The following is a 107,999-nucleotide window of genomic DNA, read 5'->3' as shown; positions in this document are numbered from 1 at the left end:
ACAGACAATAGAATTGGGTACCCACAGTGATGACATACAAGATACCATTGATTTAACAGACAGTCCAACAGACAGTCATACTAAATCAGATGAAGAATTAGAAATACACACAGAAGAAGAAGACATAGAAGACATCATCGATTTTACGGACAGTCCTACAGACAGTCATACAAAATTTGATGAAGAATTAGGAAAACATACAGAAGAGGAAGAAGGAGCAACTGCCAATAGATCAGTTATTCAAAATGACGACACACCTGAAACAACAACACAAACAAACAATGACACAACCCAAAAAGAAGAGGAACTCGACCCGACTATAGACAATAAGAAGAAGAAAAAACCAATTGTTTTACCCAGAAGATCTGGAAGAGACAGAAAAACCCCTTCATGGTACAGTGACTATCACATAAATCAAATGTCACATAGATCTGTGGATAGATTACAAGCTTTAGACAATCTTGTATCTTCAGGAATTTTAGAAAAAGTGAATGCGGATATTTCATCTAAACTCATAGATGCCATCATGAAATAGTGATTTGAAATTTTATCAATTTGTTCAGAATTCCAAACTATTGTTTATCATTGACTGAGAATTGTGTATTACCGGTATTCTTTAGAAATGTGCCAGTAAGAATAAAGTGAATAAACATTTATAAACAGCATGTGATGATAATTTATACTGGAAGGTGTTTCAACAGCATGTGATGATAATTTATACTGGAAGGTGTTTCAACAACTTGTGATGATAATTCATACTGGAAGGTTTATGAATGTCATATTTGAATGACTGCATATCTGTTTTATTATAAGTCTTCTTTTAACCAAGTATAAATCAAATAAAGAACAAAGTTATGGCTGATTCCATCAAATTTCACCAATTTGACCATAAGTGGCAAGGTCAAACTGAAGGTCAAGTTCAATTAAATCATCTTCAGTGTCTTATATTGTCTTATAGATTGCACAGCACAATTATAAAGATAATACATTCATCAATTACGAAGTTAAAGCTAATTATAGCAATAAAACTTTCAAATTGCAACAATATGACATTCGGTGTGTCAATGTCATTTAAAGGTCAGTCAAGATTAAGTTTGATACTTCTTAAGAAATTGTCCGTAAGGTTGTTGTGCCTATGTATGAAAATGGTTTATTCATTAATAACAAAAAAATGCTAATTTCATTTGGCAAGACTTCCTGCGGCGCGGCAATTATGACCCCAGAATTAAAGACTGAACTTTTTTTAAATGATACTGCACACAAAAAGTATAAGCCCTAGGCCTTTCACTTTCAGAGAATTTTTTTTTTAATGTGTCCAGCCCTTTCTGATCCAAATATTCAATTGAGCAGAACCATTTATGTATACATGTATATATGATATGTAAGGAAAATAATCGATAATATAATATTCACGCTCGCTATATTACATGTATGTATTTGTATGACGATGGACCGCGTTGTGTTCAAGTCAATTTGTTCAATAAACTTGTTCTGCCATTTGAAAAAAAATAGTTTAGCATCATGCTAGGCACATACCAGAAACAATTAATCAAATTTGGCCCGATGATGTCAGAGGAAAAATCTTTAGAAGTTAGATGCAATAACAGATGACCACGAGCGCTTATGCTCGGGGAGCTAACAAAACAAACCGAAATAAATGTCACTCCATTTCTATCTATCATTGAGTTACTAGAGAATGATTTAATATTTTAAGTTTTTATCTACTGTATTCTCTTTTTCATCCACTATGTTATATTCATTAAAGTTAGAAAGATTGACTCTTAATACAAAATTCAGGCGTTTGCTACTTATAAAGATCTAAAATTACTGTACAGTACATTTAACTGTCATTTCCGTTGATTTGTATAAATACGTGAACCATCTAGAGCTGTCAAAGGAAACATGAATAATTTTCAAACTCACTAAGGACATAAAAAAGGTGTAACATTTAAATTAGATACTTTAAAGAAGCTGTCAATCTTAGGCAAGACATTGTGCTTATTTATCGGTTAATATTTCATTTGTAGCTTCGGATATCTCCGTATTTTTTCGTAAAATGATAACTGTACATTAATAAAAGGGGCGGTACAGTACAGTGATAAAGATCAACTGTAGGACGCGAGATATTAATAATGGGTAAGGAAATGTGTTTTATTCACCCAATATTTATTTTATCCATTCTAAAAATACTTCAAAATACAAGCACAGAAAATCGCTATTATAACATCGTAAATGTTTGTGTAAGAAAAATGACGAATCAAACAATGTAACTATGTTGAAACAAGTTAAAGGTAAGTAATAGAAAGGGCATCCTAGTATCTGATTTGTTCGAGGGGGCGTAGCCCCCGAGTATTTATTAGATTGCCGAGTGTTTTGATGTTCTTTCTCTTTTGTATCATAGTCACACGTTCCCTGTTGTCACAATATGAGACCCCAGAAAAAAAAGTAACCAATAAACGAGTATCTTTGTCGCTTTCCCTGTCTCTGTTGTCACAACAAGTAAACCCCAGCAAAAATGAACCAATCAATGGGCATGCTCCGGAGTGCGGGTAACTAATACCTGCACTCCAGTTAACGCACTGTGCATGTATATGTATACGATTTAACTCTGACAGATTTTCAACAGAAAGGTCTCCAAACTATGATACAACTTGTATTTGTATCATATTTGGGGACCTTTCTGTTGAAAAGGTGTCCGAGTTAAATCTTATACATATACATGCAACGTGCGTTAACTAGATTGCAGGTATTAGTTACCAGCACTGCAGAGCATGCCCATTGATTGGCTCATTTTTGCTGGGGTTTACTTATTGTGACGGCAGTGAAAGCGACAGAAATGTCATATTTAGATGCTCGTTCATTGGTTTCTTTTCTGCGGGGTTTCATATTGTGACAACAGGGAAGGTTTTTTTATGTTTGACTATGATACAAAAGAGAAAGAACACCAAAACACTCGGCAATCTGATTAATACTCGGGTGCTTGTCCCCTCGTATAAATCAGTTAGCCTCGTGTTTCGATGCTCTTTTCTATTACCTACATATATAGCTAGATATGATACTACACTTTTATGGGTTTCATTTTGATTTCTCAGCAGGCAATTAATTAATAATGTCACAACATCTGGAAAGAAGTGTTCCCTCGGAAGCATTAAAAACAGCAAAATTACATGAAAATTGCAGACTTGGTTTGAGTGAGTCTGTATATAAGGGATGATGAAATAGTGCAACATTCCTCCCATCCCTAAGCACCGGCTTGAGTGGTATTTATTTCTCAACACTAAAAGATGTGCTGGACATAATGATCCAGAAAAATATAACAACACTGAAGTGAATGAAGTACGGGACAATTGTTTACAATGCACACATTCATCGTGCAAATTTATTTTTCATATCTTTATAAATGTTCCAAAGACAATTTGAACCAGAGGTCCCTTGGGCCCTGAGTCGCTCGCCTGAGACATGGATGTATGCCTGTATTTAGAGTTTGTGAAGACAAACATTCTTAGTTTCAATTGAACTTGGTAAAAGGTGATCTCAGTTTTTCAAAGGTTTCCCAAAGATCTGATCGGGTGACTGCGTTTCTGAACCTGTATAACTTAGTTTCTTTGGCTTCAGGCTTTGTGATTTTTGACAATAAGATTTTTGAAAAAATATATATACATTTTTGTACATGTATACCTTCTATGTCAAACTGATAAGCCCCCCAAAAGGGGCCCCTTTTCACCATAGGAGCATAATTTAAACAATCTTTGTAGAGGACCACTTGATGATGCTACATTTTAAATATCAAAACGCTAAGCCTTGTGGTTTTTGAAATTAAAAAGGATTTTCCTTTATAACTCTATGTAAAACTGATGAGTCCCCTAATTTGACCCCCTTTTATCCTTAGGGCATAATTTGAACAATCTTTGTAGAAGACCACTAGATGATGTTACATATCAGATATCAAAGCCATAGGCCTTTGCTTTTGGCATTTCTATGTGACTATATGTAACACTGATGAGCCCCCTAATGGGACCCATTTTAACCATACGGACATTACTTGAACAATCATTTGGTTAAGTTACATTTCAAGTACCAAAGGTCTAGCCCTTGTCGTTTTGAAAAGAAGAGTTTTTAAGATTTTCCTATATAACTCTATTTAAAACTAATGAGGCCCCTAATGGGATCCCTTTTGACCCTAGGGGCATAATTTGAACAATCTTTGTAGAGGTCTTCATAATGTTACATACCAAATATAAAGGCTCTACTCCTTGTGGTATTGACAAATGATAAAAAAAAACCTTTTGGTTGCCATGCACTAAAATAAAGCTTTATGCAAGGAACATGCTTGCCAAGTTGAATTAAATTTAGCCAAGCGGTATTAGAGGAGAAATCATTTGGACGACGGACGTCAGACAACACGGTGTCACAAAAGCTCACGTTGTCACTCTGTCACAGGTGAGCTGTCACTCTGTGAAAGGTGAGCTAAAAACCAAACAGCTCCTTGGTGGACCCCTTTTGACCCTTGGGGCATAATTTGAACAATTTTGTAAAGGACCAGTAGATCGTGTACATACCAAATGTCAAGGCTCTATGCTTTGTGGATTTTGACAAGAAGAGTTTTTAAGATTCCCCTATAAAACTTCATATGAAACTGATAAACCCCCTGGCGGGCCCCTTTTGACCCTAGGGTCATACTTTTAAAGGATCACTAGATCATGTCACATACCAAATATCAAGGCTCTACATCTTCTGGTTTTTGACCAGATTTTTTTAAGAGTTTGTTAAAAAAAACTCTTTTCACAGCTTTGGTAGACCTTCATGCAAGAAACATGCCTGCCAAGTTTCATTAAATTTGACCCAGCGGTATTGAAGTAGAGGCAATTTGAATGAAAAAAGTTAAGGCACGGACGGACGGACGACAAACAATACGGTTTCACAAAAGCTCATCTTGTCACTTTGTGACAGGTGAGCTAAAAATGCTGTTTCAAATACAGTTGTGAGATTTAATTTATGGCAATTCATAAGTTCTTAATAAAAACTAAGCCAAACACAATGTATTAATGTCATATTTATAAACTTTATCAGGGGGACTCTCGACTTTGTACATGTTCAGGTGTAATCTACTGTGACGTACTAAGTTGATAGTACGCCGATAAGCTCGTTTGTTAATGTATCATAACTAACTGGGCGCAAGATAATTTGATGGTTATACAAGAAATCAAATAGCTGATAACCTTACTGATTGATATGTATGTCGCTACCCTTAAAATAATCGGCTCGGCAGAAATGTCACATGACAGTCCATCGTGTTACTAAAGTAAAAATCGAATCATGATACATAATTGATTACTATGAGTCAAAATATTACAAGTGCTAATTGTTGATCTGTCATCAATCCTGAAACTAAATCAAAGCACAGAAGGCGCTGAATTTGTTTGGGTCTCAGAATGTAAGAAAGGTACAGGCTGTGAGATTATATGTATAGTGCCACCAATGCTTTCCAGCGTTTTAATTGTAGTAAATTGGCTATAAGACTAATTGCAACGCTGATATTCAATCCAATATTTATTTTACAATTTGAAAAAAATGAATTGCCTTTACTGGGATTTGAACTCCAGACCACTCGCTTCCTAATTGAGCGCGAAAACCCTTCAGCCACGGTGAATTTATATGTGAACGGCCTGAAGAAAACCGTATTATTCTAAATTAGGGCTTGTAACGACTTTAACTGTTGTTAAACACAGATGTAAATAATCCTGGAGCTTACTATAAGCATGTATATTTATAAAGAATCAAAGGGCTGCAAGTTCTCTGGTATTTTCTGATCTTTGCAATCTAATTCGTACTGTATATCTGTGTGTATTTTCCTGTATAAGTTTTTTTATGTATTATAATTCATTTTGCAAGGCACCAGAGTTTGATACATACGGAATTCTGCATAACTAGAGTTGCATAAAAATATCATTTATGTTCATTTTTTACGACAGCTACACTTTATCCTTGCATACCATGGCTACTTCCTTAACAAAGACACTTAAAAAATAATTTTAAAAAAAAGTTTCCTCGTCCAGACCTCTCACTAACTAAGCGAGCGCGTTACCCCTGCACCACGGAGAAGTTATACAAACAATGTCTGAATAACATCAAGTCATTCTAAATTTAGAACTTCCATATTGCATTTCGGGTGTAATCCTTATTAATTTCGAGGTATTTTGGTCAGGATAAGCCTGTTGTTTAAAATCGAAGTAAATAATTTAGCGAAAATCTTCTCGCCCAAACAGTCCGACATGTAGAATCTATATATTCCACTACTCGGTTTGTGTAGTATTCGGTAATCTACATCGCTAAAAATAGTATTTTCATTGATAAAATCATATTCATCCGCGTAATTTGTGATTGTGCATTTATTGACAATTATATAAGCCAACGCTATTTTTAAACTTTGATTGCGTTGTAATTTGTTGGATACTTAATAACAAAATAAAAATATTTCTTTCTTTTAAATCGCTAGTTTTAAGCTGTTTTGAGAACTTCTTGTTGTAAGGTTTGTCGTAAACTTCTGTGTCAGAGATTGAATGCCCGCTTTGTATTTACTTATTTTCGATCAGAAAATACAATAAAACAATATTAGAAATCTTCGACCATTCGGGAATTATTTTGCTTGAAAATTAATGTGCCTGTCTTTGACAATCTTTACGCAGTGATCTCCCCTGAATTTTCCGGCATTAGTGTACATATAAAGGGAAGTAACCGCTTCAAAAAAGTGGACTACTTTCGGCATTTGCAATTAACAGCATAAGACTCTGAAATTTCGCTACCATTATTTGTTTGGTCTGACGACCCAAACAAATAAAAATGAAAAACTCTTGGGTTATTGTAAATACATTCTGCATTCTTACATTTTCTTTCAGTACTTACATACATTCTGGTATGATCAGTTAAACAAAGTTTGATTTGAAAATATTTATTGATCAGATCTCAAAGGTTGTGAAATAACGCACGATGGGGGGTCCGAGGTTTACCTCTTTGATTAGCCGTTTGGTATATCCACACCAATTATGATGAATGTTTGTAGGGGAGTTCAATGATAAGGTTATTACTTCTTGTAGCGACGAGATACCCAGTTATACATGTATATGTTTTAGAAGTATTTTGAAACTTACAAAATATTTGAAAAGATAAAGTGCAGCATTAAGAGTATTCCGTCAAAGTAGAAGGGACTTTTGGAATACAAAACAAAGTATTTGGGAAATCTTTCAACACACTGTTATTTTTTTACAGTTTGTGGATATATTGACTTGTGAGATTTCTAGGACTTTAATGGGTATCCTGAATTTCATTTTGGCAGAGAAAGGCTTCATCAAGGCGTAAGGCTATGGTTACACTTGAGATTTAACAACTAACGTATTGGCATATTGATAAGTATAGTTAAAGGTTATTGTTTTATTGCCGGTACTATAACCAATTTTTAGCTCGACTATTCGAAGAATATGAGAGCTATTGTAGTCGCCCCGGCGTCAGCGTCCGCGTCGGCATCTGCGTTGGTTAAAGTTTTTTGTAAAGTCAAATATCTCAATTATTGCTTGAGATATTCAATTGAAACTTACAATACTTATTTATAGTAACAAGGTACATCACATTGACAAGTTGGATAACTCTACCTACAATATTGACAGAATTATGCCCCTTTTTAACATAGAAATTTTGGTTAAAGTTTTTTGTTAAGACAAATATCTCAATTATTGTTTGAGATATTCAATTGAAACTTACAATACTTATTAATAGTAATAAGGTTCATCAGATTGACAAGTTGGATAACTCTACCTATAATATTGACAGAATTATGCCCCTTTTTAACATAGAAATTTTAATTAAAGTTTTTTGTTAAGACAAATATCTCAATTATTGTTTGAGATATTCAATTGAAACTTACAATACTTATTTATGGTAATAAGGTACATCAGATTGACAAGTTGGATAACTCTGCCTACAATATTGACAGAATTAGGCCCCTTTGAAACTTAGAAATTTTGGTTAAAGTTTTTTTGTAAAGTCAAATATCTCAATTATTGCTTGAGATATTCAATTGAAATTTACAATACTGTTTTTATAGTAACAATGTACATCATTTTGCAAAATTGCATAACTCTGTCTGCAATATTTGCAGAATTATTTGCCTCTTTGAAACTTAAAGATTTTGGTTAAAGGTTAAAGGTCTTCAGAGATATTTCCTTGAAACTTTACACATGTACTTAGGGTCATAATTTGAGGGTCATAATTGTATGTCACTGACCAAGTTCCATAACTCTATCTTGCATTAAGGCTGATTCATATCCCCTTTTCTACTTAGTCTCTTGGTTAATGTTTACATGCAAGTTTTACATATCTCAATAACTATGAAAGATATTTATTTAAAACTTCACATATGCATTTAGGGTCAGAATTGTAGGTTACTGACAAAGATCCATAATTCTATCTTGCATTTAGGCTGATTTTTCTTCCCTTTTTCAACTTAAAAAATTCATGGTAAAGTTTTGCTTGTAAGCTGTTATCGCCATAACTACTGAAGGGTTTGTGCCTTTTTTGGGACAATTGTATGCATTCATAATAATAAACAGTGATTTACTTGATAAAACATCTTAATAACAAGCCTTTGTACCTTTTCTGTCAATTTTATGTATTCATAGGTAATTAGTATTATTATACTCAATAAAACACCCTTGTGACATTACCTTCCAAATAGTCAAGCCAATACTGTATAATTAGACTCTCTTTAAGGCCTATAACATGAATTTATAAAAAAAAACTAGCCCTTTTGTGAACTTAGAAAATTTAACATTATCAAGACTCTTTAACTATCAAGCACTTAGAATAGTCGAGCGTGCTGTCCTTCCGACAGCTCTTGTTAGCTCACCTGTCACAAAGTGACAGGGTGAGCTTTTGTGATCGCTTTTCGTCCGGCATCCGTCCGTCGTCCGTCCCTCGTCCGTCCGTCCGTAAACTTTTGCTTTAAATGACATCTCCTCATAGACCACTAGGCCAATTTCATCCAAACTTCACAGGAATGTTCCTTTGGTGGTCACCTTTAAAAATTGTTCAAAGAATTTAATTCCATGCAGAACTCTGGTTGCCATGGCAACCGAAAGAAAAATCTTTAAATATCTTCTTTTAAAAAACCATAAGAGCTAGAGCTTAGATATTTGGCATTAAACATCTTCTAAAGAGTGTCTACCAAGTTTGTTCAAATAAAAGCCCTGGGGTCAAAATTGGCCCCGCCCAGGGGGGTCATTGATTTTCCCTATATGCATATAGTAAAAACTTAAAAATCTTCTTTTAAACAACTGTAAGAGCTAGAGCTTAGATATTTGGCATGAAACATCTTCTAGTGAATGTCTACCAAATTTGTTCAAATAAAAGCCCTGGGTTCAAAATTGGCCCCACCCCAGGGGGTCATTGATTTTCCCTATATGCATATAGTAAAAACTTGAAAAATCTACTTTTAAAGAACCCAAAGAGCTAGAGCTAAGATATTTGGCATGAAACATCTTCTAGTGAGTGTCTACCAAGTTTGTTCAAATAAAAGCCCTGGGGTCAAAATTGGCCCGGCCCTGGGGGGTCATTGATTTTCCCTATATGCATATAGTAAAAACTTAAAAATCTTCTTTTAAAGAACCGTAAGTGCTAGAGCTTAGATATTTGGCATGAAACATCTTCTTGTGAATGGCTACCAAGTTTGTTCAAATAAAAGCCCTGGGGTCAAAATTGGCCCCGCCCCAGGGGGTCATTGATTTTCCCTATATGCATATAGTAAAAACTTAAAAAAATCTTCTTTTAAAGACCAGTAAGAGCTAGAGCTTAGATATTTGGCATGAAACATCTTCTTGTGAATGGCTACCAAGTTTGTTCAAATAAAAGCCCTGGGGTCAAAATTGGCCCCGCCCCAGGGGGTCATTGATTTTCCCTATATGCATATAGTAAAAACTTAAAAAATCTTCTTTTAAAGAACCGTAAGAGCTAGAGCTTAGATATTTGGCATGAAACATCTTCTTGTGAATGGCTACCAAGTTTGTTCAAATAAAAGCCCTGGGGTCAAAATTGGCCCCGCCCAGGGGGTCATTGATTTTCCCTATATGCATATAGTAAAAACTTAAAAAATCTTCTTTTAAAGAACCCAAAGAGCTAGAGCTAAGATATTTAGCATGAAACATGTTCTAATGGGTGTCTACCAAGTATGTTCAAATAAAAGCCCTGGGTCAAAACTGGCCCCGCCCCGGGGGTCATTGATTTTCCTTATATGTATATAGCAAAAACTTAAAAATCTTCTTGAAAAAACCCAAATAGCTTTAGTTTAGATATTAAGCATGAAACATCTATAAGTAAATATCTACAAATTAAAGCCTGGGGGTCAAAACTGGCCCTGCCTCAGGGATGTCATTGTTTTTAACTATATGTGTATAGTAAAAACTTAAAAAATCTTCTTTTAAAAAACCCAATGAGCTAGAACTTAGATGTTTAGCATGAAACATCTTCTTATGGGTGTCTACCAAGTTTGTTCAAATAAACAAATAAAAGCCCTTGGGTAAACATTGGCATGGGGGGAGGGGGGGGGGGCTATATACAGGTGAGCGACCTCAGGGCCATCATGGCCCTCTTGTTAAAATTCCGATGGTAATATTTTGTCTGAATCTTATTATGAAAAAGCAGAGTCAAATCTGTTACACCTTTAAATATTTTGTTATTATAAAATTTTGACAAACAATGTTGCTAGAATTTGTCGAGGCTGATGCACGGTGCATATCCATAGCGGTACCCTCTTTGCGCAATATATTAAAGCGGTACTCTCTGTCATTCTCAGCTGAAAACATGTAGGCGACATACACCAATCTAGTAATTTATTATTCTGCTGATAAAAGGTGATATGTCGATTTAAAAAGTAAACTACGGAACACTAGAATGTTTGAACTATATCTTTTTAAGGAATCTGTACATTTTGCAATTACTGCAACTCCAGAGTACGCTACACAAAATCGCCATGTTTCGCCACACCCACCACCTCGGCATGTTTTAAGGGCCAAACAAAACCAATGATTTGATTATATACACATCGTACAGAGTAATCATTGTTATTGTATCTTTTGTCATATGTCAATAAATAGTCAAAATACTTTTTGAATTAATAAAAACACCTTACATTCGGTTACCTTTTTGCCATTGTGTTTTCCTAACACATGTACGTACCCTTCATCTCATTTGTTTTTATCATTTTTTTTCATTGTAGAAGAAACTGAGTATGCGACAGAGAACTCAATAAAATGTATAACACAATCCAGAATCGCTTTATTTTTCTGTGATATGTGATATAAGAAGTCCGTGGTCATTTCATAATCAAGAGAAAGGGTGCCTATGACAGGAAAAAGAGGTAACCCGTGTTGCTGAGAAACCGAAAGTTAGATGTCTTTATTAATCTAAAATGAAGGTTTGACTATTCATTTAAAATGTGTCCAAATATAATATAAAAATCACTACACGTAAAATGTATGATGTGTAAATAATCTGTCATTGGTTCCGTGGTATAATTCCTTTTCCACTCGACATACCACTTTTTATCAGAAGAGATGTCTGTATGTCGCCTAATTGTTTTCAGCAGAGAATGATTTGTGTATCTGCAAAAAGGCTACCGTTATAGGAGGGGAGCGCAAAGAAGGGAATGATATGGATATGCACCGGGTGATGGCTCGGAAAAGAACACTTGCCTTTTATGTTTCGGTTAATACAATTATAAGTAATTTTCTTTTTAACCATATATGCTTTATTCAATGTATTACTTTAGTTTCATAACATGAAAAGCTAACATTTCACAACAGGTGTCCATCTTCAAAACAGTTTTAAATGACGAATGGATCAAACACAAATGGAGACATTTGAATCGGTACATTCTATTTTTGTTTTAAAAAAGTATTTTGTTTAGACTTTCCGTAACATTTTTATAGGTTAACATTAAAAAAACAAGATACAGCACAAAATTATATCAAAAGTATATCGAAAGAACACAGTTGGAAATCATCATTTGATAAATTTTATGTCGGTATTAAAGCTACGTTTTCAGACAATTTTGATATATTGTATATAAATTCAACATATCTAATATATTTAATTTATTATAATTTTAAATGAGGTAATATTTAATTTTCAAAGACATTTCAGAGAATTTTCTCGCATTATGATTTTCAAGCATATTTCTTAGGCATCTTAAAAAGCATATTGCAATTATTTTGTTATAGAAGAGCATTGATATAACAAGAGGACATGAACTCTACCTCAGCCATGTTTTAATGTTAGAACAATCTTTGCCTGTTGCACTCAAGGCCATTTTAAAAAGGGAAATTGAAAAATGTGGAAAAGATATGGCAAATTTATTACATGAAAAAAGAGTGATATTAAAAGAGCAGTACGAAAGAGAGTATCTTCAACTTTTTCAAGATGACAAAGTCAATACAAACATTGACAGTTGGGATACTCGCCAGTTTTGTGCTGTGACATTGGTCTTGTTTAAATCAGATCTTACTGATCTGGAGGTTAAAGCTATACAATGTTTATATGATCAGAGAAAAGACATTGAGAATTACGCCGAATGTGCTTCCTTAACATACAATATCTACAACGAAAAACACAATTTATTGCACGAGCAATTACTCGAGCTAATTAAACTTATAGATGACAAAGCTAATTATGATTGTAAACGTATGATGTATTCAATTGAACCAAAGTCAATAAAATTAAATGAAAGGCTAATAGGAAAACTGAAACATACAAAAGATTTCAAAACTCATCTACAAATAGCAGTAGAAGCTAAATTGGTAACAAAGAACGACATTTCTGAGGAAGAAAACAATAAAAAACTTCAGACAATAAGTAAGTATATTAAGTTATTCTTCAAACTTTAATGTGTTTATGGAAAATTAAAGTGAGTCTATGCTTCTATTCAAGCTACCAATAATTGTTTTGTAACGTTATAGCGATACATTTGCAGAATGAACCCAGCACCGATTATTTAATAACTTCTTAGTAAACATAATTGCGCTCAGGTTTTAGATTAGTGATAAATATTTAGTCTTTGATGATATAATAGTTATCTTTTTCTTGTTTGAACATTTAATTGGCAATTTGCTCATTTTGTTTACATAACTTTGATTTAAATGAATCATTACGAAATACACATGAATTCTCTTTTGCGCATTTAAGCCAAAAATATCCGGTGATGTTTAATGATGTTAATAATTGCTTGTTCAACACAACAAATATTTGATTAAGCTGTTATATAACATTATCAAAAGAATACAATATATTTCAGGCCAAATGTTCACTGAAGAACTTCAGAACAAAAATGTCTACATCAATGATTCAGCTATTTTGACATGTAAACTCAACATTCCAACAGATGAAAATGTTGAGTGGAGGAAAGATTACAAGCCGGTTGAAACTTCAAACAATTTAATGGTCATGAGCAAGAATGGCAATCATTGGTTAGCGATTTCCCGTGCATCATTGGAAGATATGGGCAAATATTCTTGTGAATGTGGCAATATTTCAACATCTGCTGAACTAACTGTTACAGGTTATATTATTTATCAATAACCAAATACTCGCGTAATTGTTTAATCAGTATTCCAAAATTAAGTATTGATAAAGTCTTCATATAAAAATGTGTCCTTTTTGTCTCCATGATATCCCCCACAGTATCACCCAATGTCCAAATACCAGTGTAACGTAAATGTGATCATAACACTTGTCATTCTAAGTACAATGTACATACTATCTTTGGTTAATGTAATAATATTTTTTTATTGGTTGGTTTATAGAAGACTGTAGTGCTTTAAATAAAACGTTGGAATAGCAATTAATAAAATCGTTTTTACCAAATTATTCACCCATATCGGGACTCAGTAATGGTAAAGGAATTGCATCTACATGTTTTAAAACTAATTACTTTGAGTACAAGATGCAGAAATTAAATAAATATGTACGATCTAACTGTCAAACATTGTCATAATGAAATTAATTCATTTATTTTTATAGATAATTTGTACAGTCGATACCTTTAGTCTTTACAAAAAACTGTTTTAATGGACAAGATATCAGTAGATTTGTTTGCTTTTATTATTCACGTAATTGATTTACAACAATTTATTTAGATAATATGACAATAACAAATTTAATATAATTCCTCCAAATATATTTTCGTTCTCTTGTGACAGATGAAACATTGAATTTGGTCGTTGATTTGCCGGACAAGCCCGAAGTAATTGAGCATAGAAACATCGATATCGAGTGTAAAGTTAACCTACTAACGAGTAAAGCAGTTTGGCGACACAATGGGAATCTTTTAGAATCATCTGATAAATACGTTATACAAGCAAAGGGAACTACACACAAATTGACGGTCATGAATGTAACATTTCAAGATGAGGGTGAATACACAGTGAACTTTGGAAAAGTCTTATCTCAAACAACGTTGGTAGTACAAGGTCATTATATCTTAAGTCCACTGTTTAAATGAAAAACTATCTATTAGAAAAGAAGGTTAACTTCTTTTTTGGTATTTTCTTTTCTTTTATTCATTTTTGTATTGACTTTTCATTACACTTTTTTCGGTAAGTTGGTTGTCATAACAAATTTATTGATACTGGTTTATAATTGTTTTACTGATTTTATTAATGCTTTTGATTCATTACTAGTTCTAACATTAAAAAAACATTGCAGCTTAGTCTTCACACATTGTTTTGTCAAATACCTTTAAAGCTGAGGCATATTTATGTTTGTTGAAACGTATTTAAGGTGATAAAGACCTTTTACACAGAACTCAACTAATAGAGGAGCTATACAGAAATTGGGTAAGAGGGGCTCTGGCACTAAAATATCTGAAAACCGGTTTAGAGGGATTTTTCGACAGCGCTGTGAAGAGTCAACATGATGATATAATGTCAGCACTAGGAGGCGCTTGTAATTCTTGTACAAAGGAAAGTCTTATTCCTCATAAACAAAATGCATGTCCAAACCAAAAGAAGCATTTATGTCTATGTACCAAGAATCAAAGAAATAAATTGACAAAAATGTGTCCCAATGGAGGATTTTGTGGCAAATTCTATGATCGAATAGTTTGTGATCATCGTTTTCGTGACCCATTAATTGCAAACACGGATGTCCGGAAATGGAGCACTGAGCCTTGGAGTGTTGCTACATGTTTTGTAAATACTACTGGCTACGAAGACAAACAATCAGCTAAGTCTACTAAGTTTATTTATAAACAATATTTACATAGTAAAGAAGTTAGGAGAAATTAACATCGATGGAAAAAACGATGCGTTTGCTCAGGTAATTTTCACCAGGTTCAGAAGTCACATTTTGTCATGTTTCATTTCAAATAATCATTTCACACATTTAAGATAATGCCTGCATTTTGCAAGATATTGATTTCATTTAAAATAAGTAACAATTTTTTATGGCTAACTTGTGGTTAAGAACAGCCTTTTCGTATCGCCAAGAAACTCAATTCAGGTGTTGTAATTTAGAAAAAGATTAAAAAGACATATTACATATTAAAGTGTTTTTCATAGGCACGAGAAGTGCGAAATGATATTCTTCACAATCCAAACTATGAACTGTCTGAGAATCAACTTAACAAGTATATAAAGACATTTAAGGAAGTACTAGAAATCAAAGACAATCATGGCAATACACCTCTGAAAGACGAGCCAGGCGTAGAAGAAGCGTTACATTTACTAGATATGGTAATTTCCCTTGAAATAATGTAGCATTTAAAAAGACATAATGTGCCTAATGGGGACACATTTTATTAATCACTTTTCTTCAGATATTAAACTTTATCAAAATTTGTGGGAGATCAGTTACAGTTTTAATTTAATGTATCAATCCAGAACATAATAATCTATTTCGTTATATTTTATATATACTTTGCAATTCCAATATTTTTTTAATTATTTGTCCGTACTTGCACGTTAAGTTGTTTTGTATAAGTTGATTGAGCTCCTTGTATGGAATAAAGTGGTTAAAAGCGTTTTACAGTAGACACTTTCCTGCACTACGTGTTGTTTTTAATGATATGTAACCCCAAAAAAAAAGATATGAAACTAATTCATTTTGCACAATGGAATTTGTAAATATCGCGACCCCTAGGAAGCGTTTATCACCACAAAAGTTTAAATCCAACTAGATTGTTTAAATTACATGAACATCATTGGTAACATCAATTTTGAAAAAGATATTAAACATTTAACTTTAATAATTATGGGTCGGTTGTGTCATTTCAAAAAAGAAGCATTTCATACGGACTGTATTAGATAGATAAATTTATTACGGCATAGGAAGCATATACATAGTTGACAACATAACATAGGATAACATAATGAGCATTTTTAAATACTAGATCACATACGAGAAAACTATTACATGCTCACCAACACCAAGGATAACACAAAAAAGTGCAAAAAGCTCTTATTTCCATTGTGGTCCTTTGTATGGGCGTTATGACATAGACAGGCAGTCCTTAATATAATCATGTTTAAAAGTAAGAATAAATCATAAAAATGTTTATCAAAGTCAAATCTTGAGTTAATTCCTATCTTAAATTTCTTACAGGTGCAGAAAAATCAGATTGAGATAAAGCTTGAACATAAGGGGCGACAGCTAAGAGAGCACGGAATGTCTAGATTAGAAGAGAAATACCAATCAGCAAAACAACAGGCAAGTATCATAGTAAATGCTTTTGAGTATATCAGTTTTTACGACTGACATAGTAAGTCAATAACAAGTCTCATAAGATCTTTGAAAAATACCAAAAAAAATCTATAGGTGCTAGTCTATTTATTTTATGCGTATTATTACTGAGAAAAACATGTTCAACCTATCATTTATTACTGGTGCTCTTTTATCTGTCATTTTAACATGGCTTATTAAATTATAATGATCGCACCCATATATAGCATTGTTTAAAATTTGTTTAAGATGCGAACAATACATTCGTGACTAGTGGAAAAGAATACAATTTTAAAATGACGTAACAGTTTTGTTACGTTAATTTACACTATGGTGATAAACTATTCTCATATAATGACTTCATCTCAAGCTTTAGTAATACAGTTGCATTTAGACGGTGATATCTTATCTTTTCTAATGTTCAGTAAGTATTAGCACGACACTGAGTAAGTAATGTATCATTAATTGAATATGAGCAAATTAATTATTATTCAAATTCAGTCTCCTTTATTATTCGAATAAAATATATAACGCAACGTTTTAAACTTTTCTTTCTTCAGCATGAATTGAAACTTAAACTGATGGAGCGACAGATAAAAGGTTTGTCCTTGACATTAAATTAAAACAAATAAGAGCTTATCCTTATACGAAATAATCTAGAAAAGTGCAAAATTTGGTAACTATATGTAATGCTTGAAAAACTACTAGGTGATTAAACCATGATTTGAATTTAAAACTACGAGTGTGGATAAAATCGTGGAATCTAGTTGCATTTATTTTGTTTGTATTGATAATTATATCAAATATACATAATAGTTATATATCAGCATTTTTCTATATATCTTTTTAATTTGGGAACGATATGACCAGTGGGTCTCCCATGAAACCATTGTCGAACGGTAAGTGTAATGTACAGTTGAACGGAAACGACGTCAAGATGACATTTCGACGTTGACAGTTTACGTTACAAGTCAGCGTATTTTAATCGCCACTACACTCAACGCACTTGTTGTCCCGTTCCATCCACTACTTTTACCTTCTGAAACCAATCTGCATCGAACTGACGTATCAGACTGTATGTGTGTGTGTGTGTGTGTGTGTAAGCTCTCCTAGAAATCTTCCACGTTACATGTAAGCAATTACCTCTGAAAACCTGAAAATCGTGAAATTGAATTGCCTGATTTACTCATTTGTAAACAGTCTGGTGGTCCTGAAAAGAACAACAGAAGAAATTCAATTTTGATAAAAATAGAAAGATGAAAATTTATTAGAACAAGTCCAACACAGTGAGACCCCATAAAAAACTCTCACAACAACAATGAACAACACTCACGTTAAAATAATGTAAAAAGTACCGCGGTTTAAATGATGATATTAAACGACATGATTTGTTAAATCTGTATCAGGACAAAGAAGTTTATATACTTTGTAAGAAAACAAGTTTGTAAAAGATATAGCAACATGAAATATTCTGAATGGAAACTTTGGAGACATTACCCTAGATTGGAAGTTTATATATGGTTATATTTCCAAAGGAGCTAAAAGTTTGCATACGATGTATGATCAAAAAGTTCTCCACCCAATATTCTTCTAGCCACTACACTGATATTTACACACGATACGTCGATACCGATACCGTATCGAAGATTACTGACCGAGTTACACGCGGTTTTACGGAGATTAAACAACATAAAACACACTTTGATCAGTAGAGGGTGTGTCATTAAGACCAAATGGAGAAAATGGAAATCAGAGCCGTCATTAAGTACATCTGTAAGAAAGGGATGTCCCCCAAGGAAATCCATAAAGACTTCATGGATACACTTGGGAAGGAGTCCCCTTCCAATAGCACTGTGAAAAAATGGGCTGCTGAATTTAAGAGGGGCAGGGAGATGATGAGCGATCTGGACGGCCAAAATAGGTCCCAACGATGAAACTGCCAAAGCTGTGCACGATCTGGTCATGTGCGACAGAAGGCGAGACCTGCGAAGCATTGTTAGGGAAGTGGGTATTACCTTTGGATCATTTCAGCCAATTCTGACTGATGTCTAAGGCATGTCAAAGGTTTCCGCTAGATGGGTCCCCAGACAGTTGACTGACGACCAGAAACGGACCAGGCTTGACATATCAAGATATCTTTGTCTCGCTACGAGGATGAACCTGATTTTATCTACCGGATCGTACATAGGTCAATCACTCATCCCAAGTTGCGATGGCTGCTGCAGCTGACTGCTGCTTTGAAATTCTTCCACACCCCTACATTCTTCGGACTCGACCCCCTCTGACTACCTTTTCCTAAACTGAAAACCAAGCTTTATTGTTAATGTTTTAGAAGCAATGAAGGTGTCATGGAGGCGGCCAATGAGTTCTTTGAGGTTCTATTTTGAAGGGTTAAACAAGTTGGTGCACAGGTGGGCAAAGTGCATTGATGTAGAGGGCGAATATATTGAAAAGTAGGACCATAAGTTGGGTAATCTGACTAGCGGAAGTACATCTGGCCAAGAACTTTTTTTATCAATCCTTGTATACAATTGTTGTAGAGAAGAATTTTTTCACAAAATATTGGCAACAAACACTATTTTGTATAAAATGGAAATAGTTCAATCTAAAATAAGCGCCTTGATGTCAAAAAGAATAACTTCGTATTTATTTTGGAATGCAAAAATATTCAGGCAATATTTCTTTTAAAGATGACACGGATTGAATTTTAGAAATAAATGTTTAATGTTTTTAAACATATGTTATATTGCTAAACTCGTACAAAATGTATTAATAGCTACAAATATAATAACAATTTGAAATATAATATGATGTTTGAATATTTTTTTTTGTCTTTTTCCGTAATTGCACGAGTTTCGTTTTATTTACAGATAAAGAAAATACGCTTCAGCTTATGCTAAATCTTAGATCTGAAGGAACGCAAAAGAATGTTAAAGGTATTTGATGAAAAGAAATACTTAAAGAAATCGAGTTTTGATATATCATTTCAATGAATATTCGTTTTACCTTAAAGGCAAAAGAAAAAAAGGTAACATTTAAGTTACGCAATGTATTAATGATTCGACTTCAAATTATCAGTACTTAAACTTTTCTTTATAAAAACTGCAAAACTGCAAAAACGTTTTATCGTGCTTTAACATATGCAAACATCCTTTGACTGATTCATTTCAATAAATGCGTCCTCTGTCCTCGTCCTTCTGATAATGTACGTTAATTTGTGTCATAATTTCTTCTTTTTTTTTCAGAGCACTTCTTGCTCGATCTACAGATAAAAGTTATTGCTAAAAATGGTGAAAAAAGTGCTGAAGGGAATCAACGAGTTTATGAAGTAATGAGAGACTATATTAAAGATAAAGATGATATGACTGGTTCGCCTTAGGATGAAAGATCAACTGATACACCAATATATCACCTCGTAGAATACATCAAAGCTGTACAAAAATGCCATATCGTTGATGTTTCTTCCTCTGATCAATCGTCAACAGACATACAAATCAACTGTCTAGGTTCTGAAGCCATGGAAGATTTTCTCAAGACTGTCAACTGTAACGAATTTCAACAAGAATTGTTTAACCTTAGACGATGGTTATATGTGCAAAAGAAGGTTGAATCCCATGATATAATAGCTAATTGCTCATCAAATGGCATCGAGAAAGCAAAACAACGCCTGCGTAAGTTAGATCTATATATTAAGAACATTCTTTATATGTAATAGTGGTTTTTTCCAGCGGGTGCATTTGAAATCAATGTACAGTATATGTACCAATTAACTGATTGAAATCAATTGAAATATCTTTTTTATCAATATCGTTAAGATAACTTATGATTAATAAAACAACTTTCAACGTTGAAATTTTAAATCCATTTTATTCGACATGTACAGCGCGAATTCGCTATTCTTTTCATTATCTGTATATATCAATATTGACCAAAAGGGATGTCGATAATTCTTATATAAAGGATACTATTTATCGCCTAAAATCTTTAATCACCTAAACAATTACTCATACTGCGTAATAGCATAGTAGTTGAGTTTTGGCTTCGTCAGTGTTGAGGCCCTGGTTCGATTCCTGAAAAAGGCATTTTTTCTTTACTTATATTTTTTGTTTTTTTTGATATTTTTAGTTCCTCGTAAATTTCTTTCACACAATACTATTAGAGAACTTTTATTAAGTTAGAAACAACAGAGTTTTAAATATAATTAATTTGACAATACTATTCAATCTGTTCAATGACTGTTGAAATCAAATACATTCAATTTTTCTAAATCATTACTATTTAATTAACTTTAAATTGAACAAAATATTAAATAAATCACAGGTTTATTTAAGTGAATATGAAAGTAAAAACAATACAGACACAAAAAATATTGCACAATTGCAGATTTGATCTCGAATTTTTTTATTTTTTTTTTACATGAACTCTTCATAAACTGAACTCTCTAACCCCTACGCAACTCTAATGTACATGTCCATATCCACTTTTATTTACTATATTGCAATAAAAATGAAAAATATAATAACTGAATTATTTGCACAACCCATTTTGTCATAATGGTACGACCAATTAATGAAAACGTTATCGTGTTCGACTTATACAAAATTATGAAATCTTTCAGACTTTACAAACGTAGCGAGAAATATGAATTGTGCCAATCATCAGAATATACAATGCACTGAGTATTGTCCTGACCATGACACGTTTTTCTGTGCAGCATGCAGGGAATCAAAACATGGGTAATTTTACATTTCTTACATTCAGTAATTTATCAAAAGGTTGTAAATTTAGAACAAAAGGTATCACATTGAACAACAACAACAACAACATTCGTGTCATTTTTTTTTCAATAATAATTCTGGATATAAATAAATTAGTTTTGAAATTTCAATCCTGTAAAACACAATAAGGAAAAAGGAAACCATCTTTTTAATATTCAAAAATATTCCAATCATATAACATTATCTTTTTACTATCATTTTTCAGATAGATTAACAGGAGATATAATATAATGAAGGAATTTAAATTGTCCTTATCATTATAATATATAAATTACTAAATGTGTACATAAGTATTATTTAATACAATGGTGAATATTCACTTTCATAGTATTGTCTATGTACACATCTTTAGTACATGCTCTTAAAAGAGCATAGAGGTTTTAAAAGGCATTTATTAGAGGTTTTAAATAAATAATCGAAAACAATAATTTTAATTGAGGATAATGCCTTTGTTGAGTTATGTTAATGAAAGTGTATTATAAAAATTATATCGTTCAAACTGGTATAAAAGATACAAACAAAATAATGTTCTGTTCAATGCTAGATGATTGTATGTCTAGTATTCCATATATCACTCCTGAAATTCATAGCTGAACATAATGTCAAAAATCTTCTTATTTCTACAGCACTTGTCATGGAATAAAACAACTTATGTCGTATGTTGAACGGAAGCGTCGTCTAGCCATCAAGAGTTTGAAAGGAGGTTATAACGTAAGGATAGATAATACTTTAATAAATATAGACAACAATGATCAACTTGGGTGTATGATCACTAGTATGTGTATGCTTCCTAAAAGTGAAGTTCTCCTTGCTGATTTCTTCAATAAGAAACTAAAGAAATTGAACAGTTCGTACACGGTAACCAGTTATTGTGGTCTACCGGAAAAACCCTATTCTGTTTGTTATAAAGGCAAAGATACAGCTGTTGTTAGTTTAAGAAATACCATACAGTACGTAAATGTGTCAGGTAATTTAAACCTAAGACAATTGATGAAGCTAGATCATAAATGTTACGGTCTAGCTTGTCACGGTGACACACTGTATGTTAGCAGTGGAGACACAATTTACAAATATGACAAAGACTGTAAACAAAAGCAGGTTCTCTATCAGCTAAAGTTTTACACATACTCAATTGTTTTAAGTGACGATGGTGAGCGACTCTACTTCAGTACAAATACAGGTCTGACTACAATAGATTGTAAAGGAAATCATATCAGTTCACAATTTGACGGTTATACTTTACGTGATATATGTATTGCTGGTGAAGGTATGGTTCTTGTATTAGATGAAAAAAACAATGTTCATCAGCTGGATTATAATGGAAAAAAACATGGGACTGTAAATAACATACCATTAAGTAATAATAAATTGTGTTCTATGTGTTTCGACAAAGAAAGATGTAGACTTATAGTTGGCGTTGTTGAGGACAAATTACGTGTTTACAAATGTGAGCTTTGGTCACAAGTTAGTTGATAAAATTGTTTTGGTAAACCAATTATCAAATGGAAAATGCATTGTTAAGCTCTTTTTAAATCAAATCTGGCATATTTTTACTCATTGCTTGATATCTTGCAATTATAATTTGTTTCGTGAATGCATATGTGAGTGCATACAATTTCATAATAAAAGTTGAATAGTAATAAGTATGAAACTTTCTTTGTTTTAAATCCAAATCAAGATACCTAAACAACAAGATTTACTTATCCTGCATATTAGCCTCTTTACTTATACACTCTGTGTTACATTTTTAATTGGCCGCCTACTTTTTGTCATATTATATCTTAGAAAGGGTTTTACATGTCTATTCTGCTTCAGAAAAGCTTTTATTTATTTTCATTTCTCGAAAACTGTTTAGTTTTGGTATCTTGTTATGATTTCCAAAACCATACTCATTTGCTACATACATTAACTATCTTTTGCATCTTCAGTTCTATTGGCAATTGGTATAATGATAGTAAATTGGTATTTTGAAAGGAAGTCAAAATACTACTTTGTTTACATTTGGTACCAATACACATAACGGCATGTTCTGGCTTACTTTTTCCAGTTGTAAAACATCTAATATGCACTTCGTCCATTATCTAAACATTAATTACTAAACACATGTCTGCTATATCTAAAGAAAGATAAATATATGGATTCATGAGGCATAATATGCCTTAAAAGAAAAAAAGTAAATAATCAATCATTTATAGCTTATATGGAACCAAATAAATGCAATTTCGCGTACGTCTATGTATTCGTGAAAATATAAAACAAACTGTAATTTAGACCCGACATGTTCTTTTTCTTTCTTTTTTGCGCGTGTGTATACATGTGCGCGCAAGTGATAAAATTTGATTTTGATAAGACTGTACCAAAATTGTTGTAATATAGACATTAAAAATAAGGAAATTTTTCGTATTAAATTGTATATAAATCATTCTTTAACAAATTGTCATGTATTTATTTAGATATAATTATAGAAAAGATATTAACTCGCACTAAAACGCAATTATTTCTATAAAAAATCGCGAATTTTTGTTCGCGTCATATGTAGCCCGTTTACCAACTGTGATACTTTGCCGATAAATTATGTAACGTTTAAGGTCCCTCACGATTGGTTGCGGCAGCTAGATACTTTCGTGATTGATCTTGAAAAGAGGAATGTTTATAATGGAGATGTCATATTTCAGCACACGTATGAATTTTTTCATTTCTTTCTGTGTTACATTTGCACATACCTTGCGAAATTACTGCATGCCTGGATACCTCAGCTCAGGAGGAAAATTATTTAAGGACCAAGTACATAATAAACAAAGTCATGCAATTTGACAAACTGTACTACTCAACTTTTGCTAAGCACAATATGTTTGACTGTGAATGTTTTTGGGATAATTTTATTAACGCCGTGCGAAATGTTTTGAATGATCATTTACTGTTTTATCAATTCAGTTGAAGGACGAATTTAACCCTATTATTAAGTTTTACACTGAGTCTGTGCTAGAGAAAAGGATAACCCACTTCTTTAAAGATGTCAGAACATGCAGCGTGTTTTCCAAATTTGTTAAATTGTTGTGTTTTTATTTGTGTATACAGTTTTAGACTTATTACCATGTGTGTGATCCGTAACTGTCAATGACAGGGCACCTTCTCATAATCCCTATTAGGTTTCTGATCGTTCTAACGGTTATGGCTGCACATTCTTTGGCCAACATTACTCCAAGCTCCTAGATATCTCTTGGTTGCAGCTGACGAGCTGAAATTTGGACTAGACACTTCAAACCAGAGTTTTTGGTCATTTCGGACCAGATTTTGGGACATATCGGACTATGTGATGGTCATTTCGGACCATGATGGGGACACTTCGGACCAGAAAATTTATTCCTTTTTTATAATTTTATAATTATAATTATTTGTTATTTCAGGATGTATTTACAATATTTTCTAATAATAAATGCAACAAATATTTGACATTTTTATACATGTATTTTATGATATTCAAAATGCATGCAGTAAAGACCTGTCCCACGAGATTTTCACATTTTCCGACAGGCTTATATTACCATTGTTTTGACTATCCATGTAAAATATTTCTATCATAGTTCATTTATGTATTTCTATATGCTGACATTTTTTTAATATTGAAAAAAAATTAAAACAATAATAGAATACCTTTAGAACTATATTGGTAAGCGTAGGATATATTTATGCGAATGCCCTTCATACAAAATATAGATAATGATACGCTATGCTTAATTTATCTAAAAGAATTGAAATTGATTTACATACCTGTTTAATCAACTATTTGATAATATGTACAATAAGTACACACACACACACACACACACACACACACACACGCGCGCGCACACACACACACACACACACGCACACACACTGAATATACCTATAGGATAGGTGTAATATCGTTCCATGGTGTCTAATATATACTAAAGTTACTCTTTAGTTTATAGAATAATTGATGCATAATATATCAAAAAATAATTAAATAATATTTTAATCTGGTCCGAATTGTCTAACACATGATCCGAAATGTCTAACACATGGTCCGAAATGTCCCAATATCTGGTCCGAAATGCCCATGGTCCGAAATGTCCTATTACCATTTTATACTGTTAAAAAGTACTGTTACCTATGTGTAGCAGGAGAGGGCTACTTCCGAGGCGACAGGTTGCAAAACTATCACAACATGGCTTCGCAAGTTCCTCTCCCTTTTTCTTGCTACTGAATTATATAGAACTCACTTTGTCTTTTTAATTCTGAATCTTTACTGTAGGAAATAACAAAAACACCAAGTTTCAAGTTCTGATTTTTAATACAGATTTATATACATATATGATAATGTTCTTTATTTAAATATATACAACTTTAATTTATCAAAGTATGAACTGTCTGATAGACATTAAATTCTATAATAACTACCAAATTTTATTTCAAAGAACTTTCAATGCAGAATAATTGAAGAGAGAAATAATGTACTTTTACTTTAATAAAGAAATACTTAATAATTTACTTTTACTTTTAATAATAGAATACCTAATAAATTTAGATAGGGGAAGGGACGGTAGCGTGGCCTTATAACCTTTGTTACCATGTATGTATGTAGTTAATGCTTAATGAGGGTCCATACGCCCTTTCGGGCACAAAATGCAGCTTTCGCTGTCGAGTACGGACCCCGGACATGTCACCAGTCATACCCTTAAAGAGTTAATTTTGAAGCAGAAAGTGGTGATAATTTACCTCCATGCAATTTCCACGGAGTATTAGCCAAAGAAATGAATTTTGAGCCAAAAGTAGGTCACTGTACGGCGGTCAATGAGAACCTAAATGTACAGTAACCTGTGACAATCTGCAAGGTTAGCCCTGACAAGGGCTGTTGGTGCCAGCAAAAGGCCTGATTTACAAGCCGTCTATCTGTAGTAGGGGCTCACGCACCCTAGCACACCATCCTCGTTGTCTGTCTCAGCCTACTTTGTAGGGCCACTCCCCTCGGCATTTGTCAGGACACCGGCTGCTGGTCCGCAGTTGTTGACGAAGTAGTGATCCCGTTGTTACAGCCTAAGGGGGGCTTCTATTTAGTTCAGTTGTGTTTACTACCAGCCAAGCTGTAAATCATCTGCCGATGCCCTGAGCCTTCTCAGCGACGTGCACGCTCCGAGGGGAAGTGAGAAGCCTTTGCTACCATTTATGTAGTTAATGTTTAATGAGGGTCCATCCGCCCTCTCGTTCGCTGTCGAGTACGGACCCCGGACATGTCACCAGTCATGCCCTTAAAGCACAAAGTGGTGATAATTTACCTCCATGCAATTTCCACGGAGTAATAGCCAAAGATATGAATTTTGAGCCAAAAGCAGGTCACTGTACGGCGGTCAATGAGAACCTAAATGTACAGTAACCTATGACAATATGAAAGGTTAGCCCTGAAAAGGGCTGTTGGTGCCAGCAAAAGGCCTGCTTTACAAGCCGTCTATCTGAACTAGGGGCTCACACACCCTAGCACACCATCCTCGTCGTCTCAGCCTACTTTGTAGGGCCACTCCCCTCGGCATTTGTCAGGACACCGGCAGCTGGTCCGCAGTTTTTGACGAAGTAGTGATCCCGTTGTTACAGCCTAGGGGGGTTCGTTTTAGTTGAGTTGTGTTTGCTACCAGCCAAGCTGTAAATCTTCTGCCGATGCCCGACGTGCACGCTCCGAGGAGAAGTTAAATCAGACCTTTAATATACCAAAGTTATAATTATTTCAAAACAACCAATATATCAACATGTTGTTAATAAACATTTAGTTTCATAAATATAAATTAAGAATAATTACCAAAAGCAAAGTTGTTAAAGTCTTATTCCTGAAATCTTCTTTATCTTGACAAATTCAATGGCTAATAATGTACTCGACATGCTGTGTATTAACTGTTTTATAAAATGCAACAAATTATAATTTCATGTACTACAATAAAGAGAAACCTAAGTCAGAACGTGTCAAAAATCAGAACATTTATTTACAAAGAAAGGGAAATAACCTGCCCTACTACATGTGACAGTACAAAATTCTTAGTCACATGGTACACTTGCATTAACAGTAAGAATAACTTCCAGAGGCCTATGGGAAATTAACATTACATTCCAGAGGCCTATGGGAAATTAACATTACGAAAAAAGTGAGGTGTAATAATATAAAATATTAATATTGCATTACTTTGGAGAATATTCAATATCTCTTGATGTAATTCTAGAGACAGCATGTCTTAAAATTAAAGTTACACTTCTGCGAGATCAAAGAGTCTCAAGATTAAATTATTTCTCCGAAGTTTGCTAGGAAAGTAAAATAAAAAACTTACGTTTTTAAAATTATAACCCCTCAGCCTCAGGTCGATCCATTTCAAATTCAAAACAGGGCAAGTTACATTACAAAAAAGTGTGACCTTGACCTTTGAGATGCAGACCTGAGTCTTGTGATAATGTCCAATGTATTTATACCAAGTTATTTCAAAATCAATCGATGAAAGACTGAACTTAATTTTAAGTGGTTATCATAGCAACAATAAACTGTGTAATCTCACCAGACTCTTTACTGATAACAAATGAATCCCGATACTAGATATTGAAATTCCTTAAAAAATACCTTGTGATATGGTCAAATTTCAAAGAAGTCCTAAGAAATGCAAGTAATATTACATAAACACAACAAGGTAAGCATTTGAATTTCAACAAAAATGGCAATACACATAGATATTGATAAAACCCTCATCTGTATGGGAAAGGACATGTGTTTTTTCTGTAAAAAAAATCAGGTACATATTGAATAAAGACAAAACACACCTTTGTACATGAAATCTTTGTGAAATTTTGTTGTGACCTGCCTATCAGCTGAATATAACAGCACAATTAAAATAAAATCAAAACCAGTAAAACATGTACTACCGCATTGGGACAATGAATAAACAAGAGGGACAAGATGGCCCTTGTCGCTAACCTGACCCATCAAACTCATCTGAGACAAGCATCCTCACCACCTTGTGACCACTAGTATTAACAAGGTTTTTCTATATTTGAGCAGTGTGACCTAGTTTTTGACCCCAGATGACCCATATTCAAACTTGACCTAGAAATCATCAAAACAAACTTTCAGACCAATTTCCAGGATATTTGGATCAAAACTGTAGCCACTCGAGTGTTAACAAGATTTTTCTTTATTAAGGCATTGTGACCTAGTTTTTGTAACCAGGTGACCCATATTAAATCTTGACCTAGAAATCATCAAAATAAACTTTCAGATCAATTTCCAAGATATTTGGATCAAAACAGTAGCCACTAGAGTGTGAACAAGATTTTTCTATTTTTAGCTGAAATGAGCTAGTTTTTCATCTGAGATGATCGACCCATATTCAAACTCATCTGAGCAATTACTTAGACAAGCATCCTGACCAAGTTTGAAGACAACTGAGTAAAAAATGTGACCACTAGAGTGTTAACAAGGTTTTTCCATATTTGGCTGTGTGACCTAGTTTTTTACCCCAGATAATCTATATTCGAACTTGACCTAGAAATCTTCAAAACAAAACTTTCAGACTAATTTCCAGGATATTTAGATCAAAACAGTAGACTTATTTCCAGGATATTGGATCAAAACAGCAGCCACTAGAGTGTGAAAAAGATTTTTCTATTTTTAGCTCCTGTGACCTAGTTTTTAATCTAAGATGACCCATATTCGAACTCATCGACAAGCATTCAAGCAAAGTTTGATGATGATTGAGTCAAAAATGTGACCGCTAGAGTGTTAACGAACAAATGTGAGCGAACATTCAACGATTCTTAAAGCACGCCCTGAGCAACTTCATGTAAGCTAAAAAATCAAAATTGATAATTTCTTTCATTTTCGCAGTTAAATATACAACAATATATAAAAATGTAAAATAGTTTTACTTTTAAATTACCATAACATATCAATAAATTTCACAAAATATCACAACAAAGCACCATTGAACATGTTTTGTTTTTGTTTTATAAATAAGTGCAAAATTTATTCAACATATATAAACCACGTCACATTAGATACAAATATTTAATTTTGTATGACAATCAAGTCAAGTGTTAATGAATTAATAGTCATTAATGACAGAAGGTTTATGTCAAAATAAATGTCTCCCAAAACATGGTTCGGTACTCCTGTGATTTTTTGGTCAAAATCCTGCAAGCAGTTGACCTTTGAAACCGGCAAGATTTTTCTATTTATCTTATAGTTCTGTCGGCCATTTTGTGCAGCAAAAATGAACATCCCAGCAATATGCACAACTAGGGATGGTACTGATCACTCCTGTAAAGTTTGGTTGAAATCCCGCTAGTAGTTTGACCTTTGAAAACATAACTTTGCCTTGCCTAATTTTGGAGTTTTTGCCCTTTGTTCATTTTTTTCTATACTTTCCTCAGAAACCTTCTCGGGGAGCATGCTGCTCCTTGGACAGCTGTGACAGCTGTAATTTACTTTGCTTCAAGGCATTTCTTGTTTTACAATGTGCAACACAACAAACGAGTATAAATTTATTCCATGTATATTTCATGTAAATTTAGTTTGATTACATTCAAAGGAATAACATTTTCACGAAAGAAAAGTGTAAGAAGTATTTTGAAAATGCAGATACTGTGGCAAAGGCATGTAAATACAGTAGATTTTATTCAAATTTACGCGACATCTAAGGAGCATGATACATATACTGTTATCGAAAAACATGTTCTGAGTACAAAATGGTCAAAACCACCTCACCTGCTGAAGCTAAGAGATGCATATATTCCAGTTATTTAAACCCATTCAGTCACCTCTCACGTCAGGGATAAATAGTGGCTAAGATTCCGATGCCTCGACCCTTAAAGCAACCCCTCAGCCTCAAGGGGATCCATTATAAATAATAAGTTACATTACAAATAATTGTAACTCTGAGCTGCAGACCCGATTCTTGTGATCATGTCCAATGAATTTATACCAAGTTATTTTAAAATCCATGGATCAATGACTGAACTGAATTTAAAGTTGTTACCAAAACAACAATAAACTATGCAATCTCACCAGACTCTTTACTGATAGCAATTGAATTTTGGTCCTTGGTATTGAAATTTCTTAAAAATTACCTTTTGATATGGTTGAATTTCAAAGAAGTCCTAAGAAATGCAAGTAATATTACATAAACACAAGGTAAGCATTTAAATTTTAACAAAAATGACAATACACATAGATATTTATAAAACACTGATCTGTATGGGAAAGAACATGGGTTCTTTTGTAAAAAAAATCAGGCACATACTGGGATAAATATCTGTTTAATTCAATAAAGACAAAACAGACCTTTGTACATGAAATCTTTGTGAAATTTTGTTGTGACCTGCCTTTTAGCTGAATATAATAGTACAATAAAAATAAAATCAAAACATGTACTACCTCATTGGGACAATGAATAAACAAGAGGGCCAACATGGCCCTAGATCGCTCACCAGACCCATCAAACGCATCTGAGACAAACATCTTCACCACTTTGAGTCAAAAATGTGACCACTTGTGTTAACAAGGTTTTTCTATATTTGAGCAGTGTGACCTAGTTTTTGACCCCAGATGACCCATATTCAAGCTTGACCTAGAAATCATCAAAACAAACTTTCAGACCAATGTCCAGGATATTTGGATCAAAACTGTAGCCACTCGAGTGTTAACAAGATTTTTCTTTATTTGGGCATTGTGACCTAGTTTTTGTAACCAGGTGACCCATATTCAAACTTGACCTAGAAATCATCAAAATAAACTTACAGATCAATTTCCTGGATATTTGGATAAAAACAGTAGCCACTAAAGTGTGAACAAGATTTTTCTATTTTTAGCTCAAGTGAGCTAGTTTTTCATCTGAGATGACCAATATTCAAAATCATCTGAGCAATTGCCTAGACAAGCATCCTGACCAAGTTTGAAGACATCTGAGTCAATAACGTGACCACTAAAGTGTTAACAATGTTTTTCCATATTTGGCTTTGTAACCTAGTTTTTTACTTAAGATAACCTATATTCGAACTTGACCTAGAAATCATCAAAACAAACTTTCAGACTAATTTTTCGGATATTGGATCAAAACAGTAGCCACTAGAGTGTGAAAAATATTTTTCTATTTTTAGCTCCTGTGACCTAATTTTAATTTGAGATGACCCATATTCGAACTCATCCGAGCAATTACCTTGACAAGCATTCAGACGATGATTCATTCAAAGTTTGATGATGATTGAGGTAAAAATGTGACCGCTAGAGTGTTAACGAACAAATGTGAGCGGGCATTCAACAATCCTAAAAGCTCGCCCTGAGCAACCTCAGGTGAGCTAAAAAAAATCAAAATTGATAATATCTTTCATTTTCGCAGTAAACATCGACATTAAAACAATATATAACAATATCGTGTTTGTTAAACACAAATGCCCACGGCTAAGATTCTTGTCAGTAGCAATATTTCAAAAAATGTTTACCCATTCACTCAGTAATGGGCAGAAAAATTGCCAAAAATTGTAAACACAAGGTATACAGCTTGACAAAGTCATGGCATTTTGTAATTGTGAAAAATGTAAGTTGCCAAGTCATTGCTCTGACTTGTGAAGTTGAAAAATAATCAACTTCATGCAAGTTATCTTCCTACCAAATATGAAATATATCTGTGATTAAAATATAAAGGCTGTATGGGCAAAAGTGTAAAAATCTATTTTGAGCACTGTCGAGGTTGACCAAACTGACTCCTAATTCTATCCAAAAGAAGAATACCATGTAAGTTATCTTCCTACCAAATATGAAATACATCTATCAATAAATAAAGGCTGTATGGGAAAAAGTGTGAAAATCTATTTTTAGCACTGGTGACATTGACCCAACTGACTCCTTACTCCATCCAAAGGAAGAATACCATGCAAACTATCTGCCTACCAAATATGAAATACATCTGTCAATAAATAAAAGCTGTATGGGCAAAAGTGTAAAAATCTATTTTTAGCACAAGTGACCTTGACCCACTGATCCCTACCACAATCAAAAGAATGAATACCCTGCAAGTTATCTTCATACCAAATATAAAATATACCTGTCACTTAATAACGGCTGTATGAGCAAATGTGTTAAAATCTATTTTTAGCATTGGTGACCTTGACCCAACTGACCACTAACTCCATCAATGTTTATGTTTCTATCAATTAAAAATAACATCTTTCTATAGAATAAGGTCAATACACCTGTAAAAATGTAAAATCTATTTAAACATTGGTGACCTTGACATTGGTAACATTGACCTTGACCCAAATGACCCCTTACTACACCCAAAGAAGGAGGACCTCCTTTTACATGTTTGTATTAAACTAAGACATCAACTAAAAAATAAAGGCTGTATGAGCAAAAATGTTTATATTTATTTTTTAAACCAGTGACCTTGACATTGACCCTAGAGACCGGTTCCTCCACAAAAAATTAGATGACCATCAAAGGTATCCACGTTCTTAATATGAAAGATATCAATTAAGCAATTAGGAGAAATTTAAGATAAATTCAACTTGCCGAAATAGGTTAACCAGACAAGGCCCTATTTTCAAAGTGAAAAAAAGGGAAATAACTGGGAAATATGAATGACAGAGTTATATAACTTGGCAATATCATGTACTTTGTATTGATAAGTAAGTGTAAAAATTATAAAGCCAATAGTATAGATAGAACTTAAGATATTTCCAACTTGCCGTTTTAGGTTAACCATTACTCATTTTCTAAGTGCTGAAAAGTGCAATAACTTGGTAAATATAAAAGCCAGAGTTATGTAACTTGCCCAAATCATGTACTTTGTATTGTAAGTGTGTAAACTTAGAAGCCATTGGTACAGGTAGAACTTAAAATCCAACTTGCCGTTCTAGGTTAACCTCGTACGGACAGACGGACGGACAGACGGTTCAATTACTATATGCCCGGGGGCATAAAAATGTAATATAAATTTACATTCACATTATCATAACATATCAATAAACTTCACAAAATATCACAACCAAGCACCATTGAACAAGTTTTGTTTTTGTTTTATAAATAAGTGCAAAATTTATTCACGTCACATTAGATACAAATATTTAATTTTGTCTGACAATCAAGTCAAGTATTAATGAATTAATAGTCATTAATGACAGAAGGTTTATGCCAAAATATATGTCTCCAAAAACATGTTATGGTACTCCTGTGGATTTTTGGTCAAAATCCTGCCAGCAGTTGACCTTTTAAACCGGACAAGATTTTTCCATTTATCTTAAAGCTCTGTCGGCCATTTGGTGCAGCAAAAATGAACATGCCTGCAATATGCACAACTAGGGATGGTACTGATCACTCCTGTAAAGTTTGTTTGAAATCCCACAAGTAGTTTTACATTTGAACATAGTGACAGTGCAAAAAAACATAACTCTGCCTTTCCTAATTTTGGAGTTTTTGCCCTTTGTTCATTTTTTTATACTTTCCTGTGTCCAAAACCTTCTCGGGGAGCATCAACTGGTTAGTTTAAACATATTTTATTTCAAACATTTTCAAACAAACATATATTGCATACAATCAATAGTTACATAATATACAATGCTAAAAAGGATTAGATCCGAAAGCATACAATGCTTATAGAGGTTTTCCTAACATATAATTCATTACTGTAAATTTGGCGGTAAATTACATGTTCGAAATAGTATATTATGAAGAACATTTTATTGATGATAAATGAAGAAAGACGAAGACAGCAAAAGTGTCTATTCAGAGCTAAAAGTAAAAAAAAATATAGAGTTGAAATACGTAAGAAAGGCAATCATGCTGTAATGTGTTTTAAAATATACATACAATGCTAATACTGTGACCATCACCTGGTTCAGCCGGTTCTTGTTGTTAAGGTTAATCTTCAAAAAACTTTCAAAGATATTTACTTAAACTTGGAATACTTTTTCACTATAAAATGTGAATGCATTTCTACTAAAGGACAGATAACCCTGAAGGGTATTTTTGCTAAATAATCTTATTATTTTCTGATATATTTACAAAATCCATCATTCGAACTAATAATATTTGTTGAATATCGAGGCAAACATTTTTGTCAAACAGTTTATCAGAATTATGCCCCTTTTTCTACTTTGCTGTCATCATACTTCATGTATCAAGTACTTAGAAAAGTGGGGCATGCTGCTCCTTGGACAGCTGTTATTTAATTTGCTTCAAGGCATTTCTTGTTTTACAATGTGCAAAACAACAAACGAGTATAAATTTATTCCATGTATATTTCATGTAAATTTAGTTTCATTACAGTCAAAGGAATGTACAACAATATTACTAACATTTTAACGAAAGAAAAGTGTATTAAGTATTTTGAAAATGCAGATGCTGTGGCAAAGGCATGTAAATACAGTAGATTTTATTCAAACTTCACGATACATCTAAGGAACATGACACATGTACTGTAATCGAACAACATGTTCTGAGTACAAAATGTTAATATTGCATTACTTTGAAGAATATTCAATATCTCTGGATGTAATTCTAGAAACAGCATGTCATAAAATTAAAGTTACACTTCTGCGAGATCAAAGAGCCTCAAGATTAAATTATTTCTCTAAAGTTTGCTAGGAAAGAAGACAAAAAAAACTTATGTTATTTTTAAAAATTACAATAAAATTTTCAAATGATAACTTGGTATCAAATTTTTAAATTTTCAGATAGCAAAGAATTTAAATACAGTTAAAAACTAGAACTGCCACTGTCATGGCGTGAATACCCCCGCATACCACTTTGTCAGAATCAACAGAGGCCATTTAGAGCTCAAGGACAACTTCCCTGCCAAATCTGAGGTAACTAAGCCAGTGCATTGCTTAGTTATGTATTCTACATGCTTAAAAAAAATGTCAAAATTAATACACTGCGGACAGGCATTCTTAAGCTATTCAGGGGAAAAACTTATCTTTTGTCAAAGTCCCTGTGAGCTTTGACCCAGTGACCTCAAAATCAATAGGGGTCACTTTTTGGTCATGATCAACCTTCATGGCAAATATGAAGACTGGGTCAAAGGAATTTTAAGTTAATGGGCGGACAAACTTTTTTAGTCAAGGCCTCTGTGACCTTGACCTTTGACCCAGGGTCCTAAAAATCAATAGGGGTCACCTACTAATCATGACTAACCTCCATGCCAAATATGAAGAATGTGGGTCAAAGGAATCTTAAGTTATTGGGCGGACAAACCTTTTTAGTCAAGACCCCTGTGACCTTGACCTTTGACCCGGTGACCTCAAAATCAATAGCGGTCATCTACTAATCATGACTAAGCTCCATGCCAAATATGAAAACTGTGGGTCAAAGGAATCTTAAGTTATTGGGCGGACAAGCTTTTTGAAGTCAAGGCCCCTGTGACCTTGACCTTTGACCCGGTGACCTCAAAATCAATACGGGTCATCTAATAATCATGACTAATCTCCATGCCAAATATGAAGTCTGTGGGTCAAAGGAATCTAAAGTTATTGGGCGGACAAGAAAAACCGCCGGACGGCCAGACGGACAAGATGATTCCAGTATACCCCCCTTTCAACTTTGTTGTGCGGGGGTATAAAAAGGTTTATTCATAATATAAATGTGCATAAACATACTAACATTTCACGCTAATGATTTTCAAGATAATTTTCATGCCGTATCACTGCAATACAGACATGTATGTATATATACGAAATTGTATAAAATATGTATTTTCCTCGTATAATACTATGTTGAAAAAAGTAGATTCAATATTATGCTATATAAAAAAATTTGCTTAAAAAAACAACTTGTGGCTGGTTTAACAGACTGATGCCAGAAGAATAGAGCCAGGTCATATGGTGCCAAAACAGAAAAGATGATTTTCCTTTACCTCAAGTGTTACACACCAAAACCACCTCACCTGCTGAAGCTAAGAGATGCATATATTCCATTTATTTAAACCCATTTAGTCACCTCTCACGCCAGGGATAAACAGTGGCTAAGATTCTGATGCCACGACCCTTAAAGCAACCCATCAGCCTCAAGGGGATCCATTACAAATTCAAAACAGGGCAAGTTACATTAAAAAAAAGTGTGACCTTGACCTTTGAGATGCAGACCCGATTCTTGTGATAATGTCAAATGCATTTATACCAAGTTATTTCAAAATCAATCGATGAATGACTGAACTGAATTTAAAGTTGTTACCATAGCAACAATAAACTGTGCAATCTCACCAGACTCTATACTGATAGCAAATGAAACTATTGAAATTCCTTAAAAATACCTTTTGATATGGTTGAATTTCAAAGAAGTCCTAAGAAATGCAAGTAATATTACATAAACACAACAAGGTAAGCATTTAAATTTAAAAATGGCAATACACATAGATATTTATAAAACACTGTTCTGTATGGGAAAGAACGTGTTATTTTTGTAAAAAAAAATTCAGGTACATATTGGGATAAATATCTGTTTAATTTAATAGAGAAAACACACCTTTGTACATGAAATATTTGTGAAACTTTGTTTTGATCTGCTTATAGGCTGAATATAACAGTCAATTAAAATAAAATCAAAACCAGTAAAACATGTACTTAACCTAATTGGGACAATGAATAAACAAGAGGGCGAAGATGGCCCTAGATCGCTCACCTGACTCATCAAACTGAAACAAGCATCCTCACCACTTTGAGTCAAAAATGTGACCACTAGTGTTAACAAGGTTTTTCTATATTTGAGCAGTGTGACCTAGTTTTTGACCCCAGATGACCCATATTCAAACTTGACCTAGAGATCATCAAAACAAACTTTCAGACCAATTTCCAGGATATTTGAAAAAAACTGTAGCCACTCGAGTGTTGACAAGATTTTTTTTATTTGAGCATTGTGACATAGTTTTAATAACCAGGTGACCCATATTCAAACTTGACCTAGAAATCATCAAAATAAACTTGTAGATCAATTTCCAGGATATTTGGATCAAAACAGTAGCCACTAGAGTGTGAACAAGATTTTCCTATTTTTAGCTCGAGTGAGCTAGTTTTTCATCTGAGATGACCCTTATTCAAACTCATCTGAGCAATTACCTAGACAAGCATCGTCACCAAGTTTGAAGATAACTGAGAAAAAATGTTACCACTAGAGTGTTAACAAGATTTTTCCATATTTGGCTGTGTAACCTAGTTTTTTATCCCAGATAATCTATATTCGAACTTGACCTAGAAATCATTAAAACAAACTTTCAGACTAATTTCCAGGATATTTAGATCAAAACAGTAGCCACTAGAGTGTGAAAAAGATTTTTCTATTTTTATCTCCTGTGACCTAAATTTTAATCTGAGATGACCAATATTCGAACTCATCCGAGCAAATACCTAGACAAGCATTTAGACAAAGTTTGATGATGATTGAGGCAAAAATGTGACCGCTAGAGTGTTAACCTCCTAAAAGCTCGACCTGAGCAACCTCAGGTGAGAAAATCAAAATGGTTAATATCTTTCATTTTCGCAGTAAACATCGACATTAAAACAATATATAACAAGAGCTGTCGGTAGGACAGCAACGCTCGACTATTCTTAGTGCTTGATAGTAAAAAAAATGCTTGATAGAGTTACCTCCTCCTGTTTACAGGTTGGGGTCATGATGTTGAACAAGTGTGCAAAGTTTCAAAGCCATATGTCAATAGACTTTGAAAATATTTGAACTATTACAAAAACTTTAACGTAAATTCTAAGTCGAAAAAGGGGCATAATTCTGTCAAAATGCTTGATAGAGTTACCTCCTCCTGTTTCCAGGTTGGGGTCATGATGGTGAACAAGTGTGCAAAGTTTCAAAGCCATATGTCAATGGACTTTGAAAATATTTGAACTATTACAAAAACTTTAACGTAAATTTTAAGTCGAAAAAGGGGCATAATTCTGTCAAAATGCTTGATAGAGTTACCTCCTCCTGTTTACAGGTTGGGGTCATGATGGTGAACAAGTGTGAGAAGTTTCAAAGCCATATGTCAATGGACTTTGAAAATATATGAACTATTACAAAAACTTTAACGTAAATTCTAAGTCGAAAAAGGGGCATAATTCTGTCAAAATGCTTGATAGAGTTACCTCCACCTGTTTCCAGGTTGGGGTCATGATGGTGAACAAGTGTGCAAAGTTTCAAAGCCATATGTCAATGGACTTTGAAAATATATGAACTATTACAAAAACTTTAACGTAAATTCTAAGTCGAAAAAGGGGCATAATTCTGTCAAAATGCTTGATAGAGTTACCTCCACCTGTTTCCAGGTTGGGGTCATGATGGTGAACAAGTGTGCAAAGTTTCAAAGCCATATGTCAATGGACTTTGAAAATATTTGAACTATTACAAAAACTTTAAAGTAAATTCTAAGTCGAAAAAGGGGCATAATTCTGTCAAAATGCTTGATAGAGTTACCTCCTCCTGATTACAGGTTGGGGTCATTATGGTGAACAAGTGTGCAAAGTTTCAAAGCCATATGTCAATGGACTTTGAAAATATTTGAACTATTACAAAAACTTTAACGTAAAGTCTAAGTCGAAAAAGGGGCATAATTCTGTCAAAATGCTTGATAGAGTTACCTCCTTCTGTCTACAGGTTGGGGTCATGATGGTGAACAAGTGTGCAAAGTTTCAAAGCCATATGTCTATGGACTTTGAAAATATTTGAACTATTACAAAAACTTTAACATAAGTGGTTACGCCGACGCCGACGCCGACGCTCGGGTGACTGCAATAGCTCTACTTATTCTTATCGAATAGTCGAGCTAAAAATGTAATATAAATTTACATTAAAATTACCATAACATATCAATAAATGTCACAAAATATCACAACCAAGCACCATTGCACATGTTTTGTTTTTGTTTTATAAATAAGTGCAAAATTTATTTAACATACACCACGTCACATCAGATACAAATATTTAATATTGTATGACAATCAAGTCAAATGTAAATAAATTAATAGTCATTAATGACAGAAGGTTTATGTCAAAATATTTGTCTCCCAAGACATGGTTCGGTACTCCTGTGAATTTTTGGTCAAATTCCTGCCAGCAGTCGACCTTTGAAACCGGACAAGATTTTTCTAATTATCTTATATCTCTGACGGCCATTTTGTGCAGCCAGCAATATGCACAACTAGGGATGGTACTGCTCACCCATGTAAAGTTTGGTTGAAATCCCACAAGTAGTTTGACCTTTGAAGGCCAGACATTGAATAAAAAACATAACTCTGCCTTGCCTAATTTTGGAGTTTTTGCCCTTTGTTCATTTATTTCTAAACTTTCCTGTGTCCAAAACCTTCTCTGGGAGCATCACCTGGTTCAGTCGGTTCTTGTTAAGGTTAATCTCTCAAAAACTTTCAAAGATATTTACTTAAAACTTGGAATACTTTTTCACTATAAAATGTGAATGCATTTCTACTAAAGGACAGATAACCCTGAAGGGTATTTTTGCTAAACAATCGTATTATTTTCTGATATATTTACAAAATACATCACAGATATTCACTTTGAACTAATAATACTTGTTGAATATCGAGGCACAACATTGTGTCAAACAGTTTATCGAAGTTATGCCCCTTTGTCTACTTTGCTGTCATCATACTTCATGTATCAAGTACCTAGAAATGTGGGGCCTGCTGCTCCTTGGACAGCTGTTATTTAAACTGCTTCAAGGCATATTTCTTGTTTTACAATGTGCAACACAACAAACGAGTATAAATTTATTCCATGTATATTTCATGTAAATTTAGTTTGATTACATTCAAAGGAATGTACAACAATATTACTAAAATTTTAACGAAACAAAAGTGTATGAAGTACTTTGAAAATGCAGATGCTGTGGCAAAGGCATGTAAATACAGTAGATTTTATTCAAATTTACGCGACATCTAAGGAACATGATACATGTCCTGTTATCAAACAACATGTTCCGAGTACAAAATATTAATATAGCCTTACTTCGGAGAATGTTCAATATCTCTGAATGTAATTCGAGAGACAGCATGTTTTAAAATTATAGTAGCACTTCTTCAAGAAATAGATCATCGATCAAGATTAAATTATTTATTTTATGTTTGCTAGGAAAGTAAAAATAAATATTTTATAATGTTTTTAAAAATTACAATAAAATTTTCAAATGATAACTTGGTATCAAATTTTTAAATTTTCAGATAGCAAAGAATTTAAATACAGTTAAAAAAGGGTGGATTCAAAATATAAATGTGCATAAACAAACTAACATTTCACGCTAATGATTTTCAAGATAATTTTCATGCCTTTTCACTGCTTAGATATGAAATTGTATAAAGTATGTATTTTCCTCATATAATACTATGTTAAAAAGAAAGTAGATTCAATACTATGTTATAGAAAAAAAAATTTTGCTTAAAAAAACATCTTGTGGCTGGTTTAACAGACTGATGCCAGAAGAATAGAGCCAGGTCATATGGTGCCAAAACAGGAAATATGATATTGGTTAACCTTAAGTGCTACAAACTTAAAGCAACACCAGGGGTCAAAACCACCTAACCTGCTGAAGCTAAGAAATGCATAGATTCTTGTAATTCGAACCCATTTAATCACCTCTTAATGATCACACAAGGATAAATGATTCTGATACCTCAACCCTTAAAGGCACAAGGGTATCCATTACAAATTCAAAACAGGGCAAGCTACAATGCAAACAAGTGTGACCTTGACCTTTGAGCTGCAGACCCAATTCTTGTGTGAAGGATGTCATCATGTCAAACATATTTATACAAAGTTATTTTAAAATCCATTAAATGAATGACAGAACTGATAGCCAGATATGCACATCAATGCACTTTCATTTATACGTTTTAAAGTCCAAGTGTTGACCTTTAACCTACAAGCAGGGGCCTTGCTAGTGACACATCATCAAAATGTGCTACACAGATAAGTAAAATTAAATTCCATAAGTAAGGAAATTATTGATAGCACAAAAAAGTGCATATACCTATCAATTCAAGCACTTTATGCCACCTTTTTTAGGAGGGAGGAGGGGCACGAAAAGCTCAGCATTTTAAGGGTTTAAAATTGTTACCAAAACATCAAAAAACTGTGCAGTCTTACCAGACTCTATACTGTTGGCAATTCAATCTTGTTCCTTGATTTTGGAATTACTTAAAACTATAATACCTTATGATACGGTCGAAATTCAAAGAAGTTCTAAGAGATGCAAATTACATTGTATATATTCAACACGGTATGCATTCAAATTGCAACCAAAATGACAATTCATAAAGTTATTTATAAAACATGGATCTGTACTGGAAAGAAAATGCTGTTTTGTAAAACTTCAGGTACATACTGGGGATAAATATTTGTTTAATTAAACAAAGACAAAACAAACCTTAAACATAAAATCTTTGTGAAATTTAGTTGAGACCTGTTTATAAGCTGTATATGATATAACATAAAATAAAAATAAAATTAAACACAACAACAAATACTACCTCATAGGGACAAAAAAATCAAAATTGGTTATATCCTTCCTTTTTGCAGTAAAAATCGACTTTGCAACAAATCTTTTTTAAAATTGTTAAATAAATTTACATTTGTATAACCATAAAATACATGTATCAATAATTTTTACAAAATATCACAACAAAGCACCATTGAGCATGTTTTTTTTTGTTTTTTGTTTATTTTAATTTTAATAAGAGTTAGTGCAAAATGAATTCGACATATACCATCACATTGCATACAAATATTTAATTTCGTAAGACAATCAAGTGTAAATAAGTTAAGGGTCATTAATAACTGATTGGAATAAAATTTCAAGGATCTGAAGTCTGTTTGTCTATTTGGATTTTTACACCCATTTTAACACTTAATTTGTCATATTTCAATGGTCAATCAACTGAAGTAGCTATCTTGGAAATCTTACCAATAATTACCAATTTCTCCTCAAGTAACCTACTACTAATCCCATGTAATTTTTGAATCAGTAGCGAGTGACAAGCAACCATTAGACTCAATGTCGCAGATCAATTGTCTCTGAGAAATTACAGCTCGCCAGAGCATTGAATCAGCAAACCTTGGATTACTAATCCAATGCTCACCCTATTGAGCTAAGCAGGCTTTTTTGTGTAATATGCCAGTTTTGATCATTTGCAAAGATTTCATAAGACAGGTTATATGGCTTAGGATCAAAGATTTTTAAGGTGATATAAACAGAGCTGACTTGCAAGAGTTATATAACAAACAACCATTTATGCAAAGCCATATAACCAAATGAAGCATTTATAATCATTTAAACAAATTCATAATGCTGCATAAATTGCTTTTCTAGATTAAAATAACAATTAATTCATAAAATTCAGCAACAGTGTATATAAAAAATAATCATATGTATCTAATGAAAAAGAAGGTTCCAGAGTTTAGCACATACCGTAACATTTTAACAGTAAGGTTTATTTTGTAAGAAATTATTGTTTAATCCATTTGAAGGCCAATGGTGGCTGTAATATAAAAAGAAAAACCCATGCCATACTGTTGGCTGCTCAACAACTAAGTAGTTTAGTAAAGTTTAAATTAATTTCATTACATAAAATAGTATTATAATATTGAAAGCCCTTAATTTAACAACTCACAGACGTGAAATCCAATCTTCACAAGTTCTTTTAACAAATTTCAGTAGGCTAAGGTCTTTACAAACAGCCCCTTTTCAAAGAAATCTATAAATACAAATTTATGAAAACATATTCCTAGAATTTTACGATCATCAAGTATTGCGCCCGGCTCTTTCCTGCGAGTCTGTCTCTAGTTTGTAAGCCGGCTTATACTTTACGATGCCGTTCTCATCAACATATTGTAACGCAGGATTCGGATGAGTATTGTTCATGCTGCCGAGTGATGTGTACCTGAAATTTAAAAATAAAGGTAAACTTATTATTAAGCTATAAATTAATAAGGCAATAAATTGGTATTTAAAAAGTTTAAAACCGATCTGTGATTTCCATCTCTATCTGCAAGTACTTTCAAGTAGTAATTTTACATACTTTTTTCTTTCTTACAAAAGACCAGTTTTGGAAACTATTTCCTCTTTCGTTGTCTCAAACTATGGCAAATTCAGCTATATTTGTGAAATAAAATTTACAAGACCTCATCTTAAAACAGAAACAAAAAAACTCATGTTAAAAAAAGAAAAAACAGGAGTCCCAAAATTGAAACCGTTGCAGGCTTGTTTTTTTTTTTAATATAGCCTGTTTATGTACTAATTGTAAATGCAAAGTACCGTCCAAGTCGTTCATGTCAAGCAGTATCCAACATTTATACACGACAATGGTGAACTTCAGAATGAATTCATACAACACTGATCATAAAACATTCAATGTGACATTTTCGTGCCAATATATATAACAATTTCGTATGCTACCAATAACATTACCTCACAGTATTGTGATTGATTGAGTGTTTTAAATTTGGCAACATGATATTCTTAAGAAAATAAAGAGAAAGGCAGTTCATTTAAAATTGGTGACCATATTCACTTGGTTAAGTCGTTTAAAATTATGTGAACATTTAAAATTAGTACCAAAAGTGAGGGGTGATTGAAATGTACATACAGTACCAAAACCACTCAACGTAAGAAATTGAGAGGTAAGTGGTTTTCATAAACAACTCATCACAGACAGAAAATTTTGTGACCTCCAACCACTCAGTGAAGAAAGGTTAGGGGTCAGTGGTTTAAATTTATTATCTAGGAAAGACAAGAGCTGTGGGTAGTGTGCTCAACTAAATTTCTCAGTGCTTGATATTAAACAAAAGCCTGGATAATGTAGAAATTTCAAACTTCAAAAAGGGCTATCATTCAATTGAACTCACTGTTTAGTTGTTTAGCCTTGAACAGTGATTTCCTATTTTGCCCTCAAGTAAGTGTAATAAGTTTCAACATATTCTCTACACTAGTTTTTGAGAAACCAACTGGTTTAAAGTTTGAGAACTTAGTAAAGGAAAATAGAGAGTTGCAAATGACAAAAAATTTGGAGACTTTTATGTCAATTAGAACAGAAAGCTCAATAAACAAGGATAGAAAATGCCTTACCCTCTGTCATAAAGACTACAATATGGTAGACAAAATGATCTTAAAAACGTCCATATATCAGTATAAGACCAGTTTAACAATGGATTGATTCTCATGAACTGTGGCCAATCGCTATCTGTCATTGCAAACGCGTTAAGATGACCTGAAAATATCAAATAAATTAATATGTATAAAAATTTTCTTGTCAGTTTCCTAAAATTGCATTTTGTTTGTTTGGTTTATATGTTAATTTTAACACTTTTTTGGTCATACCTTGGCCGTCAATCCATTTATCCAGCTTTCCTATAATACTTCCACTAATTAACAGCTTATCTGTTTAACCCACATGATTTCTAGATCAGTGGTGAGAGGCTAATGACATTTAGAATAAATGTCCAAGATCAATTGAGCTAAACATCAACTTTCAATGAAATGAACAAATTTCTTGGTATGACTAGTGAAATAATTTTTTTTTCTTTTCACAAAAAGTTGTTAAACCAGTTTTCCCTTCACTAAACTTAATAATATTTCAAGCTTGTGAAATCAAAATTTGTGTTGGTAATAAAAAAAACAAAAAAAACTCTAAAGGATATTTACTAGAATAAGGATCAGTTTCCCTTGTTCCCATAACAACAGCTTTTATCTCTGGATGCTGGGCCTGTAGATCTCCTAAACTGTCCTTTATACGGCCATTAAACTGTAACATCTCTAACTTATACCTGAAATATATCAATGATTTCAGTAAAACGTGTTTTCAATATTTCTTCATTAACATGGTTACAGTATTTCTAATAAAACCAACATTAATAGTCTAACATATTTCAAACATTTAAAGAAAACTTATTTGCAACATTTTTTAAGTCAAACCTTGTACCAATAAAATGTTGTAATCAATGACTCTAAATCATGTACAGTAATTCTGCATCAAAATAATGGTTCAAAGCAGCAAAATATATGACAGTGATCTAAACAAAAGCTGTCGGTAGGACAGCAATGCTCGACTATTCTTAGTGCTTGATAGTAAAAAAAAATGCTTGATACAATTAACCTCTCCTGTTTACAGGTTGGGGTAATGATGGTGAACAAGTGTGCAAAGTTTCAAAGCCATATGTCAATTGACTTTGAAAATATTTAAACTATTACAAAAACTTTAACATAAGTGGTTACGCCGACGCAGACGCCGACACGGATGCCAACGCTCGGGTGACTACAATAGCTCTACTTATTCTTATCGAATAGTCGAGCTAAAAAGTAATCACACTGTGTGGAGAAGGGGTGCACATTAAAAAAAAAAAACAACACATCCATCACTTCATTGCAGAATATTGTAAATTCACATATATTTGCAAGACCAAAATTTTTCAAAATCATCATTTCCCATTTATTTGCAAGGCTAAATATTCACAAATTTCTACCTTCTGTTCTGTTAACTTTAAATGATACAATGTCAACAAAATCTTCAATAAGTTAAACTAGAACTATCACTAAATGTGATTAATACCCCCTAAAGTCTGCTTCGGAAATGAGGATGTTACTAGTAACAGAATACCTTGTAAAAGAATTGAAACATAGATTTATGGTTGTGGGCAATTAAAGATAATTGTGGTTCATGTATGTTGCATTTCCTTTCAATGTGGTTGGCCATTGATGAAGTTTAATTGAATTACTCTGTAACAAGTCCAGAAAGACAAAGAAAAAGAACAAAGGGCAAACACTCTATAAATACTGAAGATAGAGTTATAGTTCTTGTGCACTGCACTTCCTCTTATTGTGCTTGACCATTGTATGAAGTTGTTTTGAATTCCAACCAGTACGTTTTAAGTTATGCTCCAGACAAGGAAAAGTATCAAAGGGCAGTAACTCTGTATTTTGTCGAAATGAAGTTATGGCTCTTGTGCACTGCACTTCCTTTGAATGTCATTGACAACTGTATGAAGTTGTACTGAATTCCAAACAGTAGTTTTCAAGTTATGCTCTGGACAAGGAAAAGTAACAAAGGGCAGTAACTCTGTAATTAGTCAAGATGAAGTTATGGTTCTTGTGCACTGCACTTCCCCTTATTGTGCTTGACCATTGTATGAAGTTGTTTTGAATTCCAACCAGTAGTTTTCAAGTCATGCTCTGGACAAGGAAAAGTAACAAAGGGCAGTAACTCTGTAATTAGTCAAGATGGTGTTATGGTTCTTATGCACTGCACTTCCTCTCAATGTGCTTGACCATTGTATGAAGTTATAATGAATTCCAACAATAAGTCTTCAAGTTATGGTCCGGACAAAAGAAAGCAATGGAAAAGTAACAAAGGGCAATGACTCTGTAATTAGTCAATATGGAGTTATGGTTCTTGTGCACTGCACTTCCCCTTATTGTGCTTGACCATTGTATGAAGTTGTTTTGAATTCCAACCAGTAGTTTTATGCTCTGTCATGCTCTGGAAAAGGAAAAGAAAAAAAGGGCAGTAACTCTGTAATAAGTCAAAATGGAGTTATGGTTCTTGTGCACTGCACTTCCTCTCAATGTGCTGGACCATTGTATGAAGTTATAATGAATTCCAACAATTAGTCTTCAGGTTATGGTCCGGACAAAAGAAAGCAATGGAAAAGTAATAAAGGGCAATAACTCTGTAATTACTTTAGATAGAGTTATGGTTCTTGTGCACTGCACTTCCCCTTATTGTGTTTGACAATTGTAGGAAGTTGTTTTGAATTCCAACCAGTAGTTTTCAAGTTATGCCACGGACAAGGAAAAGAAACACAGGGCAATAACTCTGTAATTAGTCAAGATAGAGTTATGTTTCTTATGCACTGCACTCAATGTGCTTGACCATTGTATGTAGTTATTTTGAATTCCAACCATTAGTCTTCAAGTTATGCTCCGGACAAGGAAAATGCAACGGACAAAAAAAAAGCAATGGAAAAGCAACAAAGGGCAATAACTCTGTAATTACTTTAGATAGAGTTATGGTTCTTGTGCACTGCACTTCCCCTTATTGTGTTTGACAATTGTATGAAGTTGTTTTGAATTCCAACCAGTAGTTTTCAAGTTATGCCCCGGACAAGGAAAAGTAACAAAGGGCAATAACTCTGTAATTAGTCAAGATAGAGTTATGGTTCTTGTGCACTGCACTTCCTCTCAATGTGCTTGACCATTGTATGTAGTTATATTGAATTCCAACCATTAGTTTTCAAGTTATGCTCTGGACAAGGAAAATGCAACGGACGTCTGGACTGACCAACCAACCGCCCAACACCAACCAACCGACGGACCGACCACCGGGTGACTCCTATATACACCCCCCCCCCAAACTTCGTTTTTGGGGGTATAATAAGCGGCATATTATCCTTTGTGAAAATTTCAGTACAGTCCAAAGGTTGCTACTGCATGCCTCGATCAATTTACACCTGAAAGGGCTTCTTTTACCTACAGTACTACAAGGTGACCAAACAAACAAAAAAAGTGTTTGCCAATTGTTGAAAGAAAACCTTCTAGTGGTAACATTTGTAACAGTCATGTCCTTAAAACCTTTAGCTCTGCTTACAAAAAGGCATATACCTACCTGCAGTTTTTCTTTTGAGAAAATGTCGAAATAGTGGATTTATATAGTGTTAGAATCTTACCTATCTCGAGATATTTGTATAAACTTTTCCACTTCAGGAAATGGTAATTTACTTCGAATATACAGAGCCTTGATCTTCCCATCATAATCTGGATACTTCCTAAAATACATTACTTTATATTACATAAAATTATATGAGATATATCTACATTGTTCTTTACATATATGTGCATATTTATTTTTCTTAACATATATGTGCATATTAATTTTTCGGAACATATACATACATATTTATTTTTCTTGACATATATGTGCATACAAATGTATTTATTTGAGTGTATTGTTTTAGAATAATGCACAGTTTGAGTTCAAATGTGCAGGAATATAACTGATACTAATTACAAAGCATTTGAACGATAAACCATACATAAGTTTTAATTAACTTCACATCAAGATAGAATTTATCAACAAATTGAGAGAGTTCTCTACAATAAACTTACTTTTTCACTACAGCATGTACTAGATGTAACAACACAGTACAGTCTTTCCCACCATTGAAACCAACACAAATCTCATCTAACCTAAAATTATATTGCAATTGTTAATTTCTTTTCCCCCACTTGTATATACAATTTTTTGTACTAATAAAAATTATGTTTTTTGCTTCAATATTACACTTATATTACACTTGTATAAAAAAAACCCACAAAAAACAAAGGAAACACAACTCTGATACCATATGAATACATTTTTTGGATAAGTGTAAATCAAACAAAAAGAAGAATTTGAGTTTCATTAACACATGTAACATTTCTAAATGCTAAATGTCTACAAATTTCTGAAATTTTGTGATTTCACAAACATTTTGACATGAAAAAATATCTAACTATATATACGGTTAAAGTTTATTTTTATAGCTTTTTTAATCATGAGGAGATCGAAATTTTTGTTGCTGGGTTTAATCACTTGCCCTACATAACCAATGTAGTATTAAATCCTCGGAGGGACAGTGTTCAAACTTAGTGTTAGAAGATTTGATTCAGTTGTTGTAAAGAATTAATTGCTATACATGGCCAGCCACTCTGCAGACATTACATTGATCAATAATACATCTTCGAAACTTTGGGAGCCAAAACATATCAATTTTAAATCCCACCTCCATCAAAACCACCCTCTAAGGGCTATATCCAATTCATTTTGAAACTTTCAGTAGATCAAACCCCACCTCCTCCACATACTTCTCCAACCCACCCTCTAAGGGTTATATCCAATTCATTTGGACTATTTTGGTAGCCAAAACATATCAAACCCTGCTTCCACTTCCTTTCCAACCTACCCTCTAAGGGTTATATCCCATTCATTTCAAAACTTTGAGAGCCAAAACATCAATTTCAAGCCCCTCCTCGGGAGTCACTTACTTCTGCATCCAAACCTCTAAAGATTATATCCTAAATTAAATCTTTACTTACTTATATTTATCTAATGCATCTTCTAATACATTGACAGAATTTTTCACTTGATTTGTAAATGATGATGACTCCTCATTACTTAATATGCCATACAGCTGGTCCACAGCATTTAGCACTGGATTCTTCTCATATTGCACTATAGCATCTGTAATATAACATATTATTATTACAATATCATTCTCAATTTGTCACAAATGTCATATGATACTACTTTTAGAATGTCATATTGTACTTGTTTGAAAAGTCACATTGTACTACATTGTAGTTTAAAATGTCTTATTATAATAGATCAAAATGTCATACTGTACTTTTCTAAAACATTATCTTGTAGTTGTTTAAAAAGTCAAAGTGTACTGGTTCAAAAAGTCATATTGTACAAGTTTAAACGTCAAGTTGTACTGAACAAGCTTAAAATGTCATATTGTATTAGTTTAAAATGCCATATTGTACTCATTTATTGCATCTTATTGTACTTATTTAAAGTCATATTGTACCTGTCCAAAATGTCATATTGTATTTGTCTGAGTTCTCGAACCTGATTTATATATATTAAGTCATTAGAACATGTTTTATAATCAAGCTTAAATAAATATGTTCATTTAATATTTAATCAGAAAGACACAAAAGAAAAGTCTATATTTGACAAGATCTTAAGTATCAAGGCCTTTATACCAAATAAATGGGTTCATTTTGATTACTTCTATTAATTTAAGCAAATAAGAAGAATAAATGAGCCAGACGGCGACTGCCACTGAAAACATTTCTCAAACTCATATAATTATTTTTTGCACATGATATTAAGAGGTATCCTCTATTATAATTTAAATATTTAAAAGACATACTTGTATGTCTACCGGTATTGCATACGACTCAATTATATAGATATACAAAACATATACACTTGATCATTTGTCTACTGTTTACACATGCATGTTGTTATACAGTAAGAATTTATTACATAATTCAAAAGTAATAAATATACAATATTTTATACAGTAAAAAGTAGAAAGCCCTTGTACCTAGTCCTACATAATATGTTATAACAAATATGATTGGATGATGAAAACTGTTGAATTTTTTAAGAGCAATAAAAAACAAGATCTGTCAGAAGGACAGCATGCTAGACTTATCGTAAAACCAAAAGCCTGGATAATGTAGAAAGTTCAAAAAGGGCCAAAACTTTGTCAAAATCCAAGTAAGAGTTATGTGCCTTGGATAGTGCCCTCCTCACAAAAAAGTTTGTAGAGTTTTTACACATTTCTTTCAGTAGTTTTGGAGAAACCAACTCACCTGGGTGAGTACAATAGCTCTCCCTGTTCTTCAAACAGACAAGCTAAAAAATCACATTATAACAATGTATTATGACAACTCAACTCTACTTTTATTCCCATTATTGAACTAAAGTGTGGTATGTCATGCACTAAAACTTTATTCCTTTAATTATCCTTATTTTTTCCATAGACTTTAAGTTGCCTATTTTACCATAAGAAATTAAAATAATTTCAATAAAGAATGTTAAATGATGTGACAGAAAATTGTGACAAACCAGATCTTCTGCCAAAAATCAATGAATCACAAAACCCAAACAATATATTCTACATGAAATCAGAAGTTTTCGGGATAAAATTTTACTTCAAACTTCAAATTGAAGATTGTTTTTATAAAATAAATGTTCCCCAATTTCATAATTATCATGATATTTTAAAAGAAATGAGAGAAGCACTTGGTAAAAATGTAACCTGGCCGATTAACCCTATGTGAATATAAGAATTTTGCAAAACATTGGCCTCACAAAAGTATCAAATACATGTATTCACAATTCAAGAAATAATTTACATGTTATGTGCACTTATATTAATGACTGATTTTGCTGTTTTAATGTGTAAAAAAGTAAATCAACAAGTTGTAAAATTGACACACATATTATTTACTGTCTCCTATTTTCATCAATTTAAGTTATAATTAAGTTATTATAAAATCTGCATAAATTATAGAGTGACTGTCATGTAGTTATAAAATAACATTACATTTTACTTTTTTTTAATTATTATTATTAAATTACAAACAAAAAATATAATGTTAACAACTTAATTCAAATTCGAAACATTTAAGCCCTACTTTACATAAACTTATATCTAATTTAGCATTTTCATAAATTGTATCGTAACTTTAAAGCAAAAATTTACATCACAAATAAAATTAAAGATTTCTTTTTTATCGAAATTAAACTTCTTTTCTCCTGAAACTTCAAACATAACTTAGCCAGATAACAAAGCTTTTAAAGTGATAATATTATCACTGTGGGAAAAAATTATGACAGAAAATTTGAAAAACTCACCCGATGTCATAATTTGGTATGATATAAAATCAAGTTTAAAGTATCAAGATTACAGCAGTAACACTTAGCGATTGATGTTTCCTCATAAACTATGACGTCTACCTTATACACTACTACCTCTCTGTTTATCAAATGTACAGACAGAACAACTGGCAACACTCTTATTTCATAATGATAAAGGGACAGAACTCTTACCGAACAAAAATCTACTGTGGAACCCTATGAAAAATTTACCCTCCTCTGTCTAAATTTTGCAATTTTTCCATGTTTTCCTCAGTCTGTCATTATATTTAATTTCTCTTATTTGGATACCCCTTCATTTTGCAAAACTTGATTTGACTTTTATAGCCTGAACATCTATTAAAGGCCCATTATGCCTCAAAAAATTTTATTTCTAAAAAAAATATCATTTTTGGTATCTTGTTACATCTTCAATAAAACACTTATTTGCCATATACATGAACTATCTTTTGCTACTTTAGCACTGTTAGCAATCAGTTTAATTGTAGTGAATAAGTATTTTGTATGGAAGTTAAATTCTACTTTGTTTATATTTTACTTTTTTTGCTTTTTTTACTACACATTACTGCACATTCTGCGCTATTTTCTTCAGTTGTTAAACATCAAACTATCTTTGAATCAAATAATTCAAGCATTACTAAACACAAGTCTGAAATTTCTAAAGACTTAAAAATATGGATTTCTGAGGCACAATGTCCCTTTAAAGTGTATATTTAGCTATGTACAGTATATTTGTGTTTTGAAAAAAGTATACTTCCAAAAAACCTTTACCTATATTTAAAAAATATGTTAGCCAATGGAAAATGCACAAAATCATTGTTAAATGGTTTTAATCCTACTTAAAACAGCAGCATATTCTTCCTGTTTGGGTTCATTTTATACTGGTCACATATACAGAATTCATGGAGACATTCTATGTGACAAATCTTACAAGAATTTACTACATGTATAAGGTTACGGAAATAACATTTCTTTACCTTTGATAGATTAAAAAAACCATCTCATTAAATATAACTTTACATGTATTAATACCAACATTGAGAGAAAATTGGTCTGTACACATGTTTCATAAAGATTAAGAGAACTTTGTCCATCTTTACTTACTTTCATTATTTGTGAAAGATTTTTTTTTACACAATTTAAGAACTGATTTAAATGTGTGTTTAATTTGGCCAGTTTAGTGTTATGAACAAACTTTAATTAAAAAATCATCTGCTACTTTTGCTCGGCTCGAGTTTCCAACTTGCATTAAAACATCATTTATTCACGGTTTTTTTTATCAATTTTTCAAACACACCCAACATTTAAAAAAAAAAAAAAAACTTAATTTCTTGAGAAAAAATATCAGCAACACTTAAAAACAAGATACTAATAATTGCTTGATGTTAAATCAGAATTTGAACCCTAGACCTCACACAGTTCCTGAACCAGGGTCTTACCTTACCTAATATACTAATATCAGGAAAAGTCAGAAGCAAACCAAATTCTTAATAATTCAGAACTTCGATTGTAATCTTTAGCGAAAATATTTTAAAAAAAATCAAAATACTTATTTCAAACTCAAAACTTGCTCTGGAAACTGCATTGTTTAGAAGGGTTCCCCTGTACAGGAAAATTTCTTGTAATTGAAGAGTATTTCATTTCATTGACTTTCAAAAGTTGTTTTTATAATATCATTCATTCACTTCTTTCTACATCTACTTTAAATACTAATGATGCAATTTCTATAAAGTATAACACTTGGCATTCAAATACATGGTAATTTTTCCTTATACTAAAAATCCTTCAAAAGAAAATTGCAATCATAAGAACATGAACAACAAATTTGCAAGCTAGCAATTCCTATTAAAAACAGTTTTATTATTCGTTATTATTATCAAGTAGCAAAATTAGCATACTTGTGTCAACAGTCTTATTATTGGAAAAACAAAGTACAAAGCTGCATAAAACAATGGAATAAAAGCACATTAGTAAGGCAAACTGTTAGGCCAAATAAAAAATTTGTAACAAGAGCTAGTAATAATTTATCATTTATGTCATATTGAGATGCCTGGCCTGTGGTGATTATTTAAGTTTCTGGGTATTTCAAGATTATTTTAAAACGATTGCTGAATAAAGAAGAACGTGTCTGGTTAACATAAATGCCCTCGGCCCATATTCTTGTCAGTAACATATTTTCAAACAAGAGGGCCATGATGGCCCTGAAATCGCTCACCTGCATATAAAAACTCTCCATGACAAGGAACAAGTAATATTGTAAACTATAAACAAAAGCAGATATAAAATCTATTAAGCTTTTATTTAAACAAACTTGGTAGACACTGACTAGACAATTTTTCATGCAAACTATTTAAGCTCTAGCTCTTTCGTTTTTTTAAAAGAAGATTTTTTAAGTTCTTTCTTTTGGTTGCCATGGCAACCAGAGTTCTGCACGGAATTAAATTCTTTGAACAATATTTAAAGTTGACTACCAAAGTAACAATCCTGTGAAGTTTGGATGAAATTGGCTTAGCAGTTTATGAGATGTTGTTTATAGTAAAAGTTAACTGACAGACGACAGAAGGACGCCAGATGAAAAGCGATTACAAAAGCTCACCATGTCACTTCGTGACAAGTGAGCTAAAAAAGTTTAGCCATTCACACAGTACGTTTACCCATTCACACAGTTATGGACGGAAAAATTGCCAACAAAAAAAAAACACAGATACAGTCATGATGTTTTGTTATTGTAAAAAAATGTAAGTTCGCATATCATTACTAAAATGTATTTGATGAAGTTGAAAGTACAATGTATTCCACTGACCAATAAATGTGTATTAAATATATATTAAAACAAGACCTTGACCTAGATTCCAGTGACCCTAAACTCCACCCAAACTTACAGGACAACCTGAGGTATGGTATGTTCCTTCCTTAACAGTCATTGGAAAGCAAAACATTCTAATACCGTTTTATCATAACAATTGTTGTGAAACAAGCAACATCCAATCAAAAAATGCTTCAAAGTAGGAAAAAATAATGTATAGTTATTGTGACCATTTTCTTCAAAGCTTCAATAAGTTGTTAGGGTTAAATAAGCAGTCCCACTATACTTAATATGCACTTTGAAAATTTCTTTTTATATGGCAGCTGCTTTTCAAATCATGTTAGATAAACATAGAGAACAAGTGTGTGAAGTTTCAATTCATTCCCTTTAATAGTTAAGGAGATAAAAGCTTACATGCAAAAACTTAAACAAGAATTTCAAAGTCAAAAAAGGGGCAAAAATTTGCAAAAATGTCATATCAGAGTTATAGGACTTGTGCCAATCATCTTAGATATTCTAAGATAGTTTCAGCATTTAAAGTTTCAACTTATTCCCTTCAATATATCCATACATGCACCCAAAAACTTAAATAAAGCATGATAACAATGCCTTTATAAGAACAATAGCCCTCTCTATTATAATTACTATGTTCTCAACATTTTCTTCACCTTTTATCATGATTATAGTATATAATACTGCTCATGTAAGTGGGAAATTCAAACCCAATATTACAAACCATATGCCTAATAGGCAATAGAGTTAAACTCTCAACCCAGGGTTAATAAATTTGGTGATTCTTTTTTTGGTTGGGTTTAACGTCGAACAAACACAGTATAGGTCATATGGAGACTTTCAAGCTTTAGTGGTGAAGAAAGACCTCAGGTGCCCCTCTGTACATTATTTCAAGCACAAGCGGGTAAGGCTCCCAATGTATTTGAGTCGCCAAATGGAGTCTTTCTTTCTATTTTTAATACATGTACAAATAAAGAATGTGCAAGGCTCATCACGATCGAGTCAGCACACATTTTTTGCATTGTAACCCCATTTTTTACCAAAAATGTATTATGTCACAAGCAATTTTGCACGGTAATGCTGTGTGGAGGGTTGTAAACACCCATTTTCCGTTTGTTTACTTTGGAATAAACCACTAGAATTGATAAAATCCATGATTACAGTCAATGATTAAGAAATTTTGTAAGACAATATGGTCATTTCGATTAAATGGTAAACAATATCGTAAAGGTTTATGAATGAAAATCGAAACGAATCCGTTTAAACGTGTAATGGTGGGGGCCTTACAAGCGGGTACTTGAATAGAACCACTGAGGCTCTATTAGCTAGCTGGATAGCTTTCTCACACGAAGAAGCCAAAGACGCTGGCGTGGCTTGAACCTACAGCAGTGAGAGGCAAGTGGTTGGAAGAGAACAACCTTAACCACTCAGCCATAGTTGACCCTTCCAATTCAGGTCACCTCAATACAGGTTTTACCATACACATGACACAGTACTGGTAAGTTCAATGTAGAAAACTCGAAGTATGTTCAAATAAGCTTCCAACTTTCATAAAAAAATAGGGCTCAACTAAATATCTTAACACTTAACTAAATACAGTGTAAGCAAGTAAAACAAAGAGATAGGAAACTCACTTTCAGGTAGATTTTCCTGCAGATATCTATAGGCAGATTCTAGCTGCTCTTTGTCTTCTGACTCTAGAGTTAGCTTCACCTTGTAATAGCTGAAATCCAAATAAATGAATAATCATTCACAAATATCAAAAAACATCAAAGTTCATGTTTTATACATTGCCTTGAAGGACTTTGGCTGTAATATCCTGTGCTAAAAAGCTATTTATTTGCGTTTAAATGCTTTTTTTAATTCATATTCATATAATTCATAATTATGTTCACTTAAAAAGTCAGATATTATTCTAAAAAATATTAAAGTTGTGGTTCAACATAATGAACTTTTATAGCAATCTTCTATAGAGGGGGGGGGGGGGGGGGAACTACTATATTACTTTTCTGTATAATGTATAAGGGAGGGCACTCTTAAAACAATTTAAAAACATAGGTAAAACTTATATTCTTAAGCTTTTTAAAATCTATTTTGGTCTTTTCTTTCCTTCTGAAATAGTGTACATGAAAGCATCCCCCTACCAGCAGTATAGCAGGTAAAAACAGAAAATACATGCATAGAATCTGATGAAGAATTGCCAACCTACCATAAATAACCTGGATAGCTTCCTCACAAGAAGGATTCTAAATTTTCAATCAGGATTGAAATCATAGTAATGAAAGGCAAATGATCCAAAGCCAGCAGACTTAATAGCTTGGCAAAGAAGACGGACACTCTTGTTTATTCTGTGTATATTTACCTGTTAATAAAGTCCGGGTACGACCCTAGAGTGACGTGTTTCTTGAACAACGAGTCAGCTTCATTAAGCACTGGGGTGATAGATATCTCATCTAGATGAATATATATCTCCTTCGTGTGTATCTCTATATCAGGATTCTTAAAATGATCCTAAAATATATAAAGAGATGAATAATTAACTGGTACTATGCCAAAACCAAAAGTGATTAGGCTTTGCCACCAGTATAGAGCCATGCCATCCATGATCTATCTAGGCTCTATATTGTTTGTTTTGTTTCTTTGTTTGTATTACACAGTATTTGTCATATGGTGATGTTCCAGCTTTACTTGTGGAGAAGACCTCAGGTGCCCTTCCGTGCATTATTTCAGGCACTTACGGGCACCTGAGAAGAACCACTGACATTCTGTAAGCTAGCTTGATAGCTTCCTCTCATGAAAGAATCGAAAGTCCCTATCGGGATTAGAACCCACAGTGGTGAGGGGCAAGTGGTTTGAAGTCAACAACCTTAACCACTTGACCATGGACGCCCCTATACTGTTGGTAGTTAAATTATTGTACGTGTATTTTGATAATAAAATTCTTTAATTTTTAAATATATGGACTGTTCCGAATTCCAAGCAGGGAAATAAAGGGGGTGTGGTGGCCTTGTAGTTAACGTGTCTGCCTCTCAACCCAGGGATCATGGGTTCAAGCCCTACTTGTGTCATGACCATGTTTCTTCATATGACACCAGTACTGGTTGGTGCCAGGAAACACACTAAAAATTGATTAAGCAATTGAGCTTAAATAGATAAGCTTAAACCAAAGCAGGGCAAATCATTACACAAATTTAGCAGGTTAAAGATTAATCAATTCATGATTAATTTCTCATAAAAAGAATGTAATGACTTAAAACATATTCTAAATTTTTTGTAAATTTAGACTGGACCTGCAGGTGTGTTACTTTAAACACAAAGAGAAAACACTTACTTTGAGCAAAGGAAAAGCATGTTCAAGTATTGAAGGCACTCCAGGGAATAGGTAGGTATTTCTAACATTGACTAGTGGGTATTTTGTCCTTCTTCCTGTGGATTCATCCTCGCCATATAATAATTTTGCCGATTTTGGCACCTGCAATGAAATGTTTACAATTACTTTATGTTAAATTAGCACAATATGCATAATCAACCTTTCTCTGTCGCTGACAGAAAACAAGAGCAATACAAGAAATTTGAAAGTTCAAAATGGGAAAAAAATGTAAAAATGCATACTTGAGCTATGATTCTTGGTCAGTGATCTAAAATAATGACCTTAATGACATGTGTAAAAAATTCAAATGAAAACTATCTCTAACATTGAAAAGATTGACCTTATACTAAGTTTTTATTTCCCTCTCATAATGGGGTATAATTCACTCAAAATTCACTCTAGAGTTGTTAAAACAGAACTGTAGAATCTCACTTGTTTTAAAGTTTTAAGTTAATGAGTTACCTTGTTATACACAAAAACCATAACCTATTGTTATGCAGACAAGAGGATGAGAAATTGATAGCCGATGGGCTAAAAAATAGATTTTTTTCTTTTATCAAGGAATCATTTTGTTCAACCCTTTACTTTTTCAGAAGAACTGGCATTTAAGAAAACTGATGCAAATTTTAGGACAATGCAAGTGTTTTTTGTGTTTATTTTTCTTATTTCTGATACAATGTAGTTGAATGACATCATTTTGCTGACATCACTATCAAAATAGCTTGACACACCACATATGAAAATGTGACATCTAGATAAAATCCAGCAACAAGCAAGCATTACTGGTATATAGTATTACCAGAATAATATTAACATACCTTAGCCATTTTCAGCTTTGGAGAATTCAGATCATCAGTGCCAAAGTATTTCTTACACAGTTCAACAAGATGGGGGTTAGGCTCCACTGGCTCGCCAAATGCCTTTCCAACACCTGCAGTATTAATAATTAGCACTTATAATTGACCTTTATTTCAAAGTTTTAAAAATACATGTATTTTGTGATTTATTAAATCAAAATAAAACAAAAACTTAATTTTTCTCTAAACTGTTCATCTAAACACTAAAGAAAACAATATAAAACAGCTGAACACTGATCTTAGATTAAAGCATGGAGCTAAATATAGATCTGGGATTATTGAGAGAAGTTGTGTTTTCTTAATTGTTATTAAATAATACAGTAAAACATTGAAAGTCAATACAAACTGCTGAAATGTTTACAAGAAATAAATGTTGTTATGTTTACAAGTTTGACAGTTTAAGTGTAATACTTATGAATAAAACAAACTGTAATGTTTTGGAATATACATCTCAATGTATATCATAAATATACACAGGAATGTGCATGAGAAATCCATACTTCATTATCACATGAAATGCAAACTACAAATCTATGAGACAAGGTGTACAAACTGCAATGCTTATCAGTAATACAAACATAAAATAAATGAATAAATAAATAAATGTAGAAATTCTGTTTCTCCACTCCCCGAATACATTTCTCTTCAAGGGTTTTTTATTTTTGTTTGTTTGTTTCATTTTATGCCTTTTTCCAACAGTATTTCAGTCATATAGGCGGGAAGTTTCCTAACCATCATTCCTGGAGAGTTACACCAGTACTAGACTACCTTCCTCTGCGCTAAACTACCAAAGCATCTCCCGGGGATCGATCCCAAGCCAGAGAGGTAACTGGATTAGAAGTCATCGACTCTAACCCCTCGACCACGGAGGCGGTATTTTAAATTTTAAAAAATTCACTGATAATGATACAGCCTATCTATTCATGCATGGCTTTTTTTTCCATAGTTAGCGAAAGGGGTTCTTCCATTTCATTTAGCAGAAAATAACAGTGTTTTTTTAGAAAATTGATGTTAATTGAAGTTTAGGGCTTGGGAAACTGTAGTCAAAAGATGAAAAGAATTTTCCAGGTAGTAAGCAGCTCTTAAACAGAGCCTGCTATAGAAAGAAAAGAGCTCTGTCATAGATAGATTCTATTAAAAATGTAATAACAACATACTTTCAAATGTGAGATCATCGTGAGTTGGTCCAATGCCCCCTGATGTAATTACATATGTATACTTGGATGAAAACTCAACTATTTCTTTAGCAATTGTATCAATATCATCAGGTACGACAGAGATCTGCAAGAAACAAAATATCATAGCACAAAATATGAGAAAATATTCTCTGTTCTGAAAAAAGGGCAGTTTAAAGCAGCAATATTTATAACAGAAATGTCCAAAGGTCACATGGATTATTGATCATTTTTTGTACAGTAAGATATAAAATTGATCACAATTATGGCAAAAAGTAAACTTATTATGACTTTTACCTGTGAACTCAACACTGAGACGCAGGTGGATATAATGTCACTTGAAACTATTCAATATCCGTCAAAATATTCTGTTAAAGGCTTATTGTAAAATGAATATTAAACAAACCTTTTTAACTTTCACGCCCCAGGAAAATAAATGCTTGGTCATAAAATGTGTGTTTGTATCGGCCACTTGACCTTTCAATATTTCATCACCAATGACTGAAGAAAAGAATAGTGATTGGCATTATGTACAAAGAAAAGGCAGAATCATAACTAATTTCAATTGCTGCAATTATTATATATATAGCTAGTATTTTGCTTTAATGATTATTTTGTTACATTTTTGCAAAATGATTAACATTGTCCAATAATATAGTTTGAGCTGTATCAAACTACACAGTCTGTATGTACAGTCCTGATTTATGAGTCGCCTTATCCAATGGTCCAGACAACCAGAACCTTGACTTGATATTCCTACTATCATTAGAGCACTTAATCCAGACAGACAATGCTCTTGTACTCATTTACAGCAATCTAATGTATAAATCTAGGATAATATTTAATACTAAAGCTTATATATAGGGCCCTCGTTTATCTGTTTGTTTTCTCATATTCTATCATGTGCAGGGAATTCCCCAGGATTTTTTTTAAGCGCTACATTTTTTTAATTAGACGGGGTGGGTGCGGGAGGGGGTCTTGACCCCCATACCGCGTGTCGAAAAATTTTGCCATTTTAGGTGTCAAGATACTGCTGTGGGCTGTTTTAAAACAAATAATGAAAGCTTTTCACTTGATAAACATTTTCTTTTTTATTATTTACTTTTTCCAACAATTCAAATAAATAAACAATTATATATAAACACAAGTTCACAACATGTGATCAACATTTATAAGTGTGTGTGTCCCATTTAAATGAGTATATTTCAGTTGTTTTTTCTTCATTAACATCATTAAAAGTGGGCCTGTCTTCTAGGTTTGTTGTCCTTCCATGCCTTGACTGCCTTCTCAAAGTTGAAAGATTCTAATGGGGGTCCTTGAAGGGAGACGGCAAGAAGATAGTTTAGAACTTTAACAGAGAGACAATTCCTGTTTTCAGTCTTAACTCTCTTCAGGCAGCTCAATCCTCGCTCACAATCTGAAATTAATAAATGAAAGTAATTATTTATGTTAACCTCATGTCTTTTATTTATATTGTTTGTTTGCTGTGAATTTTTGAAAATTTAAAACTTCCAGCCTGTTTAACTTAGTAAAAAAAATTATATTTGAAATGTTGAAAAACTTCTAGCAAAGTGTTACACATGCAACTTTCATTGGAATTTCATTAATGTTCAAGAATGAATGAATCTAATAATAATTACCTGCAGTAGAGGTTGGGAGGAGCAATTCTGTAAAGAGCTGGATGACTGGTAGAAAGGTTGCCAGTAATCCAGGTCATGGTCTGGTCGGCTGACTGATCAGTCCCCTCTAGACTGGCATGTACCTGGTGCCAGTGGCTGCGGCACTGCTCCATATCTACACCAAAGTGCCTGGCCAGCTCCTGTATGTCCTGACAAACCAATGCTAAGGGGTAGGACAGTAGATTGCACTTCACAAAGCTGTCTATGAACAGGCTCGATTAAAGAGGGCCTGCAAAATTAATATTTTTTTTCATTTTGGTGATTCAGTTAACAGAAACAGATTACAAGATATTTTTAATTAAAAAAGAAAATGACCAATTGGCTGTCACTATGTGGGATTGTTGATGTAAAGATTTTGTTGTTGTTTTCACTCAGTTGCAAGTTGATAATGAACAGTCGTAAATGTTTTCAATGTTAAAGTAACCATCAACCAATTTTATTTCTGAATATCTATGCAGTTTAATCCAAGTAAAATACGATTATCATGTATATATTAAAAAGCAAAATGATCCGGAGACAGTTTCAACGACATTGCTCACAAAAAAACTCTTAAAATTGATAGTGAACTAGGCTTCCCTTATTCATGTTAGACATATTATTTTTTTAAATCTTAATACTACAGTACTGCTTAGACGTAACGATCGTAAGAAAGTGAAAGATAAAATTGAACATTACACTTATATCAAGACAATTAACCCAATCATCCCTAAATATCAAACTGTTATATCGCATGTCAATTAATGCCAATTATTTTATCAAAACAATAAAAGTTATTACACCTACCTGAAACATGTAAATATCACACATGCCGCGGTTAAATTGCACCCATCTCAATACACGGTAATTGACAACACCTGAAAGTGCACCAACAGTCGTCTGCAGACATCGATGACAGGTGTCTGTGACGTCACACAGTCTAAAGGCAATCAGTGTATCGGGTTGTGTATACGCCTCGGGTAATTATCTACACAGGACATGTATATTGGCTTGTTTATTTGGCTAATTGGGGTTAACTTATAGACACAATAGAAAGGAATATCGGTCGTTTTTGTTTTTAAAGCGCTATGATAATTTTAAGCGCATCGGGATTTCTTGTTCTGAAATTTTAGCCGATGCTAAAAGCGCCTGGGGAATTCCCTGATGTGAGATCGGGAGGGTTGAACTGGTACAGATAAATTACATAATAGCTATAATGTCTATATACATCACTCGAAACTCCTGTCTTCAACCTTGTTGTTTACCTTGTTAATATAAAGTAAACATGATTCTGAAAGTAACAGTATGTGGTGCACGTCAAAAAGTAATGCTTTAATTAAAATGTGTCACGGTTCAGAACTGTTCTCCAACAAGGATAATAGATGTGTAAGCGGCCGAAAGCTCAGCCAATAGAGCCACCTGAACGGTATTCAGAGGTTTCAAAGCTAAGACCCTGTCAGGATGCACATTTTTCTAACCCTGTGACATTTGGTGCCCATCATGATCCATGACTGCATATTTTATTTTTTTTATTTATTTTATTTTAGCAACAACATAGATCATATAGCTCAGGGATTCAATTAGCATATTGCTCTGTAGGATGAATTTCAATATTGCGGGGGGAGTATGTCCCAGTTCTACACTGTTCACTTACTGGGGGAGATGTTAGTCGAAATATTTAGACATAAAGCACATGCCACGGTTGAGAACTGTTCATTAAATAGGGGAGAAGATGTACAAGCGACCAGAAAGCTCTGAACATTGGTAGAGCCGTGGAACGGTATTCCAAGGGTCCCTTTAAGCCTGTTTGAGTCCCAGTCAGGCTGCAAATTTTTCTCACCCTGTGACATTTGGCACCCAACAGGAGACGGTGATTGCATATAGCTCAAAGTTTAAATTACATTGCGAAATTCTTTCAATGAGGGACTAGGGGAGATGTCTATTATATAAAGCGACCGGATAGCTGTCAGTAGAGCCGCGGCCGAAACTATATTTCAAGGGTCCCTGGTTCGAGGGTCCCAGTAAGGTTGCACATTTTTCTCACCCTGTGACAAATGTATGAAAATTAATTAGAACTACCAATGATCCCTGCTGAATAATCTTTAGCAGTTTCATCTTTCTCAGAATCAGACATTTTATTCACGGCTTGCGCTCCTGAACAAAAATGATTTTTGATGACAGTTATTCTTCTACTGGCTGATGCTAAGTTTTGCAGTTTTCCATACAATGTCAACATGTCAACGAATAAATGCGCATGATTTTGTCATATTTTTAAATGTCTAAAATTTTGACAAGTTCAGATTTTCGACCGGTGGTAAATTTTACAAGTTCAATGTCTTTACGATCACCGGCTATAAAGGCAAAATACCACTAAATTATTTTCGTCTAGGTCATGAAGTACTAAATTTAGTTTGTGTCAGGCCTCATTGTGTACAAAGGTCTTACTGTGAGACCGGTGTGTATACAATGGTCAGGCCTCTTACACAAGGACATGGTCAGTAACAACTTCAGTGAACTGCCGAAGTGTTACTAACTTATTTTAAATGTACACAACAAAGTCATAGAAATTGGCTATGATAATGTATTATTTTTTAAAAGCTGTCAAAACGAGAAGGGAATAACTATTTACATAAATTTATATATACATCTAAAGGAACAATTGGACTAGATGATAACACCGTCTTAAGCTATGACTTTTATACAGTCACCGAATAAATACTTGGAGTGACTTAGACTAAAAATTCTACTGAAATCTGGATCAAAAAAGATTTTTCATACTAGCATAACTAAATTAAAATTTAATCTTACATACCTTTTTCCTGCCGTACAGCCGAACAAAATACTGATGAACTTTTTCCTAGCTAACTACGACTATACAGTCACTAATATTATATCGTATTGGCGCAAATGGAACAAAGGGAACAGAAACGAATTTTTAGCTTCAATTAAAGTATAATTATATCTAAATACATGATTGATTATATATCCATAATGTTTCCTCAAAAGACACAGCTCGACATAGTTCCAGGAGACGGACTCGGGAATTGCTCAATTAGAACTTAAATAAAGATATTTTACTAAATAAGTAAGAGTAGATATTTTGCAAGCTAGTTTCTATGACGCACTCAAGAAGGACTGCGATTAATTTGTCTTGTGTATACCAGCTTGCTTTCGGGTTGCCAATCTATATGCAGTGATGTCGTTTTATTTCTTCTTTTTTTCCATAATACTGTTTTGAGATATGAACGACAACTCTGTTTGGCAATTTCAATTTTGTGTAAAAAAATTAATGAACACTATTGCTTTATCTGATATAGGTGTCATATTGTAGTGTTGTCATATAAAAGTTTGAAATTGAAATAGGAATACGACATTGATCTTCAAACGGCCGCTTTTCCTGGAATTGGCTCCATGTATATTACATTATACACCTGTGTAACATTCATACATTATATTTTAAAAATATCTTGATATATTACGTATATGTATTTGACACTGGTGGATTATACTATAAACAAGAGCGATCAGTGATCACATGTGTCGCCTGATGATGGCCAATTTCATGTTGGGACAAGTTTTGTGACAGACGGACAGACAGACGGACAGTGCACAACTAGACTTGGTACTGATCATTCCTGTAAAGTTTGGATAAAATTGCACCAGTAGTTTATGAGGAGTAGTCCGGACAAGCTTTTGTGTATCTGGCAACACACAGAAAAAAAACATATTTTTTATCAAAGGGCCATAACTCGGCCAAAAATCATTCAACCGGAAAACCCGTGCAATATGCGCAAGGACTTCAGCTACAGATCAATCCTCTAAAGTTTCATTGAAATTGCATTAGTGGTATAAGAGAAGTAGTCCGGACAAACTTTAAAAATAAAAATTATTAAAGGGCCATAACTCTGACAAAAATCCCTAAACCGGAAAATGCTGACAATATGCACAACTAGACTTGGTACTGATCATTTCTGTAAAGTTTGGATAAAATTGCACCAGTAGTATATGAGGAGTAGTCCGGACAAGCTTTTGTGTATCTAAAAACACATTTTTATCAAAGGGCCATTACTCGGCCAAAAATCTTTCAACCGGAAAACCCGTGCAATATGCGCAAGGACTTGAGCTACAGATCAATCCTGTAAAGTTTCATTGAAATTGCATTAGTGGTATAAGAGAAGTAGGCCGGACAAACTTTAAAAATAAAAATTATTAAAGGGCCATAACTCTGACAAAAATCATTGAACCAGAAAATGCTGACACTATACACATCTAGACTTAGTACTGATCATTCCTGTAAAGTTTGGATGAAATTGCACCCGTAGTTTATGAGGAGTACTCCGGACAAGTCTTGTGACGGACGGACAGACGGACAGACAGACGACGGAGAAGTGATCCCTATATGTCGCCACTACTCCGTAGAGGCGACACAAAAATCACATTTGGCGCTTCATCGCCTCGTGAGATCCTATATCATAATAAAATACAAGAAAAGCATTGATGCAAAGCATCAAAGGGCGTCCAAACAGCAGGTGCAGATGAACTAGTAGATATATGATGACAAGATATTCTTATAAACTTTTCAATGGTTCATTGGGTTTTACCAGAATTGTATATCACTTTTGAATGAACGGACGAAAGACATTGTTCATTATTTATAACTTTGATCGGCATGCTAGAAATTAAAATATTACTTGTTATTTCTTTATGATCGTGGTTATTAATAGCAACGGATATACATGTATACAATCATTTATAATCCATATGTGTAACGCATGATCAACACCATACTTGTGTAATTGTCCCTTATTATGTTATTGCTATTAACGAGGACCCCCTCTTAAGGTATCTGTTCACACTAAGTAACAATATGACACTTGTTATATTACCATGTTGATCATGTTGAGCATAATTGTTTATTATACAATAAATGTAATTTCTATTTTAATAAAAAATACAGATTTTATGAATATTGTTTTCTTTTCTTTTTTGTGTGTGTTTTATGCGCTATTTTAATACTGAGTTTTTACGTTTACTACTATTTTAAGAATTCAATTGTCATAATGATCGACGATTATAAGTCAACTTAACAGGAAAAAGTCAGTAAATCATGGTTAATCTTTCAATTTATAATATTGTTTATTCTTAAACCATATACATGTACATTTGTATTTTTCTTTATCATTTTTTAAATTATCAATCAATTGAATAATTCATAAAATCTGATTTGTAACTTTGAATAATTCCTCGGAATCTTTACTAAACACGAATAACAAATTATATAAAATGTTTTAAAGTTGATAGTGTCATATTAATGCCATAAAAACGTACATTTTTTCTCAATTATTGTACATATTTATTGTTTTTATCTCATATAGATAAAATATAACATGCGATTTGTGTTGTTGGTTTTTTTTCGAATTGTATGTTTATGTATAATGATAATCAATCAATTCGAGAGTTGATCTGTGTTTATTAATTATTGTAACCAAACTAAGTGACAAACATTCATTTTGAAAAAAAGCTTATTTATCTGTAAAATATTTGTTCTGTTCTGTAACGATATCTACTCCAAAACCGGGAGAGACCGGACAATAAACGTGTGGTACTATTCGCCGGTCATTAGTAAATCCCGGGAGAGACCGGGAATTACCGATAGGAGTACATCCCTCTATAAATAGATTTTCGGAATATTTAGGTCATCAACTCATCATTCTATTAACAGCTTTCGGAATAACATACCATAATAACCCACTGTGTACTACAAAATGATAAGCAAAAAATACCCCGAAGAGCGCGATTTATTGACGGAAAAGGTTATTTCATTTGAAAATGTTTGCATTGCGAATTCTCCAGTTCGCCATTCATTGTACACATCGCGACTAATTAATAATCAAGCACCCTCATACCGATCGGAATGATCGGCTTTTATTATTGGCAACTATAAAAGGCTCGAGAAGTTGCTGTCGCCCTTTCACAAAATCTCATTTCATTCCAATAGGCGCCGCGCTTCGGCGCGGACGCCAATAAAACTTGTAGATCAAGATATACACACATGTTCAACCCATTGTTTTAACTGCCCTGCTTAACATTTACTTATCTTCGTTAAGTATGAACTGAAAAACATTAAGTTTTTTGCCTTTCATTTTACATAGAACTAGCAGCCTATGACTTTAATTGATTGCTTGAGTTACAACTCGTGGCAACAGCATGTTATCTTCGTGTTCAATCTTTACTTATGTTGATCTGATTGCCACCGTATGTACATTGGCTCGAAAGATGATACAATTAAAATGGTTAAAATATATTACTAAGACACAAAATAAAAATTTAGGATTATACTTTTTTGAGAGACATGACTTATTTCGTCGTGCACCTTTACTTAATTTAAGATATGCTTTTCGGCTATTTAACGCCAGTTTATACATGTAGTTTTGATGCGCTGGAATTGACCGAAAAGGAATAAGATGTTTCATGCAAATAATCCCTCCAAAAATGGCGAGGGTTTTTCAAAGGTTACTAGTTTGTTGAAAGTCATTAAGACTAGAAAAAAATATGGCAAACATTGTAAACCGTTTTAGCTCGGTATTTACAACTGTTGCCTCCGGATGAGTCAAACAATTTCAAGAAAATTAAATTTGAGAACAGGTACACAATTTTAAGAAAAGGAAAAAATATTAAAGTAATAATTTACATATTATGTGCGATTCATGACTGATTTTACAGTATTTATCATCAAATTTAGGACTATATTTGCATAATTTGACCTCATTTTGGTGATTTACGTTTTACGATTGTAAGTGCTGTTTGAAATGTGTTAATTACTTTTTTGTTCATTCCACACTATTTTACTTTTAAATTAAATACATTTTCAAAATTTTCATGAAAACTAGCATAAATCTTGAGGCATGCTGCTTTAAGGATTGTGGATACTTTTGGTCAGAACACCCAATCTTATCCAATCCTTAACACTTGAAAATCGCAAATATAGACCGCACTATTACGGATAGAACTTTACTTGAAAATACGAACTGTCATTTGGTTTCTTTGATTTTGCACAAACTCATTTTTTTCTTTCTTATTTTTGTAATCATAATCAATATCATTAAACGAGAAAGACCAATATCGGTGATTTATATGGTGATAAACTAAATATGCGAACTTTCTGACGCATTTTATCATTTATGTGTCAATCGACATATGGGCTCGTAAAAGTGACAACAAAGCAAGATTTATGCTAAAAAGGTAGTTACAATGGTATAAACAAGAAAACAATGAGAATAATCTACTCATATAATTACTAGAAGTGTTACTAATCAAACAGTAGTGTGCTGGCTAGTTTCGTCAAATTAGCTTTTTTTAAGGATAATGTTTAAGAAGTAAAAATTTGCTCGACATAACATTCAGGTGGGTTTGCTTTAAAACAATTTTACTGAATAAATTTAATCGATTAAATCTGTAATTATTTTGCTACTGTTAATGATTTAGACCAATTAAGCCTAGAATAACATTATTTTTATTTTTCAAAAAACCTGTTTATTTTTGATGTCCTTTTACAGTTTCCCAAAACTTACACATTGGCAATATACCATAGCCCTCTTTGGCAGTTATAGTACAGTTGTACTGAATAAGTATTTTGTATGGAAGTCAAAATACCACTTTGTTTTCATTTTGCTACCTTTCAAAGTATCATAACTTATTTCGCATTCAACGCTATTTCCTTCACGTGATGAGCAACTCACATATTCAAAGTCCATTATCATAATAAAAAAAATACTTTTTGTGGCGTTGGTACATAAAAAAAGGAATAATTTCTGCGGCATAATGTTCCCTTAACTTGCTGGAACCGAATTTGATTTGCCTCTGCCAAGGCTAGCCTGTGCATCCGTGAAGTATGAACAGGTTCTATACTTTTGGCTAATTAACCAATAGCTGATAAGTTTTCTATCTTGTCCGAGTTTCTTTTTTCATTACCTAATCTTTTTTTTCTATTCTACTTTTCAGAATGGAAAACGCAACACACAATACGTCATACGACGTAACCATAGGGGCTACAGATACCCAGCTCGTTGTCATCAAAACTTGTACTGTTACCATAGCAATATTGGGAACTTTTGGAAACACCATTATGATTTCCGCTATATTATATGGAAAACTTTACAAGTTCTCGATATATGTGAAAATTCTCAATCTTCTTGTTTGTAATCTCATCCACTGTGCCATATTTCTACCTCTTATAGCTATCCAAGCGTTTACAGGACGTCTGATAACGGAAAATATCGTCTGCAGCTTGATTTCATATGGACTGTTCTGCAACCTAGGTACGGAGTTGTTCGGATACGTTTGTATTTCGTTTAACAGATACGCATGTATAATCAACCAAAAACTATACAATAAACTGTACGGAAGTCCATATTTACTTATTATCGAATGGATAATATCGTGGTCGATATATCCCGTGATACTAGCTTTCCCGCTATTTGGAATATTCAGCCATTATGAATACGCCCCTATGAAACTCGTCTGCCATCCTTTTCTTGGAGTAGACTGTACCGGATACTGTCTTTTTGTGTTTCTTTTCGCTATTTTGACGACGGTACCTGTTATAGGATTTTGTTACCTACAAATAATATTGGTGTACGTGAAACTCCAACGGAAGATTGCTTCCAGTAGAGATAATTCTAAAAATAGCACGGGATCAGGTTCGCAGACGTCAATTGAAAGGAAAAGCGGGCATGGCAGCAAGTACATGACACACCGCAAAAAAGCGGAAATAAAAATGGCATTTATAATTCTAGCCATAATCCTTTTCTTTGGAATGTGTCGTCTGCCTTTTATCACACTGTACATCTACGACCCATCGATGGTGAAAGTAGATCCATTAATTCATACGCTGGTGATATACATTGGGTCAAATTTAAACTGGATTAACCCAATAATATATGCTTTAACAAATACGCAAATCAGGCATTCCTTACAAAGCATGGTGATTGCATGGAAACGTAAAATCTTCCCGCCAAAATTTTGAATATTTTGAGTAGCTTCCATAATTTGCATGTATAAGTTTTTACAATCCATTTTCGTTTTAAGTATGCCTTAAGCTCTAACTAGAAATGAAAATAATAATTATTCAAAATCTACATTATATCATTATTATACGAATCTTTGAAAGGGAAGTAAATTAATGGTCGCAAAATGTGTACCGAGTTACATCCCCTAACCTACCCGAAATGTTGGATCATTACTTCTATGAATAAAATTGATACAAGACATCAAAAATATATAGCTTGAACATATTAGAAAACAAAGTCATCTTTATTGTGTCATATTTTATTGAAATTTTGTTTGTTTAAAAATGTAATGCATAAAGTTGATATTACATATCAATAAAATATACATGTATGTACAATGACCTGAAAATATGAATAAATTTTTAACTTTTAACTTTGTACAATATTGTTGAAAACTGCAGCTAAAAACATGGAAATATTTTGATACATTGTACATCTTTTATAGATTTTTTTACAGATTATCAGGGTTTTTTTTGTTTTTAATTTTCATACAAAAAAAATTCTATTAACTTAAAGACCCATTTTGTGCCAGAAATGCTTTTATTCTTATTTTTCCTTGATCTTGGTCTGCATTGGTAGAATCTGTTACCACTGGCAGGCTAAGCATTAATTAGATAATAATTATGCAACACACAAATTATGGACTGTCAATATTCATAAATTCTTACTAATTTTTTTTTTTTTTTAAAAACTTTGTTCCCTTATTTTAAGGTACCCTTGAAAAGATCATAACTACATGTATTAGAATATGTATGTATAGAAGTCTTTGTCAACCAAGACACTTGAAACAGCATGCATAAGAAGAACTGGGTCTTTATAGTTACTCAGTTGTCATCAGGAGATCTTTTAAAATCTTTAATCAATTTACTTGATTACTAACTAATAACTGAAGAAGTGGATTTACATATACTACAAATTCACCGTGACTAAAAGAAAACAAACAAAAATACATGTAGTTTATGTATGACCACAGTGCTTCCATTTATAAGTCTCTGAAAAAATAGCTTCACATTGTATCAAAATGATGTGATAAAATACATGTACCTTTATTCCAAAAATAAATCTCTGTATGAACAATAAAATCTGCCTCCTGATTATGAAGTTTAAGTATCATTTCTTGGCGTATAATACTTAAAATCCAATCGGGGTTTATAGTCTTAAAACTTTATCAGTAAGATAGTTTAGTATTTTTCTTGAATAATAACTTTAAGACTAAATCTTCTGTACCATTTAATTCTCATGGTTCAGTAAGTCAGTTAAATATATAAAACCATGATGTCTTTAAGAAACAATTCCTGCCTCTGTTCTTTCATCCCCTGCATTATGCCTGCATTGCCGCACCCTCTTTCTTAGCCTCCAATGAAAGACCTGACCCTGAGAATCCTGATGCTCCCTAGTAAATGAAAAGTAAACATATAATTTTTTTAATATCTTCTCCAAATATTTTTTGTTTGGATACTCACTTGTAACATACTAGTATAAAGGCATGATAGCCAACTTAAACTTTAGAAGAGGACAGTGTTTATGTTAATAGGCAAGGTATTTTTGAGTAGACATTGTGCTGGTCTATAGACAATAACCTAACACTTACACTGGAAGAAATGGGAAGAAATTTGGTCCAAATCTTAAAAAAATATTGATTGGATTCTCCATTCTTAAAAGGTATCTAGTGATGAAACTGCAAACTAAAATTTTTCGAAGAATGGCCTAATGATGGATATCCAGATAATAGGAGTCAATTATGTAGAGAAATCACAACCAGGACCAATAATGTCAGTGAACTTATTTCAAAAGAAGCTTTAGGCACTTACCACTAAATTCTTCTGCAATTTGATATGATTTTGTAGGAATCTTAAATAAGACCACCTAAAGAATATGAATTAACGAGCTTATAAATCAAATGTACTTTTCTCTTGTTTAATATTCTGGTCTCACTTATTATTCGCTTGCTTTAACCCCATTATTTGCCTGAACTAAACATAATTAGCCTTTGTATAGAATATAAAGCAAGGCAATTCAGAGCAGTCAGGACAGGCTCTATACTGTAGGTAGCTCAATTTTTGTATCATCTTGGCATCAACATCCCTTAAACATCAAATGGACTGTTCCAAATTCAAAGCAGGGCAAATCCACTACACAAATTATATATTAGCATGAATCAGACAAATAACATATTCATTAAAAATAAAATAATAATTATATACTCATTTTTATCTGTCATAAGATTCAATGCAGTCAATAGGAAAATATCTATTGAAGATAAAACCTTAACCAATGAAAACTTAAAAATTTCACAAAAAGTACATAAATCAAAAATGACAATGTGTTTACAAATAAGCCTAATAACTCGGTTTTCGCTAAACAATGACACTTATTTTTTGTATCAACATATCATAAAGCGATTTTTTATTTTACGTTAATGACAAATACTGTAAATGTTAAAGACCATACATATATGGCCATTTATAATACAATGTACTGCATGTTTGTAACTTCGCTGTTCATTGAATAATCATGACATATACATTGTACATAATTTATAAGCACATCTGGTGTCAATATATGAAGTAATTTTTTTTTTGCTCAAAGGTTAATATGCTGTATTATAAATTTATTATAAAGATTTCTGTGGAAATGGTTGTTTGCAATATAACATTAAATTGCAACAGTCCAATGTTATTTTACAGGTTTCAATATAAAAGAATTTAAATTGAGCAGCCAAAAGTAGAGACTGGCCAGATTGCACAGGTATAAGATATTATTTCATAAGGAAACATCATACAATAAAGTCCCAGAATAAAGCATCATTTTGTTTTGTTCTTATTCTAGTGACACCTATCATTGTACTTATTTCATCCGATAAGACATTCTCTCTTAGAAATATTGGTATTCATATTTCTATAGGATAAAAAGCTTTATAAATGCTAAATTATGTATATTGGACTTGCCTTGTTTTGAATTTGAAACAGTTCATCATCATTTTAACAGATTAACTGGGATAAAGAGGTCAAGTCTGGTCAGAATGAACATTTGCAGACTAACATTGCAGTGATTTGTTTTGGCTTATTTTATCCAAACCACAGGAAAAAAATCCCAATTGAAAGTTACAAAATTAAAATTTTGAATAAAAAATTCTAAAATCTTTGAAATTAAAAGGTTTCTTCATTCTTATGGTGCTTAAATGTTTGAAGATGCCATCCTAGAAAGTGATTCTTTGCATTCATTTAATCACTGCAAAATTCAAGTCTGCATTTTTTCCCAATTTTTAACAAAACTTTGCTGAAATTCCCAATTCCATGGGCATGGGTCATGTTCCCAAAATCCTGGGGGAAAAAAACCTGCCTTGTCTAGCTAATTTCTTGTGAAATGGGTCAGACATTTAAACCACTTGCATTCCAGCATTCAACAACCCATTAAGAAATAAATTTGTTTCTAATCTAAATGGTATCTTAATTCAAAATTTCTATCTTTACGGTAGCTAAGGTAACTTACCCTCTGTAGTACAATGATATCTTTTTCTGTCATTTTTTTACTATTTATAGGATCCAACATGTCTTTCTTGATGAGTTTCTCCACACAATCCATGGTCACTACACATCCACTGAAAACAAAGATTCTCATGATTTTTTTTCCTTTGGTTCAGTTTAAAAGTGAATAATTATTATGCCCATCTAAGGGTAAATAATGAGTAAACAGTTGAATGTCAAAATAAGTTTACATTTTGACAAAATTCCTTTCAATTTTATAATTTACTTCGCATAAATGATAAATAACTCATGTGGCTAAAGGAACTTTCTGTAAGTCACAACAACAGTGTCAAAATTATGTCTTTCTTCATGTAACAATGATGTAGCTGGACTGGTGAAGGAAGGCCTCAATGCATTATTTCTGAAACTTGGTGGCAGTAAGACCACCATTCATCAGTAAGCTAACTGAATAGCTTCCTTACATGACAGAAGCCAAAGTCTCTGGTGAGCATCAAACTTGGAGTAGTGAAGGTGAGAATTAAGATACTCAAAGTCCAATACCTATTAACCTACAAAATTTGTACAATTGCTTTCAATTGTCCATTTTAAGGTAATTTCTAATAAAATGCTCTGTCTGTCAGAGGGCTCTCTTTAGGGCAATGGATATATGTAATGGTAAATAATAAACAAGAGGGCCATGATGGCCCTGAGGTCGCTCACCTGTATAAAGGGGGACCCCCAAACCATCATCCCCCCCCCAACGTTGCAGGGCCAATTTAACCCAAGGGCTTTTAATTGCACAAACTTGGTAGACACCCATAAGAAGATGTTTCATGCTAAACATCTAAGCTCTAGCTCATTGGGCTTTTTAAAAGAAGATTTTTTTAAAGTTTTTACTATACACATATAGTTAAAAACAATGACACCCCTGGGGCCACGCCAGTTTTGACCCCAGGGCTTTTATTTGAACAAATTTTGTATACACTTACTAGAAGATGTTTCATGCTTAATATCTAAACTCTAGCTATTTGGGTTTTTTCATTTTGCTATACACATATAAAGAAAATCAATGACCCCCGGGGCAGGGCCAATTTTGACCCCAGGTCTTTTATTTGAACAAAACTTTGTAGACACTCACTAAAAGATGTTTCATGCTTAATATCTTAACTCTAGCTATATGGGTTTTTTCAAAGAAGATTTTAAGTTTTTTGCTATACACATATTAAGAAAATCAATGACCCCCGAGCGGTGCCAATTTTTACCCCAGGGCTTTTATTTGAACAAACTTGGTAGACACCTATTAGAACATGTTTGATGATAAATATCTTAGCCATAGCTCTTTGAGTTCTTGAAAAGAAGATTTTTAAGTTTTTACTATATGCATTTAGGGAAATCAATGACCCCCCTGGGCGGGGCCAATTTTGACCCAAGGGCTTTAATTTGAACAAACTTGGTAGACACTTATTAGAACATGTTTCATGCTAAATATCTTAGCTTTAACTCTTTTGGTTCTTTAAAAGAAGATTTTTTAAGTTTTTACTATATGCATATAGGGAAAATCAATGACCCCCCGGGGCAGGGCCAATTTTGACCCCAGGTCTTTTATTTGAACAAACTTGGTAGACACCCATTAGAACATGTTTCATGCTAAATATCTTAGCTCTAGCTCTTTTGGTTCTTTAAAAGAAGATTTTTTAAGTTTTTACTATATGCATATAGGGAAAATCAATGACCCCCCCGGGGCGGGGCCAATTTTGACCCCAGGTCTTTAATTGAACAAACTTTGTAGACACTCACTAAAAGATGTTTCATGCTTAATATCTTAACTCTAGCTATTTGGGTTTTTTCAAAGAAGATTTTTTAAGTTTTTGCTATACACATATAAGGAAAATCAATGACCCCCGGGGCGGTGCCAATTTTGACCCCAGGGCTTTTATTTGAACAAACTTGGTAGACACCTATTAGAACATGTTGATGCTAAATATCTTAGCCATAGCTCTTTGAGTTCTTGAAAAGAAGATTTTTAAGTTTTTACTATACGCATTTAGGGATAATCAATGACCCCCTGGGGCGGGGCCAATTTTGACCCCAGGGCTTTTATTTGAACAAACTTGGTAGACACTTTTAGAACATGTTTCGTGCTTAATATCTTAGCTTTAACTCTTTTGGTTCTTTTAAAAAGAAGATTTTTAAGTTTTTACTATATGCATTTAGGGAAAATCAATGACCCAGGGGCGGGGCCAATTTTACCCAGGGCTTTTATTGAAACAAACTTGGTAGACATCCATTAGAAGATGTTTCATGCTAAATATCTTAGCTCTAGCTCTTTGGGTTCTTTAAAAGAAGATTTTGTAAGTTTTTACTATATGCATATAGGGAAAATCAATTGACCCCCCCTGGGGCGGGGCCAATTTTGACCCCAGGGCTTTTTTTTTGAACAAACTTGGTAGACACTCACTAGAAGATGTTTCATGTTTTTCCAAATATCTAAGCTCTAGCTCTTATGGTTTTTTAAAAGAAGATATTTAAAGTTTTTTCTTTTGGTTGCCATGGCAACCAGAGTTCTGCATGGAATTAAATTCTTTGAACAATTTTTAAAGGTGACCACCAAAGGAACATTCCTGTGAAGTTTGGATGAAATTGGCTTAGTGGTTTATGAGGAGATGTCATTTAAAGTAAAAGTTTACGGACGGACGACGGACGACAGACGGACGACGGACGGACGGACGCCGGACGGACGGACGCCGGACGAAAAGCGATCACAAAAGCTCACCCTGTCACTTTGTGACAGGTGAGCTAAAAACTTACGATGTACGTAACACGGCAGCTGGAACTGAATTACCAAGAACATCATTGGTCACTGCACACACATATCTTGCCTACAGCATATATAAAATCAAGTCATTTAGAAAGTCATTCATTTAATTCAACACCTGTTTTCTACAGCATTTCAGTAATTTACTAAAAGATATAATTCATTATTAAAACATGATTATCTGTAAACAAACAGATACTCCACATTGATGGACAAGTCCATTTAAGATATTTAGCATGGTAGGAGTTAGCCTGATGATTATCTATAAAACAAGAATTTTAAAATTCCAACGAAGGGAGGTAATTCAAAATGATTTTATATTAAATTTACCTGTTTGTTTATAAGGGCTGTTTTGGTATCTCTGTCTTTAATATCTGTGAAGTTAACGTCTATCAGATCTTTCAGCTTGATTGGTTTGCCACTCATTGGACACCGTACCTTCTCATCCTAAAAAAATAACAACATAAGTTAAGTGACATTATCATCATTATGCCCATCCAAAAGGTATAAACAATGTAGTGAGTGAACAAGCCAAATTCACAAGAAGTTAGTTATTTGACATAATTACTTTCAATTTTTTAATTTACTTCGCATGAACAATAAATAATGCACTTGGACCAAGGAAATTTCTGTAAGTATCTATCAGAAATTCCCTGTATAGTTCAATTTATAAAAAGAGTAGGGCAGTCTTTTTATATTTAAGGCAGATTTACATTTTATCCTAAACATTTTCCAATATCAACAGTTGGTGAGTCACCACTATAACAGTCAACCTTTTGAAATACTGCGAATTCACTTATTTTCGTGGGCATGAAAATTCGTGGTTTTATCAAAATGGGCATTTTCTTGGGTTCTTAAATTAGTGGATTTTCAATTTCTTTTAAAAATAATAAAATAAATAACCTAATGCAAAGTAATCTTACATTAAATCGCCGCATAGTTTACTTACCGCATGTACATACGATCTTTATGTGTCACACAGTGCTTGGTAATAAATTTAATCCTTGCTTCAGGGCATTCATTACACAAAAATCGGCAGAAAAGCGTCGATGCATGTTTGTAATATATAGAATAAAGACATGGCAAGAAGTATGGATCTTAAATTCTTGGATTGACCTACCCTTGAAAACCACGAAAATTCTTGCCCAATGATTTTACAGCATAGGTCTTTCAAAAATATGTCTTTTTTTAAAATATAAAATTAAATCGTACTGGTTTCTTCTCGATTTTTGGCCCAGCATCAGGGGTGAGATTGGGTACCCAGAAACTTGGTAATTCTTTATGTTTTCCATCCTTCATGTTAGACACAGATGCTTGATTACTGGTACCTAAATTAATATACAAATCTGTGAACTATCGAATGTTGAAAAATGCTGTTATGTAAGACATGTTGCTCTGATCGAACAAACAATTGAATTTATTTAGATGGGTTTTAAGGTACAGTCTTGGTGTGATTTAAGTCATATGGATTATTTCAGCTTCATGGCCATATATTATATGTCATAGATCTGATATTTTCTTTCTTTCTTTGTGAGTTTTTAGTCATAACAATACTATTATGGTCATATGCTTTCATTTAGAATAAAGTAGAATGAAAACTTTCAGGTTTAAGCAGTCCACTCTTAAGCTCAATAGGGAGAGCATCGGATTATTAAACCAAGGGGCACTGGTTCGATCCTCGGGTATTGCTTAATCTCTCTGTGACAATTAATCTTGGACACTGAGTCTAAAGATCATTGAAATCATTTGGAAGTAGATGTCATTTACTTGCCAAAAAAATAGTAATTACTAGTAAGTTATCAAGACAACCTGTGACAAAAATTGTGATAAAATCTGTGTAAAAAAAAAATACAAACATATTTAAATAAATGTGTGTTTTTTATGAGATATGATAACTTAAACAAGTAATTTATCCTGCTAACCTGGTTGACATGTTTCTTTTTTTTTTTTTTTTTTTTTTTTTTATGCTTTTATTTAAAAACTTTAAGAACATTTACACAAAGAACATGTACACAAAGCATACTTATACAGTTAGTGCATATCAAATAATGTATGATATCATTTTACAATTTTAGTAGAGAAAAAGGTATACATAGCTGTAATAAAATATTATAACATAATTTTTCTCACCCTTTAAAATATCTGACAATATTAAAAGTTTGTTGTAAAGCGTTTAATAAAATGAGAATTATATTTCTTATGGACGAGGTATAGTTTCATATTGTTAAGTTCGTGTAGAAAGATTCATCATATAAGCTTTGTATATACTAAAGCCAATGATTGTAAAGATCAAATTAATTTGCCAAAGATTTGAATGCTGCGTATTTTCGAAACTATAACCTAGTACAATATTTTTGAGATTGAAAATATGTTTACAGATTCCTAGTGACTTAAAAGTTTCAATAATTCTTTTCCAGAAAGCATTAAGTGATTCACAATGAATAAAGAAATGTTCTGTGCTATCAGTACAATTGCATAAAACGCATTTCGGACTATTTTTCAATTTCCATTTGTATAAGTTATCCCCTGTCGGTATTATATTATGAATGAGTTTATAACGGAACTGTTTATATCTATTGTCAATGCTTGACTTTATATTCAGGTATACTTTATTCCACGGAATTTCATGTTCAAATAAAATTTCCCATAGGCGATGAATGTATGGTTTTTCCGCTTTATTGTTTCTAAGTATGTTATAAATCTCTTTGTTCGATTCTTTGTAAGTAAAGGAGAAAAGTCAGTTTTAACCCTAGTTTTGATTGATTCGTCCGATTTTAAGATGAATTTCCAGAGTTGCGGTAAAAGCTTTACGTAGCGTATAAATTTCGGATAGCCAATTTGATTTATTTCTGAGTTTTGAAAGAATAAGATGTTCACAGATATCGCCATTTGTATCGATAATATCATTTACAAAAATTATGTCAGAGTTTATCCAATTATGAAAATATAAAGATTTTTTTATTCCATAAAATGTGTTCATTACCCCAAATTATTTCTTACGAATATCAAAGAAGTGTTTTGGCTGCTTCTTATTAATATTTTTAAATAAAAATCCATTTTTTTAATAAGTTCTTTATAGAAATCAGGTAAAGTATAATAGTCTTTTGGTAAACTTGAGACAGATTTTAAAGTTCATGGTAAAAAACAAGGAAATTTTTGCCGAATTTGTTTAAGAAATAAACTTGGAATGACTTTCCAGTTTGCAAATTCATTTGAAAAGAAGGGATTTTACCCATTTAACTTGCAGCATAGTAACAAAACTTTCAATGTCGATCATGTTTAAACCGCCTTTTCGAGATCGTTTATCAATTATATTTCTTTTAACCTTTTCACGTTTATCGTCCCAGAGGTATGTATATAATAATGAGTTGAGTTTTTTCTGTATCTCTTCTGGAAAGTACAGTGACTGCATTAAGTAAGTAAATTTTGGAAGTAAAATTGATTTTATAACAGTGAGTCGTCCATAAATAGTAAGTTTTCTTTTCTTCCATGAATTAATTAAGATTTTACAGTTTTGAATTTCGTTTCCCAGTTTAGTTGTTCGCATTCTTTTTTATTTGTGCCAAAAAAGACGCCTAAAGCTTTTACACTTTTTTCGCTCCATTTTATGTCGGTTAATTTTAAATTATCAAAGTTATTCCCTAATCTAACACATTCTGTCTTGTGCAAATTTAGTTGTAGACCAGAATGTTTTCCAAAAAATTCAATAGTTGATAATGCTTTTTGTATGTCTTCTGTGCTTTTTAAGAACATTGTAGTATCGTCGGCTAGTTGTGTCATTTTAAGATTAAAAGTTTCAACCATTGTTTAATATACATGACGAAATATTATTGTAAAGGGACGTTATCCAACGAATAAACATTGGTTTAAAGTTAAACTTTTCAAGGGTTTTAACTAGAAAGTCAAACTCGATCGTATCGAAAGCCTTTCTAAAATCTAAAAACAAAAGATTTCCATCAATGTTATGTTTTCCGCAATAGTCAATAACATCTGATATTTGTCGTATGTTATTACCAATAAAACGATTTTTTATGTAACCTTGTTGATCGCTGTCTATAATTTTCGGAAGTACTTTTTGTAACCTAATCGCGAGTACCTTTTTTGTACAATAGTGAAATAACACTGAAAGTTCGTTTTCTTTGTGTATTTCGTTATAACGATAGAATTCGACTGTAAGTCCGTCATTACCTGGACTTTTGTTGGTTTTCATGCTGAGTAGTGCGCTTTCGCATTCATTTATATTTATTAAACATTCTGTCTGCCTTTTTTGTATATAGATTTTGGTAAAATTTTACCTCAAAGTTGGTTATTTGTTTTCCGTCGAATGGAAATAATTTGTATTTTTCTCACCTTCATCGATGAGCTGTACACGAGAGCGTATTTTTGCACCGTTTGCTTTATTTATATATATCGTCTCGATTTCGATTTCTAAATCTTTTATTTTTTTAAGTAATGTATCTGAATTATGCGAATGAAATTCTTCGTATAGCTGCGAAAGTCTTTTTTCTAAACTCGTTAATCGGTTTCTATTATGTTTAGCTTTCAGTTTTGAGAAATAGATACTTTTTTCTTTAATGCTGTATTTCAATATTTCCCACATTGTTCTATGATCAATGTCATGAGATTTGAATTCATTTTGAACGGTACTAATGGTATTTATGATAAGATTTTTATATTCAATATCTTCTAAATGAGAATTATTCAACTTCCAATAACGCGCCATTAGTCCGTTTCCAAGTAAATTGAATTTTATTTATATTTTTAAGTTTCCAGATATCGCATAGACTATGTGAATGTATTAGATTTTTAAGCTTTTCAGATGTTTTAGTGCGCGAGTTGGAATGAGTATACCTGTCTGTTTCGTTGAGTACATCATTAAAGTCTCCTCTTCAATCTTATTGTTAACAAGTTCAAAAAAGTTATTTCTACAACGTTTGTCATTTGGTGCGTATATGTTAACAAAAGTGAAAACTGTTCCCGAGAAGTCAATATTTAAAAGCACAAATCTCCCAGATTCTTCGTCAATTATATCATTTATGACATTATATTCAATGCACATATTTTTGCGAACTAATATAGTGCAACCTTTTGAGTGAGTCGTAGGTCCAAATGCATTGTAAATGTGATAATCTTTAAAATCTGTTTTAACATCTTCCAAAATATCATTTGTAAAGTGGGTTTCTTGGAGAAAGGATATATCTAATTTTTGTTGATTTACCCATTCTAAAAACCGTAAACGTTTGGCTTCGCACGTAATCCCTGTACATTTAAGGGAACCTATATGAAGTTATATTAAATAGACATATTGAGAGATTGATGACTTATTAAATTAAAACACGTAAAATATATCTTGTAACTTGACATGTACAATGTGCACGCTTGTGATAAACGCATTATTCTTGAAGCCTTGACGAAATCGCGAAACAAAAGGTTTCGAAAATGCAATATCAAAATGTAGCTTTCTTGTAATGCCCGATATTTTATAAAAGCTTCGGATTTGGAAGCAATTGTACTGGAGCATAGAACGAAAGTAAATTTCCAAAGTACATGTATAAATTGTGAAAAAAAGTGGTTTCGTTAACATATGAATAGAATATATCAAAAACATTAAGATTAATGAACAAACATTAACATATTGATAACATCTTAGAATATTTGTTTTAAGTATCAGAGATTTGCTATACAAATTAACATCAATTGTATTAACTTTATATAAATTAAACATACATGTATATTTTTCAAAAATCAATTTCCTATGCACCGCAACATGTAAGTACACTGCCTCGGTATATGAATGCTTGATAAAATCAAAATATAAATTAAGTTGAATTCTATGTAGAAAATATACTATACAGATGCAGACAAATACATGACCGGTATTACATTGAGTAATAAGTATGTTTTGTTGATCGGAACACCCGAATGTCGCAATTACGAAATCGGTGAATTTTGCGAGGGGTGTCTATGAAATTATCTAAACTATTTTGAATATTTCTCGTGTTTTCCATGATTTCTTTGCGCGTACTACATTTTGGCTTACATAGTAAAGCGTCAATAGTTATAAGTATGTTATTTACAAAATTTAACACAACGCTTACAAATTTATAAGGCCATGTCAAATTTGTTTCTTGTGCACCAGTAATATAACATGATACATTTTTAAATAAACTATATATCATTATAAATGATGTATCAAAATTTATGCATTCAGAATACTGAAAAAATAATGATTTGAAGGCCTACTGCCCACGTAATTAATGTACAATCTTGTAATAATCTCTTTATTACATGAAAGTCCAAATGTGTTCCAGTTATAATCGTTGTTCTGTTTCATGTCCAAAAAACATAGCACGTTTGTAAAACAAACAATGTTCCAAGTGACATTAAATGATACAGAATTCATTTTTTTCTGTGATGTTTCTTAGTGGATTTAACGTTACATTTCTCCCTGTACTCGTCAGCGGGTGTTGGCGGTGAGCGCTCTTTAACAAGTTGAGGTTTGTCCTTGTTTGGGGTAGTATGAGAAAGTATACTTTCCCCCATAGACTTCTGTAATATAGAGCCACGACCTATTCCCGATGATGCTAATGGAGATGTTGATATTGTTGCTCCCGGTCTGGGGCCTTGCGCTTGAACGACGGAAGTAAAGCTTTTAACATGTACTTCAGAGATGCATGTAGAGTCGCTGGATTGTTCGGAACCAGTTTCAGAATCGGCGTCGTGTTCTGATTCTATGTCGTTATTATAAAGACAATCCGAAGCTTTGTGTCCAGACCGATTGCATTTTCTACACACCCAGTCATTTGGGCAGCTGGAGAATGTATGTCCGTCTAATAAACACTTGCTACATTTGCGCGGCCTTTTTTCATTACTGGACTCTCCAGACTGACCGGCATGAATCACTTTAGGGATAGAGCAGATACTGTGACAATCCTGTCACCGTTTTCAGTTATAGTAAGATTCCCGTTTACGGTTAGTCTCTCACGATACATGGATATGACTTCGATCCCTTTTAGCGTCAAGTTGTGTTTGATCACTTCTTCGTCGTCTATCGTCAACGGAATGTTTTTTATTCGTATCCGCACGGTACGTTCTCCGTCTAGGCGCGTGGGGAAAGTACTCAAAAACACTTATTTCCTTCCCCTAAGGTGTACCCCACTGGCCATTACTTTAACTTTGTCATTGAGGGTTGCAAAGTGGATCCGCCACATACCTCGAACCCTTTGCAATCCTTTTATATTACATGGTTCCACCACTTTGATTAGTTCAGTGTAAATCTCAGATGGTTCTAACCATTGTAATGGTTTGCCAGGTTTGCGCCATCCAAACACATCATACTCTTTTAAATAAACAGTTGGAACCCCAACTGGAGCCTCGCGTTGTTCGTCATGGTCATGGTCATCCGAAATAGATGCAATATCCGAGTTGTTAATACTCATTCTCAATCAATTTTAGCAATGTTTGACGAAAATTCGTACCTTTATTTGATTATAGTCCCTTTATAATCCGTACAAATTACACTTTCACAATGTTTAGGAGACGTTCAATTAGTCTAAAATAATTATTTGAACTGATTTTCTTTAGCTGTAAAAGATCGCTGCCATGGCTTACGGATCGCTTACACCCTTGGTTGACATGTTTCAATACAATAATTTTTGAAAGTGACAGGTTACCTGGTTGATTTGTTTTGAGGGATGGAGCTTCAAGTGTTCGACTGGAAAATTTCTTCACTTTTTCTTGCTCTTCTAACTTCTGTATTTCTTCAGCTTCAGTCTTAAGTAACAAATATTTATACTTAAAACAGTGTTAGGCTAAAACTGCCAAAGTATACTATAAATTTAAAAATTATTGTAAAGAAATTGCTTGAATTTTATGCTAAAATATTCTCTGCTGAGACTTTTCATAACATAAAAAAGATATAATTCATTTTTAAACAGACAAGTCAGTCACACAGTGTGTGGTCAGTTGTTTTTCAGCCCTTAGAATACTCTTCTACCAAAGATTATAGCCTTTTGCTGTCAGTATTATACTATACATCTGGAACACCTTTGCAGTCTTACCACTTTGTTACCTTCGGCCTGCTATATATCTTAAATGGACTTGTCAAGTTTCCATTTTTGGAAATTAACATTTTAAGGTATATCAAGATTAAAATTTTAAGTTGGTCAGCCAACAATATAGAGCCTGGTCAGACTGTATGAAAGTACAGGCTGGCCAGACTTTATACTGGTTGCAAAGGCTAATCACTTCAGCTATACTGATGACGGACCAATGTCAGCTTTTCATTATTCACACCCTAAACCTGACAATGGGCAGCTCCCAATACATAAACTGGGCAAGTCCATTCATAAAAGTTCAGCATGAAAAGGTTTAGTAAAGTATTATTATGATATTTATGTTTCAAAATACCTTAGCTCTCTGTTTCTGCTTTTCAAATTCTTTTAGTTTCCTGGCAATTTCCTTCTTCTTTTGTAGAATATAACTGATGATTGCTTCTTTGTCATATAAGTATCCATCTTTCCTGCACAAAATTAATACAACATTTAAGATAAACACAGAGCTTTCTTGGTACAGTCGAAACTGTACTAACGGTCACCTCTTATCGGCGGTCACCTGACCTAAACGGCCATTTTGTGACGCTCCCGACGGAAACCACTCTATTTTATACATCTGTTCAACGGTCACCTGCTGTCCGCGGTCAACGGTCACCTAAAATGCTTCCCGAACTTTAAAGTCGGTCATCTTAAGCGGTCAGCCAGATGAAACGGCCAGGCAATCTTCTGCGGTCAGCCAGGTGAAACGGCCAGGCAATCTTCTGCCTTTTATTTTTAAAGATGACACGTGTCACGGATTAACAAAAGCTACTTGTCAGGTGCTAGATATTAACACAAACCACAACATTTCAAGAAGTTTGCATAATTGCTCATCCGTGTCGTAATTACAAACGTTTGGAACGTCTTTACGCACTTGCAATTCGTTCTTTTGAGTTACTGTACGCTAGTTTTTTTATTTTTCAATTTACCGATTTTAAGAAAAAAATGCATTGTCGATGGCAGAAAGAAATTTCAGTTTATCCCGATTCAGATAAATTTTGTGCGTACATGGTACTTACCAAAGAAATGAAAATGAATTACATCGCGGATTGTCTAAATTTTTCAGTAATAAATTCATAAAAACACTTGCTCCATGTGTGAAAATAAAATTGCATAAATATAATGAGGTCACTGTTTACACACTAGATGACCTCTAAGAGGTAACTAGCGGTCTCTTCAAAGGAATCTGTGATGTTTACAAACCTGTAGCCCTGCTGTTTCAATCCGAAACATCAAAGGAAGTGCCGACATTTAGATGACGTGTACACAATATTCTATTGATCAAAAGTTAGAAAAAGAAACTGTCATACTTTTTTTGTGAAAAAAATATTACGCATTTTAAATTATTGTGCAAGAAGATATTCTTATGGGATAAATAGTTTCAATTATTGGCATAATAAATGGTGAGTGCATTTGTTTATCTGTGTAACATTCATGTAAAGCTTTATATGTTGGAAGGATTGTGTACATGTCAAACCATTAAAAGCATATGTTTGTAAATGGTTAAAAACTGATGATGATGATGATGAATCAGACCGGTTTATTTATACTTAAATCAGATTTATTTTACAAAGAAATGAATAATTTATTTTGATAAAAACTGGATCCTCCATTTAGCAGCCACCTGTCTTAAGCAGCCAAAATGACTGCATCCATTGGCTGGCTGCTAAAGACAGTTTCGACTGTATTTAAGAACACAAGTTTGACCAATTCTCTAAAATTTGCATTGCCCTCACTTTAAATTACAATAAACTATAAGTCATAAAGCCAATTGTTTTCAACCATTTTTAATGAACAGTATATTCTTTAAATTTCTGTTAGAGCTGCATGTTCCCCCCCCCCCACCCTGACTTGAATCAAAAATCAAATTCTACTGACCAATGTTTTCTGTATTTTGCATGTAAAGTTGTGACAGCTGTAAATTCTCCCTACTGTCAATCCTTTTCACCTTTTATTTTACTTACTGTTATTCTATGGCTTTTTTTAATGTACTTACGTGACAACAGGGTTTCGGCATGGTTGCAGTGTTAGACAACAGCAGTCAAACTCCTGAAATTATAGACATACATCTGTATTTGTGCATAGAGAATACAAGAATGTACATTTACACAAAAAATATGTACATAAAACTCAACTGTTTTGTAATAGAAGGACAGACAGCATGCCAGTGTAACTGACAGACAAGTGTAAATCTATTACTCCTCCCTATGCTCCTCCCTAAGTAGAGGAGGCATTAAAATGAACAAGGTATGCAGAATCTAGATTTTGATATGTCACTTTTACTCTCTCTATTAATCTTCATATATATTCCAAGAATTCAAATTTTCAATGTCTGTTGATGGACACTTACATCAATGCACTTATACGAAAAAATTCTTATTAAAACTCCAGATGTAAAATCGTGACCTTGACCTTTCAGCTTGTGACCTGATTCTTGTTCAAGATACATCGATTCATAACTAGATCCAAACCATTTATTCCAAATTATTTTAAGACCCATCCAGGGATGACAAATTTGTAAACCAAACATTTTTATGAAAAATTCTGTTCAAATCTAAGAGTTACCTTGACTTTTGACCTACAAACCTGGATTTTCATGACACTCATCAGTTACAAAATAATTTTAAATTCAAATATGTATGAATAAAAACATTTATGGCCTGGACAAATAACAAACAGACAGACTGATTAAAGGACAATTAAAAAACATTATGCCACCTTTGGAGGGCATAAACAATAAGTATTTTTGTAACTCCCTGCCACAGAATCATTTGTCCAAGCATTTGTTTAATTAGTGGTGTCTAATGGCATCATTTTTTGTATTTTCTTTTTTTTTAATTCTTTTTTAAGTGTCTTTGTTAAGGAAGTAGCCATCATATGCAAGGATAAAGTGTGGCTGTCATAAAAAATGAACATAAATGATTTTTTGATGCAACATTACTGTAGTTATGCAAAATTCCGTATGTATCAAACTCTAGTGCCTTGCAAGATGAATTATAGTACATAAAAATAAACTTATACAGGAAAATACATACAGATATACAGTACGATTTAGATTGCAAAGATCAGAAAATACCACAGAGCTTGCAGCCCTTTGATTTATATTAACAATTTTAAAACTGTGTAGATGTGGTTACCAGGGAGACAACATTACCTTAACAGAATCTTTACCAAGTCTCAATTGTTTACTGCCATATCCTGACTGTGACTGATCTTTTTGTCTCTCATGATAGGAATACACAGTTCCTGCAGTACAATTACGTGAATGCCGGGTCATGATAAATGTTAACCTGAAAATAAAAGTAAAAAATATTATTATTATTAACCTACAACCGCCTGGAACTGAAAGTAATTTATAGTATTTAAGACCAGTATACAGCCAGGCCAGCCTGCACATCTATACAATCAGTATCTGACCAATCTATATACTGTTGACAGACTAACTTAAATTTTTCATAAATTTAACCCTGATGGGTCAAGGTCATTTTCCAGTCAATGCCAGTCAATGAAAATTCACATATATTGTCAAATTTTAGTCATTGATAAAATTGTCAATGACTTAAAAACATGAGAAATAGAGACATTTAACCATGAACCTTTATTTAAAAATGGAATGTTTCAAAGCTATTACCAACACATTAAATCTTTTCTCTATAGATTTAGATTTTAACAGCTAAAATTTCACAGTATGAAAACAGTGCAATATTCCCAGATTCAAAGTGAAATTCCATTTCTTAAATTGGATACATCATGGATTAGACCGAAAGGTCTAAACCAAGAGTATGTAAGGTTCATTCTGTTTTGGTTGATTTCTCTGTCATCCAAAGGGCATCGACAGATCATGAGATGATGCAATGTCTAAGATGGTGTAGCTTGTACCGAATGGTTGATTATTATTGTAGTGCTACAAATAAGTACACACGTCTCTTTAACATTATGACTTTGCATGCCCGGTGGCCATATTGGATTATGTATTAAGATAATATCATAGCTCTATTTTTAGAATGTTTATCATTACAATTCTGTTTTAAATCTCCCGGAAGTATACAGAGCTGACTCATATACTCAATCTAGGCTCGAATAACTGACATTGAGAGTCAGGTCCTCGGTCCTAGATGGGGAGATAATCAAAAAAATGTCTATACACATGCGCTTAACTAAAACATATCAATAAAAAGAATTACAGCGAATGTATTTTTTTAACCAAGATTTTTTTTATAGATTCTCTTTAAAATAAAAATTGCGTAAGATTTGAAAAAAAAAAAATATATGTGACCTAAAACTGATTCTTGTCCAGCAGATTACCAAATAATTTATGGTCAGACTTTTTAACACTCTTTAAAAATAAAATCGTTAGGTTTTCATCTGTCATTCTGTGTATAGATAATTTATAAAAATAAAATAATCTATAACTAAAAAAACCATTAAAAATAACAAACAAACTAAGTAAAAAGACTGAAATGCATATTCATCACTATCCTTATGCTATACCTTGAAGCTTAATCAATAAAAAAGACGTTGTTTTCTCCAGGAATAAATTTCTGCAAATGGTGGTAAAATAAATAAGGGAGATAACTTTAATTGAATTAACATGTTGATTTATCCCGTTCCCTGCCGTACCGAAACTGGTTCGTGTGAAATACTATTCGCCGGTCCAGTCGCTTCCGGTTTTTCGCCTCTCCGCGGGTAATGTTATGACCGGCAAATAATTTAGTATCGACTCGTATTTATACTGGCCGGGTCTGTGTTGGTCTCCGAAAAAATATTTTTGTTGATATAATTTTATATAAACTGGGACAGAAGATAGCTTATTACCCATCTTCTGTACAAGATATAAATACTTATAAATAATGCACTTAAAATATATTCATTGTAAGATATTAAAACATGTTAAAAATATTATAATTATTCGTATAATTAGAGTATTATTATATATACTGTATGTTTTCCCCATTTGAAATGTTTTGGTTGTATACTGTGTCATCTTAGTTCACAGTACTGGGTAACGATTTGAAACAACAATTAAGGAAAACAAACAATAAACTTATGGCACAAAGATATTTATAAGCTGTATTAGATTCTATTTAGTTATTTTCTGCTGTATGACACAAGGAAATAACAACAAAGTCAAACAAAATCAGATTGAATTAATGGGCAAGAATCAGATCACAACCGTCAACTATTTTGAAAACACTTCGAACATTTGTCATCATTTAAATCTACTTTTTATATGTTTCGTTTAATACTATTAAATGTTATATTGTTCAATTTTAAATATTGAAACTATCTTTACTTTATAACTCGATATTTTTTTTCAACAAACAAGAACATTTAGAAAATGATGATTGTTTCAGAATATATATGCATAAAATTTAACGACGATTGTGACTTTTGAAGAAATGAGTGAAATAGTGTTCTTTTAAATGAAAATCTACAGATGTAAAATATTTTGCAGAAAAACTTTGTTGTTTAGGTGTATTACTAAAATAAAATGTGTCATTTCTGACCAGTTTTATGTCTCATGGAAATCTGGGACATACGATATATCCCAGTGGAAATATACATGTACTATAATCGTGAAATAAGTGATGACGCGAAATTAGCGATGTTGACTATAATCATTTTAAAAATTAATTTTGGTACAGAATATTAGCACTTATGATAATTTGGCCAATATTGAGTTTGCCAGGAAAGTTTTTCAACATACCAATGTAAAGTTATGACATAGCATCTGCACTGTAGCTCCTCGTTGATATAGTATCAAATATTGTATTATATATTATTTGAACATTTTTAAAAGAGTTTAAGATCTATGTACATCTTAAATTTCCAAACATCAGAAATGTTTTTATATCTGAAAAGCTTTTTAGTTTTCACCACGAATTTTTATTACATGTAATATAAATCCGTGGTTTTCACGTCCTGTTTAAGTTTCCAAAAAGTTACTCATTAGCTAATTACTTGAACCATGTTTCGCATCTGTTGCTTTGAAAATTAATGCAGTTATAGTAATTTAGTATTTTATATGGAATTAAAAAAACAAAAAAACTTTGTATACAATTTGCCACTTTTATGGCAAATAATTTCTTATGCAGTGCTACTTTCATCAGGTGAAAAGCATTTAACATACTCTAAAACCATTATCTAAACATAACTAAATTCATTCATTTTTGTCCCTTCTAAAGATTGATAAATTTATTTGTTAGAAGGACATAGTGTGCCTTTAAAATTGATTTGCAGAAAACAATTGTATACTTTTCTATTTCATTTCTGTCAAGGTCTTTTATCATTCCGTCCATATTCTTGGATAAAAAAGAAAACCACATATACCGTCGGCGTCGGTTAAATAAAATGTAATTAATATACTCATAATGTAGGCGTTTGTCCAGCTGTCTGACCGTGGCAACATTTTAGGTTCTTGTAATGGACCAATCGTGTCGTTTTAATAATTAGAGATTTCATATAACGTTTAAATTTTGACTGTCCTGTATTTCGGGTAAACTTCCCGTTAACGTTTCGGTTCACTTTAGTCAAAATAAATATATATACATAATATATTATGTACATGTACGAGTTAGTATATAAATATTATTTGTATAATATTAAAGGAACTCCACTGAGGTTTATATGCCTAAAAACATAAAATTTTAATTTTTCACATAGATAAACATGAGCACTTAAGACAGAAATATAAATAAAATATAACCAAGAAATATACAAGAAATACATTGAAAATCATATGTTTGTGCTATTCTCAGTCCGATTTGAGTGAAAAGCGTTTAAACGCTTTTCAATTTTGGGTCATTTTCACTATTACAATAATTATTCTGGAAAAACGAAGGGGGCTAATGATCTGAAATTTTGCACATACCTTATAAGTATGGATCTACATCAAATGGAGTAATAATCTCAAAAAATAATTCCAGTCCCGTCATGTCAAAAAACCGCAGTGGAGTCACTTTAATTAGTTTCTATAAATAATTCTAACACTCACGTGATTTTGTCACTATAGACAAAGAAGGAAAAAAACTGGTGTTAAACTGCCAATAAACACCGGTTAGGGACTACTTGTATATGCGCTGTTATGTTTTCACCCTCGATTGTATAGTTTACAAAGCATTTTAAAGCAACAATAAAAAGCATTTTTATTTATATTTTCAGTTCGTATAATGTTTTCTTTTCATACAATACCGAAAAATTATATCTCACATACACTAACGCCACGTAAAGATCCATATCAGTTAATAAATATTTTGACAAAACGGCGCCAATCCGTAAGCAGCGTAATTACGTCATCCTAAGTAAACAACTCATTCATAAACAAGCTGACGTTATTTCATAATACAAGCATGACAAATGGGGCGCTGATGTAAACACAATACGACGTAAGTTTATATTGTTGAAAACTTGATAAAATAACGTTTTTTTTTCTTATTATTTCTTTTGTTTAATAATTTCTATATCTTCGCCACAGTAGGGTACGAAAATCGAACAGCGCTATACGAAAATCGGCACCGGAAGTTATTTCCGCTTGAAAAATAACATTAGTGATTTTCCTTCTTTTAACGTGTTAGAATCGAAATAACATCGGCCTGAGAGGTGTATATCGGCTATTTAACACCGGTTTTGTCGTTTTGATGCGACAAAATTAACCACTCAGGCCTACGGCCTTCGTGGTCAATTCCTACGCATCAAAACTCCAAACCGGTGTTAAATAGCCGATATACACCTCTCAGGCCGATGTTATTTCTTAAATACATAATAGTTAAAGGGAGCTTACTGTGTAAAGACTGGGTGATAAGCTTGCGGCGGTTACTTCCCTTGATAAGAAAAGCGAAGGTTTCCGAATGATACAAATTCAACTTCCTTTTCCGGTTTAGGTGAAAAACATCAGCAAGTATGATATTTATTCCTTATAATATCTGAAAGTATCATGAATACGCAACGATTAATTAATTCATGAAATTATGAAAAGTCATCTAGATATAGTGTCACGTACTTTGATGCTTTATTGCATGACACAATTGAGATTAATTGCTAGATAATCAATGGAAATACAGAGAGCTATCGATTCTTGTCCTGTCTACGTACAGTCTTACCCACTATGCTAACACCTTTCTTTGAAATATTTTAATGGAAGTTGCGAAATAGTGGTAGAATAAATCGGTAAACTGAGTTCAGGAACATATTACGTACCTGGAAATGTTGCGACCGGACAAATTATAAATTTCTAAATAATTGTGCAAGAATAGAGGTTGAAAAATTATGAATACTAAAGAATTTTCAGAATATATGTATAATAAATGACAACAATCACAATGATAAAGAATCTAATAGAATAATACAGAATCTATGTATGGCAGACTCGTAGAGTCACAGTACCTGTGCTCGACCAGCCCAGTGCTCGACCAATACTTCTATTTGTGTATGATTTATGCATTAAAGTGGAAAAACCCTTGGAGTTTGTGTGTGCTATTTGTACCTGACCTTTAACCTGTACACCATGTATAAGAACTCCAAGTTTGGTAGCTAAAGATACTTCAGCGAACAGGTTTTATAGTATTGCTAGACCTGTTCGCTGAAGCCAACCCCGTATCGAAAGTCAACCAGAACCATGACATTTTTATGTCATGCTGTAATTCAATAAATTTGCGTGATCTGGACAAAAGCTATTTTAATACAGGTAGTTTGATATATTTGGGACCCTTCAGTCTATATTTTTGAACACAGAATGTGAGATTGATGAAATATCGCCTCAATGTTTATCAGCCGCTTCACATTTCATAAAATACGCCGCCATTGCTGCCCTAATTATCATGTGACCAGCGAGAATTTAGGTTCGGATACCTTTGCATGACACGTGACCCAAATGCTATTTTTAATTGAAAACATGGCTTTGCAATTATGAATAACGGTGTATTTATTCAATAACAGACATTGTACCAAAAACATGTTAGATTTATATTGTTTTGAGTGATGATTCATGAATTATTTGTTTGTTTTAATAAAAAATCATACACTTACTAAAAAAAAGTGTACGGTCCGTTACTAAAAATAGATGCTAGAATTTCCAGAACATTAAGTCCCGCGAGATCTCATTTGAAAGCAGACTCCCTATTGGTAAACATTCTCTACACATTTCTCTAAAAAAATAGTTGGGTACACAATGTCATTGAAGTTTCATTTAAAAACAAAACATGAATTGGTTCAAAATTGATTTGTTTATCAAATGGTATTTTTATTTGACCCAAATTTGATTAAAAAGGGTGATTTAAATAGGTTTTTATGTACGGCGCACGAACTGTCAAATTCTGGTAGCCTTTGCAAATAGGGTTGACCCATAACTTAACTGTCGCAACGTAAAAATAAAAGCGACATATAAAGTTATGGAAGCCAGAACTACAAGTTTGGTAGAAGATTGGCCATTTTGCAGACAATATTAAACAGTACAAAACTACAATTCTATAATAAAAGTAGCAGTAAAAACTATTTAAAACACTGGAATAATGATGATGTAGGGCAAATGTGGACAATACTTTGTTAAATTGCCTTTACTCTTATGTTTCCAATTGATTTCCATAGGAAAAGTGCCCAAAAATCATCAAAACCCTGCTTTCCATAAAAAGACATGGGCTATGAACATGTAAACAAATATGGCAGCTGTACGGAAACAAATCGGGAACACACCACTAAAAGCGTAGACAATTTGTATATTACACCAAGTATCACACTAAACTACGTTTGCAGAGTGATTTTAGTAAAATATATATGAGAATAAGAAATCTCAAACGCCCCATTAAATGTAAATTCCAAAACTCTTACAAACACTTTATTTGTCAATTTATAGCATTTCCTTCGAATCATATTTACTCTCGTATTTACACCTATAGACACTACAACATAAATGTTTCAAAATGTTTTTGAAATAGAATTGTTGAACATAATAAGTCACATCTGTTCTTAAAAAATAAAAGTTCTGATAGAGATAAAACCACCTGGTCGAGCACTGGTTTGGTTGCCTGAAAAATATAGTGGTTTTATACCCTATGTACAACTCCGTGGTAAATTGTATCCTGATCTGTGTAATTAAAAAGCTTTAGCTTATTGTGAGTTTGAAAGGGCCAGCTTTGTAACAAAAATAAGTTTCCCAGCAAACTTTTTGTTCTGAAAGAGTTTTTATGTGTTTTTGTGAAAAACTGGTTGAGCACTGGTACGGTGACTCTAGTCCTAATTATAAGACCTATACGTAACCTATTTCATATTTATCATTCATTAATCTGATATTTTACATTTTTTATTTTCCAAGTTACGTTAGGTCTTAACAGATCTTTGCAAAAACGTGTAGCAAAAAAATTGACATTAGACATCGATTTAGATCTAATGCATTTTAACAATTAAAACAGCGTGTATTTACATAAATTTTGAACTATTTATGAACAAAACTAAAAATTAAATACCTTTCAACAAAATAATTGAACTGTCACACCCGAAAAGTCATGATTAAATCCTCTCATTTAATTAAATTCCATGTACAGCAGATATACAAATGGCCGCCATACAGTGCGCGAAATCTGATTGGCTAATTAAAATGCAAGCGTTTAAATGACTCCAGAATTTTCTAACGGAATATTTTTTCAACGAAATAATTGCCCATGCACCGTCAGTGTGTTCGAAAATATTTTTCCGTTCAAAAAATTGGAATCAATCTTTAAAACGCTTTCCTTAACCAGTATGGCCGATGAGCGAAATAGATTGATATTTATATTTTATTTTTAATTAATAAGTACATTGTTTGAAACTTTTTGTTACTGATAGACCATGCAATTGAAATAACAGAAGACTGAAGATAAGCTTTTGAATAAAGCTTGAAAGGCAAGTCAACAGACATTTTTTTAATTTTTCAAAATGCTACGCGTTTTTGACCAATAACTATTAGACGTCAGGCTTGACCAACATAAAACTATAACAAGCCTGTAACGTCTAATCTATTGGACTAGGCAGACTCGAAGCAAGGGCCTAACATAACTGGGCCATCAAGTACCCGATGAGCTGTCTTATGTAGGTGTCAGGGCCGGTAAAATCTCAGAAAATTGTATTTGTCCACGGACAAGTAACCTAAGAAATTTACTTGTCCGTACTCAATGTTCACTTGTCCGTATTTATATTTAATATTAACTGCAAATGTCAATAAAGAAGAGCAATATGATTATGAACTTTCTTTAATTTTATTAAACATTCTATGCCAAATGTTTAATAATATAATATATTATGCTTATAATATAATTTATTTATAAAATGTTAACGGCAGTAGATTAAAGTAGAACGACAGTGGTGGAAAAAGTGTGTATATTTTACTGGAAGGAGCATTGGTCTTTTGCCAGCACTTTTTTTGCCAGCACTTTTTCAGTTTTCCTTGCACCCAAATTGCTCTAAAATATTGTCTTCATTTTTTTTGCACTCTTGTACCATTTCTTATTTATTCACTCCTTATTCTATTCATCTATATAATATTCATTTTAATCCTGGTACTCTTGAGTTAGATTTGTCAAATTGATGACATCTGGCTTTTTTAACGATATAATTATGATTGCCACAGAATGTAATATCATATACGTATATACGCTTGGTTGCAGCAGATGAATTGTGAAAAGTTTGACATCATTGACATTACCATCGGCGACGATGAAACTGACATGTATACATTAACACCAGTATTAGACATTCAAAAACAAAGGCATTTTCACAAGAAATCTTTACATAAAATAAATTATAAAATAACTTTGTCCACATAAATTCAAGCAGTCAAATTGCCGATATGAGCGTAAATATTCCCGAATGACCTGGGAAAACTATACATGTACAATGTATTCAATTTTCATACAACACAGCAGTATTTCAAAGACAATTGTTGCGAGATTGATGCTGTGTCTGCTATCTAAACAATAAATGCGCTTGAAAAGACCACAGCTTCCAATTCAATTTTATGGCAGAACCCCGTTGCTACCGAAAATATTTTATTGCAGAGGCTAAGTCGGCAGTCATAAACCAAAACAAACATGTACCCTCAATAATTAGTTAATTGCCGCGCGCATGCAGTAACTGCATGACGTAAGGAAAACCCCAAGCCTGGTTGGTCGCTATTTATGTAAACACTTAAAATAGTAACACCCTAATATGCACGGAATGCCCTCATGAATGACACCACACTTCACACGCTAGTTTTCGTATTAAATGTGTGATTTTCCTTCTAATTTAGATCTATTAGAAAAGAACTAGATTTTTTTCTTCAGAATCCCTCTTTTAGCCGCCGAAATTTACTTGTCCACGGACAAGTAAACTGCAGAATTTTACTTGCCCGGACCTACAATTTTACGACTCGGGCAACTCGGACAATTGATTTTGCCGACCCTGGGTGTCCCAATTGACAGCTGATCAATCCACAGACACTTGGGGTGTGAAGCTCCAAACACCTTAAAATCCAAAATGAAATGCATAATTGTGTGATATCAATCCCAGCACATGTACAGACACACAGTACTTATCATGTATATCATTAAAATTTAATATATTTTTTCCATTTCCGATATTTTCACAATCCTTTTGTCCAACAAAACAGTAGTCAGTACATATTATTTTCTAATAGATAATGGTCAAGTTTAAACTTCAACATTAATATAAACAACACAACAGTGAAAATAAACATCAAATCTATTGCCATTAAAAAATGATTTACTCAATTTACATAATCTTTCGATAAATTCAAATGTGGCTCCCAGCTGAGCAGTATTCAAAAGCTCCACGCTTTGAATGCAAGAACCAGTCTGGCTATGGTCTGAGCCTTTATGATATATATTGTTTCCCATATTCAAAGTACAGCACATTTGAATACCGCAAAGTTGGGAGCCACATTTGAATATATATCGATATCTTTCAAATCGTCAACATCCACAAATTCAACATTATTTATATAAATTTATAAAAACTGACAGTGGTATTATATATTTTCATCATTATGATTTAGATAACAATTTTTTATACCTTATTATAGATAACTGTATTTATTTACTTTATCATTGCAATTTAAAAACTTCATGAAAATTAGTATGAGACTGGAGGTAACCATAGAAAAAAAATCACATACGAATTGTGATAAAAATTATACCCATCCATTAATAGCCATTTTGTATCTATATTGACAATGTGGTCGCAAAGAGATGGCAAAGAAAATTTGAATAGCTATAAAATTGTGTTTTATAATGAGACATAAATAGCTGGTTCAAATACAATTGAAGTTAAAGAAGTGTGTCATCTAGTATAGTCTAGAGAGTTTTTAAATATAGTCATGAATGTTTCATATGATTGATAAAAGGTTTGATGCTTACCTGAGCACTCAATTGTCATCCTCGCCATTGTTACCACAATTTATCTGGCATCCATCGTGTGTCATCTGTTGTCCATTTATCATTATAGTGGTGAATTGAAAAATCATTGTATACGCCTGAATGAGTAAAACTTCAGATGTTCAGAATTCAAACCTGGGCAATTCTATCACACAAATTCAGCAACACATGCTGCCAAGATCAATAAAATTGTAATAAAGTTTTTTCTGTATTTACCAGGATGTTGATGCCAAAGAAGAACAGAGTGTCTATCTACGAGTACTTGTTCAAGGAGGGAGTTCTTGTAGCCAAGAAAGACTTCACAGCACCTAAACATCCAGAAATAGATGTTCCAAACTTGCATGTGATTAAAGCTTTGACAGTAAGTACTTTTTTGATGAATCTTGATGGGCCATCAATGCTCTGTTGCATAGTTATTGCTGATATAGAAAAGACCACTGTTTATTTAAGCAAAGAGCATTGACCTACAATCTGTATATGTAGATGCACACTAGCAGTGCCTGCACACCCATTTTCAGGTCAAAAGGTCAAGGTCTCTGGACTTGCAATGACAAACATAAAACTGGCCATCTGAGCAATGTGCATTGTCCTAGAAAGTACAAACTTTGTATGTAGAGGCACCTTGAGGAGTTATAAGTTCTACCAGCCACACCTATTTACAGTTGAAGGTTAAGATGGATGATGACATGCCATGGTAATTAAAAGATACACAAAAAATCCATGTATTTCTGGATCGTCTTTCATATATACTTTACCTTATGAAATACATGCATATGTAATTTTGCCACTGCGAAAGGCTGATAAAATTGAGGGCATCTGTGATATTGGGACATATTACTTTATCAAAACCAAAATATTTTGATTATATAATTATGATTTTTGCTTTTGTTCTTTCAGTCTTTGAAGTCAAGGGGTTATGTAACAGAACAGTTTGCATGGAGACATTTTTACTGGTACCTCACCAATGAGGGTATTCAGTATCTACGTGACTTTCTCCATCTGCCCGCAGAAATTGTCCCAGCAACATTGAAACGTCAAACCAGGCCAGAAACAGCCAGGCCAAGACCTAAAGAATCCTATGGTATGTTGTTGAACTTGAATATTGATTTTGACAACATGGATTGAAAATTCCACTCGTCCACTCATATTTACTAGTAGACATCGATACAGGACAAGTACAAGATTGTTGTATGCTTTTCCAGTAGGACAAGAGGAAATTTACTGATGTAATAGAAAGCTAGAATTGTCAAAATCCGTTTGTTTACATCTAACAATGAAAAAACCGAAACACAGCTTGTGTTTAGGTTATATATTATTTGCGCACTTTATAAAGCTCTGAATGCATTGTTAATTGGATATGGGTGTGACTGGTATGTGCCTGATAATACCCTATAAAGTGCCGGATTTCTACATAACCTCAAACACAAGCTTTGTTTCCGGTTTTGGTTCGTTAAATTTATGTAAAGAAATTGATTATGAGAATTTTTAGCGGTCTTTTGCATTGGCGAGGTACTATTGCATCAGATTGGCAAAGTTTATCTTGAAAATCAAGGCAAAAATGCAGGATGAGTAGCAAAGCATGCAGGAAAAGTAGAAATTTGAAGCCACTCATCCTGCAGGACGAGTAGCTCTCAAAAGAATTTCAGATCACTGGACAAGGCACTACACTTGTTGCTTAAGTATTTTCATGCTGTCACAGCATCTGAGATAGAGTGGCATATAACAATTCTTCACCTGTGTGTGCGTCTGTCGTATCTTGCCATGCACTGTTACAAAATTTTGTCCTCTTTCCTACTTCTATTACATGTATCCTATAATTTTAATCGGCATTTAGAAAAAGTGGAGTGTTCTTTCAATAGATAGGCTTGCTTTTTTGTTGTTTTTTTCTTGACTTGTATCAAAAGATACTGGAAGTTCATGTTCATCAAACTTAAGCTTGTAAGCTCAACTTTATATTTTGTGTAAATTTCACTTAAAAAATCCAGTTGATATTGAAGATAAATTTCAGTTGTAAGCTCTTCATATTGCTAATAGATCTTTCCAAATGTTCCACTTTAGTGCTCGTTTTGTGAACTACTGTACTCTTGATAAAACTGAAGAATTGGCGAGTTATTCTTTATGATTGTTGTATTGTTTTCCTTTGTAGGAGTGACATTATTAAAGTAAGGATTCTTAATTTGTTATACATTGTAGGTGGTGAGGGCCAAAGGTCCCAGGCTCAAGACAGACAGGAATATAGGCGTGCAGCAGGACCACGTAAGAACACTATATTATACATATAAAGCTTCAAATATGAATTTTCTTGTAATGATCAGCCTTTGACACAAAATTTCTAGCCAATAATTATTATATACTCTTGACGATCACCTTTTGATTGAAGGTTTTTCTGTACAATTTATTTCTTGTTTCACCTAGAATGCTTCTTGAGAGCCTGGCTGTTTGAAATGAATTGCAATATTACACTACATAATGTCATAATAATATTTTAATGTTTACATATCTGTATAAAAATGACAACTTTATAATGAAATAATAAATTATATTTTTGTTAATATAGACACATTTCTAGTTGTGTTTCGAATACATTTCTATTGTTTATAATGTATTTACAGCTGGTGGAGACAAGAAGGCTGATGCTGGAGCTGGTGGTGGAGAATTCAGCTTTGTAAGTTGATGATTTATATATGTTTAATGGTTGCCATAAGAGCAGAAGTCTGTGAATTATGGTGTTTATATGCCCCCACTTCACAGTCTGTTGCAAGAAAGGCTTTTTTTATCTTGTAAAATGAAAACACATGATCTTCCATTTGTGTATAGTTCCACTTAAAGGAAAAGTAAACAGATTTTTTTTCTAACAAACATATGTATGGGTTATTCACTAGAAGTAGTGGGTCCTGCACTTCATCCTATAAAAAGAATAATTAAATATTTAGAAAGTTATGAAAGATAACACTACCCTTTTGGTTTTCCTTCCCAAGCATATCATAAAATGTTGTGGTTTAGATATTTTGCAATAGGTGAGCTGTCAAAAGAACCATTGGTTCTGGATACATGTTTTCAAACATTTCCTTGAAAGTTGGGTTTTTAAAGCACTCTTGCTGTATAAAATCTATAAGAATAATGCTAAATTCAGGGTTTTTGACATTTTGAATTTACTTCAGTGTGTTTGCAATGTCTTAAGAGTTAAAGCCATTGATCACCGAATGTGTGTATATTTTTAACAATGTTGTAAACAAATCAAACATCAATTTATCAACAACAAAAATTGCCAATTTTTTGTAAGTTCTCCAAAGCACAATGTGTTACCTTAAGGTGAGCTATTGTGATTGGCTTTTGTCTGTTGTGTGTATAAATAAACTTTTGTTTTATACAGCATTTACTTTTCTAAACTGCTGTATTAACATGTTAAAGCTTGACAAAGAGACTCTTGAGTTGTTCAAAGAATTCCATTCTATACAGAATTCTAAATGCCATGGTTGGGGAAAGAATAACTTTTCAAAATCTTCTAAAACATTTTCTAGTGAACATCTACTTGAAAGTTTGTTCTAATTGTAGCCCTTGGATCAAAACTGGCATTGTTGCAAGTTTTCCTTATGTATAAAGTGAAAACTTTAAAGATCTCCTGAAACCACTTAAGGCTATAGCTTAGATAAATGTGCCATTATGTCCCTTTTGCTAAAGAATTTTTGTAAGCAAGTTTCCGCAAGTTTTTAGAATTTCAAGATCATGACATAGGGAAGCACACTGATACTATCTTTAAATGTCTAGTTAGACTTTAGGAATTTTTTTTGGGCTTATTTTATAGCCGTTATTGGGTCATATTCCCAATTGAAAATAGTATATTATTTTCCCAATTCACAGGAAAAAATTCCCAATTGAAAGTTACAAAATAAAAATAATGAATAAAAGATTCTAAAATCTTTGAAAATAAGGGCTTCTTCAGTCACTGTAATAGTTCTTAAATGTTTGAAGATTCCATCCTAATCAGTAACAGTTTGCATTCTTTTAATCACTGCAAAATTTCGGTCATGCATTTTTTCCCAATTTTTAACAAAACACCGCTGAAATTCCCAACTCCATGGGTATGTGTCATGTTCCCAAAATCCTGGAAAAAAAATCCCTGGACTTGTTTGTTAAAAAAACTTGAAATTACCAAGATAATTGTTCAAAAAATTGGAACACTTTGTCAAACTTGAGTATAGGGTTACTGTAATACAGAAGGCTGTTATTTTGTTACATTACTGAAATTATCATTAAATGTTTATGGTACAAATGTAATTACTAATACTGCTCATTGATGTTTTGAAAATATTTTATGTTACAGAGAGGAGGTGCTGGAAGTGGCGCCCCATCTCGAGGTGGATTTGGCCGAGGCCGTGGAGGTGGTTTCGGAGCTCCTCCTGCTCCTGGTGGACAGTAAAAACATTAAATCTGTGTACATATAAAAATGAAAAAAATAAAGAGAAAAATACCAAATGTGTATTATTGATACTTTGATTATAGCTTGAGAAGAAGCAAAATGTTCATATTGAGCTTTCCAGATATGACCTACTTAGTGTGAACATAGTAGAATCTTTAGTGTCCAATTAATAGTGGTATGCAATATTAATGTAATAATTGTGGTCCTTAGTAAAATACAAGTTATGACATTGTCCTGGAAGTCATGGTATTCTAAAACTGCAACGCCAAAACATAGGATTGTGGTCCCTAGGATCATTTGGCATATCTAAGCATATATAGACTTGTGACTTGTATAATAAAGACATCTAAAATCTCACTACAACAATGCTTAAAGCAGAAGCTTTCCTCACCTTGTGGGCTCCTGTTTAATTTTATAGGAGACAGAGTGGTTTAGGTCGACCTCGTCCCTCACGGCTGTGGGCTAGAATCACAACAGGGATTTTGTATTCTTTCATATGAGGAAGTTATCCAGCCAGCTCTTGGAACGTTGGTGGTTCTACTCTGGTGCCAGGAATGGCAGTGCATGGACCTGCTCCACTGGAAAAGCTCAAAAGTCACCATATGACCTGAAGTGTGACATAAAATCCGAACAATTTTTAGCTTGTCTGGTTGAGGTGAAGTATAGTGATAAGTCTGGCATCTTCAACATGGAGGTTAACATTATAAATGTCGGTTTTGGTTGGTTAATCAAATTTTGTTAGAATGTTTGTCTCAATGAAACGAGGTCAAGTTTCGAATATAGGTCAAAAGCAGGTCACCAGAGCTAAAAATGGAAAATTCTAGTTTACACTAGTGGCAACTGTTTTGATCCAAATATCCTGGAAATTGATCAGAAAGGTTGTTTTGATGATTTTTATGCCCCCACAATGTGGGAGCATATAGCGTTGCACTTAACCATCCGTACGTCCCAAAATCTTTTGAACACAATTCCTCTTAAACTGGATGGCAGATTTTGCTTTCTTACAGGGATGAAAAACCTTAATGTGTAGATGGTAGTAAAGGAAGGAATTTTCGCTGCGACCAAATTTAACAGAATTATGGCCCTTAGTTGATTTTTTCACTATATACTATGTAGAAATTTTGTGAACGCAACTCCTCTTAAGCCGGATGGCAGATTTTGCTTAAACTTACAGGGATGAACAACCTTAATGTGTAGATGGTAGTAAAGGAAGAAATTTTTGCTGCGACCAAATTTAACAGAATTATGGCCCTTTGTTGATTTTTTCACTATATACTATGTGGAAATTTTGTGAATGCAACTCCTCTTAAACCGGTTGGCAAATTTTGCTTAAACTTCCAGGGATTAACAATCTTAATGTGTAGATGGTATTAAAGGAAGGAATTTTTGCTGCGACCAAATTTAACAGAATTATTGCCCTTTGTTGATTTTTAGTTTTCAACTTGTGGCACATGTAGTCCAAAAAATGTTTGACCTAGAGTCATAAGATTGACAGAACAGTGGCGTGTGGGGGCATCCGTGTCCTATGGACACATTTCTAGTTAAGTTAAGTTTAAATGTTGATCACCTAGAGTTAAAAACCAGGTCATGTAGCCTAAATATGGAAAAACCTTTTAAACACAAGAGGCTACTTTTTTGAACCAAATATCCTTAAAGTTGGTCAGAAGGTTATTTTGATGATTTCTAGGTCAAGTTCGAATATCATATTATATGGGTCAAAAACTAGGTCACAGCTCAAATATGGAAAAACCTTGTTAAGGCTACTGTTTTGATCCAAATATTTTGGAAATTGGTCAGAAAGATTGTTTTGGTGATTACAAGGTCAAGTTTGGATGTAGGTCATCTGTGGTAAAAAAAACTAGGTCACACAGCCCAGCCACGGAAAAAAACCTTGACACACTTTGGACTATTGTTTCAGTCCAAATTTCCTGGACATTGGTCAGAAAAATTGATGATTTCAAGGTCAAGTTTGAATATTGTTCACCTTAGGTCAAAAACTAGGTTACAGTCCACATTTTATTTAATGATTTTTATCCTTAATCTTTTACCCAATGAGCATATTGTGAAAAATGGCCGTTTTCACTGAAAAGCCTCCTGTTACAAGTTAAAACTACTATGAAACTATGAAAAATGCTTCAGTACTGATGAAACTTGGCACAAATGTTGACTGGACCATAGCCGCTGTAACAACATGCTCAATCTTAAATGTCATGTTAATATGGCATTTGGGGACGTCTCAAAATTGCGAAAAATCACTATTTTGCATTGTTTTTTTTCCATCAAAACTGATTTCAAAGCGCTGCAAATTCTCAATGAATTAAGATGGATTAAAAGGCTTTTCAGCGTCGGTTACTAGTTACCCTGAGATCGACCTGAGTGAGTTAAAACCTTTTCGCTTTCAACCCCCTGATGCACCATTTTGATGGGGGGGGGGCGCCGAAAAAGTGGTCACTTTTTTAACAACATTTCTCAAAAGAAAATCTAAATTGGGCATTTTTTCACTGTTTGAGGCCTCAAAAGGGGGGGGGGCAAAAAGCCGTCAAAACACGCCTATATAAGGGAAAAGGTTAACAAAAAATTATGAAAAACCTTAGAATTACCCAAAAACTAGTTTTCCATGTTAACACGTGCCCTTACACTTAATTTTGGTGAAAAATTGTTTGTTTTGTGACATTTTTTTTAAAAAATTTTTAACTTAACCTTTTACCCCATGAGCATAATTATTGTGAAAATTGGCCATTTTCATTGAAAAGCCTCCTGTTACAAGTTCAAACTGCTATGAAAAATGCTTCAATACTGATGAAACTTGGCACAAATGTTGACTAGACCATAGTCTCTGTAACAGCATGTTCAATCGTAAATTTTGTTACCATGGCAACGGGGGACGTCTCAAAATTGCGAAAAATTACTATTTTCCATTGTTTTTTTCCATCAAAACTGAGTTTAAAGCGCTGCAACTTCTCAATTAATTAAGATAGAGAGCGTCGGTTACTAGTTACCCTAAGATCGACCAGAGGCCATTTTTAGCCTGTCACATGTTCAAAATTTTCTTGGCGATGAGCGAGTGGTTCAACTGGAGATGTAAGAGGATTCTGGGTTACCGCACAAACTTTGAGGTATACAAGACCTCTATATCTTCATTTAGTTGAATATGATTTTAAACATATTTATTTTAGATCCATTGCGAAACAAGTTCTTACAACTTACATTAATCACTTTCTATTTCGCTTCCTGGAACCAACCAGTACTGGCGTCATATGAAGAAACAGGGTCGTTACTTAATTAAGTAGGGCTCGAACCCATGATCCCTGGACCTTAACTACTAGGCCACATTAAATCTCGTTGTTACCTGGTCAAATTCAGTACGCTCCTATTAGTTGTGTCACGATGATTAGTTATGCTGCAGAAAATTATCAAAATTATCATTTGCAACACATAAGGTTAGTACGTCTTTGTCTCCCTAATTTAAGGCCTCAACAGACGGTAGGATTTTGAAGTACAACACCAATAAAAACTAAGATGTACAAGCAAATCTTAATGTGTGAAGGCTACTATTTCTTGAATTTGTAAACCTTAAGTCTAATTGACATGTCTAAATTTTTGAAATCTTGTGCGTACAGAATTTTTAACCAAGAACTCCCCAACATGGACCCACCAGATACAAAATTTATTTTTTTTTTTTTTCCTTTTCCCTGGAAATTTTTAAAATGGGACTGTAATAGAATGAAATTCCAGAACAATAAGGGCTAAAAGGTAAACATAGTAGAAAGAAGGGGTAAAAATGATGCTGAAAAACCCTTCAGGAGACCCAAAGTTGTGGTATGTTCGAATCCCAAATTGTTCCGAAAATGATTATGTCACGGTATTGAACTGTTCTCTAATCAGGGGAGGTAGTTTGTAAGCGGCCGGATAGCTTAGTCAGTAGAGCCGCAGTAATCCGAGGGTCCCAGGTTTGAGTCTCGGTCAGGCTGCACATAAAAAAAATAATAACATTTAACTTTTTTAAATAGAGGTGTTTCAATAATTACTCATGGAGAAAAAAAAATTAGTGAGTAAAGAATGTAAGGGATCAATTGGGAGAGAACTTTTTTTAGGGAAACCTGAGATGATTCCTACAGTGCAGAATTACTGGTTGTATTGCTTTGAAAATTGTACATCTTATCTCTAATTAGTGTTGTACAACTAAATCCTACCGTCTGTTGAGGCCTTAATGCATTTTCAGAGAAATTAACGTATGATTATACATTTTTTCAATGTCTTTCACTTTTCAGTTGTATTATGAGGTAAAAATTATTAAGTACAATACTGTCTGAGTACTCATATGTCAAACCTATATTGGACGAGGCGCTCGTATAAACGATTCCAACTTAATAAGTATTGTATTCAACAATGTGTAGCCTCTGTAATTCACACCACATTTTTTTTGCATTTTGACAGAACCTACAATTACTTAGAGTTCATTATTTATTTGATATGGATTTTTATAATGAAAAATGTTGCTAGACGGATACCAATATCGATTTTTTTGGATACAGTAAATGAAATCGAGGCTAGACGGAGTATAACCTGTGTTTGATTTTTTTTTTCAAAGTCGGAATTTGAAAACGTGGCCAGATGGAATACAATATGGAAATGGCATAATTTCATTTTGAATTGGAAAATGAAATGAGGCTAGATTGAGCACAATATTGGTTTGATATGGATATTTTGGACTCGGAAAGTGTAAATGAGGCACGGAATGCAATACGGATTTAATGTGGATTATGTTGACTCGGAAAATGAAAATTACGCTAGACGGAGTACAATATAGATTTGATTTTGATTCGGACAATGATAAAACGGCTTTAATGATTAGATTGG

The 107,999-nt window shown here is 33.1% G+C and overlaps 6 protein-coding genes and 1 long non-coding RNA gene across 7 annotated transcripts; 4 read left to right on the top strand and 3 right to left on the bottom strand.

Moving 5' to 3' along the window:
- Positions 1 to 10,642: 10,642 nt before the first annotated feature.
- LOC132713170 (uncharacterized) lies at positions 10,643 to 20,137 on the top strand. Its single transcript, XM_060695655.1, has 9 exons — positions 10,643 to 11,914; positions 12,267 to 12,897; positions 13,337 to 13,600; positions 14,241 to 14,510; positions 14,821 to 15,311; positions 15,600 to 15,773; positions 16,642 to 16,746; positions 17,319 to 17,358; positions 20,004 to 20,137. The coding sequence occupies exons 1-9, from the start codon at positions 11,882 to 11,884 to the stop codon at positions 20,135 to 20,137; spliced, it is 2,142 nt and encodes a 713-aa protein (XP_060551638.1). The 5' UTR covers positions 10,643 to 11,881.
- Positions 17,870 to 23,009, top strand: LOC132713169 (uncharacterized). Its single transcript, XM_060695654.1, has 4 exons — positions 17,870 to 19,694; positions 20,004 to 20,429; positions 21,377 to 21,494; positions 22,163 to 23,009. Exons 2-4 carry the CDS (start codon positions 20,276 to 20,278, stop codon positions 23,007 to 23,009), a joined length of 1,119 nt encoding a protein of 372 aa, XP_060551637.1. The 5' UTR covers positions 17,870 to 19,694; positions 20,004 to 20,275.
- Positions 23,010 to 42,265: 19,256 nt separating this feature from the next.
- On the bottom strand, positions 42,266 to 64,213 carry LOC132713164 (FAD synthase-like). The gene is made up of 13 exons (XM_060695651.1): positions 63,956 to 64,213; positions 60,628 to 60,722; positions 60,204 to 60,327; positions 59,008 to 59,120; positions 58,151 to 58,291; positions 57,182 to 57,330; positions 56,454 to 56,542; positions 49,643 to 49,787; positions 48,674 to 48,754; positions 48,235 to 48,333; positions 45,218 to 45,339; positions 44,642 to 44,783; positions 42,266 to 43,457 (listed from the first exon to the last, which is right to left on the bottom strand). Exons 1-13 carry the CDS (start codon positions 64,110 to 64,112, stop codon positions 43,319 to 43,321), a joined length of 1,596 nt encoding a protein of 531 aa, XP_060551634.1. The 5' UTR covers positions 64,113 to 64,213; the 3' UTR covers positions 42,266 to 43,318.
- Positions 61,449 to 62,944, bottom strand: LOC132713165 (uncharacterized). Its single transcript, XR_009623413.1, has 3 exons — positions 62,684 to 62,944; positions 61,862 to 62,129; positions 61,449 to 61,638 (listed from the first exon to the last, which is right to left on the bottom strand). It is a non-coding gene; the product is annotated as an uncharacterized LOC132713165 (long non-coding RNA).
- Positions 64,214 to 69,878: 5,665 nt separating the features above from the next.
- LOC132713163 (G-protein coupled receptor moody-like) lies at positions 69,879 to 70,901 on the top strand. Its single transcript, XM_060695650.1, has one exon. It carries the CDS (start codon positions 69,879 to 69,881, stop codon positions 70,899 to 70,901), a length of 1,023 nt encoding a protein of 340 aa, XP_060551633.1.
- Positions 70,902 to 71,187: 286 nt separating this feature from the next.
- LOC132713162 (nitric oxide synthase-interacting protein-like) lies at positions 71,188 to 89,924 on the bottom strand. The gene is made up of 10 exons (XM_060695649.1): positions 89,811 to 89,924; positions 88,474 to 88,609; positions 87,316 to 87,368; positions 85,636 to 85,747; positions 84,900 to 84,999; positions 78,439 to 78,554; positions 77,557 to 77,673; positions 77,220 to 77,290; positions 74,437 to 74,545; positions 71,188 to 72,337 (listed from the first exon to the last, which is right to left on the bottom strand). Exons 2-10 carry the CDS (start codon positions 88,594 to 88,596, stop codon positions 72,266 to 72,268), a joined length of 873 nt encoding a protein of 290 aa, XP_060551632.1. The 5' UTR covers positions 88,597 to 88,609; positions 89,811 to 89,924; the 3' UTR covers positions 71,188 to 72,265.
- A 3,158-nt stretch (positions 89,925 to 93,082) lies between these two features.
- Positions 93,083 to 103,195, top strand: LOC132713161 (small ribosomal subunit protein eS10-like). The gene is made up of 6 exons (XM_060695648.1): positions 93,083 to 93,216; positions 98,939 to 99,080; positions 99,617 to 99,800; positions 100,913 to 100,975; positions 101,332 to 101,384; positions 103,044 to 103,195. Exons 2-6 carry the CDS (start codon positions 98,940 to 98,942, stop codon positions 103,137 to 103,139), a joined length of 537 nt encoding a protein of 178 aa, XP_060551631.1. The 5' UTR covers positions 93,083 to 93,216; position 98,939; the 3' UTR covers positions 103,140 to 103,195.
- The last annotated feature ends 4,804 nt before the right edge of the window (positions 103,196 to 107,999 follow it).

Source organism: Ruditapes philippinarum, unplaced genomic scaffold (genome assembly GCF_026571515.1).
Source record: "Ruditapes philippinarum isolate M1 unplaced genomic scaffold, ASM2657151v2 ctg312_1_1_1_1, whole genome shotgun sequence".
NCBI lineage: Eukaryota > Metazoa > Mollusca > Bivalvia > Venerida > Veneridae > Ruditapes > Ruditapes philippinarum.
This window is presented reverse-complemented; position numbering and strand designations above follow the sequence as displayed.

Excerpts from the sequence above, each read along its gene's own strand:
- LOC132713170 (XM_060695655.1), top strand. The coding sequence starts at position 11,882 with ATGGATCAAACACAAATGGAGACATTTGAATCG. Across the intron at positions 15,774-16,641 it reads CGTTACATTTACTAGATATG|GTGCAGAAAAATCAGATTGA; the intron begins GTAATTTCCCTT and ends AATTTCTTACAG. Across the intron at positions 17,359-20,003 it reads GATGGAGCGACAGATAAAAG|AGCACTTCTTGCTCGATCTA; the intron begins GTTTGTCCTTGA and ends TTTTTTTTTCAG.
- LOC132713169 (XM_060695654.1), top strand. The coding sequence starts at position 20,276 with ATGGAAGATTTTCTCAAGACTGTCAACTGTAACGAATTTCAACAAGAA. Across the intron at positions 20,430-21,376 it reads GAAAGCAAAACAACGCCTGC|ACTTTACAAACGTAGCGAGA; the intron begins GTAAGTTAGATC and ends GAAATCTTTCAG. Across the intron at positions 21,495-22,162 it reads TGCAGGGAATCAAAACATGG|CACTTGTCATGGAATAAAAC; the intron begins GTAATTTTACAT and ends TTATTTCTACAG.
- LOC132713164 (XM_060695651.1), bottom strand. The coding sequence starts at position 64,112 with ATGTTGACATTGTATGGAAAACTGCAAAACTTAGCATCAGCCAGTAGA. Across the intron at positions 58,292-59,007 it reads CAAAGCTGAAAATGGCTAAG|GTGCCAAAATCGGCAAAATT; the intron begins GTATGTTAATAT and ends ATTTCATTGCAG. Across the intron at positions 57,331-58,150 it reads ATGCTTTTCCTTTGCTCAAA|GATCATTTTAAGAATCCTGA; the intron begins GTAAGTGTTTTC and ends TATATATTTTAG.
- LOC132713163 (XM_060695650.1), top strand. The coding sequence starts at position 69,879 with ATGGAAAACGCAACACACAATACGTCATACGACGTAACCATAGGGGCT.
- LOC132713162 (XM_060695649.1), bottom strand. The coding sequence starts at position 88,596 with ATGACCCGGCATTCACGTAATTGTACTGCAGGAACTGTGTATTCCTAT. Across the intron at positions 85,748-87,315 it reads TGCCGAAACCCTGTTGTCAC|GAAAGATGGATACTTATATG; the intron begins GTAAGTACATTA and ends AATTTTGTGCAG. Across the intron at positions 72,338-74,436 it reads ATATCATTGTACTACAGAGG|GGAGCATCAGGATTCTCAGG; the intron begins GTAAGTTACCTT and ends TTCATTTACTAG.
- LOC132713161 (XM_060695648.1), top strand. The coding sequence starts at position 98,940 with ATGTTGATGCCAAAGAAGAACAGAGTGTCTATCTACGAGTACTTGTTC. Across the intron at positions 99,081-99,616 it reads ATGTGATTAAAGCTTTGACA|TCTTTGAAGTCAAGGGGTTA; the intron begins GTAAGTACTTTT and ends TTGTTCTTTCAG. Across the intron at positions 101,385-103,043 it reads GTGGTGGAGAATTCAGCTTT|AGAGGAGGTGCTGGAAGTGG; the intron begins GTAAGTTGATGA and ends TTTATGTTACAG.